The 144,179-nt window shown below is 37.1% G+C and overlaps 10 protein-coding genes and 4 long non-coding RNA genes across 17 annotated transcripts; 6 read left to right on the forward strand and 8 right to left on the reverse strand.

Annotated features, from left to right (window-relative positions):
- Positions 1-14,609: 14,609 nt before the first annotated feature.
- On the reverse strand, positions 14,610-38,266 carry LOC110779423 (uncharacterized). The gene is made up of 2 exons (XM_056839916.1): positions 37,182-38,266; positions 14,610-14,891 (listed from the first exon to the last, which is right to left on the reverse strand). The coding sequence occupies exons 1-2, from the start codon at positions 38,221-38,223 to the stop codon at positions 14,803-14,805; spliced, it is 1,131 nt and encodes a 376-aa protein (XP_056695894.1). The 5' UTR covers positions 38,224-38,266; the 3' UTR covers positions 14,610-14,802.
- On the reverse strand, positions 31,823-36,806 carry LOC130470234 (uncharacterized). Of its 2 annotated transcripts, XM_056839914.1 has the most exons (6): positions 35,141-36,806; positions 34,795-35,048; positions 34,619-34,702; positions 34,460-34,543; positions 33,683-34,381; positions 31,823-33,601 (listed from the first exon to the last, which is right to left on the reverse strand). In XM_056839914.1, exons 1-6 carry the CDS (start codon positions 36,186-36,188, stop codon positions 32,801-32,803), a joined length of 2,970 nt encoding a protein of 989 aa, XP_056695892.1. In that variant the 5' UTR covers positions 36,189-36,806; the 3' UTR covers positions 31,823-32,800. The 2 variants fall into 2 exon arrangements, with proteins under 2 accessions (XP_056695892.1, XP_056695893.1); XM_056839915.1 differs by lacking the exon at positions 34,619-34,702 and having other exon boundaries at positions 35,141-36,803.
- Positions 38,267-41,943: 3,677 nt separating the features above from the next.
- On the reverse strand, positions 41,944-43,224 carry LOC110779424 (1-Cys peroxiredoxin). Its single transcript, XM_021983941.2, has 4 exons — positions 43,093-43,224; positions 42,851-42,999; positions 42,590-42,736; positions 41,944-42,468 (listed from the first exon to the last, which is right to left on the reverse strand). Exons 1-4 carry the CDS (start codon positions 43,208-43,210, stop codon positions 42,223-42,225), a joined length of 660 nt encoding a protein of 219 aa, XP_021839633.1. The 5' UTR covers positions 43,211-43,224; the 3' UTR covers positions 41,944-42,222.
- On the forward strand, positions 42,591-46,792 carry LOC130470236 (uncharacterized). Its single transcript, XR_008930181.1, has 2 exons — positions 42,591-42,715; positions 42,853-46,792. It is a non-coding gene; the product is annotated as an uncharacterized lncRNA (long non-coding RNA).
- Positions 45,226-48,843, reverse strand: LOC110779734 (uncharacterized). Its single transcript, XR_008930180.1, has 3 exons — positions 48,608-48,843; positions 45,968-46,048; positions 45,226-45,515 (listed from the first exon to the last, which is right to left on the reverse strand). It is a non-coding gene; the product is annotated as an uncharacterized lncRNA (long non-coding RNA).
- Positions 48,844-53,175: 4,332 nt separating this feature from the next.
- LOC110791108 (guanine nucleotide-binding protein subunit gamma 2) lies at positions 53,176-69,312 on the forward strand. The gene is made up of 6 exons (XM_021995863.2): positions 53,176-53,334; positions 53,801-53,869; positions 59,973-60,067; positions 68,557-68,609; positions 68,837-68,881; positions 69,018-69,312. Exons 3-6 carry the CDS (start codon positions 59,975-59,977, stop codon positions 69,100-69,102), a joined length of 276 nt encoding a protein of 91 aa, XP_021851555.1. The 5' UTR covers positions 53,176-53,334; positions 53,801-53,869; positions 59,973-59,974; the 3' UTR covers positions 69,103-69,312.
- Positions 69,313-71,825: 2,513 nt separating this feature from the next.
- LOC110791104 (stemmadenine O-acetyltransferase-like) lies at positions 71,826-73,469 on the reverse strand. Its single transcript, XM_021995859.2, has one exon. The coding sequence runs from the start codon at positions 73,337-73,339 to the stop codon at positions 71,999-72,001; it is 1,341 nt and encodes a 446-aa protein (XP_021851551.1). The 5' UTR covers positions 73,340-73,469; the 3' UTR covers positions 71,826-71,998.
- A 3,941-nt stretch (positions 73,470-77,410) lies between these two features.
- On the reverse strand, positions 77,411-79,715 carry LOC110791105 (uncharacterized). The gene is made up of 3 exons (XR_002534012.2): positions 79,440-79,715; positions 78,892-79,046; positions 77,411-77,986 (listed from the first exon to the last, which is right to left on the reverse strand). It is a non-coding gene; the product is annotated as an uncharacterized lncRNA (long non-coding RNA).
- A 2,315-nt stretch (positions 79,716-82,030) lies between these two features.
- LOC130470712 (uncharacterized) lies at positions 82,031-83,569 on the forward strand. The gene is made up of 2 exons (XR_008931434.1): positions 82,031-83,143; positions 83,288-83,569. It is a non-coding gene; the product is annotated as an uncharacterized lncRNA (long non-coding RNA).
- Positions 83,570-91,944: 8,375 nt separating this feature from the next.
- Positions 91,945-93,605, reverse strand: LOC110791106 (stemmadenine O-acetyltransferase-like). The gene has a single exon (XM_021995861.2). The coding sequence runs from the start codon at positions 93,542-93,544 to the stop codon at positions 92,156-92,158; it is 1,389 nt and encodes a 462-aa protein (XP_021851553.1). The 5' UTR covers positions 93,545-93,605; the 3' UTR covers positions 91,945-92,155.
- Positions 93,606-94,886: 1,281 nt separating this feature from the next.
- LOC110791107 (stemmadenine O-acetyltransferase-like) lies at positions 94,887-96,533 on the forward strand. The gene has a single exon (XM_021995862.2). The coding sequence runs from the start codon at positions 94,932-94,934 to the stop codon at positions 96,381-96,383; it is 1,452 nt and encodes a 483-aa protein (XP_021851554.2). The 5' UTR covers positions 94,887-94,931; the 3' UTR covers positions 96,384-96,533.
- A 21,337-nt stretch (positions 96,534-117,870) lies between these two features.
- Positions 117,871-119,199, forward strand: LOC110791100 (stemmadenine O-acetyltransferase-like). The gene has a single exon (XM_021995855.2). The coding sequence runs from the start codon at positions 117,871-117,873 to the stop codon at positions 119,197-119,199; it is 1,329 nt and encodes a 442-aa protein (XP_021851547.1).
- A 1,881-nt stretch (positions 119,200-121,080) lies between these two features.
- LOC110791109 (importin beta-like SAD2 homolog) lies at positions 121,081-139,084 on the forward strand. 3 transcript variants are annotated; one of them, XM_056839921.1, is made up of 21 exons: positions 121,086-121,341; positions 121,443-121,615; positions 121,726-121,896; positions 122,391-122,501; positions 122,580-122,675; positions 122,967-123,163; positions 123,247-123,307; positions 125,808-125,882; positions 126,072-126,149; positions 126,355-126,417; positions 126,496-126,579; positions 126,695-126,870; positions 127,123-127,162; positions 127,244-127,387; positions 127,527-127,646; positions 127,717-127,932; positions 134,087-134,263; positions 135,101-135,776; positions 136,825-137,030; positions 137,365-137,506; positions 138,689-139,084. In XM_056839921.1, exons 1-21 carry the CDS (start codon positions 121,200-121,202, stop codon positions 138,826-138,828), a joined length of 3,288 nt encoding a protein of 1,095 aa, XP_056695899.1. In that variant the 5' UTR covers positions 121,086-121,199; the 3' UTR covers positions 138,829-139,084. The 3 variants fall into 3 exon arrangements, with proteins under 3 accessions (XP_056695900.1, XP_056695899.1, XP_021851556.1); XM_021995864.2 differs by having other exon boundaries at positions 122,598-122,675; XM_056839922.1 differs by lacking the exons at positions 137,365-137,506; positions 138,689-139,084 and having other exon boundaries at positions 121,081-121,341; positions 135,101-135,574; positions 136,825-137,007.
- Positions 139,085-140,139: 1,055 nt separating this feature from the next.
- Positions 140,140-140,888, reverse strand: LOC110791110 (uncharacterized). The gene is made up of 2 exons (XM_021995865.2): positions 140,355-140,888; positions 140,140-140,271 (listed from the first exon to the last, which is right to left on the reverse strand). The coding sequence occupies exons 1-2, from the start codon at positions 140,754-140,756 to the stop codon at positions 140,257-140,259; spliced, it is 417 nt and encodes a 138-aa protein (XP_021851557.1). The 5' UTR covers positions 140,757-140,888; the 3' UTR covers positions 140,140-140,256.
- Between the last annotated feature and the right edge of the window lie 3,291 nt (positions 140,889-144,179).

Here is a 144,179-nt window from a genome sequence, read left to right on the forward strand (position 1 = left end):
TAGCACGGTTTTTAGTAATAATGCTAAGCTTTGGCACCTTAGAATGGGGCACATGCCTTTTAGTCAGTTCAAATTCACCTTTCCTAATTTAAATGTGCAAAAAGAGGCAGATTGTATATGCCAAATATGTCCTAGGTATAGACAATGTAGGATTTTCACTTGTTACATGTTGATGTGTGGGGTGTTTACAGGCATGCTACTAGTAATGGTTGTAAATTTTTTCTCACCATAGTCGATGATTTTACGAGAAATACTTGGGTTCATTTGCTGAAGTTTAAATCAAATTCCGTGACTGTTTTGGAAAACTTTGTGACCTATGTAGAAAATCATTTTAATTGTGTTGTGAGCATGATTAGGACGGATAATGCAAAAGAGCTTTGTGAAAGGGTTATTTTAGCATTTTACAAGAAAAAAGGTATAGAACATCAAAAGAGTTGTGTTGATACTCCACAACAAAATGGGTTAGTGGAGAGGAAGCATAGACATTTTCTAGAGATATTCAGGGCTATTTTCTTTCAAGCTCAGTTGCCTATCCAATTTTGGGGTGAATGCGCGTTAGCTGCCACACACATTATAAACAGAATGCCCTTAGCTATCCTTAAGAACATTTCACCGTATGAAAAACTACATGGTGCAGCCCCTGATACATCTCATTTGAGGGTGTTCAGTTGCCTATGTTATGTCTCCACTCTAAAGTCTGGTAGATTAAAGTTTGACCCTAGAGCAGAAGCTTGTGTTTTTCTCGGATATCCCCTGCTCAAAAGGCTTATAAAGTTTACAATTTGACCACACACAAAATGCATACCTCAAGAGATGTTGTCTTTCATGAAAACCACTTTCCTTACCATATTTCTTTCCCTCAAACACAATTCACTTCATCACCTCCTGTTAATTTCTTTATTCCATCCAATCATACTGATCCAATCCAAAATGGATTGATTCTATACATAAAGAAATGCAAGCATTAGTTATCAATCACACATGGGAGGTCGTTAATTTTCCAAAAGGAAAAAGGAAATAGGTTGCAAATGGGTATTTAAAGTAAAACTGAGAGCTGATGGAACTATTGAGAGATATAAGGCTAGGTTGGTAGCTAAGGGATACAACCAAAAATATGGAATTGACTACTTAGAGGTGTTCTCTCCTGTAGTTAAGATGCCTACTGTCAGATGCTTATTGGCTTTGGCTGCTAGCAAAAGTTGGAAATTGTTCCAACTTGATGTGAACAACGCCTTCCTCCATGGAGATCTCCACGAAGAAGTATACATGAAGCTTCCAGAAGGGACATCTAATTCAGGGAACAAAGTTTGTGAATTGAAGAGGTCTCTCAATGGTTTGAAGCAGTCCTCGAGGCAATGGTTTGCCAAACTCGTTCATGAATTCAATGCGCAAGGTTCGTCAATCTAAGAACGACTACTCCCTGTTTGTCAAACAGGAGGCACAAAAAGCCACTTTAGCAACTGTGTATGTTGATGATATTGTGGGGGGTCGAAAAAGCACGAGGCTAATGCGTGACCTCGTCCCTCGTGGGTGTGACGCTTCTTTTTGTCAAATCAAGTGTAATTGGATTTCCTGTGAGTTTACACCCAATTGACTAGTAATATAGGAGTCGCCATTCAGTTTTTAACGACAATGAGAAAAACTGACAAAACCCGGTTATCGTGACATAAAGGGAGTGCAATTATGTTTGACCACGACGGCCGTAGGTTCCCTTGTGATCCCTGGTGGTGGGGATCGCTCAACGTACACCCGTAGGGTAGAGATTGAGGGTTCGGGGGACTGTAACTACCGAGAGGAGTACTCGCTCTTCGATAACTCCAGAGGCAGGATATCCTTACTAGCTCAGCATAAATAATTGAAGGGACATGCGTTAACTATTAAACTAATCTGAGTTGATTTTAACAATATGCAACATATAGTACTAGATCGAGCGCGGTTATCTGATTTAGATTGTTTTAAGGGACCTAGCATGATAATCCAATTTCCCAAAAATATCATATTTACTAAGCGTGATCGAACAATAAGATTTAGTTAGTTTAACAGTTCATAAAAGGGCGGGGAAAGCAATTAAACCATGGAAAAGGGACACATTACGACGCACCCTTGAGAGGTGCGTCACGGTTCTCAGAAAACTAACCACTTTGACTTTGCTATTTCTTCTTTTATTTAACGAATCTCAAATTATGGGACGGGATACGTTCTGTTCGATTTATGGATCGATTGCGACAGAACGCGTGATCGGTTTTGCAGCGTGAGGCTTAGGCTTAGGGGTTCAGAGTCAATACTCAGAAATATAATTGTGTGTTGTTCTTTTCACGTCGAACTTAAGGTCCTATTTATAGAAAAGAGTTCGTGGAAAGATAGAATTGTAGAACTCTAATCCACGAGGAATTAGGAAAAAACACGTACCAGGTATTTTCAGCGCCCAGAGCCAGGCGTTGAAAATAGGATCTAGGATGTTTTTCTTAGTCAGATTCGGATTCCTAGAATCCGGAGTATTTGAGATTTAATTGAGTCTTTTAGTGCGTATTAACCTTATGACGGAATGCGTCTGGGCCCGTTACGAACTCTAGGCTCGTTAGGATTTTAATTAATACGTAACTCTTACTTTCGAATCATATTAGGAATAGGATTCTCTTGCAATTTCTATCTCATTTAGGATTTATGTTGGAGTGCAACACCTAATTCTGACAGGTTTCTATCTTTTATGACTTGCCACTTTTAACAACTACCCATTACGGCAGTTACTATTTTTAGCATGTTTCCATAAATAGCAGGTTTCTATAAATAGCAGGTTTCGGGTGAAATGAAAAGGGGTAATGAGATTCGTTATTTTATAGGAGATGCGTTGCCAAGTGGAGATTTACGCTTTCATCATCGAACCTTCCCTTTTGGGAATGGGGACAAAAGTAGGTGTCTACAGTTAGCCCCCACTTTGACTGAGTCTTGGAGTAAGACGATGGTCAAAGTATTAGATGGAGTGCGTCGCACAAGCCATGGTGACCTGTTTTGGCGAGGGTCTCACGAGCCCCCGAGCGATAACATTTGACTTAAGGGTATCACTTGAAGTGTCGACATATCCCTCACGTGTAATTAATTGGGATTTGTCAACGGATAGTATAGAAACTTCCTCACTTTGTCATTGGAAGGATCTAAAGGAGTGTAGAAACTCCCTCACTTTGTCATTGGGAGTAGCTACAGATGTTTTCGAAATCAAAGCTATAAAGTGTAATTGGGCCTGGCCAAACCCAACCACGAGGTAAAAAATGTTTTTAAAGATTCTCATTTTCAGGGCTAGCCAAACGAGAAAACCCCCTTGTTTTACAGGACGTAAAACGAAGGAAAATCCAGCACATCGCTCTTTTTTTTGAAAAAAAACGGAAAACCAATCCTTTTAATTTTTGGAAAAGGGAAAACCAGAAAAAGTTATCGCTGCAGCGACTAAGGACCTGCGCGGCTTGTGACGCAGACCCCGCCGGCTAAAGATGGCGAGCCTGTCCGCTAAGGGTGGACACCCCGTCCGACAGAAGTGGACGAATCTATTTTTGAAATTTGAAAATAAGGACCTACGCGGCTTGTGACGTAGACCCCGCCGGCTAAAGATGGCGAACCTGTCCGCTAAGGGTGGACACCCCGTCCGATAGAAGTGGACGAATCTATTTTGAAATTTGTTTTGTGTTCATTTTTTTGAAAATAAGGACCTACGTGGTTTACGCCGTAAACCCCGCCGGCTGAAGATGGCGAGCCTGTTTCATTTTGTTTTTTTTTTTTTTTGAAGATTCTATTTTTCGAAAACTGAGGATCTACGCGGCTAGTGACGCAGACCCCGCCCGCTGAAGGTGGGCGAGCCCTGTCCGCTGAGGGTGGACATCCCTGAATTCGTTTTTTCTTGATATGGAACTCGCGTGGTTCGTGACGCGATCTTGCCAACTGAGATGGGCAAGTTTCCTATTTTTCATCGTGATTTCTTTTGTTCATTCTTGCAAGAGCGAATTCTTTCGAGGGATGCTCGAATTTAGTTGTGACCTGAACGTGGGTTGACAACGGGTTTAGACGGACCTTTGTCTTGCGACCATCTGCTTTCGTGGTTTTGAGCTAGTCTTTACGGGTCGATTTTTGCCACTACTTGGTCTTTGATCAGAGGACCATGTACAAATGTCAATGACGACCCTTTTCTGAGGTCGAACCTGTTCTTTTGAGATCATCCAAACATGGGACGGCGTATAGCGTAGCCTGGGAATGTAATTTTGATTGCGCGCTCTCTGTTGGGGTATACTTTTCGCGAGCCCCCAAGCACTCGGGCTTTGGTGGTCATTTTTCGCATACTTCATAACGTCTTTTAATCATGTTTGGGGTCGAGCTCGTATGTGCGAGCGACCTTTCATAGTGGTGTGCTACTTTGGCGAAGTCATGGGGTGCGACTTCAGTCTTCGGGCGACAAGGTTTAATATCATTCGGTTTAGCTTGGCCCGATTTAATCCTTTGACAGACAAACATTTTTTATTTGAGAAACCAACGACTTAACAACATTTTTTGGTGTTTCGAAGAATGACCTTGATATTTTTTTTGTTTTGAAAAGTGTACATATATGTTTCTTGAGACAAGTCTAAGTTTCGACCAAGTTTTACCATTCATTTTTGCTATTTGGGAGCTTAAAGGTGCTTTTGGGCTTGATCTTAATTGTACATAGAGCCTCGTGTCTAGCAACACGGTTTTAAGTCTTTTCCTGCTCCGCGTTTTGTGAAATCTGGGCCTTGGGCTGCATTTTCGGCGCCCAAGGCTGGGCGTTAATTATTTCGGCGCCCAGCCTCGGGCGCTGAAAGTCCTTTCCTGGCGAATTTTGACTTTCGGATTTCTTAACGCGTTTCCGAATGGGATCAGGATGTCACTTGATGCGTTCAGCTATATATAGAGGCTAGATACGTCCCTATTTTCCATCACTCTCAATTTCCTTCTTTCTTTGCTGTGTTTTAATTACTCCTTGCTTTCGTCATGTCGATTCCCACTTTCTCACTCCAACGGGCTGTTAGGCGTTGGCTACGGGCCCTTAATCCTACAGAAAAGACTTTGTTGAAAGAATACCACTTAGAGGCACTTTTAGGATTACAACAAATTAACATTGACTATAATTTTCTGCACGCAGCCCTAAGCTTTTGGGATTCCGATCATCATGTTTTTGTCTTTCGGGGCAACGAAATATGTCCTTTGCCAGATGAATTTGCTGCGATCCTTGGTTATCCTACTAATGCTACCCCTGCCACTCCTGGCACTATTGAAGAGAGTAAAACAACCATAGGGGCTTTCCTAGGACTAGATGCTAACATGCTTGCTGAAGTTGTTGATCCCCTTGATTAGCCAGATGGAAAGTTGCTATTCTATTATGCCGTTGGTGGTTGCCGAGACTTTGCTGAGTGCGGATGAGCTGAAGAAGGACGCCAAATCTGAATATTTTAAGGGAAGCCCCCTATTACTGCAGTTAATCGATTTTCTTTTGCGCACGTATACGTTTTTTTTTGCATATATATTTTCCATTCGTCCTGCCTTGGGGCTGAGTTTCAGCGCCCAGGGCTGGGCGCTAGAATTATCGGCGCCTGGTCCTGGGCGTTGAAACTGCGCCCCGGGAACCGTTTTCTTTTTGTTATTTTTTTTTTTTGATCGTACCCGTTTTTTGCAGATTTGGCTCGTGGAACGGCTTAGGCTCTTGGAAGCTCCTGCTGATCCTAAACATTATCGTCCTATAGCCTTGGGTAACCGAAAATATTTGCACCGAGGCCAGGACGAGGCCGAATGGGCCTCCTTTTTTACTCATGGCATATGTTCTATTAAGTGGGTGGTACCATGGTGGGGTTTGACTACTATGACGGGGGGTTCTGATGTATCGGTTTATGTTTCTTTGTTGGGGCTATCTCGGCCCACTTATATTTTCCCTTACCGAGTCATGCGTCAATACGGTTTAAGGCAGACTATCCCCTTTTCTGATACGGTACCACCTAAAGTAGCGGCCTTTTCACAAGCACGGGTTCTAGCGTGGGCTAAGTATTATGATGGTCTCCCGCGTTGGGCCGTAGCTACAAATGGCTTTGTGGGTCTTTCTGAAAACTACAAGTTGTGGATGAGCTCCGATGATAAAGCTGTGAGGACCGAGGCTCGAAATGGGGAGCTAGCTGAGCTTTTGATACCTCGTATTCATGTTAAGTATGAGGGTCCTGATTCTGCCAAACCTCGTACCCATGGTATTAAGACTATGAAAGCTCGTCCTGATCGAAAGCGAAAGGAAGTTCTTCCCGTTCCAGTTTCAGGCCTAAAAAGATGCCTAACATGAAGGGGTCTGCTGTTGTTAAAAGAAATGCAAGCTCTCGCGGAGATCGTCGCCGGAACAATGTATGGGTTAGGAAGGCTCAGCCGCCTGTAGAAACAGTGACTAGTCTAGTTGATGATAATAATCCTTCTCCCACCATTGTATGTGCCCTTGAGGCTGAGTGGGCTATAACTGAGAATGTTTCTGAAGCCTTGGCATCTTTGGAAGTTAGTGTCCCGGAGCCGGTTCTTATGGAGATTGATATAGGGGCAGCGCGGAAGACTGTGGGGGTGGATCCTGCGAACATTTCCCTCTAAAAGACTTTATTTGATGATCCGGAAGAACTAGAGTAGTGTAGTTCTTGCTAGGGTGTAGGTGCCCTTTATTTATTTCAGTTGTGTTTGTTTTTTCATTTCTTAGCACTTTGTTTTCCTTCTTATTATTTTTCAATAAAGGCGTATTTTATTTTTCATTTTTTGTTTCTCCCTTTTTTTTATATTTTTATATGTCTAACACTTTTTGCACATTTTATATATGTTTTTTTTTATTGGACCGAATCCTTGGTAAGGATTGCCTACGTATCTTGTCAGAATCAGGTCGCGCGTAGTTCTAGATAGAATAAGTTCTAGGATGCCGGATTTTAATGGATATGCCCTGAGGTGGTAGCATATTACTTAATCGGTCAAATGAGTGAAGTATTATCATTATTTTCGCCTCGTCTACCGTTTTTTGCCGTAAGTATTATGTAAAAACGAAATTCGACTTTTTTGTATGGCTATATTTTTTGGTAAGCCTGTTTGGATACGTGTTGTACCCCCCAAGTGTTCGTTATTTTTCCGTTATGTGCGGATAAAATGACGAGCACTTCTAAAAATTAGGCAGGCATAGAGTTTCAACGCCCAGGCTGGGGCGTCAAAGATTTCGGCGCCCAGCCCTGGGCGCTTAAAATGATTTGGGCGGTCAATTTTGACGCTTTGCTTCACGTGTTCTTGCATTTCTTTTTTCTCTCTTTTTTTTCGTTTTAGTGCTTTGATTTTTGCTCGTATTTAAAATCAATTTTGAGGCTACTTCGGAGACTTTTTTGACTGTTAGCGTGAGATGAATTTTTGTCCGGATTATTTTTTCTATCCGTTACTCGAACTGGCTTTGAAAATGGAGTTAGGGTGTGGAAGATATGAAGATCTTTGTGTAGGCTTTTGAGGTGGGTTGAGGTGCGTGTCGTTTTTGAAGGATATGGCGGGGTTACATTTTATTAATTCCCTTTTTAAGCAACATTTGCTTTTGTTTTGGATTTTGATTTCTTCGATTTCTTTGGGTTGCATGGATTGACTTTTATGATGACACTGGTTGACCTTTATGTTTTGGGGATATGAAGGGGATGGTGCGGTTTATTTTGTGGGTTTCGGGAGTTGGTTCCCATGGCACTATTTCAAGACCGAGTGGGCCTCGTTTGTTGGGCCTAGAGTGGGCCACCTCTTTATTTTTGTATTTTGCAATTACATTTGGTGCTTAATTAGTGTTAGAATAAAATTTTAGGAGGAATATTACGCCTTTATTAATTTGGAAAGTAAGGAAAACACACTGAAATAAACTTGACCTATATTCTAAGGGGTCTTAGGACCATCTAAAGTCTTTATTATTTTTCTACCAATCTAAAGAACTACTAGGCGCTTTTTATCAAGGTGCTCTATGTGGCTCAAGCCTTGGGTTTAGTCTCATAAAACTTTGGTCCTTCACCGGTACTCATCTTGAATTCTATTCCTTTTGCATTGACCCACTGATATGTCTTCACCCATCCGTTCTCGATCTCTTCTAGTGTTGATGCAGGAGCGATTAACCGGGTTGGATCGAAACCTTCATCTTGTAAAGCTAGGGTAGTCATCACAGTCTCGTCCTCCATAGGCCTCGATTCGTTAAACAATGTCCATAGAGCCTGGTCGTCCAATATTTCAGCTGTTTTAGTCTTGGTGAGGTGGGGTGCCTCATCCAAGGTGTGGCAGTCATGGAAGATTTCAAATCCTGGTTTTAGCAAGCCATCCTGAATGAAGGGTTCAGGGAAATCACAGCATGGGTGTCCTTCTCCTTCCCGAACGAACATCCCGTTAAGGGTTCTTTGATATGGGGGAAGGAGGGTGGTTTGTTTGGCCTTGTTAAGGCGTAGCCCAGATAGGCGGTCAGCAATATCTTCCTCCGTTGGTTCATAGCTTAAGCCAAAGGGAGTAGATTTGTTGGGTAAAGGATGGAATGTGCATTCCTTCTTCCTTATGCCCAATGGGGTTCCAGGGAAATAACCTTGAGCTAACAGCATTCTAGGGATGACTCGGGATGCGTGCGGGTCTAGGAATGCTGGATCATAATCTTCGATGAACTGGATTGTTTCTTCCATTTGAAACCCGTAAAGGTCGTCTGCAGTTTCGGCCGTTCCAACCATAGTACAACTGACGTCGAGAGGAGGGGCGCGGATTTCTAGTATTACCCCGTTATGGTTAAGTTTAACCATTTGGTGCAAGGTAGAAGCCACACCTCCTAAGTCATGGAGCCAAGGTCGCCCCAAGAGGAGGTTGAAAGTGGGCTTGATGTCGATTATTTGAAACTCCGTGGTGCGTGCCACAGGCCCGGTTTGTATGGTAAGGTTGATTTTTCCCAATACAGGCCTTCGGGAGTTATCATAAGCTCGTACCCCTTGCGTGGAGGTTTGGAAGTCATCGTTTCCTAGCCCCAAGCAATGGGCGGTTCGCAATGGGCAAACGTTAACCGCCGAACCGTTATCTACGAGCGCTAGGGGGATGTTTTGTCCTTTACATCCAACCACTAGATAAAGGGCTTTATTGTGGGCACCCCCCTCTTTGGGAAAGTCTTTGTCAGTGAAAACTATGGCCTTTTCTCCAGCATCTCTCGTGACGTGGTTAACCAATGAGTCAGGTGTGATATCGATCTGTAGGCACCGAGATGAGGTCAAGTGAGCGAATAAGCTTTTCGCGATGTTCCTTTGAAGTACACATGAGATCCCAGATGGTAATTTCGGCTTTGGTTCTTTTTAGTTGTTTCAAGAGAGGATTTTCAATGACTTCCGCGACGGTGGTGTGCCGTCCATTCTCAGGAGTTTGCCTAACTGGGATATCGTCCATAGGAGGTGGGCGAATATCCGGTTGGTATATTCTTCCGGATCGGGTAAGATTGTCGACTTCGGGTTCCTGAGGGGTGGTGTCAATGAGAGCATACCCGGGCCAAGTTTCAGTAAAGAGGTCATGGCCCGATACTTGAGATAGGTAGATATCTTCAGCATCATCATCCCACACACCGCACACTTCCCTCTCGATTCGATCCATAGGGACCACAGCGAGTGGTGCACCTTGAGGTGTAATATACACCGTAGGGTCAAAGTTCTCATTTTCTGGTTGGTCGAGAGAGACGTGACAAGAGCCGAGTGGGCTTTTGTTGTTGTTGGGTTTGCCAACGTTAGAGAGAGGTATCACTTCATCCTCTATCCTGTCCTGGATCGTATGTTTTAGATTCCGGCAGTTTTCAGTGTCATGCCCATTTCCTTGATGGAATTTGCAGTAAGTACCTTCGACCCAATATTTTCCCTTGACAGGAGGGTCACGGGTGGGGCCTATAGGTCTCAACTTTCCTTGATTGGTTAATCTTTCAAAGGCTTGTACTAAAGTCGACCCGAGTGGGGCAAACTTTCGGTCTCGGACCCATCTTCTAGGGCTTCTTCGGGCGGGAGTCTCCTCTACGGCATGGACTTCTTGGGCTTGGGATGTGTTGCCCCTGTTGTAGGTATTGCTTTTGTATGCGGGTTTACTTTGTACTGCTTTTGCGAGATCATCCTCGATCTTTATTCCCACATCATAAACTCTTTTGAAAGTGTCAAGTCCCAGGTACCTAAGGTGCTGTCTGTAGGCCGGGTCCAGGTTGTCAATGAATTTTTGGACCAATTCTGTTTCGGGAGGCCTATTGATTAGCTGGGCCGCCTGATCCCTCCATCTAGCAAAGTAGGTTGTGAAACCCTCATTTTTCTTTTGGAAGAGAACTTCCAGCTCGCGCATGGTGACTTGAAAATCCATGTTCGACGAGTATTGCTTGATGAAGACATTGACAAAGTCTTCCCAAGTGGGGAAGAGTTTAGGGTCCTGGTGATAGTACCATTTGAGCGGCACAGGTTCCAAGGACAAAGGAAAGGCAGGTAAATACATGGACTTGTCCACGCCTTTCAAGTTCCTGGCATTCACAAAGCTCAATAGATGATCACGGGGATTGTCCGTGGCTTTAAACTTTGGTAAGTCAGATGAACTAAACTTTTCTGGTAGTTTGCCAGGAAAAGGTTCAGGATCGAGGGAGAAGTACTTGCTCCCCATGGTTTGCTGTAGGACCATTTTTTCAATCCTCTTCTCGTTATCGAGGTCATTTTTGGCTTGTGCAGCCGCTAAGGCTTCGTTTTCCATTTTCAGTTGGCCCATGAGTTGGGTCATTTGAGCCATCTGGTCTCGCAATTCTTCGATGGACATATTTGAGGGTGCGAATCGAGGTTGGGGAAGCGGAGATCCTTGAAATGAGGGATGACGGACGGAGCTTGGAGTCACTAAAGCTGGTGTTGGCGATGTATCTTCGAGGCGCACTAACCGTTGATTTCCTGATCGGCACCAAGTGGCAGGACCAGTCCTATGCATAAGATAAGCTAAAGTTTAGGTCCCGAAGTTTCAAGTATTACTTAGTCTAGACTTCGACTCTCTCTATTGGTTTTTCACTCTTTCTTTTGTTGGTACACTTTTTAGTTCTTTCTTTTGGTCATTCTTTGGATTTTCGAAACACTTGCCCGTGTGACATTCATAATTATTAGCATGTTCGGTTTTGGTGCCGAGCATTGTCGTCGTAGGAGGCCTAACAACGACGTAAAGAGTTATTCTTTTTTATGAGTCGCTTTTAGAATCGAGTGCTTTTCTTATGCCCTCGTAGCAATTCTTTTTACGAACGGTTTTTTTTGTGCTACGTATTTTCCTTTTGCGCGGGCATCGAGACTGCTGCGCCTGACCAGAAGGCCAAGCAGCAACTTCAGCGCCAAGCGTATGGCGTGAGAAATTCTGGCGACCATCCCGAGCGTCGCTTATTTTTGTAGCGATCGTTCGGGTTTGCGGAACATGTATTTCGGTATAACTCTTTGGCAAATTGGTTTATGAATGTTTGGGCAATTTTTAAGGTCGTTGGTTTTTCTAGGATAGTTTGTCACACGCAATCATATATTTCGCTACACATAACTAACATTCCATCATGAGGCAATAATAATATGTCATGTAGTTTATGATAGGCTTCTATGGGTAGTTATTTGCGCCTGGCTTTGTACCGCTTCTATCGCAAATCCACCACATTCCCCGATCGGGGTAGTGCTTTCAACAGACGAATTTCGTCCCAGAAGGCCAACCCGCAAGTGCAAGCAAAGGGGCATGCAGGCGAGAGGGACCTTGTGGGCGAGCGATTGGGTTTGGGAGAGGTGTACTACTAGCGAAAGTGCCGAGTGGACAACATTCGAAGCGTATGCACCCCCCGGTTGGCGATGGGTATCCTTAGTCCCAACTTCCGAGGTGAAACACCAAGGGAGCCAAGATTCGTTATGCGGTTCTGTCCGTTCACATTAATATGCTGATTTTCAGGTCGTCCCAACTTGATGGGGAAATAAACGCGGGGTAGGATCGTTTCACCCTTCGGCTATTTTGATTACCTACAAGCACGAGTATTTCCTTCACTATCCCCAGTGGAGTCGCCACTGTGAGGGGGGTCGAAAAAGCACGAGGCTAATGCGTGACCTCGTCCCTCGTGGGTGTGACGCTTCTTTTTGTCAAATCAAGTGTAATTGGATTTCCTGTGAGTTTACACCCAATTGACTAGTAATATAGGAGTCGCCATTCAGTTTTTAACGACAATGAGAAAAACTGACAAAATCCGGTTATCGTGACATAAAGGGAGTGCAACTATGTTTGACCACGACGGCCGTAGGTTCCCATGTGATCCCTGGTGGTGGGGATCGCTCAACGTACACCCGCAGGGTAGAGATTGAGGGTTCGGGGGACTGTAACTACCGAGAGGAGTACTCGCTCTTCGATAACTCCAGAGGCAGGATATCCTTACTAGCTCAGCATAAATAATTGAAGGGACATGCGTTAACTATTAAACTAACCTGAGTTGATTTTAACAATATACAACATATAGTACTAGATCGAGCGCGGTTATCTGATTTAGATTGTTTTAAGGGACCTAGCATGATAATCCAATTTCCCGTTTTTGCAGCGTGAGGCTTAGGCTTAGGGGTTCAGAGTCAATACTCAGAAATATAATTGTGTGTTGTTCTTTTCACGTCGAACTTAAGGCCCTATTTATAGAAAAGAGTTCGTGGAAAGATAGAATTGTAGAACTCTAATCCACGAGGAATTAGGAAAAAAACACGTACCAGGTATTTTCAGCGCCCAGGCCTGGGCGCCGAAGATTTCGGCGCCTAGAGCCAGGCGTTGAAAATAGGATCTGGGCTGTTTTTCTTAGTCAGATTCGGATTCCTAGAATCCGGAGTATTTGAGATTTAATTGAGTCTTTTAGTGCGTATTAACCTTATGACGGAATGCGTCTGGGCCCGTTACGAACTCTAGGCTCGTTAGGATTTTAATTAATACGTAACTCTTACTTTCGAATCATATTAGGAATAGGATTCTCTCGCAATTTCTATCTCATTTAGGATTTATGTTGGAGTGCAACACCTAATTCTGACAGGTTTCTATCTTTTATGACTTGCCACTTTTAACAACTACCCATTACGGCAGTTACTATTTTTAGCAGGTTTCCATAAATAGCAGGTTTCTATAAATAGCAGGTTTCGGGTGAAATGAAAAGGGGTAATGAGATTCGTTATTTTATAGGAGATGCGTTGCCAAGTGGAGATTTACGCTTTCATCATCGAACCTTCCCTTTCGGGAATGGGGACAAAAGTAGGTGTCTACGGATATAAATAAAGACTGGGAATGATACTGAGAGCATAGAACAATTGAAGCATCACCTTGATATAGTCTTCAGTATAAATGACCTTGGTGAACTTGGTTTTTTCTTGGGTATTGAGATAGGATATCTTCCTGAAGGGATTTCTATGACACAAAAGAATTTCACAAAGGAACTTCTCGATGCTTCTGGTCTCACTCATTTCAAATGTGCTATTACACCTTTTCCCGTGAATCTCAAGCTTCATGCGGATAAGGGAGAGCTTCGTATAGATCCTTCTTATTATATGTGTCTGGTGGGAAAATTAAATTTCTTGACCAACACCAGGCCTAACCTCTTATATACAGTGCAAACACTTAGTCAATTTATGCAATTACCAAGAACTTCTCATTTGAGTGCTTTGCATCATGCCTTATGTTATGTGGCTAACATTGCTGGTCAAGGTTTCATCTTAAAGGGTACAGACACATTGAGATTGCAGGCTTTCTCTGATTCTAACTGGGCCTTCTGTCCGGATAGTAGAAGATCTATTTCAGGGTATGTCCTATTGTTGGGGAACTCCCCTATTAGTTGGAAAAGAAAGAAACAAACCATTGTGTCCAGATCTTCTTCCGAGTCCGAGTATAGAGGCATGGAAGGTGCAGCTGCTGAGGTTCCTTGGATGGTAAATAAGGTTACTCTAGGAAATTGGTGTTCAAGACTTGAGGCTTGTTACTTTACACCGTGATAACCAGTCTGCGTTACATATTGCAAGGAACTCGGTTTTTCATGAACGAACCAAGCACATAGACTTAGATTTCCATTTTAACAGGGAGAAAGTTATGGAAGGTCTCATTGAACTGACTTATTTACCTACTGCTAATCAGCTAGCTGATATATTCACAAAGATTTTGCCTTCACCTCAATTCAATCTTCTTTTGTCCAAGCTTTGCAAGAGTTCCTTAATGCCTAGCTTGAGGGGGGTTGTTGCAGATAGTGAACCTACTTCCAAGAGTAACAATTAGTTTGTTAACTTTTGTATTTAGTGTAATTATTCCTTGCATATAAAAGGACTGATGTAATGGTTAATTAATTAATATGATAATAACAGAAAGATTGTTTCCTCTTTTCTCGTTCCTCTCTTTCTCTCTCCTATCTTCTCCGTATTTTTAACTGCATTGAAAGAAGCAAGTACATGATTTATAGACTTTTACGTATAAGTGTAAATTTAGATTTTAAGGTTATTCGCACAATTGGGTTGATTTGCCATATGTCGACGGATTATATGATCCAAAAGGAATACAAATAAAGAACAGCAAGGGTATATTTCTTGTATGGGCTTACTCTAAACTAGATTTGAAACCGGCCTACTTAAAAAGAGACCATACTTTTCCTTAACAACCCAAAGTAATATACTAATATGCTTGTTCGGACAAAAGTAGATTTTTCCCTAAACTAAGAATGAAATTCCTTACAGTGGAACCTAGAAATACTCTGTCTATACAACTGGATAATAGCAAAATGACTAAGTTTGATCATGAGTATCAACAGAGGAGGAGAACTCCTAAGCACGTAATAAACGCTTGAAGCATGATTGATGGAGTCCAACGTCTACCAGCGTCTATATCATTTCCTACACACAGCAAGAAAGAAAACTAATTATTAGGAACATATTGTATTGCATCTTCCACTTTTAGATTATAATAATAAATGAAAATTGATATTTCATTAGAAAGTGCATTCGAAGTAGCATCTTCATTGTGTTTCTCCCAGCGTGGCCACCATTAATTGATACAACGTATATAATTATCTCAACAACATTTATAGTTACACATTTTTGTCAACTTCAACGTTAATTAAGCGTTCGCCATAAAAATAAAATTAAAGTAATTAAAAAATATAACATTTGTTGTGAACAAATTAAACGGTAAATGTCCACCTACTTCTATTGAAACTAGGAAGTTGAAGACAAGAATATTAAATATATGGATGAGTTTTTCTAAACCTATAAGTCTATACTTGGTTTATTTTCGACTTAGGTAAAAGTCGTACAGTAAAACTTGCTACTATAAATACATGTAATGCTTGGATAGTTGGAGCACAGGAGAAAACAAAAGAATCTTTATATCAGTATAGCAAACTCTTTTTCTTTTCGTTTTGCTTATATTAGTATAGAAAACTCTTGTTCTCTTCGTTTCATAACACGTTATCAGCAGCAATTTTTCCCTCAGGTATATTTTTACCTGCCACTCAAAATTTGGAAAAAGTGGTATATATTCTTAAAAAAATGTTTTTGAGGAGTATGCTCTATAGTTGCCCATATTTGGGATCCTCTATATCAGAAACACTAAATGCCCATTTTAAACATAAAGGAGAGTTCACATTGCTACCAATCTTATGATCAACTGGGTAAAAGGAGAAAAGGCTTGTATACTACATTTATGACACTTGATTGTTTTTTTCTTCTTATTCATGCATAAGTTGTATATATGCACTCTTACGTACAACTTGCATGCATAGTAATATTAGCCATGCATTATCATTACATATATATATATACAAAAATATATATATACATACTATTCTCTTGCATGCCTATATGCATATAGCTAGATTAGACATAAAATAAAATTATTTTTGTAAAAACGATGTACCCTTTATTTTCAGCTACATCTTTATTTTTGTTTCCCGAACCCATGATCTCTTAAACAGACTAGGGTTCCCCATTACGGCTTGCATCCCGGGGATGTCTTTTTACAACTTTTATTCTATATATCCATTTTTTTTCAAATCCACACTAACATTTTTTTTTGTAATAAGTAATAAAATTATTAACCGCTTTAGACTATTATATACCAGTTTACTGTAACAAATTTTATAATATAATCATGATTTATCCCCTATAAAAGGGGGATTACCCGTCCCATTTTCACCGCACAAAATCTTATCTCCTTCTTACTTTTATCCAAAACCACACAAATTTTCCTCCATTTTTTCCGATCAAACATGTTTCCGGCCGGCGACCCCAATCCTCCACATGTCTTCACCTTCGAGGAAGATTTAAGAAAATTAAAACAATATTTTGTTTTAATGATGGTTTTAGTATTCCTTCTTATGACATTAATGATTTTCATAATTTTCAACAAATGAAGATCTCCAATTTTTTGTCTATTTCCGGCGAGTAGGAACAAAATGCATAATGTTTGTAGTACTTCAATTTTCCATTTTTGATGTATTAATTGCATTTTGTTGCACTTTAATTTTTCTTAACCATATATGTCATATTCTTTTTACTTTTTTTAAATTTTTCGCTTTAATTAACGTTATTATCATGACTTATTTGATTACTAATGTGCATTTCATAATAATAAACTAAGGGGGAGAAGACATAACATTTTAATGATAGTTAATTATTATGAATATGATTAATTAATTATAATGTTGATTACTAAGTTTAATGATTATTTGATTGTAGTTAAAATGAGAGATTTGATGAAAAGACAATTCAATGTGCTAGACTTGTCTGTGCACAATTTTCTGGAATGGACTGTTAATGCACAGATGAATTTAAAAGCCCAAGGCTGGACCATACCATAAAAGATATAATGGTTCCAGGTACTACAGAAATCAAAACTGCCACCGAGCATGAAAAGGCCAAAGCCACAGTCCTTATAAGGCATCATTTACATGAAAGCCTGAAAACTGAATATTTGTTGGTGGAAAATCCCAAAGAGTTGTGGGATAGCCTTAAAGAAAGATATGGACACCATAAAAGGGTGCTCCTACCAAAGGCTCAATTTGACTGGACCAATATGAGGTTCCAGGATTTTAAATCTGTCAGTGAATATAACTCCACACTATTCAAAATTGTATCATTACTGAAATATTGTGATCAAACAGTTACAGAAGATCAAATGATAGAGAAAACCCTCTCCACATTTCATGCGAACAATATTGTATTGCAACAGCAATACCGAGATAGGGGCTTTAAGAAATACTGAGCTGATTTCTATACTACTGGTTGCCGAACAGAACAATGATCTTCTGTTGAAAAACCATAATATTAGACCAACTGGGTCTATGGCATTCAATAAATTAAATTTCGTTGAAAGATCAAACCCGCCTGAGGCAATGTTGCTCATAGAGGTGGACGTGGAGGATATAACCACCGCGGTAGAGGACGCGGAAACCACCGCGGGGGTGGTCGTGGTCGTGGTAGAAACAATAACCACAAAGTGCATCAACAAGGAAATCAAAAGCAGACCCCCTCAAAAGAAAAAGGCACATGCTTTAGATGTGGCATGACTGGCCATTGGGGGAAAATATGCCGTACTGCCAAACATTGGTAGATTTGTACCAGGCCTCGATAAAAGGCAAAGGAAACGTTGCAGAGGCAAACTATGTAAATGAGGAAAATACCTCAGGGCCAAGCTATGATGTGTCTGATTTCTTCGTGGATAACCCTAACAATGGCAATGATTTGATATTCGGGGATAGTAATATATAGATACCCCTATCTAAAATCATGCATGTATTGTTCTTATGTATTTTTCTTATGTACCCTTCGATTACCTTGTCATGATTTTTTAATCAATAAACTTTTTATTATCATCATTTCTCTAAACTAATTGCATATTTATTTATGAAGATATGAATCTACCTGAAGTTGGTTCCCAATATCAATGCCTTCTGGATAGTGCAACAACGCATACTATCTTAAAAGATATAAAGTATTTTTTATAACTGACAAAGTTTCAAACAAATGTCAATACCATTTCTGGGATGTAAAATGGTATTGACATTAACAATGGTCTTGCAATCAATGGTCTTGCAATCAATTGTGATCGGTGACTCAGCGAGACCATTTTGTGTATGCACATGAGCCACTGGATGTTCAACAACAGTTCCAATCGACATGCAATAATCATTAAAAGTTTGGGATGTAAATTCCCCAGCATTGTCGAGCCTTATTTTCTTTATTGTATGGTTTGGGTATTGTGTTCTTAATTTGATAATCTGAGCAAGTAGAATTGCAAATGCAACATTTCTACTTGACAAGAGACTCACATGTGACCATCGTGTTGAAGCATCGATCAAAACCATAAAATATCGAAATGGTCCACTTGCAGTATTAATTGGTCCGCAAATATCTCCCCGAATTCTTTCTGAAAATGATGGAGATTCAGTGGCAATTTTGTTTTTGGATGGCCTTATAATCAATTTTCCAAGCGAGTATGCAGAGCATGTCAATTCATTTGATGGGGGTATTTTAACATTCCTTATTGAATGCCCGATTGAATTTGCTATAATCTTGTGCATCATTCCTGTTCCAGGATGACCCAAACGGTCATGCCATAATGTGAGCAAATTCTTGTCATCTAACTTCTTGTTAGATATCATATTTATTTTAATTGGCCTTATATCTATACGATATAGCCTTGAAAATATGCTAGAAATTTCTCATAAATATGTTTCTTGCCACATTTTCTGCCGTGAGGCATAAATATTCTTTTTGATCCACTGTCATTGTTTCTAAATGATAACCGTTTTGAAGCACATCTTTAAAACTTAAGAGATTTCTTCTAGATTTCCTCGAATATAAAGCGTCATTAATAATCAACTTTGTTCCATTTGTGAGCACAACGCAAGCTCTTCCAGATCCTTCTATTAGCTTTGCTGTCCCGAAAATATTATTGACATTTGCTTGGAACTTTGTCAGTTTTGAAAAATACTTTCTATCTTTTAAGATAGTATGCGTTGTTGCACTATCCAGAAGGCATTGATATTGGGAACCAACTTCATGTAGATTCATATCTTCATCAATAAATGTGCAATTAGTTTAGAGAAATGATGATAATAAAAAGTTTATTGATTAAAAACTCATGACAAGGTAATCGGAAACTACATAAGAAAAACACATAAGAACAATACATGACATGATTTTAGATGGGGGTATCTATATGTTACTATTATCCCCGAATATCAAATCATTGCCATTGTCAGGGTTATCCACAAAAAAATCAGACATATCAAAGCTTGGCCCTGAGGTATTTTCCACATTTACATAGTTTGCCTCTGCAACTTTTCCTTTGCCTTTTATGGAGGCTTGGTACAAATCTACCAAATGTTTGGCAGTACGTCATGTTTTTCCCCAATGGCCAGTCATGCCACATCTAAAGCATGTGTCTTTTTCTTTTGAGGGGGTCTGCTTTTGATTTCCTTGTTGATGCCCTTTGTGGTTATTGTTTCTAGGGGCGAGATAACCCCTTCCACGACCACGGCCACGCCCGCGGTGGTTTCCGCGTCCTCTACCGCGGTGGTTATATCCTCCACGCCCACCTCTATGAGAAACATTTGCCTCATGTGGGTTTAAGATTTCAAAGGTATTTGATTTATTGAATGTCATAGACCCAGTTGGTCTAATATTATGGTTTTCAACAGAAGATCGTTTATTCGGCAACCAGTAGAATCAGCTTAGAGTATTTCTTAAAGCCCCTATCTCGGTATTGCTGTTGCAATACAATATTGGTCGCATGAAATGTGCAGAGGGTTTTCTCTATCATTTGATATTCTGTGACTGCTTGATCACAATATTTCAGTAATGATACAATTTTGAATAGTGTGGAGTTATATTCACTTACAGATTTAAAATTCTGGAACCTCAGATTGGTCCAGTCAAATTGAGCCTTTGGTAGGAGCACCCTTTTATGGTGTCCATATCTTTCTTTAAGGCTATCCCACAACTCTTTGGGATTTTCCACCAATAGATATTCAGTTTTCAGGCTGTCATGTATGATGCCTTATAAGGACTGTGGCTATGGCCTTTTCCTACTCGATGGCAGTTTTGATTTCTGAAGTGCCTGGATCCATTATATCTTTTATGGTATGGTCCAGTCCTTGGGATTTTAAATTAATTTGTACATCAACAGTCCATTCCAGAAAATTGTGCCCAGACAAGTCTAGCACATTCAATTAGCCTTTTCATCAAATCTCCCATTTTAACTACAATACATTAAACTTAGTAATCAACATTATAAATTAATTAATCATATTCATAATAATTAACTATCATTAAAATGTTATGTTTTCTTCTCCCCCTTAGTTTATTATTATGAACCGCACATTAGTTATCAAATAAGTCATGATAATAACGTTAATTAAAGCGGAAAAAAAAAAAGTAAACATAATATGACATATATGGTTAAGAAAAATTAAAGTGCAACAAAATGCAATTAATACATCAAAAATGGAAAATTGAAGTACTACAAACATTATGCATTTTGTTCCTACTTGCCGGAAATAGACAAAATAATGGAAATCTTTATTTGTTGAAAACTATGAAAATCATTATTTCCATAAGAAAGACTACTAAAACCATCATTAAAAAAAATATTGTTTTAATTTTCTTAAATCTTCCTCGAAGGTGAATACATGTGGAGGATTGGGGTCGTCAGCCGAAAACATGTTTGATCGGAAAAAATGGAGGAGGAAAATTTGTGTGGTTTTGGATAAAAGTATGAAGGAGATAAGATGTTGTGTGGTGAAAATGGGACGGGTAATCCCCCTTTTATAGGGGATAAATCATGATTGTATTATACAATTTGTTACTGTAAACTTGTATATAATAGTCTAAAGCGGTTAATAATTTTATTACTTACTACAAAAAAAATGTCAATGTGGATTTGAAAAAAAAAAATGAATATATAGAATTTAAGTTGTAAAAAGATATCCCCCGGGATGCAAGCCGTAATGGTTCGAGAACCCTAGTCTGTTTAAGAGATCGTGGGTTCGAGAAACAAAAATAAAGATGTAGCTGAAAATAAAGGCTACATAGTTTTTACAAAAATAATTTTATTTTAAGTCTAGTCTAGCTATATGCTACATGCATGCAGGAGATTAGTGTATATATATATATATATATATATATATATATATATATATATATATATATATATATATATATATATATATATATATATATATATATATATATATATATATGGCTAATATTACTATGCATGCAAGTAGTACGTAAGAGTGCATATATACAACTTATGCATGAATAAGAAGAAGAAAAACAATCAAGTGTCATAAATGTATACAAGCATTTTCTCCTTTTACCAAGTTGATCATAAGATTGGTAGCAATGTTAACTCTCTTTTATGTTTAAATCGGGCGTTTAGAGTTTCTGATATAGGGGATCCAAATATGGGCAACTATAGAGCATACTCCTCAAAAACATTTTGTTAAGAATATATACCACTTTTTTCAAATTTTGAGTAACAGGTAAAAATATACCTGAGGGAAAAGTTGGTGCTGATAACGTATTGTGAAACGAAGAGAACAAGAGTTTGCTATACTGATATAAGCAAAACTAAGAGAACAAGAGTTTTCTATACTGATATAATGCTTCTTTTGTTTTCTCCGGTTCTCCAACTATCCAAGCATTACATGTATTTATAGTAGTAAGTTTTACTGTACTACTTTTACCTAAGTCAAAAATAAACCAAGTATAGACTTATAGGTTTAGAAAAACTCATCCATACATTTAATGTTCTTGTCTTCAATTTCCTAGTTTCAATAGAAGTAGGTGAACATTCACCGTTTAATTTGTTCACAACAGTGTCGTGTATGTTCCCATTGCTCCACCCCAACGCACAAAAATGGGTCTACAAAGAAGGCTGAGAATTTATATTGGGTATGAGTCCCCCTCCATAATTAGATACCTTGAGCCAATGACTGGTGATTTATTTAAAGCAAGGTTTGCAGACTGTCATTTTAATGAGTCAGTATTCCCAGCCTTGGGGGAGAGAGAGTGGACTCACGGAAAAATGAGATTGAAATCATATGGAACGCAACACAGCTGTCAATATTTGATCCACAAACAAATTCACGTGAACAGGAAGTCACGAAAATTGTTCATTCACAAAATGTTGGAAATCAATTGCCTGATGCATTCACGGATACAAATAAGGTGACAAAGTCACATATACCAGCAGAGAATGCACCTGCACGCATTGAAATTCCCACTGATAATAAGGCCATTGAAAATGAGTCTATGGCACGGCGAAAACGTGGAAGGCCATTTGGTTCAAAAGATTCTAAGCCAAGAAAAGTAAAGAGGTCTAATGGAGTAACAAATGAAATCAATATTGATCCTCCAAAAGAAGGTCATGAAAGACTAAATGAAGAGGAAAATATTGATAAAGATGATCCTACTAAAGAGGAGGAAGAAAATCTTAAAGAAGTCGATAACGATAAAAATTTCAATGAACTATGTTTCAACCAAGAAACATTATAATCGGAAAAACGTTATCGTGGATCAAATATTTGCTTACTCCATTGCAATTGAATTGATATATGATAATGCTGGCCCTGAACCAACAACAGTGGATGAATGTCATCGCATATATGATTGGCCAAAATGGAAAGAGGCAATTCAGGCAGAATTGAAATCCCTTGAAAAACGAGAAGTTTTTGGGAAAATATCCACGACACCAAAGGGTGTAAAACCTGTCGGACACAAATGGGTATTTGTGAGAAAAGGGAATGAGAACAATAAGGTTACAAGATACAAGGTAAGGCTAGTTACCCAAAGTTTCTCTCAAATACCAGGGATTGATTATGAGGAGACATATTCTCCAGTAGTTGATTCTACTACACTAAGATTTCTGGTAAGCTTGACAGTTTCGAAAGAACTGCAAATGCGATTAATGGACGTTGTGACCGTATATTTATATGGGTCACTTGACGCAGACATTTATATGAAAGTCCCTGAAGGACTAAAATTACCAGAAAACCACAAACCTAAAGAAATGCTTTCCATAAAGATGAAAAGGTCACTTTATGGGCGAAAACAATCTGGAAGAATGTGGTATAATCGTCTTAGTGAATACCTTGTGAAAGAAGGATTTAAAAACAACCAAATCAGTCCCTGTGTTTTCATTAAACGATCTCAGTCAGGATTCGCTATCATTGCAGTATATGTGGATGATTAAAATATCATTGAAACTCCACGAGAACTTGAACAAACTGCAAAATACTTGATGAAAGAATTTGAGATGAAAGATCTTGGAAAAAACAAATTTTGTCTTGGACTACAAATTGAGCACTTGAAAGACGGAATTTTTGTCCATCAATCAAATTAAACAGAAAGGGTCCTAAAACGTTTTTACATGGACAAATCACATCCAATGAATTCCCCTATGATCGTTCAATCTTTGAATATGAAAGATGAACCATTCAGACCTCGAGATGAAAATGAAGAAATTCTTGGTCCTGAAGTACCATATCTAAGTGCAATTGGCACTTTATTGTATTTAGCTTACAATACTAGACTCGATATTGCTTTTCCTATGAACTTGTTAGCCAGGTATAGCAATTCGCCAACAAAGAGACATTGGAATGAAATAAGGAATTTATTCTGTTATCTACGAGGAAAACCAGATCTTGGTATACTCTATCAGGCAAGAAAAGATGCTACTCTCATTGGATATGCAGACGCTGGATACTTATCGGATCCACAGAAGACCAAGTCAAAAACTGGATATTTGTTCACTTATGGAGGTACTGCAATATCCTGTAAATCAACGAAACAAACATTGACCGCTACATCATCAAACCATGCGGAATTGATTGCTCTTTATGAAGCTGGACGAGAATGTGTATGGCTCAGGTCAATGATCAGTAATATCCAAGAAGGATGTGGAATGAATTCAGTAACAGAAAATCCTACCTTCATCTACGAAGACAATATTGCATGCATAGCACAAGTAACTGAAGGGTACATCAAGGGTGATCGCACAAAACACATATCTCCAAAGTTGTTCTTCACACGATCTCTAGAAATAAGGAACAATAAACGTTCAACAGATTCAATCGTGTGGCAATTAATCTTGTTGATTTGTTTACCAAATCTCTTCCTTCAAAGAGGTTTGAGCAGTTGGTACACAAAATTGGAATGCGTCGTCTTCGTGAGCTATATTAAATTGAGTGGGAGTATTATATGCACTACACTCTTTTTCCCTTCGATCAGGTTTTTATCCCACTGGGTTTTTCCTGACAAGGTTTTTAATGAGGCAATATGCTAAAGCATATAATCGCAAAAGTTGTACTCTTTTCCCCTAGGTATGATTTTTATCCCACTGCATTTTACCTAGCAAGGTTTCAAACAAGACCACTGGTACCCAGTTAATAATGGACATTCAAGGGGGAGTGTTGTGAACAAATTAAACGGTGAATGTCCACCTACTTCTATTGAAACTAGGAGGGTGAAGACAAGAACATTAAATGTATGGATGAGTTTTTCTAAACCTATAAGTCTATACTTGGTTTATTTTTGACTTAAGGAAAAGTAGTACAGTAAAACTTGCTACTATAAATACATGTAATGCTTGGATAGTTGGAGCGCCGGAGAAAACAAAAGAAGCATTATATCAGTATAGCAAACTCTTGTTCTCTTCGTTTTGCTTATATCAGTATAGCAAACTCTTGTTTTCTTCGTTTCATAACAACATTAACTTTTGAGAATAATTTTTTTTAAAAAAACACTTTTAAAAGTCCATCACATCTACACCATTTCACCTTATACCATCAATGTGTATAAAAATCTCCTTTGATGTAGGATACACCAGAAATCATCTAAAATGTTTAGTTGCTTCCAAACATTACAATACATGTTTCTATTTTAAATGTCAAAAACGCTATATCTGGAAATCCAACTCACAATAACATAACCTGCCCTACTTCATCCGTCCAACCCATTTCACAAATATAATTTTAAAAACCCTACATCTAGACGGTCCACCCTAACACACCCAACCCACTTATACACACTCGTTGAGCTGACCTTTCCTAACCAAGCTGACAACCCCGCCCACCCTACCCTTAACAGTTAACAGTGTGGTTCCTAGGTCAGTCAATCCCAGGCTCCCAGCCTGCGACTTACCTTATCTGATACGGATGCATCCGACCCGTTACACCTCGAACTATTTCATTTGAAAAGGACAAAAAAAAAGAAAAAGAGTCAAGTTTGTCAAAATATAAGGGTGAACCAGTTCACTCCCAGTCCCAGTGCCACATTGGATAGGGAGGCTCGTATATTAAGCCCATAAATCGACTTAGGGTTAAAGACACGTAAATGAGGATAAATAAAGGCCCAAACAACAAAGATGTTAACCCTAAACTTCAAATTAGCAACCCTGTCTCTCATAAGTCATAAAGTAAAGTCATCAATCATCAAAATCCGGTACACTTACCGTGTAGGACAAAGTTCACTACTCACTAGCTGTTTGGGCTCCCAATTGATTCTCAATTGGGCCACTAAGTCCAAAGCCCAATGGCTCTAAACAACAACATCAAACCTACCAATGGCTATTCAGCCATCCATTAAGGCCCAAGGCCCAATAACAATAAGTGACATATGGGCATTTATTATGCAAACACTATAAATAGGCCGCCAAGGCTCACACCTCAAGGTACGTCCAATTTATCGCCTTAAGACTACTCTTCTAGAGAACTTCTCTCTAGGATCCGAGCATCATTCTTACTTAGGCATCGGAGGGGCTTTCCTCGGAAACACCCCCGAGGCCAGTGACTTTGCTCTTGTGCAGGTGAATTCGGACTCCACTCATTCAAACAAGCAAGATCTTCAACACATACAAAAGGGCCTTCATTCGAAGCCCATTGTTTCCATCTTTACAACACCGGAACAATTTGGCGCCGTCTGTGGGGAAGAACACTTCAAAGCCTTTGGAAGACATCAACCACCTCTTTCCGCGAAAATGGTGAATGATGTTGTTAACAATGACGACGATATGATGGTGCGGTCAGATTCAGAATCTGACCAAGAGGGGGACCCTCAATCGATGGCGAGGTCACAGCCAAGCAGAGCTACGACCGCCACAAATGCAGGACCTCCGATTCCAACTAGGGAAGAGCTCACTGCGGCCATGACCATCATGCAAAACTTCCTCTTCAATGAGAAGCAGCAAGGACTGGCAAACGACCGCAGAGAAGAGAGGAGGACCAGGCGAAGGCTGAACGAGCCACCCAGTGCGGAAGTGTCCAGACCCGAACGAGAACTCCTTCCCTTGACAGGAACACACTTGACGTCGAGGTGGACGGAAAGCACGTGGGACACCCAAAAAAGGGCACAACAGCAACCAGATTGGTTTGCGAGACCATCGCCTACTCCAACAGCTCTCCAAAGCGAATCAACTACTCGTAACACTCGGATCCGAAGCTCGGTGCTCAGCAGGTTGAGGCCCTCGGTCCACTCAAGGTTAAGACCTTCGATCCACACGAGACTCGGGGTAGGTGAGTCGAGCAGATCTGGCGAACGACCCGAGGTCAGTAGCCGAGAAAGAAGAAGAGACAGGAGGCATGATCGAACCCCTAGCCCCCATCGTACGCCCGAACGTTCTAATCATAGAACCTCGGCAAACGAAGGCATCAGGGCTAGACTCGGGAAAAGAATCATGACTCCTACGTCATCCCCTTTCTCGGACGAGCTGATTATGGAAGAAATACCGAAGGTAAGACTGCCAACTCACCTAACCTACAGCGGAATCACAGATCCGAGGGATCATGTCATCTCCTACGAGCAGCAAATGTTCTTGAGTCCCTACTCCGAAGCATGCTGGTGTAAATACTTCCCAACCACGCTAACCGGAGTGGCGGGAGAGTGGTTTAGATCGCTGCCGAAGGGATCGATCAAGAGCTGGAAAAAGCTGAAAAAGAGATTCTGCACACAGTTCGTGAGCAACAATCGCCCCGAGCGAACCACAGCAGAACTGACCTCAATCCAACAAGAAAGAGACGAAAGTCTGAGAGAATTCATGGCCAGATTCATGAAGGAATCAACAAACATACCAAACTTGCAGCCAGACGTGGCCATCTTCGCCTTGAAGCACGCGCTCCAGGAAGGGAAGTTCCGTGACGAACTCTCAATGAAGAACCCCTCCAGAATAGCTGACGTGCTCCAAATGGCTGACGCGTTCATCAGAACCGAGGAGTTCAACAAGGCCGCTGCAAGACTGAAAGGATCGTCGGATCCGAGAGACACAAAGAATACCCAGAGCAAGCCCGAGGGTAGCTCAAGGAAGGGGAAAGAGAAAGTAGGAGCTAGAGAGATGAGCCCGAAGAAAGACGGGAGAAGGGGTGAACTTCAACCCAAGTACACCAACTACACTCCACTAGCTCTGCCCCGAAAGGAGATATTCAGCCTCAACAGAAATGACGAAAAGTGGAAACTACCTGGGAAGCTCAAGTCCAACCCAGCTCGGAGAAACAAGAACAAATGGTGCGAGTTCCATGATGACTTCGGTCACCATACCGAAGAATGCAACTCGCTGAAAGACAACATTGAGGACCTCGTTCGCCGAGGCTACCTGAAACAGTACTTGTTAGACCGAAGGGAGGAAAAAGAAAAGGCCGCAAGCGGCAAACAACACGAGCAACCCCAGAAAAGGGTCTACGAAGCAACAGGGCACAAGAAAAATGACATCCTAGTGGTGTTCGGGGGACAGAAGTCTGGCCAGGCCAGCAAAAAACACCTAAGAGCCCTCTCCCATCGGGTCAACTTCAGCGCGGTGGGAGACAACCAGCCACACCCCCCGAACATGACCTTCACTGCTGATGATTGCTTCGGAGTCCAGTACAAGCATGATGATCCTCTGGTCATCTCCATGGACCTCAATAACCACAACGTACATCGAGTATTAGTCGACGGAGGAAGTGCCGTCAATATCATCTTCAGAAACTGCTTCGAGCAGCTGATCCTCGAAGAGCCAGAGGAAGCACTGACGAAAGTCAGTTATCCTCTGATCGGATTCAACGGATCCGCAGCTATCCCTCGAGGAAAGATCACCCTGCCAGTCACAGTGGGCGAAGGCCAGGCAGCAAAAACCCTTCGGGACGAATTTTTGGTGATGGACTGCGACTCCGTATACAACGTAATCATGGGGAGAACCATGATTCACAAGATGCAAGCAGTCCCCTCCACATACCACCAGCTGATGATATACGTCTCGGATGCAGGATTCGCCGAACGAATCAGGGGTGATCAAGAAGTGGCGAGAAGAACCTGCCACACTGCTGTCCGAAAGCCCAAACTAGAGGACGGCCCCGAGGAAGAAAAAGGAGCTAAGGGAGAAGAAAGCGAGGCAAAAAGAAGAAGAGCAAGCACGAGCAGCTTGTCTCCCGCAGAAGTTGATGCTCGCCCCGAAACCCTATCTCCCGAACCAGATCAAGAAATGGAGGATATCTTCCTCGAAGATAATTCAGACAGGAGCGTCCGAATAGGCAAGGGCCTAAGCTCGGGGCTCCGAATCGATTTGATCCGACTACTCAGGGATCACAAAGACATCTTCGCATGGTCAGCAGCAGATATGCCAGGGATAAATCCGAAGCTGATTTGTCACAAGCTGGATGTCAACGCTGAAGCTCGGCCAATCAAGCAAAAAAAGAGAAATTACTCCTCGGAGAAAAACAAAGCCATCGCCGAGGAGGTTAAAAAGTTGCAAGAGGCCGGATTCATCGAACCATGCATGTATCCGAAGTGGCTGGCCAACGTGGTGATGGTCAAGAAAGCGAACGGCTCATGGCGAATGTGCGTAGATTTCACAGATCTGAACCGAGCCTGCCCCAAAGACTGCTATCCCCTGCCAAGGATAGATCAACTGGTTGACTCCACCAGCGGCCATGCACTGCTCAGCTTCATGGATGCCTTTTCAGGCTACCACCAAGTATTCATGCACCCCGATGACAGGGCAAAGACAGCGTTCATCACAAGCGCAGGAGTGTTCAACTACAAAATGATGCCTTTCGGCTTAAAAAATGCCGGAGCCACCTACCAGAGGTTAGTTGACCACGTCTTCGCCGACCAGAAAGGGAGGAACGTGGAGGTCTACGTGGATGACTCCATCGTAAAAAGCATCAAGGAGGAAGACCATGTCAAAGACTTGGCAGAGACCTTCGGAAATCTGAGGAAATACAGCATGAAGCTGAACCCAAAAAAATGCGTCTTCGGGGTGAAGTCAGGGAAATTCCTCGGATTCATGGTGAGCGAAAGAGGAATTGATGCGAACCCAGACAAAGTCCAAGCGGCATTGGATTTACCCGAGCCGAAGACCAAGAGAGATGTGCAGAGGCTAACCGGCAGGTTAGCCGCACTAACAAGGTTCATATCAAAAGCCTCGGACAAGGGAGCCCCCTTCTTCAAGGCACTGAAACCAAAGAACCTCCCCGGAGGAGAAGCAGAACCAGTCAAGAAAAAGGGGGTCCCGAGGAAAGTGGATCCCGAACTGATATGGGAACAGGAGCAAAAAGAAGCTTTTCAGCAACTCAGAGCCCACCTAGCTCAACTGCCGACACTGGCCAGACCAAAGGAGGGGGAAACCCTGTACCTATATGTCGCAGTTAGCCCTGGAACCGTCAGCGCAGTGCTTCTTCGGGAAGAAGAAAAGAAGCAACAGCCAATCTACTTCACCAGCCGAACACTTACAGGAGCCGAAACCCGGTACCCACTCATCGAGAAAGTCGCATATGCAGTAGTGGTAGCTGCACGAAAACTGAGGCCATACTTCGACTCCCACCAGATCACAGTGCTAACTGACCAACCGCTCGAAAAAGTACTCGACAAAATAGAGAGGTCAGGAAGATTGGCTGCCTGGGCCTTCGAACTATCAGAGTTCGGCATCAAATATCAGCCGAGGACAGCAATCAAAGCACAAGCATTGGCAGACTTCTTGGCCGAGTGCTCATACCAGGAAATGTTGGATGATACGAAAAGCACTTGGGAGGTCTTCACTGACGGATCTTCCACAGTAAACGGCTCAGGGGCAGGAGTTGTACTAATCCCCCCGACGGGGAAAAGCATAGAGTATGCATTGAAGTTCGGCTTCAAAGCAACCAACAACGAGGCCGAATACGAGGCCGCAATCGCAGGGATAGAGCTTTGTTTATCCCTAGAGGCCGAACATGTTCGCCTCAAAACTGATTCCCAGCTTGTAGCCAACCAGATCCGAGGAGAGTATGAGGCCAAATGGCCCAGCATGACAGCCTATTTAGCAAAGATTAAAACCTTAACGTCAAAGTTAAGATCCTTTGAAGTCATCCTCATTCCCCGAGGACAGAACGCGCAAGCAGACGCACTGTCAAAACTCGCAAGCTCGACACTCATCGACCTAAACAGGTCGGTCCACGTGGAAGTTCACCAGGAGAGAAGCATCGACTTGCTACCCACCACAGTATGCAGCTTACGCACCGAACCGAGCTGGATGGACGCAGTAGTTGCATACAAAGAAAGGGGAGAACTTCCTGAAGATAAGCTGCAAGCGAGAAAACTGAAAAGATTCAACAGATGGTTCATCATCAGCGCCGAAGGAGAGCTCATGAGGAAATCATTCTCTGCTCCGCTGCTAAAATGTGTGGGTCCAACAGACGCTGACTACATCCTAAGGGAAATCCACCTCGGGATATGCGGAAACCACATTGGAGGTAGGACATTAGCACATAAAGCCCTTCGGGCTGGGTACTGGTGGCCCACTATGGTTTCCGAGGCAAAGCAGATGGCAAGGAAATGCGAGAAATGCCAAAAGTTCGCACCAGCCATCCATCAACCAGCTCAAGCCCTACAATCAACACTGTATCCCTTACCATTCGCACAGTGGGGGTTAGACATCATTGGTCCCTTCCCCTCAGCGACGAACCAGAAGAAGTGGTTGATTGTAGGAGTCGACTATTTTAGCAAATGGATCGAAGCCGAAGCTGTCTCCTCCATCACCGAACCTCAGGTCCGCAAGTTCATATGGCAGAACATCATCACAAGGTTCGGCATACCAAGACTGATGGTCTTCGACCACGGGAAACAGTTCGACAACACCCCGTTGCAAAAGTGGTGCAAACAGTTCGGCATACACCTAGCATACTCGGCAGTCTGTCACCCACAAAGCAACGGGCAAGCCGAAGCCGCTAACAAACTCATCCTCAACGCACTCAAGAAAAGAGTCGAGGATGACAAAAACAAATGGTTAGAAGAGCTACCCGGAACGCTATGGTCCCTTCGGACCACTGAAAAAGAAGCTACCGGACAAACACCGTTCCACCTTGTATACGGATCCGAAGCTGTAATTCCTGTGGAAATCGGAACAGAAAGCCTGAGGATCCAGGCATACAACAGGTATGATGGGCTCCAAGGAGAAAGCAACAACCAGCTTCTATCCGAAGCTCTCGATCTACTGGATGAAGCTCGGAACGATGCAAGGACACTCAACGCAGCCTATTTGCAGAGGGTCAACAAGCATTACAACCGAAGAGTCAACGCCAGACCCCTAAAAGTCGGTGATCTAGTACTCAGAAACGCCGCCTCGGTTCAGAAAGGACGGATCCATGGCAAACTCTCAGCCACTTGGGAAGGACCATACATCATCCATTCCGAAAAAAGGCCAGGCACGTATATGCTGAAACAGTTAGATGGAACAATTCTGAAGAACCATTGGAATACCGATATTCTCAAGAAATATTTTGTATGATCTCTGTCTGTAAACCAGGTAAGTAGTTTAATGAGAAGAGGAAAGCCATTGGCACCATGTGTTTCATTAAACTTATCTCTACATTTATTGTCCCTTTATATATATATGCAGCCTCGGATCTGATCAATCCGAGACCAAAAACAGGTTGACTTTGCCCATTCCTTGATAAAATGCAAGAAATGACCAAATCATACACTTCAGGGAACCGTCCAGAATCCTCGGATTCGCGGTACCCTAATAAAATTTGTTCGCAACAAACAGTCGCTCGAATCAAGTTATAAAACTCCGGCTCAGATCCACGGATCGCCGAAGGCATAACTAAAGAGGCAGACTAGCGATCTCTTGCCCAGGTTTCCGAACCACAAGAGATCGGAAGAACAATCCAAACCTCTGAGCAGATCGACGGATTTGAAGAGTCTGGAAACTAAAGAGTCTCTTAGCAGATCTACGGATTTGAAGAACTCGCAAAACTAAAGAGTCTCTTAGCAGATCTACGGATTTGAAGAACTCGCAAAACTAAAGAGTCTCTTAGCAGATCTACGGATTTGAAGAACTCACAAAGTCAAAGAGTCTCTTAGCAGATCTACGGATTTGAAGAACTCACAAAACTAAAGAGTCTCTTAGCAGATCTACGGATTTAAAGAGCTCGCAAGATCAAAAGGTTTTTAGCAAGTCTACAGAAAGAGGAGCTCGAGAAATCTACGGATTTAAAGACCTAAAAATTGCGAAAGAACAAGTTGAAAAGAAGCAGCCAAGTAACAAACATTCATTTTTTATTCAATATTTGGGGGAAGTACAAACACATCGAAAACCTCAAAAATTGAAAACAAAATGAAACAAGTTAAAATCGGCAGCCATCAACAGACAATACCGGCCTACCGAAGTACTAAAGAAAGCAAAAAGAAATGAGTACAACGCAGCGCCGAGGCAAAAGGGGGAAAAGCAAGCACATATTCGGAAGTCCTCAACTGGAACCGACCGACTCTGAAGAAGACGACTGCCCGAATCCCTAACTCTTGGGAGTCTCAGAAGCGGCCCCTAGGGGAGCATCCTTCGAAGAACCCCCAGCAGTGGTATCACCTTCGGAAGTTGCCTTCTGGGCCCGAGCCTCTGCAAGAGCAGCTTGGCGTTCAGCTTCAGCTTCATCTCGATCAGCTTGGCATTCCACCAAGTGGTCCTCGGCCTGCATCCATAGAGGAACTTTCTCGTTCCAAGGGAAGTGAGGCATGTGCTTCGCAAACATGCGCCGAGCACCCAGGATGCCGTTCCAGTACTGCTCTCTACACTGATCAGCAGTGTAGAGGTTGACTCGCTCCTGCTCCAGCTTCCGAATATAGTCATCTTTTTCCCGAAGCTTCAGCCGAAGGACAGGCACCTTATCAGCTTGCTGCTGGATCAGCTCCCGATGCTGGACAAAATGGTGGAGCCTTAACTCCGCCTCTTTACGCTCCTTGTCGGCCGCTTCAAATTTAGACTTCATCTCCTGGAAGAGTCTATCTTTTTCCTCAAGTTCGCTAGCGAACTTAGCGGCCATATCCTTCTTCTCCTCAGCAAAGGAAGCGATCTTCTCAGCATCCTCTTCAACTCGGAAGATGAGCTGGCCAACCTCGGTCCCGATCTTCTCAGCAGACTCTCTAGCCTCGCGACTATAGTGAAGGTACAGCTGCTTGAGTTCCGTAAGCTCGGAGAGGAGTTGCCCAGCCTTCTGGTCCAAAATGGGAATATCACGAGCATAAGCCTCACGATATTTCCTCAGTTGTTTCTCCTCAACCGAGCTACACTCGGAAGCGAACGAAGACCAGAAAACAGCCTGGGAACGAGAGAAAGATGAGCAAAATAGGAAAAACATAAAACAAAAACACAACTCAAAGAGAAAAATCTAGCAAATTACCTCGTTCAGATAGTACTGGGCCATCATTGCCGGATTCCTCTCTTCGGCCCCAGGAACCCTCCACTGCGGGTTAGCACGAAGCAGATTCTCCCGAGCAGCCTCGGGGCCCACCAAGGATCCCACGTGAGCCAAAGGGTCCTCTCCCAAAATCGGAGCCCTGGCATATCGAGCCATCGCCTCCCTTACTTCTTCGGGGATCCGTTTTAGCGGAACATCCGAACAGGGATCAGCATGGATCAGCCTATCCAGGGCCGAGGTAGAAGTAGAACCCAAAGTTGAGTGGCGCCTCTTCCTCGTCAAACCTTGCTCGGGCTGCTCCTCCTCTCCAGCAGAGGGAACCTCCTTCTGAACCTCGGGGACCGCAGCTTCGGGGCCCGAGAGATCTATCATCTCCTTGTCTGGACTCTTCTCCCTCTCGAAGGGAAGATCAGCAGACTCCTTCTTCTCCCCAGCTACCTCAGGGACATCCGAACCAGGAACAAAATCGGCTTCAATCGCCTCCATCACCTCGGTGATATCCTGGATTTCGATCCCCAAAGCAGCAGATGGTTTAAGGGGAGAAGGGATGATATCTTCCTCGATCAGCGGCTGATCCACGGCCGGCGGTTCAGCAACCACCACACTCTTTAACTTCTGCCCTGGCAAGGGCATGAAGTGAAGAAGATTCTTAGGAGGAGGCATGACTTCCGAAACTGCTTCCTGCATAGCAAGCATTCAAAGATTAGTTTCCGAAAAGGGGAGAAACGAACTACAAAAACTCCAAGTCAGAACAAATACCTTCTCCGAGGGCTGAGAAGCCTTCGCTTTCTTCGGATGCGTGGAAGGCCTCAAAAGAGTGCTACCCTTCCTTTTGCGTTGATCCTAAAAAGGGGAGACCAAGGGTCAACGAATGTAAAAGAAGAAAAAGGAAGAAATAGAGAAAAAAGCGGGAAATACCCGGTTCCTAGATAAAGAGATATCTATCCGAGCCGGAGATGAAACCGAAGGAACGGCACGCGGCACAGCGTCAGTCCCAGGACCCTAAAAAGATGGTCCAGGACCAAGACGTTAGCCGACGGCCAACCGAAAAGAAAAAGATAAACAGAAAATCGAGCCTATAAATGAACACTCACCGGATCCGAAGTCGTCTTCAACTCAGGAAGCACAACCTTCACAGGAACAGCTTCAACAGAAGAGGCGGAATCCCACGGATCAGCTCGAACTTCGGATATCCGAGCAACCCCCAAAGGAGACAACACGTAATCCTTCAGACGAGGATTACGAGGGTTATCTTTTCCGAACTTGTACTCGGGAGCCGGGTCGTGAATAGTCTTCAAATCCAAAGAAATGCCCAACTTCTTAGGATCAATGCAGCTAAAGCCGTACTCTGCAAAAACAAAGCACAAAACATGTCAGCAAAACGAAACAGGAAAGAGGACAAACTCACTGAAAAAACGGTCTCAGCCGAAAGACACCTACCCCTGTCAAAAATCCTGCTGAGACCGGCAACAGCAAGAATGTCCTCCCTCAGAATGTAATTGAGATTCGGGAGCCAGCTAGACGGCAGTCGGTGGTTATCCTCTTGAGCCAAGAACCACTGGAGGAGGTCCACATAGTGGCGATGGTTCCGATCTGGAGCCGCCACACCCCTCATATCAGGATCAGGAGCCACGAACCACTTCGGAGGACGATAAAAGTTGGGATGCTTCGGATCCGTCGGCACACGGACGAGCAACCACTCCGTCTTCCAATTGTGGTCAGAGCTAAGGTAGGGGTACGCCGTGATGTAGTTCGGATCCCCCCTCTTTCGGGACTTCTTGTTGACAATGGTCCACCAACCATACCCATCACCCTTGGAAGCATGGTTGAGAACCAGATCGTGAAGATCCCGAAAAATAGCGACAGAGCAAGGGAAATTGACGAAGTCACACACCCATCTAAATCCGATTATGTGCCTCATAGATTTGGGTGTGAGCTGGGCCAAACTAATGTTGTACGACACCAAAACCTCGGATACGAACGGATCCAAAGGAAAGCGGAGACCATTCTCCAAATGGTGAGTATACACGGAAATGAACCCCCTCGGTGGATGAGTCACCCGAGGACGCTCTTGTTCAGGAAGCTCGCACCAGTACCCCAAGGCATGCTGAATTCCGTATAGCTCCTCGGCCTTCCGATGATAATTCCCTAACTTCGCTTCCACCAACCAGTCACCGCTGACCGATTTCTCCAACGGACCGTCGATCTGCGTGGTCTCATGCAAAATTGAGGCATACTTGCCCTTCGGATCAGCTTCCGACCAATGAACTGGAAACTCGGAGTAACGACGACGAACACCCGAAAAACCAGCTCTCTCACCAGAGGTTGCACGTTCATCTTCGGAAGCATCCCAACCAATCGAACTCTTCTCCAACGGCCTCTCCGAAGGTCGACCCCTCGAAGATTTCGGTAACCTCCCCGAAGGCACGTTCTCTCTCTCACTAGAGGAGCCAACAACGAACTTGTTTTTGCCCCTATTCTTTGCCATGGTCGCGAAATCTCGATCTAGGGTTTAGATTGAGGGGTAGAAGGAAGAACGAAGAAAAAAAGGAGAACTCAGAAACAAATTACCTTTTTCCGAAGCGGAATTCGCCGATAAAGCGAACAACACAAGTTCCCGAAGTCTAAAGTTGGCCGAATTTCGTAGATCTGAAGAAGCAAATTGCACTGCGATCGCCGGAATTTAGAGAGAGAATGGGTTTGAAATAAGGAGTAAAAAGTTTAAAAGGAGCAAGGCACCCAGTATTTATAGAAAAGAGAAAGGGCGCATCAACTTCCTCAAACCCACGATCTCCATGACACAGTACAATTCCCAACACTTGTCATCAATGCAAATCATCCCTTTTCAAAAAAGAGAGGGAACTTTCGGACTTCTGACAGCTGGAAACCCACCCATTTAATTCTAAATGGACCGGGTCTGGGGGGCATGTTGTTTGGGCTCCCAATTGATTCTCAATTGGGCCACTAAGTCCAAAGCCCAATGGCTCTAAACAACAACATCAAACCTACCAATGGCTATTCATCCATCCATTAAGGCCCAAGGCCCAATAACAATAAGTGACCTATGGGCATTTATTATGCAAACACTATAAATAGGCCGCCAAGGCTCACACCTCAAGGTACGTCCAATTTATCGCCTTAAGACTACTCTTCTAGAGAACTTCTCTCTAGGATCCGAGCATCATTCTTACTTAGGCATCGGAGGGGCTTTCCTCGGAAACACCCCCGAGGCCAGTGACTTTGCTCTTGTGCAGGTGAATTCGGACTCCACTCATTCAAACAAGCAAGATCTTCAACACATACAAAATGGCCTTCATTCGAAGCCCATTGTTTCCATCTTTACAACACCGGAACACTAGCAAAAATTGTCTATAATCTATCATTTCATTTCTAATTAATTTACACTATTATTTACGTGATAATATAAGGTTAATTGCAGGAGAAAACAAAATTTAGGACTAATTAAAAAAAGTAAACATACCACATTGTCTAGTAGAGTTGTTTGAATCAGGACAAAGGCAGAGCAATGCTTCAGTTTGAACATCAAAGCCACAACTCCCACCTGATTTAGTACATCTCTGACACCCCATATCCGGCACGCTGTAGCTAAACTTCAACCCATACGACCAATCCATTGGCGTTACTCCTCTTAATTTATCTACATCATAAAAACTCGTAAAATGTGTACAGTCTAGTATATCCATACTCATTACCTTTACCGTACTATACCCCGTGAAACAACATGGGGGCGGGGGCATCTCGTTACCCCCAATTGGTGCCCCCGACCCCATATTATTATTACTACTCCCAAGTGGTGTCTCCATTCCTGTCCCTACCCCTGGCCCCATATTATTACCCCCACCACCACCACTAGTAACACCGCCACCAAAGCCACCACTAGTAACACCGCCACCAAAGCCAGTATTATTGTTATTGTTATTGTTAAAATTATTACCCCCACCGTAAAAGTATCCGTCAGGACCGGTACTATTAGTCATACCGGGGTTAGCCAACCCGCCGGTGGTGAAAATGCGGAAGGAGTTACATGAAGAGTAGAGCTCCTGACACTTATGACCAGCAAACTCAAAGCAAAGGGAGCTAAAACGGTGTAGTATTGGGGAGTCGACGGAGCAGTTAAGGAGAGCGAAGACAGTGTCAGAAGAAGGGGGGATAATGGCATACTGAATGTCGGAGAGTCGAAGGTCATGGTGAGGTTGTAAGACCGTACACGTGGACATGTCAGGGTCGTAGACCGTAAGGGTTTGAGTCTTGTAATCTATGGACTGGACTTTATAGTTGCCATTTGGAGTGATGAAGAAGAGAGCAAGGGATGAGGTGTTACATGTGAACATGTTGCGAAACTGTGGGGCTCCGCAACCGTCATCGATGCTAAAGGGGTAGTGGATCGGGATTGTGCCGCATTGTGAGCGGCACTCTGAGGAGGAAGGGATGAGGAGGTGGAGGAAGGTGAGGAGGAGAACGGAGAGGGTAAGGAAACAAGTGGGGGTTGAGAGATGATTCATTGCTTGTTTGGGTGTGTAATGAAAATAAGTGAAAAGTTTGACTTAAGAGATAGTGTCACCACTCATCAAAACGGATATTTTTTTTTTTACTTGGGGTGTCTAAAATTCAAAAGGGTAATAATACGAGTACTATTTCATAATGTTATTTTATTATCAAGTTTGAATCTTCTATTCCATAATAAAAATTCAAGAGTTTTACAATATTATTTTATTATCAAGTTTGAATTTTCTATTCCATAACAACATTTCGTATTGATAAATAAGAAAAAATACTCCCTTCGTCTCTTAATACTCGCACCGCTTTTCTTTTCGGGTCGTCCCTTAATACTTGCACCGCTTCTATAAATGGAAATTTATACCAATATTATATTATTTCTTACACTTACCTACTACCCCACCTACACCCTCACTTCCTACAAAAAATTATTTAAAAATTCACACCCCTCACTTACCATTCCCCACTCTTCACACATTTTAATTCCACTAACTATATTAAAAAAATACACCACTATCAACTAACACATATTAAATTAATAAGTCAATTCAAGTATGTTAGACTCTGCACTAGTCAAATCGGTTCGAGTATTAAAAGGGAGTAGTACATAAATTATGGGAAGAGAATTTAATTTTTATTTTATTATTACGTTGGTACAATTTGATTCTCACGAGTCACGACGAAGTATGGCTAAGCCAAACCTAGTAAAAACAGATACATTTGAGATTTGAATTTGGAGTACATCAAGTCATCAATAATATCATAATGGGTTGCTTTGAGCTTTGTGAAAGTTTCTATGGTGGAGTATTCAACTCATTTCGTCCCCATGCTGTAACAGTGGGTCCTTCAAGGATTGAGGGCATCATCCGTATTGATCTCGATAAAATGGTATTTTTAGTGGGAGATAGCTAGTTGGTTAGAGCTTCTCTCCCGGTTTCAGGTGATCCTGTGATCAATTCTCATCCCCGTCATAATGGCTCATTTGCACCAAAAAAAATAGTTTATCTTTTTTTTCTTTAATTGACACATTTTTCAGTCACGTTTATTAATGTATATTTTTTTTATATCATTTATATCTTGACGAAAATATATTTAATAATTGAGACCATAAATAAGGGACCAAAAATCAAATATCATTATTAGTGTGAAGTATTTGATACCATTGGCAATATATTTGATACCAATAGACCACTGAGCCAATAGTATAGAGCATAAAAAACTAAGCCACAACACCACTAATCTACATTTTGATAAAATAAAAATTTAAATCATTTACAAAAATATCATGTTATATTTTGAAAAATAGTCCGAGTGATTTCCGATAATATTGCTAAAAGATGTCCAAATTTCCAAAATAAGTCTCTCTTTTAATTAACTAGCATTTTGACCCGTGCAATACACGGGAGCATTTTGTAAAGTTTTATAAGAATTTACATAGTTACATTACTCGACATACAATAACTTAGATATTATGAAATTTCAGATTATTTATGTGTATTTGTAATTTTTTGTTTAATGTAAGTTATAAATAAATAAATAAATAAATAAATAAAATCACATTTTGTATGTGTTAAGGTTATTACTAAGTTAATCTAACGTACAAAATTTAGTGAGAACAATATATCAATCAAAGGTGATGAAAATGTAGCATATAATATAATGTATATAAAAACAAACGGTTATTAAAATAATCATAATTAATTGACGAAAATTGATATTTAGCCATATAAAAAAAAAGAATATATAGACACATAAAGTAAACACACATTACCTCTGAAAATGTGTGATTATATATAGTTGATTGTGCAAGTGATGTAACGAAAATGGTACGTGGTTAGTCAGTTTATTTATAAAGAGTGCATTGAACATGAGAAGTTGATGGCTCATCCTGGCAAGATGTTTAGCTTCTTATGCCTTCTATTTAGTAAGAACTAATGTTTATTAATGTTATTGTTATGAAATATTAATAACAATTGAACTTAGCTCATTAAATTATGATATTTATTTGTATGAATGTCTTTTAGTGTTTAGGGGTTGTTTTTTTTTTAGAGGGGAAGTCTTTTGAGTTTTCCCTCTTTAAACACAAGAACATGTACATATTTGATTTTTGTCTTTTTTTTTTTAAAGAGAAGATTGTGATGTGAAGACACATGTCACATTATAACATATGATTACATGTCACATTCTAACCTACTACCTCTGTTTCAAAAAGATCTTTACAATTACTATTTGCACGGACTCCAATGCAATATTTAACTACTACTACAATATATTCAATTTCGTATGTGAAAAATTTATAAAAAAATTGATATTCTAAAAATACATACCGAGACCAATCTAACAAGATGTTATATGTAATATTTTGATGTATATAATGGTGAGAATTTATGGTCAAAGTTTTTATATTTTGGACACATTTTTCAAATCGTAAAGAACTTTCTGAAACGGAGGTAGTATGATTTTAGCTTTTAAATACTAGGTATAGATTCTCAATCTACGATCCTAGTCAACAAAGAAAACCGTTTTTTTTTTAAAGAGCCTTAATTCGCCTACATATATTTCTTATACCAATGCTGACTGAAACGGATTGTTGAAAATTAAATAAAAATGGGGCGTACTTTTAAATTTTAACTTGTTTAAACTTTATTGTAAAAAATCGGTCAAATGGTCCCTCGGATTCATGTGAGACCATTTTCAATCTGAAAGCTGGATGAAGCAGGAGATAGAAGACAAGGTGAACAAAAAGGTAGGGACGCAACTCCGCAATTTCGTCCCCCTTTTTTGACTTTTATTGGCAAACTATGCGGGCTCTTCACACCAAACCTGATTTTGTGTGGCCTTCAACATTGTCAATACAAATACACTATACACACTTGTTGTTTGTACAAACACAAACGTAATGACATGTGTTGTGTACATGCATGTGTTGAGCCGTAAAGTTGCAAAAATAATGAGCTACTAATACTACTCCCTCCGTCCCTTAATACTTGCACCGCTTTCTTTTCCGGGCCGTCTCTTAATACTTGCATCGCTTCTACAATACCAATATTATATTATTTCTCACACTTACCTACTACCCCACCTACACCCCTATTCCCTACAAAAAAATCATTTAAAAATCAACACCCCCACTCACCACTCTCCAACCCTTACACATTTTCCATTAACTATATTAAAAAAATATCACACTATCAACAAACACCCATTAAATTAATAAGTCAAATCCAAATGTCTTAAACTCCGCACCGGTCAAACCAGTGCGAGTATTAAGGTACGGAGGGAGTATATAAGTACTCCCTCCGTCCCGGAATACTTGACCTGATTTCCTTATCGTGCCGTCCATTAATACTTGACCTGTTTCTAAAAATTGAGATATTCTAACAATATTATATTATTTCTCACTTCATCCCTATTAACCCACCTACCCCTACTCCATTCAAAAAATAATTAAAAATTCAACCCCTACTCTCCCCCAACCCCACTTCTTAACCTACCTCCCACTAACTACATTAAAATAATACCCCAATATCAACTACTACCTATTAAATTAAATAAGTCAATTTAAATCCCTTAAACTCTGTGCCGGTAAAACCGGATCGAGTATTCCGATACGGAGGGAGTAGTATTTTAGTTTAATAGCTTTGGTAAATCGACCCTAGTGTATCGCACCCAAAAAAAAAAAATCAATTAAAATAGTACTAAGTATTTATATGTAGCACAAGAGGTACGTGCGAACTCCGAACGCAGTATCCCTTACCTTAAGTACAGTACGTTTACCTTAATTACAAAAGTAAGGACACTAACCGGCCTTGTGTTAAGATCAAAATACATTTCTTACCTTAGCTTATACTCCGTATAAAAACACAAAATATAATTAACAACATAGGATCGGAGTATAGTACACTAGTACAGTGCATGCTCGTGATGACAACTACGAAGTAGTTTAATTTGAGCACATTATTGATAGACCTATATTTTCATATATGGTAGGATAGATGTTACGGCTAGACGTTAGTGAAGCGGAGATAGTCCTTTTTGGAAGGTAGATCAGCGATCTCATAGCCTTGAGGAAACATCTCCTTAGCTTGATCATTGTTGACACTTGGAGATATCACCACTTTTTGACCGGGTTTCCAATTAACAGGGGTGGCCACCTTGTGTTTGGCTGCTTTCTGCAGGGACTCCAACACCCTCACCACCTCGTCCATGTTCCTCCCTGTTGTTGCTGGATATAGGAAACTCAGCTTCACCTACACGTACATGTACATGTACATGAACACGTACTCATTATTGCTCGTTAACGAACCCAATTATTAATATAATATAATATAATATAATATAATATAATATAATGTGAATTAATTGTGTTACCATTTTATCAGGACCAACAATATGTAAAGCACGAGAAGGAAGTGGCTGTCCGTTGGAGCTTTTCTCATCAGGGTCCACCATATTAAGTTGCTTTATTATCTCCCTCTTTGGATCTGCTATTATCGGGTACGTCACCTTGTGTCCTCCCTAATCACGTACAAAACATGTATCATAATCATAATCATAATCATAATCATAATCATAATCATATATAATAACACCTAAATCTATATAATGACATAGTATATATTATATGCATACAGAATAGGCTTCAACGTCCTTGATCCACTCGTTGTGAGAGGAAATATCGTCACAAGATAGACCCAAAAGCTTCGCCCCTTTTTGTGTGAAATTATCAGCATAAGCAGCCATCATTCCTAATTCTGTTGTACATACTGGTGTAAAGTCACCTGCTTCAAAAAAACACATATATTGTTATTGTAGTTAAAAAACTATGTTAGATCATGAATTTATTTGAAATAAGCTACCAAAGAAAACGGAACCTGGATGAGAGAAGAGAATGGTCCAGGTATCAGCAAAATAATCATGGAGCTTGAATTTTCCCTTCGTAGTCTCCACTTCAAGGTTTGGCACCTTATCTCCTATTGTTATTCCTGGCATTTTTCTTACAAATACTTTATTCAATTCAAGCTAAGTATATCAAACTTGTATTTCTTCTATACATATATACCACAACTTTTTTTTTAATTTCTTGTGAATGCTACAGTAATTATTAATTAATTGTATCATGCCATTGCAAGGTGCATGTAGAGAACGTGGCACTTGTACTGGCTTGCTGGCTCCTTTGCATGCCCTTGAGTTCCGCATTTTCTCATTTTAATTTTTCTACCATTCTAGTCTCTTCCTACCATTCTAGTCTCTTCTGTAGGAACGAGTCAAGTAGATTCGAGTTTTACTGTGTATTTGGGTGTCCAATTGATTTTTAATCGGACATATTCCCCCACAAGCCTAATGGCTAAAAATATGACATAGGTCCTGTTCGACAAAACTAGCGGTAGAGGACAGCTAGCTTTAGGGCGTGTCTGGCGGTAGCCTTTGAGATAGCGGGTACCGTTTTGACTTTGTCAAGACACTACTTGTAAAATTTATAAGTGTTTGGTAAAGATCGATTTAGGTAGCGGTTAGCGGTTGAGGTAGCGGTTGGGTAGCTTTTGTCAAACGTTAAAATTAGTAGCGTTTAAGGTAGCGGGTAGCGTTTGACAAATTTATAATAAAGTAGTAAATAATATTCTTGCTTTTATTTTTATTTTATAATATCAACCGCTACTTTTAACGAACACTCATATTAATTACCCGCTAAACCGCTACCCGCTACTCAACCGTTAACCGCTACCCGCTACCGCTAATTTTGCCTAACAGGGCCTTAGCGGTTGAGGTAGCGGGTAGCTGTCAGTGTAGCGGTTCATAATATGAGTGTTTGGCAAAACTAGCGATTGAAATTGTAAAACACAATAAACATTATTAATTTAAGTCAAATAATAACCATTTGACGAATTAATAATCATACTCATACGGCATTTTAATAATAAAATAATAACAATAAAAATTTTAAAATGGTATATTTATACACATATAGAATACTACATTGCTCCGGGGAAAAAAAAGACGACATTCTTCTTCTTACAATAAATAATGTTAATTTAAAGTATCTTATTACAATGACTAAATGCGTCGCCTTTCATTCCTTGCATTCCATAAAGCAACAGCTATATCGTCATGAATAGCCTTCATTTCGTTACAACTCTCCTCTACATTTCCACCACGTGAAGTAACACGGACATCAGATAGCTCAAATGAAGGTATGAAATTAGGATACTCTTCTAACACTCGAAAAAGGGGATCATCTGGGGAATTTATTCTAATATAATTATAGAGTGCAAATGTAGCAACTATAATATATATTTGTTTCTCGATGCTATATTGTGGCTAGGGGTGTGCAGAATGTGCCCGGGTCCTGAATCCGGTTCGGAATCGGACCTGAATTGTCCGGACCGGTCCGAATTGGTGGATTTAGGACCGAACACTGGACCTCAAAAATCAAGCATTCCGGATTTAGGACAGGACCAGACAAAATCCTGAATTTTCCGGTCTAATCCTGAAACCCGGATATATGCATATAAATGCTTTATTTTTATTTTTTCTGGGCAAAATACTTTAAACTCCCACTACTACATTTCTAGTCAGATGCGACGCCTGAAATTGTTGCATAAGGCATGAAAACCCGTCGCATTAGACCTAACGCGACGCCAAATGACCCTTGCATCCGGTGGCGTTGCATTAGGCCTAATGCAACGTTCAATGACCTTATGCAACGGAAAATTAATACCGTTGCATTAGGTTTCCATCTAATGCGACGGTTTGTAGATGGAGTGTCGCATTAGTTCTTTAGCTAATGCGACGGGTAATTAAGGTAATGCGACGGTTTATTTAGCTAATGCGACAGCTCATTTTAGCTAATACGATGGGTAATTTTAGCTAATGCGGCGGGTACCTACAATAGCTTAATGAAATAATACAACGCCTTTTCTCTAATGCAACGGTAAATTTTTGTACACAAAAAAAAACTTTTGTGCCCCTAATGCAACGGTTCATGATAATAATAATATAATATATAATAATAATAATAATAATAATAATAATAATAATAATAATAATAATAGCAAAAGATTTTCATTGACTTGAAAAGTAATATTACAATATTAGTACCCATAGGATGCCTACATTACAAAATAGTTGTTCACTAATTAATTTAGTGTTTTTAATGACAAAAGTACATAAAATTAAAATCCATAGAAACAAATTCAATATTACTAGCTAGGAATTACAAAACGACCCAAAACAAATAAGAGCCTCCACCGTCTTATTGCTAGATTAACATTTCTTCTCCATTTAGCGCACCATGCTCCTGCAAGTTTAAATCACGAATGAGCACAAGTTAAAGATGGTACAAGTTTAAATCCAAAAGGTGTTGAATGTGGGGCAATTAGAAGATCTTCTAATGTTTAAATCCTAAAAACGGAGCAATATTGTAATAATAAGGGTGAAGCTGACAGAAAGCAAAGAACTCTTTTCCTGTTAATTAGTGAACCAAAACTTCCTGGTTAATAAAAAAGGATGGAAAAACTCAGAGAATCAAGAAAAAAAGGGTTCTTAATAACAACAATATTAGTTGTTATGATCATAACACCAAAAACAAAGGCAATACATATAAATCCAGTGCATGAACTATTGCCACCTAGCTACAAGACAAACAGCAATTGAGGGAGTTATACTTGACAGTAACTCTAGGAATTAAGTAGAGAAAAGATAGAGAGAAAAGGCATTGTGTATTCTGAAGAGTGTAAGTGAGAGTTATACTTAAATAAGGATTGATGATAATTGACCGGGGAAGAAAATACGTTGCCCATGCAATACGCCATTGAAGACCCCGGGTACAATCTGCAAGGAGTTCATAGGTACCAATATGTGCATTCATTTCGAAAATCTCATAAAATTTACCCATCTGATATAACAGTTGCTCATAAATCAACCATTTTTATAAATTTGCATTCTGTGAGAGCACATATGATACACGTTACTCATCTCCTAGTAAACTAAAAGTTGTTGAAACACAAATTTGAAGTCGTATTATGCATTATAGAGATGATCAAGAATAGAGATAAAATGAACTAATCAGATCAAGCAAAATAGACCAAACAACATATCAGCAAATGTCAACCAAAATAAACTATTGCCAAACCATAACATTAAGCAGCAAAGCAGTGGGTCATGCACCATAGTCCTCTAGCTAACTCAATAATTCTAACTTTCCTCTAGCCTAACTGATCAGATGCAATGCACCATACCAACTCTCCCATGCTGAAAACGTATGCAAGAAGAAAGACAAAGAAGCCAACAGTACAAGACAAGGAGACAACAGCAACAACATTGGCAGAAGGAGGGAACAACCTCACTTAGTGGAAACGGCCCTATGGCTCATTAATGCATTTTGTCTCTGTCACTTAGCTTTAATTGTTTTTGTCTCATATTAGAATTCTATCTATAAAAAGAGAAAGGGAGAGAAGAAGGAAATCATCTTGGAAATCATTGATATTGTGGGAGAGTGAGACTTCTCGAAAGTCTCTAAATTGTAACAAGCTTTAAGCTTTTATTCCTAAATATTATAACTACCTTTCTCTCTTATTCCCTGTTTTTTTGTGAGTTTACTGTAAGGAAATTCTGAGTTCCTTGCATCAGAAAAACAAGAAACAATGATCAGCAATACTAGGAGATGAGTAACGTATATACATTAGACCAGCATCAACTATTAGACCAGTAGCAAGAAAGAACAAACAGAAGCAACAAAACAGAATGCAACTATTAGACCAACAGCAAGAAAGAACAAAACAAAAGCATCAAGAAAGAACAATTACAAACTATTAGACCAACAACAACTATTAGACCAACAGCAAGAAAGAACAAAACAGAAGCAACAAAACAGAATGCAACTATTAGACCATGTCAAGAAAATTCACTACTATCTACTCATCTAGGATAACAAATAATTCACATGACAAGAACCAATTTATCATAAGCTCCTAGAGATGTGAGATACCTAAACAATAACATCAGAGTGTATAATTTGCATCTCCTTTGCAAAATCTTGGTCACTTAATAATATTTGATCCGTGGATGAAACTGAGTTGAACTACATGCCCATGTCTACGGTAATTCAGAACTTAAAAGTGCCTCAGAAACAATAATAATACTTGAATCGTTTTATTCTGCAATTCTTAAATGCATAACTCCCTGACACTCCGCACTCCGCAACCAGGGAGATGGACAAGACAAAGGAAAAACACAACAAAAATGCAAGCATAATCTGCAGAAAATAAGTTATTGGAAAACGACAATATATAGCTTCCTGATTAGAGCCTGGCAGGAAGATTTTGCACAAGAAAGATCCTGGAACGGTTTGCATTTAATTATTTTATATTCTAAAAAATTTTGTTTAACTTATTTTAGAGCTAAATTTTTCGGTATCTAGCAATAAATAATTAAAATAGATTTATCGTTGAAGTTAATATTTGATCGTGTCATTGATAACTCGGGTAAATCGGGTAGCGGTTGTCACAGGTCGGGTCAATAGCAGGTTTCATCGAGTTACAATCGGTTTCGGGTTGACATCGGGTCGGGTATCGAATCGAGTTCGGGTCATTGTTCGGTCGGGTCAGTTCGGTTATCGGTCATTTTCGGGTCGGGGTCGGGTTCGGGTTCGAGTGTTACAACATCGGGTTAAAATCGGTTATCGATTTTTTCGGGTCGGGTACAGGTCGGGTTTCGGGTTACCTGTTTTACCGTAATTTCGGGTCATGATCGATTACGGGTTCGGTCGGTTCGGGTCGGATTTTCAGGTCGGGTCAGTTTTTGACAGCTCTATACTATACAAGTCCATTGTCTTAATTTATCAATGACAAAACCAAAGAAAAAAAGTATTAGTATAACAGATCGGTTTTGTACCTGTGGACTAGCTGGCAGCATGTTTAGACAATTATTGGGACTTTGCAGGAAGGATGAAACTTCTTTTTCAATTAGATCCTTTGCACTATTTGACAAATCTATCACAACGAGTATCAATTATCCTCTTTTTACCAAAGCCATCAAAATCAAGTAAGGTACTTTATTTTATTTTACCTAAGTATATATATAGGATTCTTGTAATAATTAATGTTTTTGAGAGCTTGAGAACTAAAAAATCAAATTTGGGGATCCTCTCAATTCTTCCTCGCCACTTCTGTTCTTCATGATTCAGTTTCACAATACACCATGACTGTTATAGATTGAGATTAAAGTTCTTTGTAAAAGTATATATAATTAACATCAAAATTTAACATAAATTAAAACAAAGTTCCAGAAACATAAAGAGAACCGAACATCATGAAATTTCATACGAAGTATATGATTAAACTCAGAAACATAAAAAATAAAAATAAAAAATTAAATAAGGGATATACATACCTGAAACCGATGATATTAGCCTGCTTGGAGAGATGATTAGAGACCAAGGATGAAGGAGATGAAGAGAAGCATGGACGTGGGAGGATGATATTTTTTTTTGTTTGACTGAGTATTACGTGGGAGCAGAGATGAGAATAGGTAAAACCTACACCACTACTTTTATGGGTTGAACTCTACTTTTTTTAACGTTTGTGATAATCTACCCAACCACTACTTCCCCCGCTACCCGCTACTTCAACCGCTAATTTGCCAAACACCACTTTATTTTCCAACTAGCGTTTTGGGAAACGCTACCAGCTACCTAGACCGCTACCGCTGAACAGGGCCATAAGCTTTAACCAACGATGGTTCAACTCCAAGGCTTATTCAAATGGCCCAGGCCTATTTGGCAATAAATGCCCTAAACAACATTTACTACACAAACATTATAAATAAGCTGTCAAGGCGCATAAATCAAGGTACATCCAATTTATTGCCTAAACACTCATAATCTAGAGAACTCTCTCTAGAATCCGAACAAGTACTTACTTAGGCATCGGAGGGACTTTCCTCGAAAACATCCCCGAGTCTAGTGACTTTGTTATTGTGCAGGTATATTTGGACTCCAGACAATCAAACAAGAAATATCTTCCTCATTTACATAAGGGTCGGGCCTCCAGTTCGAAGCCCATTGTTTCAATTTCGGAGCATTTTGGCGCCGTCTGTGGGGAAGATACTACAAAGCCTTGCAAAACCAACCATTTTTCATCCAAGGTGAGAATATCAGCAACAAAAATGATATCATTTCTCAACAGCTCAAGGAACCAACTCCAGGTTTCTGCATTTTCTGTCTCAACCACTGCCCAGGCCACAGGGAATATATTGTTTTCCCCATCCTTTCCCACTGCTATCAACAATATGTCAGGGTATGCACCTCTTAAATGTGCCCCATCAACCCCAATAATAGGTCTGCATCCACCCATAAATCCTTCTTTGCAAGGTTGTAAGCAGACATACAACCTTTGAAACAAGGGTGGTGGATTCTCTATGCCTTGAACCTTCACAAAAACAGTGCTTCCCGGGTTATACTTCCTAATTGCAGCTGCATAGTCCCACACCCTCTTATATTCTAAGCTAGCATCACCAAAGATCATTTTCAAAGCCATTTGTTTAGAATAATATGCCTTGAAATATCCAATTTCCGACTTCACTTCTCTCCTTGCTCTCCTTATAAAAGCCTTAACCTTTGTGTTTGTTTCATCCCTCCAATCATCTAAGTATCTCTCAGCTAGATACTTTTAGGTGACCTTGGGGTTCTCATATTGCCACCCACAAATGTGCTCTGGCCTGATGCTTTTATTCTGCCAACTTTCTTCCCCCTTCAACTTCCTTGCATGAAGCTTAAATCTACACTTTCTCTTCTGTTTACAACTACAACTTAGAATCCTAGCCTTCTTCCAAGGACACTTACACCTCAGCACAATAAACAGATACTCTCTTTTTGTTATTGTGTAAGTAGTAGTAGTTGTACCCCTTTTCAATTGCATTGTACCTAATAGCCTTCCTCAAAATTGTGTTAGATGAAAACTTCAACCTTTTCACAACTCCACACTACCTTTGAAATCTGTTGAAGGATTAAACACAGGGTAGTTAGGGCCTTCATCATCTGACCCTATAACTCTTACAAGCTCACCATCACTGTCATTCAGCTCCACATCATCACCAATTCCTTTCCCACCAACATCACCCTCTTCATCTGAATAATTGTTTGCAACCCCTTCTCCTGCTGCCCCTGTCAGTGCACCCAGACCCCTAGAAACATCTTCATTGATGTCATGATCTACAAACTCATGAAATAGATCATCATCATTGTCATCCTCAAAGTCATTTCCACTCAAGAGCACATCACTATCCTCACACTCACCCTCTACCACTGTATCCTCCCCTGCAACTCTTTTCCCCTCCCCTGCAGCTCTCTTCCCTTCCCTTGCAGCTCTTTTCTCCTCACCCACACCTTTTTTCCCCTGACTTACAACTCTCACCTGCTTACCTACAGATCTTTCCTGGTCAAACCCAACTCTCTCCTGCTCACTTTCAGCTACCACCAACTCACCTACAACTAGCTCTTGATCATCTTTAGGTCTCTCCTGAACACCACTAGGTCTCTCCTGATCACCTCCACCGGTCACACCTAACTGTGCCCTTTTTTTAGTTAAGGGTTCTCTTGAATAGGGAAACTGTGGGCTGTTTCTGTCTCACTGCTTGATCTAGCAGTGATAAAGATGTTTTAGGGATAGATGGGAGTATGAGGGATGGAATCAGATTTGATGGAGGAGTTGGGTTTTTTCTGGACATATTTGTAGTTGGAGGCAACTTGTTCACATGTTGTGAGTGTTGACTGGATTGAGGGTTTTGACTACTAAGGCTGACTGTACTGCTGACTTGGACAATAGATGCCCCCCCTTGCCGAGTCACCACATAATTACTCCCTCCTCCACTTCCCTCAGTTTCACTCTCACTGTACCACCTCACATGTGCAGGAAATCTACTCCTCATATCAAACCCCTTATCAACATGTACCACATACAATTGGTACGATCCATCCTTCTCGGGTGCGCTCAAAAAACCGGGAATCTCAGCGTCACTCTTAATTTCTTTCCTACCATTCCCATTTAAGCTACAACCACGCCTTCTAAACCATATTTGACCCACCTCATCATATCCCTATTCCCTCTTAATCCAATCACAAAACTCAAAATAGCATACTTCCTCAACATTTGTATGCAGTGCCATCCCCGCCTTAGGATTATCACCCCTTTCATACGTTGTTTTATTAGTATTCGTTACAAAATGACCCCCGTTAAAGAACCTAATTGTGACAGCCCCCATCAATTTATACCAAGTGTAGTCTACGTTAATCCTACCGTTAAACTTGATGCACACACACAATAACACACTACTCAATAACTTGATTTTAATCCAAGCACAACCAAATTCAATTAGAAATAATCCAACATTCATACACAAATTTTCAGTTTACTGTTTTAAGGTTCACACACTAACACATTGGTTTCAGAATCCGATTAAGCACTAATTATACAATAGTCCTAATTAATTAATCATAAATCCCTAATTGTTTAATAAAAATCGAAAATTTAGGGTTTAAATCCCTAATTAATTAATCATAAATCCTTAATTGTTTAATAAAAATCGAAAATTTAGGGTTTAAATATTGTTAATTACCTTGGTTTCTGTATTAGTCCGTAATTCCCAAAAAACTATGTCGTTTTCCTCTTCCTTTTCCTTGATGTTGATGCCTTCCTCTTTCCTATTGGGCGCCATTGATGTACAAAAGAGCAGGACAAAACAGAGCCAAAAAGGGAATACAGTGAGACGAGGTCAGAAATTTTAACCAAAAATGGAAAAAAAACATTCAATTTAAGTAGGTGAAGAAAGTGACGTTCGAAATTCATGACTTACAACATTCAATGGATGGAAATTGATGGTTGGAGCTTCATTAATGGCGGTGCAGGAGTTCCTTTGGTTTTCCAGATTTTTTTTAAAGGTTTTTAAGCAATTCACCTTTATATTGGAAGAAAAGGAGGGGAAATGGTGTGAATAAGAAAAAAGGAGAGCATGTGACCGGCACAAGCCAAGTCAAACCGGAAAATCCTTGGTCAACGCCTGAAAAACACCAAAAGGTTGTCTTTCACAAGTTAATTTTACTTTAAGGTCTGATTTCACAATTTCTTTTTAAAAGGTTGTTTCTCGCAAGAAAATGGTTTTAAAAGGTTGTTTTTGGAAATTTTGCCTTATTGTTATGACTTTTACACAAAATTTAAACCACAAAATAGGCTACTGTAAGAAGGAGAGAGAAATCAATATTCATCAAAGGGAGTTTTTAGTTAGAGATGAAAACAGATAGGGAGATAATGGTAGTGAATCAGTGACTAGTGAGTAGTGAGGCCGGCAAAAACGTATTAAAGGTTATTTTGGTCATTTACTGATTTAAAGTTGTCCTGCATTTAGGGTTTTCTTTACTACATTTAGTACTTGCTATGCGCATAATCAAAATCCATAGTTGATCTATTCGGAATAAATCTATCCAAATCCAATTGTTTTTCATTCAAATCATCACAAAAACACAAAATTTCAATAAAAATTAACCTAATTTTAACAAGAATCGTATTTATAAAGAAAAAGAAGATGAACTCTTACGCCTTCTTTGGTTCGATTGTGAATCATATTGTAACGAATGTGACTTGACATCAGGCTCTTCCTTGATCCGGGACAGGAGGAAGAAAAGGTGATTTTTCTATCCATGCTAAAATATGAAAGGGCGGTGGAGTTGAGAAAGAGAGAGTGTAAGATTAGGGAGAGGAAATTTCTAGGGTTTGGGATGAAGGTTGGGTTTAAATTAAGGGTGAGGGTATTATCGTCTATTCCTAGGGAACACGAAAAGTGTATTTATTCATACACCCTCATCTTTTCACTTATATAGTAGAGATATTATTTTTATATTGTTAAGAAATTACTAGTAGAGTAACATTTATTGTTCACCCTTGTTGGGAAAGGTAAAATCGTCTACACAAAAATGAACAAATTTTACAAACAATAGCCACCCAATTTCACTTTCATTTTAAAGCATTTTCTGTTGGAACTTTCCTCTCGCCCTCTATCTTTCTCCCCCATTCTCTCTTCCCGTTTCTTTCCGGCGAACGACCGCCCTGTACTGGCCGCGGCACCAGGTTAGTCACACACCCCTTCCCCTTCTTTTTCTCTATCTTTCTTTACCTGCACCGCTGCTTCTGTCGCCTCAACGAATTTGATCGCCGGCTATCCTGCAGTGATGGTGACGACTGATCCTCATTTCAATTGTGATCTTTCTCAAATTTCTGAGCTTTTACTTTTCCTTTTTGATCTACTTCTATAACGTTAGATATTTCCTTTTGCAAACAATGCAGTAAGAGTTCATGATCGAGAATAGTCTATGAAATTAAATTTTAGTACAATTTCGTTTCTATTTAGCCCTAGTTTTCAGTTGTTCTGATATTAATTCGTACTTTTATATGGTTTTAATTTCGCGATTAGGTTGTTTTGATTTTAAAAGAGTTGGTATTTGTGATCATTTTGTTTATTTTTGAAGTATACCACATATTTAATTTTGCGAGTTATCATGTTATTTGATTAGTTAGTTTGACAATGAATATACAGATTTTCTAATTTTAGAAGAAGAAGAGCGCCAAATATAGGAGGAGAAATCATTTTCGGCGAATTAGTAAGGTAATCCCGTGAACACCACTTTGCCGGGCAAGACCCTCAAGAGAATCAATTATTTGTGTTTGATATGATTTTATTTAATCTTTTATATGCTGTCTTGGTTGGAGCTATGTTACTGCTTGGTAGGTTTTGTTATAATGCTATTGTGAAGAAGTATTGCGACTAGAAAGCTCGAAGGAGTTTATTCCTTCCTGAGCTTAATACCGTATACATGACGTTTTAGGGTTTATTTAAGTATTATCCTGGATTTCCATATTATCTTTCATTGCTAAAAGTGTGTTAGTATTGTAATTCGATGATATTGTGTATTCAGTTAGGGACACTCAACTACTCACTAGATTGAATTCACGAAAATTTCACTATCTTTTTTTTATCCATAATTACTCCATCCGTCTAGGGGTGCAAACGAGCCGAGTCGAGCAGGATGTTCATTTAGTTTAGGCGAGCTCGAGCCCGATCCCGAACTTTCAACCGACTGTTCGTTTAAGAAACTTTGTGTTCGTGAACGGTTCATGAACGTCTCGTGTATTAATCAAGCCGCGTTCATATACGAGTTTCTTAAACGAGCTTTTTACAAACGAGCTCTGCGATTTAGAGTTTACCCACTTGAAGACATAATTTGGAATGTGTTATGTGTACTGATTTATTTATTCTATGATAATTTTTTTAGATGTTAAAATCCAAAATATAATTTTATCCATATAAAACAATTATGTATGACAAATTTGATTATGAACATAAATAGATGAGTTTGTTCATGAAAATAAATAAACTAGTTGTTCATGAACTTAAATGAATGCTCATACATATGTTCATGTTCAAGCTCGTTTATTAAACGAGTTTCAAAAGTTGTTCAAGTTTGGCTCAATTATTAAATAAACAAACATAAACGAGCTTTAGCCGAGCTGAGCCCAAGTAGTTTATTGAGAGTCTCGGCTCATTTGCACCCTACCTCTGTCCCACATTACTCGTTACACTTTCCTTTTTTCATCCTTCCCACATTACTTGTTACACTTCCAAATTAGGTATGGTCCCACGATTATTATATTGTCCCTTTCATTCCACTAACAAAAGTTTGGTCCCTCGCCCTCTCGTTCAATTTAAAAAACTATCTCATTAACTCTTATCACAAACAATTAATAAACAAACAACCACTATCACCTAAAACTTTGTCCAAAGTTAAGTATAACGAGTGATATGGTACGGAGGGAGTATGTTTATTTTGCACGATATACAAGTGTGAAGGGCGGTTTACTTTTATAGGAGTTCTGATGTTAAACGGATGTAAAGTAAAACAAGGGTGATATACATGATAAGAGGTGACATTTATGAGTGTCCCTCATCACAGGATAAGTGCTTGGAACTGGATATTAAGTTAGAGGGAGTTTAACTATCTTATTGTGCATGCAAGTATTACCTTTAGATATTTGGAGAGTTGAATGTTAAATTGTATTTTATCATTTTCACGATACATGCATCATTTTGACTTTCTACACTATTAATACACTAACTTTGACTATCAATATCTTTAATTACATATTAATAGAAATTAGATATTTTGAAAATATATATTGAGATTAACCAAATAACAATTTAAACATACAAATTGTCTATATAATTAGTAATAAATGTGGTCAAAGTTAGTACAATAAAAAAAAAAAAATTAACCTAGAAGGTTTCACCATCATTGTAAGCATGTTATTGGCTTTTTTCTTGCTGATGTTATCTAGGCTATTGAAATGTCAAAACTAGCATGGGATAGGTTCTTAGACTTGATTAGCTGATATTAAATGAGCGTGCTTTGCTTTTAGACTTGATCAGCTGATATAAATTTGGTTTGAAAATAATCGACGAAGTATGATAGGTTCCGAAACATATGCATCAATTGATTTTTGATAAATGGATTTATAAACAGGCTTTACAAAGTACGTTTGAGCATTTTTATTTTATGAACGGGGGACATGAATGATAGTTTTTTTGCCTTTAAATGGTTTTTCAAACCTCAATTGTGGTGTTTTTGGTCTAGAAAGGGCAATATATTATTTCCTTCGTTCTCTTTTAGAGGCAAAGTTCCTATTCTGGGTCGTTTCTTTTTAGTTGCAATTTTTTATTTTTGACAACTTTCCCCATTTGACTTTACCAAACTACTCTCATCCGTATTCAAAAACCCACATTTCCCCCTAATTATATCTAAAAATGGGGACATGAATGTAATTTACTACCTACCCACTTGCATTGCAAAATTTGGGGTGAACAATAATGGTTGGAACTAAAACATAAGAGAGGAAAGTATTGTTTTTTGTGTTCTTCCTAGAAAGGGCAACGGATTATGGATAATTAGTTTAAATGATTTGGACTGCCCTCTCTTTAATGGTCACTTTTGAGACTTTTTGAGTGGTTTGCTTGATCACATGGTAGATTGAAAGGGTAGTCTTTGTGTTGCTAGGGAGTAAGGTTGTGCACATAGAGGAACTACATATTTATATATTTGGAAACACTACAAGACTGGTGTATGGGATAGCAGTAAATTGGCAGTGATTGACATGATACGAGCCTGCTTGCCTTACTTTCTGTAGTTTTATGATAAATAATGATTGATGAGTAAACAAATATTTTGGAAATCTACAAGTGTTATCATCTTATGTGATTCTGATTTCTTGTGTGCACTTTATTACTCTCTCCGTCCCTTTTTGTTCTTTACGTATTCCGTGTAGGGTGTCCCATTTTGTTCTTACATTGAGAATCTTTCCTTTTATAAAGCAATGTGTACTTTGCCTTAATTGGTTCAAAAAATAAATAAAGCAATCTTATTGGTTGTTAGATTAGTTAGTGGATTGAAGTCCATTTCTTTTTTAAATAAAGAATAAAAGTTGTTTTCACTTTATCCAAAATCCATTTATTGTCTTTTTCAGATAAAGTCAAAACATGATTAATGAATGTAGTAATTTACGTTTTTTTTAATCAAAAAAAGAATGTTTATCCTCATTAATTATACGTTAAATCTTGACTGACTTTTCGAAAGAATGCACATATATTAGCGACCTAGTGGAGTGGTGGCTACTGGCTGTTTTTTGTTTTCAGTTTTACTCTGTTATTTGCGTGTGTTTTTTCATTCGATACTCTATTGCGGTCAACTGAAAAACAGGTAGGAGTCGACTTAGTACCAAGTAGTAAGTTTATATTGGTTTTAGAAGTGAGAATAATGTTTCATAATCGCTCTGTAGTTATAAGAATTATGAAATCTATATTTAAGACTGAATTCAATCATGGATTACAATGTAACTTGACTAATTTGTAATTAGTTTCTTAGTTTTTCGGTATGAGGAAACTTGTCCTCCAGCTGTGTTTGTCTCTTTTTTCTACTCCCTCCATCCCGGAATACTCGTTCCAGTTTGACCGGCACAAAGTTTAAGACAATTTAGTTGACTTAATTAGGTGGTAGTTAGTGACATAATTTTTTACTCCCTCTCCCAGAATAGTTGTTACGCTCTCCTGAGCACACAGTTTAATGCGATAAGTAGTAGTGTGGTTATCAATTATTATTTTATTGAAAAAGTAGATGTGATAGGAGTTAGTGGGGTATTTTCTTAATTGAATGAGAGAGGGTGTGGGGACAAAAAAAGATTTAGTGGGAAGAGAGAGACAATATAATAATTGTGGGGTCATTCCTAATTTAGAAGTGTAACAACTAATGGGAAGCACGAAAAAGGAAAGTGTAACAACTAATCTGGGACGGAGGGAGTAATATAGTTAGTAGGAAATGTGTCAACTTTTTGAGAGGAAGGAGGGTGGGGTGTATGGGACCATAAAATATCTTGTGAGGGGGGAGGTCGGGGTAGGGTTGAGGGGTTGAATTATTTAATGTTTTTTTAAGAGGTAGGAATGTAGGTGGGTCAACAGTTTAGTGAGAGAAATGATATAATATTAGTAAAAGTATGTCATTTATAGAAACGAGACGAGTATTAAGGGACAACTTTATAAGAAAAGTGGGGAGAGTATTAAGGGACGGAGGGAGTAGTAAAATAGTTTTTCTTTTAAAAAAATATTATGAAATCTATTGTTTTTTTTCAATTTTTTTTTGGAGTTTTTTAAAAGTGTTATGATCATATATCAGAATTATATATTAGAATATGTAAATAGGACCATGATATTCACTGATGTTAGTATAAGTGTATAAGTGTATAACCTTGCATCTGCATTCGGGTGTTATGTCATGTAGCTCATTTTTGTTAAAAAAAGAAAATGACGTGTTACTTTTGTAAGTGATAGAGTAGGACCCACGACCACACAGGTACAATAACCAAATGCAAATATCTGTCTCTCTTTTATCATTGGGTTTAGCACTGCCTTTCTCGGAAGTTCCTCTTTACTTTTTCATTTCAGCTTTCCTTAGGAGTAGATGTACTGTTTTCATCTATAACTTCCCTTTATTTCTTTCCTTCACCGCTTTCTTATTGAGTAGTAATCAAGACTACCGTCTGTAACAACTATTTGTTTTAATCATGTCAGTGAATGTAAGTTTTCCTTTCTTTTACTCTGAATCGTTGATTGTTTGATTAGCTTTCATGTCACTTGGTAATTTGTATCTCATGATTCTCATCTACTAGCTCATCTGTATGTATCCTTTGCTAATTCTAGGACTGCTCACCCTGAGCTGGTGATTCAGTCTTTGTGGAGGACGTAGTCTTTAAGAAGGGGTTTCCTGGATTGCATATTTGAATATCTCGGCAAGTCAGGAAAATAGTTCATTGAAGACTGAATTTGTCTTTGCAAAGGCAAAGCTTAAATTAGTTTCCGGATCATAAATATTTTGGCAAATTTGAACTACTATATGAATTATAAAAATGGGTTGTATACCGAAACTGATGACTGGTTGTGATTTTCGAGGTTCCGTCATCTCAATTGTCGGAGGTAGAGGATCCTAGGAAGTGGTTGGGGTGGGGGGATGGGGGGGGGGGGGTACATTGGGCACCTTTTGTTGCAAGTCTTTTTTGTTCTGCCTTTCTGCACCATTGATATACCCCCTTTCCCGGTTCATAGATTGATTTGGAAGGTGAGAGCTTAATGTGCAAGTTTTGTTGTGCCAATAGTGAGTCGTGCTCACACGTCTTCCTTCATTGTGGTATGGCAAGTAATATTTGGATGAGGCTTTTTGCTGGGCATGGGGAATGCTGAGTTATCTCACATACTATTTTGGACGTGCTCCAAGTCTGATTTGTGGGCTTTGGAAGGGCCAAAGGACGATAGTTTGCCAAAATGCTTTTATGGCGACAGTTTAGTCTGTGGTCAGAACGGAATGCACAAATTTTCTAAGAACTGCTTTGAGTGCTGATTTTCTGTTGGACAGCATAACTTCTATAACTTCATTGTGGGCTAAGGCGTCGGGAAAGTTAGAAGTTACACAGTGGGGGAAATACAACGAATTGGGCTAATCTGTAATCTGGTTTTCTGCTGTTATGAGGAGATTGAGGACAACTTGTCCTCCATTCTTGTATTTTCTACTACTTGCTGATTTACAAAACATTTTTCTGTATCATAAGATTAAAGGGGCTGAAATATGGCCAAGTTTTATGTTGAGGGGGCATAGAGTGTGGTCTGGACATTGTGGTAAAAAGAATGAATGTGTAGTGAACTTGAAAATCTGTTATAGTTGGTGGAAAACTGCTGTAGCAGAGGGTGAGGTGTATATAGTTTGTTGTTTGGACATAGTTTCTGACTTTTGTTGTAGGCACTTCAGGTATTACACACAACACCTAAAATGAAGTTAGATAATAATGAAAAAAGGACTCACAAAAGATGATAGCAATATAGGACTCACAAAAAGATGACAGAAAAATATTGCGAATAAGAGAAAACAAAACCAGTTTTTCGTGGTCCCTTATGTTGGAATTGACATTTTTGGGGTGAAGAATAGTATCGCTCAATGCTCATGCTAAAAGTTGTGTTAACTACAATAAAAAAAAGTAACTAAAATACTCATCTAACGAAGCCTCTGCTTCCTCCCTTTCTCTCTATCCCTTGCTAGTTTCACATTGGCCCAGAATATGTAATGTGAGAATTTTTTTGATTATCCATTCAATTTGGCGGTTTTTGTGTTTGAATGCAGATATGAGTCAGCAGGCTCAATCAATTGATGCAAGAGGGAAGCATCGGATTTTAGCTGAATTAAAGCGGCTTGAACAAGAAACAAGATTTGCGGAGGTAAGTTTTTATTTTCGTTTGGCAAGTATACCATTTTTGTGGGATGTTCTTTTAGGCGGTGGATGTTCTTGCTTACAATGACGTTTAAATGTACTTCAAGTGATGTTTTGAACTAATACAAATATGTAAAATCTTGCCTGTAAAATATTACAGAAATTTGGGATAGATAATGAAGTTTATTGTGAACTGTACACGGTCTAATATCATAATTGAATCTATCAAGAGAATGGAAACTAGTGAAGTTGAACTGTTGACTTGTAGGGCAATATAGTAAGTCAGACACATAAGGACTAAGGAGAGTACAGTACCGGCGTCTCTGGTTCGGAATGTACTGGTGCTACTTTTGGTCATAGCCTTGTAGGTAATGTGGTTCATTTTGTACCCTCCTCTTCAGCGAAGGCTTAAACTTTGTCATGTTATTATAATATTTTCTTATGCTATAAATTCAGAGAACATTAGCGAATGTCCTGTTTTGCCAAATGCTGCCTGATTGCTCTTTTTCAAGAAGAAAAATTTGTTCAATCAAAGCTCAACCACTGTTACCAGAAGTGCATATAGGAATGTCTTTACTGTAGAAGTTATCAATCCTGATATGTGCTTGACCACTTTCTTCTTTTTCCGTTTCATATGCTCCTCTTCCACTTGCCTTAGTTTTAATACCTAATGGAAGTGGGATGAGAGGTAACATGCTTTTATTGTCCATAGCTCACATGCCATCTGAATTTAATAAGGAAAATGATTCTCAATGGGATGTTTGGCTTCTTGGGTACTTGGGAACCATGCAGGATTTCCATGTAAAGGGGTATTGGTCCTAAAAATAGAACTAGTTAAAGCTAAAGTTTATTGTGGATGGATTAACTTGGAAGTACACGTAGGCAGTATTAGCATTAGTTTTTGTCAATTGTACTACAATATAGTTTCTTGATTGAGAGAAAATGATCAAGGATTATGATACGTGTGACAAGAGTAGGAGTTTGTCGAAGAGAGAATTTATTTGTTCAGTGATATATATAATAATTCAAAACTTTAGAAATTTGCAAACCAACTCTTTCCCCTTTGTTTTCCAGTATTAATGAAAATGCATGTCCATTTCTTTGTAGACGAATTCTGAAACTTTTGAGTTGTAAATTGCAACTTCTGAAAATGCTGCCATTTCTCCTTTTCAGTTTCTCATTCTTCTTACCTCTCTAATAGAGATATAGAAGGAAAACTCAATGATGGTGTGTTTGTTAGGATTAAGGAACAGAGTCTGGAAAATATTTGATTGTATGTGGTTTCAGGAGCGAGGGCATGATGGATGGGATAGTTGGTTCTTTTTGCATGGGGAGTAGACAAGTAATTTGGTAAGGTTAGGGTTTCTGGATGGGTTAACCATATCTAACTCAAATTGGAGATTTGAGAATTATGGATTTTGTGAAGGGGTAAGAGGGCTTTGATCCTTATTCAAGGAGGTAGTCCAGTGATATATGGATGGACCTCAAGGTGGCACTTAGTAGGGTTGTGATTGACGTGAAGGTTGTATGGTTGTCGGTGATTCTTTACATGGTGGATTAACTCTTGATTTGATGCTTGTGGTCATTAGCTTCCCAATTTGGAGGGAGAAGAAATTGAAGTGGGTGCGAGTTTTTTTGGTGAACTAAGGCTTGGTAATATTCAAGTGCTATTGCATGTGGTCGTGGTGATTATAGTGTTGCTTTGGATGATGTTTGTTAGACGTAATGTTAGAATCCAACATTCCTTTACTTGTGTTTTGCTTAATGCTTTCTAGGACTTTCTAGGTTTTTAGGCTTTAGATAGAATTATTATGTTACTATCAATCTAGTGTTCATTGGTAGTGTTTAGCTAATTCGAAATAAACCTCTATGAGGATTGAGGGGTAATGAATGTATGAATTCTTACTTCTCACCAATTGTTTCCATCGCTTTATTGCTTGGCGGTGTCCAGGGTGTTCGGGGGGAATGAAATCAAAAAGTTTTCGCCGGTGGTCTGGGTGGTAGTGGTGGGTCCGCACCAATGAGGAGAGATAAAGTGGTATTGCGTGAGTTCGAGTTGCGGGTTCGGTGACAAAAACTACAATGTAGCATGGTGCTCATGGGTATTGGTCATGGAGAGTGTCAAGGTTGTTAGTTATCAAGTTGCTTGGCGTTTGATTGGTGTTGGTGGCTGCTGGTCGTAGCGGAGAGCCACAATGGCTATGGTGGTGCGTAAGACAAAGAAGATTGTAGAGATATTTTAAGTTGATTTTCTTTGGCTTAATTTGCTACGAATCCATGCTATTTGTTGTGATAATATTCTGGAAAATGGCTGGGCATATATAGAGAATTGGAGGGCTCAATTACGTAAGCCATGAGCTCACATTAATGGTTTTGGAAAACAACCAAACTTATTACCATGGAAGTTTTTAGAGAGGAAGATTAAACCGGGTACTTTGCATTTGCTGAGTTAACTAGAGCAAGCAACATGTGTGTGACATTTGTCAACCAAAATTGTCTTCCATAGCTTGTCTCAACACGTATGTAATAGTATGGAGGAAGTAGAAGGTATTTTGGCTTCTTAGAGTAATAAGGGTAAAAGCGTAATTTTGGTCTATTGGGCAAATTTTTGATTTTCGGGTTGCAAAAGAGAACTATATTTTTGGCTTGGGTTAATTGTACATTAGTCACCATAATTTTGGAAATTGGTTTACATAGTCATTCATTAAAATCACGAAAAATTACTACTTAGTAGAAATTGGTTTTAAAAAAATTTCATACTCCCTCCGTCCCAGATTAGTTGTTACATGTACCTTTGCACAAAGTTTAGGTGATAAGTGGTTGTTTGGTTATCAATTGTATTTTATTGAAAAAATAGATGTGATAGGAGCTAGTGGGGTATTTTTTTAATTGAATGAGGGAGGGTGTGGGACAAAAAGTTAGTGGGAAGAGAGAGACAATATAATAATTATGGGGTCATTCCTAATTTAGAAATGTAACAACTAATCTGGGGTGGACGAAAAAGGAAAGTGTAACAACTAATCTGGGACGGAGGGAGTACGTTATAAGCTAATAATAATATTAGAGGTAATAAAATATATGTTTAATGTGGGGTGTTACACATCCGGTGTCAAAACATTCGGACCGTGACACGTAGCATGAGGTTCTAAGGGTGGTTATTGGAAAGGTACATTAGGCCACGAAGGTAGCCCGTGGACGTAGCCTGTAATGAGTAGAAATGGCAACAAGGCGGACTCGGGTCGGACCTTGGGGGATCCGACTCCGACCCGATTACCAAATGGACCCAAAATTCGAATCCGAATTCAAATCCGAGTCCGAACTAGTATCCTCCGAGTCTGGATTCGTCAGACTATCAGATCTCCGAACTGTCTGACTTTCAGATCTGAAACATCAATTTTTTAAAATAAATTGATACTCTCTCCGTTTCGAAAAAATGGGGAGGGTTTCCATAAATAGGTGTTTCAAATTAATAGGGACACTCTACTTTGAAGTATATTTTTTGGGTGGATGACCCATCATATTTAATGCATCCACAATCTTCTTTTTCCTACTTTACTTTCAACATTCCACTCAATTTATTTTTATATTCTATTTTTACTCATAACTTTCAACTCAACCTCTTTTTTTATTTTTCTTTTCTTACACCACTCCACTAACCTAGTTTTTTATTATTTTTTTCTTATTAAATTCCACCTTTCCTATACTTATTCTCTACTTTCAAATCATTTTTCTATGTTGTGAAATGCGTAACTGTCCCTATTTTTTTCGAAACGGAGGGAGTATTTATCTACAACAAACGACTAATTCGAACTTTATCAAAAGAATATGCAAATTAATCTCACTTTTATTCATATAATCACTCAAAGACTGGTATATATTACACATTTCATAAAAAAAATTATACATTTACATAGATCCAAAACATCAATAAATTGGTGGATGTGACACTAATACTCTATCGTAGTAAGAAAAATAAAAGAGAATCAAATCAATAATAACAACCTACAACTATGAGCCGATTTCCTCCAAATTTCGATCTTCAAGGTCAGTATTAATTGAATTGAAGCTGGGAGGCAACCGTCACAAACTTGCAATTGTAGTGACGCATGGAAGAGATTTCAAGGAGTGTGAGTAAGCTTCACATATTTGAAGAGATTTTGTTAGCGTTTCCATAGATTGCAGTAAAAAGTTGAAGGAAGGAGATGATGAAAGGTTGGAGAGAGAAAGTATAATGGGAAAGAAGGAGAATGGAGAGAGAAAATAAGACAGGGTAGTGGCGGAATTGTCAAGGATGAGACTAGTTTTATATCTTATATATACCATGTGTAGAAAAAACCACATATCTCTAAATGGACCGGACTCGAGTTACCATGTGTAAGATCCAAGTCTCAACTCCTATTCTGGTTTAGACTATTTTTGTCAGACTCTGACTTTCCGTTGTCGGATTTGGATTGGACATTTATCTTCGGAGTCAGATTGGATTCGGACTAAATTGGCATCCCTAGTATTGAGCACGACGTATCTCTAAGGCTGTACGTAATACAATTTATGGGCATTCAAACGGTTTATTAGTTAAAAGAGGTTCACCAATTAATTTAGTTATAGATTCGAGAGGTTTAAGGGTCTTACCTTAGCGTGTACAAGATGGTGGTCTTTATCACTACAAGAATCTTAGCTTTAAATGACGGCAAGAATCGATCGGTAAAAGTTGAAAAACGTTCAGTAATATTTTACCGATCGCCATTGGTCGTTAAAGGGTAGTCGGTATAAACTTTATTGTTAAATGAACTAATACCGACTGAAAGGCGGTCGGTAAAATTTTACCGACTGCTAATATTGTCGGTAACTATTGACTGCTAATACGGTCGATATTATCGACCGCTAATACGGTCGATATTATCGACCGCTAATACGATCGATATTATCGACCGCTAATACGATCGATAATTTTTGTCATAAAACTTTTTTTAAAAAAAAACCAGCAACCAGATTTACTAGTATCCATATTTGAATTCATGACAATTTTGGCTTTTAAATTACATGCAAAAAACATCAATCCAACAATAATATAGAGAAAATGTCATGATATTAGTACTCCCTCCGTATTTTTTTAAGAGATACACTTGGCCGGACACGGGTATTAAGAAGAATATTGAATGAAATAAAATAATAAAGCAAGTGGGGTTGGATAGATATTTTAATAATTAAATATGTGGGGACCATGTCATTTTGGTGGGTGGAGGGTGGGGTGGGTTTATGAAAATATTTGTTTAATAGGATGGTGGGTGATAGGGTATATCAGTGTATAAAAAAGCGCAAAGCGCACTAAAGCGATATGAGTCCTAGAGCTTAAGCGCAAAGCGCAAGCGCAAGGCGCGGGCTTCATTGAAGTGAAGCGCACTTTTTAAGAATTAAAGATTTTTACTATTATGAATATATATCTCACTAAAATAACCACAAAAATATATAAACATCAGATTTGCTTCCAAAAATATATTACTCCTTGCTTTAACAAAAATATATTACTCCTTGCTTTAACAAAAATAAAGCATATAACATAGTGTTTATCCAGAAGCTAGAAGCTAGGGTCGGCTGTTGTGACTGTTGTCTTCTCTTTTCTTCTTTTTTGGACTATTGGTATACTTTCTATTGTTAAGGATTAATAGGGAGTGGTCCAAAACACAATAACAACATATAAAAAAAGCTTGCAACATAAAGTAATAATAAAAAAAAAGAATTTCAAAGAAGCACCAAAAGCGTGCTTTTTGCACTTCGCGGGCTTCATGCGCTTAAGCGCGCTTCGGCGGCTTAATCACAAGAGCTTTGCTCAGATCTAATTAAGCGTTTTTCCCTAGAGCTTCGAGCTTCAGGGCTTAAGCGTGCTTTTTTAAACACTGGGGTATATTAGATGTATTATTTAATTAGATGGTGGGGTTAATAAGTTACTAAAAATGGCAAGTGTATCTCTTAAATAAATACGGCCGGAAAAGGCAAGTGTATCTCTTAAAAAAATACGGAGGGAGTAGATAACAGTCGTCCAACATTTACAACGACAGAAAACGAAAGTCACTTCTCTTTAATATTGAAACGAATTAAAATCATGTAACAAATCATTAGTTGAATACAAAATAATGAAGACACTACCAAATCTGAATCGTGTAGTTGAAAAAAAATCCAAGATTCCAAAATATCACTATATTGTCAAAAGAAATTTACTAACAGAATAAATTTAGATCTAAACCCAATGATTATATAAATTACAAAACCTTCCATAACAACTTTAGGATCTTCAAGCCTAATCCCATCTTTGCATAGCTTTCGACTCCAGATCCATGCTCATTTTCCGAAGACGGATCTCTCTAATGGCGAGTTCAAATCGATCTCATTTGTAACCATTGAAGACGAAGAGAGGAACCCCAGATTAATGAATAAATTTGAAGATCAAAGTTTATTGAAGATGAGCCGAAAAATGTGCGAGTAAAGTGAGAAATAGAGGAGGAAGATGCATGAGAAGATAGAGGAGGATGAAGGTACTGTTAAGGAGAGAAGTAGAGGTAGATGTAGGTGGCAGTTTAGGAGAGAAGGTGAGATCTCCTTGTGGAGGATTAATGAGAGAGAATTTGAGTAGAGGCAAAGGCGGAGGCGGAGAAATGGAGGAAGGTTTTAGGGTTTTTTCTTTTTATACGAGGTTGAGGTTTACGGAGGTGAAGGTTAGTCGTTTTCTTGTAAAAGTAAAATCAAGATTACCGACTGCCTGTTCATTGAAATTTAATTTATGCGGTCGGTAATTACTAAGTGTTATTTATGCGGTCGTTGATTTTTATTTTACCTACCGTAGCTATTGGAAACTATAGGTAGTAGTTGCAAAGATGGTTTGTTAACAAGGTCCATGACATGGCGGGTGAGCGGGTCTTGTTCATATAAATCTATGATGATTTATCATATAAAGAGTGATATGTGCATCTTGCAAATAGCCATGTTGCTTCTCTTAGGATCTGTTCTCTTAACCTGAATTTCACTTATATTATTTTATCTTATTGACCCTGAATTTATCTTATATTACTGTAGCTTATTACCCTTGATCTTATCTTATATTATCTTTTCTTATATTATCTTATTGGCCATTATCGAAAGTTATAAAAGGGTGTCATTTGAACTTATTGACCCTTATCTTATCTTATACTTCCTCCGTCTTTTAATACTCGCAACGTTTGTTAGTTTCACGCATGCCGATGCACAACTTTGATCATTTATATCTTAAATTCTCTTTATGCAAAAATTATAAAAAGTTGATATTTTGAAAATACACATTGAGACGAATCTAACAAGATCCCACATGACTATGTTTTATCTTATATAAAAAACACTACGAATAGTCAAAGTAGATTATATGAATAGTGGCAAAAGTCCAAACGTTGCGAGTATTAAAAGACGGAGGAAGTATTATTTTATTTTATTTAATATTATCTTATCTAAACTTATCTTATCTTATACTATCTTATTTTATTTTATATTATTAGATCTAGAATAAGTGAAAATAAGTTGTACAGAATGAGGAAGTAAAAATCGCAGTTTGTTATGTTTTTGTAAAAACATAACCAGCAAAAAAATTCAATGAAATGGTACATGTTTTATTCGAAATGGTACTTTGTTTTTAATGAAATGGTATTCTTTTTAACGAAATGGTACATGTTTTTATCGAAATGGTACTTTGTTTAACGAAACGGTACTCTTTTTTTAATGAATGGTACTCTTTTTTAAAGAAATGGTGCATGTTTGGCGCTGTGATGTGTTTGCTCACACATCACAGCATGCCGCCTTGCCGAGCTCTGAACAGAAGTGAGCGTTACAAATGCTTAGTAATCTCAGATTGTTTGCTGCCTCAAAATGGTAGCCTCTCTCTCATAAACTTTTTATATTGACTTAGGCTTGGTTTTAAGAATAGTTAAGCCTTTTGCTTGGGTTTTAAGAATAGTTATTGAATGTAAGAAAAATAATTGTAAGATGAGTATATTTTGAGACGAAGGCTACCGTTGGATGGTGTCTCTCTCAGCCGTAAGGAAGTTGATGGACACAGTAGGATTTTTCAGGATTACAGCCTGAGTCTCCTGCAGCGATAATAATAGTTCTAGAGCGTACACCTCCGTCCCATGTTTATTCAAGGAAAGAATTGGTATAGGACTATAGGGACTTAGAAACTCATGAAAAAATCTTGGAATAGGGGGGGGGGGGGGGGGGGGTAGTGAGATAGGGCCTAAGTTTTTTTTTTTTTTGTAATAGGTTTTACTGTAGGTCAGAAACTCTAGCTTAACTTTGCATTTTTCTCCTGCCTTCATATGTGATATATCGAACAAAGTAGGCTCGCCTAGAACACAAATTCTCTGTTGGGATGTGCATCCTGTCCTGTTATCTTTTTGATTCCGTTGCATTCTATGAAATAAAGGTTTATGCCATGATTAATGCTTAGCAATTTCAGTTCGCGATCTTTGTAAGCAGGAAGAACTGGAGCAGCTTGAAAAGACTGAGAATGCAATAGCTGCATGTAAAGAGTAAGTACCAAAATCAAAAGGCATGGTGCCTAATATCCTACGAATATAACTCCCTCCGTCCCTTAATACTCACACCTCAAGGAATTCTTACAAAGTACTCATATCAATTTGCCATTCAGGGTAGTAGTATGAGAAAGTTCTTATTTTACTTAACTAATTTAGAGTGTGGCCTATTATGTTGGATGAAGTTTTCTAAACATAGCATACAATTGCTTTCTGCCTTTCAGATTGCTGGGTAATGTAGAAGCAAAACCTGATCCCCTTCTCCCAGAGTAATGCCTCTTCACATTGGTCACGATTCTGCTATTTCTTGATTGCTTTAAAAATTCTGCATTAATATTAGAGGAAAGTTTATATCTTCATAAATGTTTGCTCCCCTCGGATTTCTTTGTTATTCTTGTCTGATAGAACCACTGGGCCCGTAAATCCGTCGTGGGATCGCTGGTTTGAGGGACCCCAAGACTCAAAGGGTTGCAGATGCTGGATATTCTGATGTTTGCTGCTATCAGGTGTTTGTTTGAGATCTATGCTAATTATATTGAAAAATACCATTTGACAATACTCATTGCTGTACAGACTACAGATGATATATTCTCTTCCTTTACCCTGTAATTGAAAAGTTTGTGTGCATTGTAATACAGACAGATGAAATTCGTTCGTTTTACCTTTTTTATATCGAGAGTGGCTACTGGTTACATGGAAATCAATCCCATACAGAATGCGACAATTTCAGAAATCCTGATATTTAAGGTACTTGACAGGATCCCCCCAAAAAAAATATTTTCTTCAAATTAAACTTTTATCATGTTAGGTGGTAGATTCTCGTTTCACCCTCCTGATTCTTGAGTTTTACTGTCAGTGTCTGCTCTCAAAATTATAATAGATGAAAGAATTTCTTAAGATGCTTCAGTTTCAAAGTTAAGACTCGCTTCTTAACATGCTTCAGTTTCAAAGTTAGCATGCTTTTTATTACTTTCACTTTCTTTTAGACAAAAAATACTTCATCCGTTCTTTATTAGATGCCACAAGTTTTTTTATCCTTTGATATCTTTAATACTTCTATACAATGAAATGAACGTACCTCTATTTAGGTCAATTACTGATTGAGTTTGTGGTTCAAGTTTAGTTCAAATATTGATTTATTGGAAAGGTTGATGTGAAATAAGATAATGGGTATTACCTCCATTTCAAAATGATATTTATACTTTCCGTTTTAGTTTGTTTCATAATGTTTTTTACATTTTGCTTTATTTCATTTTTGGATATGAAATTTTACTACCTTACCCTTCTTACCCCGCAATATTTACAAATTTTCACTCATTTTATCTCACTTTATTCATTTTTTTGTTCTTACATTGACCCACCTTTTTACATATTTATCTTACTTTATTCATATTTTACTATATTCAACAAACTTTTCTACTTTTTGTCTTAGCATTTGTGTAAATAGTTAAAGGTCTTTATGGAACGGTATTAATATTACTTTATTGAAAAGTAGATGCGATAAAGATAGTGAATATTTTTAAATTGAATGTGATGAGAAGATACGAGACCGTTGCTTTTGACAGTGGAAAGAGAGAGGAATTAAAATAATTGTGGGGTATTTCTTAAAGTAGAAATTTAAATTTAGTTTGGGATTGACGAAATAGAAAGTGTAAAACTAATTTGAAACGTATAGAGTATTTCTAAGACTTCATGCTAAATAAAGATTTTTTTACGCTTTTATTACTTTGTCTCCAAATCTAATATATATATATATATATATATATATATATATATATATATATATATATATATATATTAGAGCGCCACCTAGTATTACTATTGGTTTCAGCCAATGAAAAATAAGATTTCTAATTTATTTTTGAATTAAAAAAAATCACGTGCCACGTAGATAATTAATTAGGTGGATATTTTAATTAATTAATTAATAATATGTACAACTCCATCCAAAATCAAATACTTTAATAATTAAAAATAAATCTAAAACAAAATTCATCCAAAATCAAACATTATTCAAATAATAGAGCGCCACGTATGAAATCTAACGGTTTCGGCCAATGAAAATTTTGAAATTATTTTTGAATTAAAAAAGTTGAGTGCCACATAGATAAATAATTAGATGCCACATGGATATTTTTATTAATTAATTAGTAATATTACCCATATATAATTTCATCCAAAATCAAACACTCTAATAATTAAAAAAATAAATTTAAAATAAAATTCAATCCAAAATAAAAAATAATCTAACCTCCATATTTATTTAAGAGATACACTTGGCCGGACACGGGTATTAAGAAGAAGAATTGAATGAAATAAAATCATAAAGCAAGTGAGGTTGGGTAGATATTTTAATAGTAAACAAGTGGGGGTCATGTCCTTTTGGAGGATGGGAGGTGTGAAGGGTTTATGAAATTATTTGTTTAATAGGATGGTGGGTCATAAGGTGAATTAAATGTATTATTTAATTAGATGGTGGGGTTGATAAGTTACTAAAAATGGCAAGTGTATCTCTTAAATAAATACGGCCGGAAAAGGCAAGTGTATCTCTTAAATAAATACGGAGGGAGTAATATATATAAATATAGTAGTTGGTGTATAAGAGTTTTATTTTAACTTAACCATTTAATAAAATTCGTGCATCGCACGGGCTAAAATCTAGTTATTTAATAAAGTAACATGTAATAACTTTTCATATATCGAACTAATTAAATTTACGTTGTTAATAGCTTAATTTGGTTTACTTGAGATAGATTAATAACGAGTAAATTGAATCGGGTTCAGGTTAAATCGAGTATGTTTTTTTCTCGGGTGGCTTTAGGTTTTCGGGTCACTTTGGGTCGAATTATTCTTTTGGATTTCATATATTAGCGGATCAGATAGATAACAATTTGATTTATTCGGGTCTTCACGGGTTGGGTTAAATCGAATGTCGGATTTTATAGGTTCGGGACAATTACAGTTGTTTTCAAGTAAAATCGATTTTTGGATTGCTTTCGGGTCGGATGCAAGTTCGGTTAAAAATTATCGGATACAAATCGGGTTGCTTGTCTCCACGAGTTGGCAGCGGTTTCGGGTTCGAATCTACCATTAGTTTTCTATTGCACTCTCTCAATGTGTGCACAAGAACTCAAGTGCATATTAGGCTTCAAAAACTCGAACAACTGACTAGAGACACCCTTAGTAAAACTATCAGCTAAGTGCCTACCTATATATAACTAGGTAGAGATAAACTTTTAAACCAAATCCCCTTGAGAAACATTTTATATTAAAAAACAGAAAGTCGATACAGTAGAAACAAACATGCTTATGTTTTAACCTTATACCAAGAAATAATTTAAAAACATTAGAAGAAGCTAACTAGCTAAGAGAGGTGTGGGAGTTCTCTAATTAGGAGTAGCAAAAGCAAGAAAAACTGGGTTGGACTGTAAACATTGTATTTCTCTCTGTTCCAGCATAACCCATGCTTCAATTCCTTCCACACCTGTTTGGGGATGCCTATAATCAGTAAGGCAGATCGAATTCCTGATCGGAGGTGGTCTCCCGTCAGTGGGAACTATCCAAACCGGCTTTCCAAACCCGAAGTCAACCTCATCCAACCCAACCTTGCACCAACTGCTCAAGCAGTAGTATCCTTGTTGATGCTTTAGTGGAGCTTCATAGTCAGCTTTCCGCTCAGACCAAATAACTTCTGCTGAAGTAGTTGTTGTAATTTGCTGGTTTGTTCTCGACAATGCTAAATGAATTTCTTTAACAAGGTCTTGAAGGCCGCTGCTGGTGTGAGCCTGTGCTCTTGCATTTCTAAGCAAGTTACCCATGGACCCCCTTGGTAGTGGCGGACTCACCCTCTGCCGGATATTCACAACCATTGTAAGCGATGTATGTTCGACTTCAACTCCGGAATTACGCAATATCTGTTCCCAAATAAACCCTGTCACGGCCTCAAATCTTGTGGGTTTAGGGACCAACTCACTAGTAGCTCTCGCTTTCAGCTTGCTTAATGAAACATCGTCGAATACATAGCTCTTAATCACAGACATTGTGTTGAGATTATTTGGTTGTGTAGGTGGGGTATCCTTAAAAACTTCATCATGAGGAATAACAATATGTTTTTCTTTGGGAAGCGGAGGGAAAGCCTTGATGATGGCTTCAAAATCAGGTTTGACTAGGTTGTTAAACCGCGTATTAGTAAGGGATGACCAATATTTAAAGAAGGTTCCAAGAGAGATTGCATCAAGGAGTTTATGGAGCACATAGCAGCCAATTACCACCCCACCACATAGGAAAACATTGATTTGAAATACCAAAGGGGTTAGTTCGGAGATTGGTCGAGTTTTAAACTCTTGACAAGGGAGAAACTTGGTAAGCAACTTCATTTTATGAGGTGAGATCATGACATCCAAGAGACGGGAATTGACTTTGGTTTCAATAAAGGGTATGCCTTGGTGGTTGCAAGAAATGGTAGATTCATCAAGGAATCGACCTGCAAGAGGGTGGAATTGGTCAAGTGTTTGGCTTAGGGATGTTTTAAGGCCACTTATATCAACTCCACCGTGTTGATTTGGGACACCGGCAGAGTAGTAAAGAAGCAAAGGGAAGTGGAAGATAGGGGTGATTTGGTCCAGGACAGAAAGTATATGAGTTTTGGGATTAGATGGTGGTGGAAGAGATGGTTTTACGGTTTCCATTGATATTATTTTGACATCTACTTCCAATTCTTGCTCCATTAGGGTCGTTGCCCTTCAAATTGTAGGCACCTAGCTAGCTAGCTAGCTAGCTAGCTTGTATCTACAAAAGACTAGTTATAGAAAGAACAAAGGAGGGTTATTGATTATTTTGTTAAATTGTTCCCACTTTAAGTTGATACTACATGATTTTTAAAGATTCAAATTAAATAAAATATGGAATAGCAAAGTTAAAGAGTTAATTAACTAAAGACACAATAATGATTCAAAGATAAAATATTATGGCAGGTGAGGTGGTGGTGGAGATGACTACAACATCAAGGGGTCAACATGACTAACATTAACCGTAGTTGACTTATTATTGTGTGGCCCTCCCTTTCCCTGTTGTCATCTGAGCCATCTCTCTGTCCGGCTGTCCCCTGTTTCCACCTGGCACCTGGCACCTGGCACAACCGCCACAGTTGAACCAGAACAAAATGTCAACATTGGAACATGTTCGACGTTCGTTGTTTAATGAGAATTCTATATAATCTCTGGGCAGAAATTAAAATGGAAAACAATTAAGAAAAAAAAAACCCAATTCAATCCTTGTTCCATTTTACAAATTACAAGCATCAAGATTCAAGGAGGTCTGTTTCGTCTTAAGCGGCTTGTTGTGTAATATGGGGTTGATGTAGATAGACTTTGGGTTCGGGACGCCGGTTACCGTTGTGCGTACAGCGTACAGCGTACAGCGTACTGATGGCCGTGATGGGAGACAATCTCCTTTCACATTTAGAAAATTTAGACTACAACCCGCCCACACCAGTTCTCCTTTTAGTTTGTAAGCCTACAGTTTTATCATCAGATTTTCTGGTTTCTCCATCTTCTTCTTGCTCTTTTACTTTAATGTATAATGCATCTACTTGTTTTACTTCAAGGATTTGTCTTTCGCTTTTCAAGATGACATTTAGTAAGAAAGAATAATTAAAAGAAAAACTACCTTATTAAATTGAATTTTTAGTAACAAAGAATAATAATAAAAAATAAATACTAATTAACCTGTCATATTATAAAACATTGATCCCCTCACCAAAAAAAACCTTGACTTCAAATTTTCGGGTCAAGTTCATCTCACGAAAAATGGGTAATTAAATGACACGTGAGATGCATACGTAAAGTCAATACCATAATTCTAAGTTAATGTTCGGGAAAAATGTACTCCGTAGTATCTAACATATACGAAATATATCTTAAAGTAGTTAATTCCAACATGTTTTTGTAAGTTATATTTAATTTATACGTATTGATCAACAACTAGTACCTAAGGACTAATGGTTAATTTGTTATTGATCACTCCACTAAATTCGGGTGGCCATAATAGGCCCTTCTCAGGTAGCAATCATACTAATTCATTACTCCGTACCTAATAATAAATACGGAGTATATTGCAGATGTTAACTTGTAAGCTAACCAAAAATCTTAACTTGTACTCTTTTTATAATAATATCGTGATTAGTTCAGTGACATCATAATATTCGTCGCGAATCTAGAGATGTCAAAAACTGATCCGACCTGAAAACCGGCCTGAATCGACCGAACCCGTAATCGACCATGACCCGAAATTACGGTAAATCAGGTAATCCGAAACCCGACCTGTACCCGACCCGAAAAAACCGATAACCGATTTTAACCCGATGTTGTAACACCCGAACCCGAACCCGACACCCGACCCGAAAAATGACCAATAACCGAACTGACCTGACTGAACAATGACCCGAACCCGATTCGATACCCGACCCGATATCAACCCGAAACCGATTGTAACTCGATGAAACCTGCTATTGACCCGATCTGTGACAACCCGCTACCCGATTTACCCGAGTTATCCTGACACGACCAAATATTAACTTCAACGATAATCTATTTTAATTATTTATTGCTAGATACTGAAATTTTTAACTCTAAAATAAGTTAAACAAAATTTTTTAGAATATAAAATAATTAAAATTTATAGGTTAATTATCAGACCCGAGTTTGACCCGTCCCTGCGAATCTCGTGTTTAGTACTACGTACGATGTTAATTTTTATAATTAGACGTCTATTTAATTAAACTAAACTATTTTTTTTTTGCTACTACGAGGAGTTCCCACGGCCTTCGACGAGTGGATTAATCTCCCCGTGGGAGTTTGAATGAGTACCTCGATGGGCAGCATCCCTCCCATTTGAGGTTTTTTCCATTATCAAGGATCGAACCCGAGACCTTGGTTAAGGAGCAAGAACCCCTTAACCACTCATGCCAATCTCAATTGGTATTAAACTAAACTATAGATCACTATTTCCTGCATTTGAAAACAGTTACACCATTTTAATTTTCATGTTTAACGACATATAACTTTGACAACCAATACATATAATTGTGTATTTATATTATTAAAAATTATGAAAAGTTGATATTATTTTAAAAAAAAATCATTGAAAAATTATACTCCATCCGTCCCATAATTATCTTCCTGTTTGACCAAAAACACGGATTTTAAGAAAAGTGGAATATAGTACATGAAAAAGTGGAATAAAGTACAAATGATGATTGAGTTGTATGGAAAAGTGGAATAAACTACATGTGAAAGATAATATAGTACATGGGAAAAGTGAAATATAGTACATGGGTGGGGTTTTCAATACAATTTTAATTAATATAGTACATGAGAAAGTGGGGACCTTAGTAGCCAAAATTAGAAACATGAAAATAATTTTGGGACGCTCGTTTAGGAAAGCAGAAAGATAATATTACATACAGAGTAATAATATTTGCTTTTTGTACGGGGTTGTATAAGAGATGGTCTGAGACTAGACCTGTCAAAAATGGACCCGACCCGAAAACCGACCCGAAAACCGACCCGAACCCGACCCGAAAATAATGGGTCCTGAACAAGATTTTGTGACCCGTAACCCGATTTTATCCGAACCCGAGCAACCCGAAATGTAATGGGTCAAAACCCGACCGAACCCGTTTAGGACCCGAACGATTGAAAATCATTGTATTTATACTAAAAAATGAGATTATGAGAAAATTAAAGCATAATAAACAGGTTGTTTTTACTATTGTTGTGTGTAATATAATTTTAATTTGAATTATACGCCATTATATGGTTGAATTTGACTAAATATAAACTTTTTGTTAATTTTTGCTCATATTTTGTATATTTATTACCTAAATTAATGAAAATATAATGCGCGTTTTAAAATCTCTCAACCCGTTGGGTCGACCCGAACCCGAAAGTTCTGGGTCTTGAACAAGCATTTATAAACCCGAACCCGAAAGTGACCGACCCGATTCAACCCGAACCCGAAAATAATTTTTTACAACCCGACCCGACCGACCCGTTTGACAGGTCTATCTAAGACCCATTTAATGTGCCAGTCCGAATCGTGTCACCCAAAAGTAATGTCAGGTTCATAAACCTGTCAAAAAAACAAATAGCTGGATCAAAGGTCAGACCTATCGCCTAGACCAAAGGTCTTAAGGCCAGAGCCTAGCAAAGCAACAATAGAGGCGCGTCGTTAGGTAAGATGATCAATAGAAAGTACATTACCGTCACACACGTTGTGACATTTGAGTAACCCAAAGTACTGAATAGTACGCCTATAAATACTTTCTCCCTTGTTTACTGGGGGACGCATTCATAACTCGTACTTGCTCTTATCCCTCTCTACTTTCTCTCTTTAAATACACTAGGATAGGGACCGCGCGCGATAAAAATAAGTGATGATTTTTTATTTTCCAAATCAAACACAATAGACAAAAAAAGCAAGAAATTATACAAGGATATCTTAAGTCTAGTTACATTGGGTATTAAAACTTTTCGTTTTCAATTTCAACCAATTCTCATCCTTTCTCTTCATTACAATAACTAATCCTTATTACAAAACAGAGGAATGTCGACAATTTCTGGTTTCCATACCGTCAATATCTACTCTCAATCACATTTTCATTGAATTAGTCTAAATTTTTTGAAGAATCACAGTTAGTTGCAGTAGAGTTAATCATAGGGAAGTTTGAGCCGGACAAAGGTTGGTTCTGTTGTGTTTTTGTTATTGTTCAATAGGCTAGCCGACAAAAGAAAATCATATAGGGTGGTCGGCCAAGCCAATCAAATCAAATCAAGCTAACATAGCCATAAAACAACTCTAATTTGTATGAAATGTCAACTTCACTAATGAGCTACAAAATAAATACAGCTATAAGAAACAATATACTCTTGAAGCTTATCTGCAACCTTGATTAGTCGGTTAAAAACAAGCTTTGTACTCGTCTTTAGCCAATCCAGACATATTCGAGATTGACAAACATGACAATGTCTTGTTCACATCTGTTTTAAACCATCACAAAAGTCGAACATACCCAAATTAAACATACTTCCAAAAGGACAGGGGGGCTTCTACTTAAAAATCTCTTGGAATTGAGGCTAGGCACTGGTGGTAGTTTGGCATCACATGCCCTCTTCACCATCCACGGGTTGGATCACAGTCTGTTGGCCGGTGATCATTTGATAGTTGAGTTCTTCTGGGCTCATTTTCCACCTTTCATCTATGGCCTTGATTGGTGCATTAACTATCTCATACTCTCCCTTATATGCAAATGCATCCTCGTACCCATCAGCTTGATCTCCAAACAATGCGCCTCACATTTTGTTACCCTGAGGAAACTGTCCTTGAATATTAGAACAAAATCACATAACGATTAGGATACATGTTATAAGTACATGTTGCAGTAACTTAAAGAATTAACCATAACTCCCACGCTTGCCATCTACCCTGCAAAGAAATCAGTTTTCAACTTTTCATCACACAACGAGGTTAGACAACAACCTGATGCTTTCACTGGATCCTAAATACAAACTGATATCAACAAGTTGTCATACTCGGGATTAGGACCTCAATACATCTCTGTTTTATATGCAAAGAATAACACAAGATGGCTTTGTAATAAACAAAGTTACATATAACCTGAAAATCACCATAAATAAAATACTTGTTATAATAATTTATTAATTTGTGCACAGAGTAATATCTGAAAAAAAAAGTTTCTTGTTTGAAATTATAAATATTTCTTAGAAACCACACTTAGTTTGGTAAGGCCTTTATTAACAAAAGTTGTCTGATTCAAGAATTTCTGTTAGGTGATAAACTATTAACACTGATTTAGGGAGTATATGGGGAGACTTGTGTATTTATCAAACTAAAAGGTGTTTTCTGCTTGCAATTAACCTTTAACCTGTATATTTAATTTAGGGAATAAAAGGCCCTGATCAACTCAGACACTTAATTCGATTTCATGTAACAGTACAGCCAAGCAAATGTTACTTTTAGTTACACAATTTCTAAGCAAAACAAAATTGGACGGGAATTGACGACCACAACCATCAATTTCAGGACACATTCCGTTCATCGCATATCGTTTTAAGTGGGAGAGATGATATGTAGTATATATTTGATGTTATGTATTTAGAGCATGCTTTCATTTGTAGGACTAAATATGCGTGAAGTGCATGAAAAAAATGTTGCAAAACCAAAGTTGGACTTTTAAGCCTTGACTTTTATATAGGTATACCTTATCATCTTCCAGAAGCATTGACAGATACAACACTCCCTTATTCGGAGACACCTTAGCTCGCCCTTTTCTATGACCTTAACCTTCACTGTGTAGCCCTTTCTGTTAGCATTCAACTCATCGAGGTAAACACGTTCAGATTCCATCTTTCACACCTTCACAAAGCCAAATGCAAAAGATTAGTGAGGGGAAGATTAGGGTGACTGCATACCAGGAAATGATTCATAAAGAACTACTAATTGTGACTGTGTAACAGCATAACATGTGTTTACAGTTTTAAAAGGAGATCAACTTAATTCTGAACTATGACTAAATTTTGAAAGAAGCTATCAAACAAGAGCTAGACAATTTATAACTGCATTCAAGTAGTTGATCTTGACAAAATCTATGGACCATAACTTAATAGGTTAATTGCTAAATATTTTATAATGTCATCAATCAATACTATCGTGTAATATAGTATTATATGCTTGAACCCAGATTCGAACATGTGACAACAGAGATATCTCAACCATGTAAAACGAAGCCTTCTTCTATGTAAGACATACCTGCAAAGTGGAGTCCCTGTACCCTCCTCCCATATTCGTTAATTGGGAACTAATAACCCTCCTCAGTATATCTGAAGAGTTTCCAGTGCATATAGCATATGCAATGTGAAGATAGGGATTTTAGGATTTGCAGCTGGATATTTTTTTTGGCTTTTAGGATATGAAGATCATTTTTTATGATTTTAGGATCTTCCTAGCCCTTGATCTGAACAATATATTCAATCAATTTTAGGTTTATCTTGTAATAGATTTGGATATAGCTTGTGATTATATCTACTGGAAAAGAAGCTTCTTTATTCATAGATTATACTCCCTCCGACCCAGTGAACTCGATGGGTTTGTCCGATCATTTAGAATCCGATCCGGTCCGATTATATTCAACCCAAATCCGACCCAATCCGTTAATATTGATCCAATTAAGATCCGAATCCGATAACAAAACGATCCGTGACAATCCTAATCCGTTTAAACCGAACCGAAGCGATCCGAAACCCGTTTATGATCCGATCCGTTTGAACCCGAATCCGTTCCAACCCGAGGAAAATCCGTATAATCCGATCCGTTTGTAATCCTTGACCCGTTTAATCCGAATTGTTTCAACCCATGACCCGTTTATTCCGCACGGTTTCAACCCATGACCCGTATAAGCCGAACCAATTTCGATCTGAACCCGTTTAACCCAAACCGTTCACGACCCATAAGAGAACATTAATTATATTGCAGTACCAATTAAGTGTATTAGTTATACGGTGTACTTGTACTTCATTCTCCCTTTAAATACTCTACTCAAATGAGACTTGTAATTGATGTATATTTAAGGCGTAAAGAACTTTTAGGAACGGATGTAGTATTAAACTAAGTTATATACTATATATACTCAATAACTTATATTATCAATCTTAAATTCTTATTACTTTTAAAAGTTAGTTATCGTTTTTGTCTCCTAATTAAGTCATCGATATTATAATTATATAATTTGGAACCAAATGGACCCGACTCGGATTCCAACCCGCTATCGAATAACCCGATCCGATAATAATCTGATCCGATCCATGTTATTCCGTTACCCGATAAATCCGATCCGATATGAATCCGACCCGATATGAATCCGACCCCGTTATAGTCCAGGTAAACACGTTAATAATCCGTCATGTTCTAATCCGATCCGATCCGACCCAACGTACCCGACTACAATCCGACCCGTTTACAACCCGATCCGATATGAACCCGTGCATAAAAAATCCGACCCAATCCAACCCGTTAAGTTTTCAATCCGATCTGATTCAACCCGTTAGCCAAATTAATCCGTTCCGATCCGATCCATTTCAACCCGAATCCGATGAGTCCAACCCAAACCCGATCCGTTAATCCGATTTGACATCCCTAGCAATCATACTAATTCATTACTCCGTACCTGATAATAAATATAATGCAGATGTTAACTTGTAAGCTAACCACACATCTTAACTTGTACTCTTTTTATAATAATATCGTGATTAGCTCGATGACATCATAATATTCGTCGTGAATCTCGTGTTCAGTAGTACGTACGATGTTAATGTTTGCAATTAGACGTCTATTAAATTAAATTAATTTTTTTTTTCTACTACGAGGAGTTCCCACCGCTTTCGGCGAGTAGACTAATCTCCCGCGAGAGTTTTATGGGTACCTCGATGGACAACATCCCTCCCAATTGAGGTTTTTTCCATTCACAAGGCTCGAACCCGAGACCTTGGTTAAGGAGCAAGAACCCCTTAACCACTCATGTCAACCTCAATTGGTATTAAACTAAACTATAGATAACTATTTCTTGCATTTCAAAATAGTTACACCATTTTAATTTTCATGTTTAACGACATACTTCCTCCGTCTTTTAATACTCGCAACGGTTGTTAGTTTCACGCATGCCAATGCACAACTTTGATCATTTATATCTTAAATTCTTTTTATGCAAAAATTATAAAAAGTTGATATTTTGAAAATACACATTGAGACGAATCTAACAAGATCCCACATGACTATGTTTTATCTTACATAAAAAACACTGTGAATAGTCAAAGTAGATTATATGAATAGTGACAAAAGTCCAAACGTTGCGAGTATTAAAAGACGGAGGAAGTATAACTTTGACCACCAATACATATAATTGTGTTCTATAAAAAAAAAACATATAATTGTGTATTTATATTACTAAAAATTATGAAAAGTTGATATTATTTTTTAAAAAATTCATTGAAAAATTATACGGAGTAATAATATTTGCTTTTTGTACGGGGTTGTATAAGAGATGGTCTGAGACCCATTTAATGTGCCAGTCCGAATCGTGTCACTCAAAAGTAATGTCAGGTCTATAAACGGATAAACTTGTCAAAGAGGGAGATGATACACATACCCCAGAGGTATGTAGGACCCACATACCCTAGTCTTTTATTGGTCCAAATTAGCTTAAAGAAATTTCATTTTGGAGGAAAAAGAGTTTTATTTAGGGATGGGACCAATAATAAACCAATCAAAGAATAGGGTGTGTAAGGGCCCACGCACATACCCCAGGGTATGTGTAGCCTTTGCGTGTAAAAGAAACAAATAGGTCACTACAAGAAATCGCTTGATTACCGACCATATTTACCGACCGCCATTAAAGTGGTTGGTAAAACTAAATTTACCAACCAAAAATAAAGCAGTCGGTAATTTATCGACCGATATAGAAGCGGTCGTTATTTTTTAAATTTACCGACCGCTTCTAAAGCAGTCAACAAATTAACGACTGCTTTTCTAAGCTTTTCGACTACTTAATAGTCAGTAAAAATCTGATTAGTTCCAAAATATATTTAAAATTTTACCAACCGCTTATTGAATAAATCCGACCGGTATTAGCGGTCGTTATTTATTTCAAAAAAAATTTGTAGCATCTTCAATTATTGAATTGGGTTTAGTCGACCAACTGAACTCCTCATTGTACATTCGGAAAAAGAAAAAAAAAATGCACGGAGCAACAGGGGATTACTCGACCAACGAATTGGGTGAAGCCAGCAATCTTTTTACCGACCGCTCATACAATAGTCGGTAAAAAGAGATTTTCCGACCGAACAACAGGTAGTCGGTAAAAAATTATTTACCAACCGCCCAAGCAGTCGGTAAAAAGTTATTTAACGACTGACAAGTAAGTAGTCGGTAAAAAATTATTTACCGTCCACCAAAGCAGTCGGTAAATAATTATTTAACGACCGCTTAATTAGTAGTCGGTAAAAGGTCATTTACCAACTACAATAACGATTGGTAAAGTAGCCACTTTTCCAAAAAAAATTGTCGATTGCTCTTCACTAAACAAACCCTAAAACAAACCCTTGCCTGCCTCTTTCTCACAGCCGCTCAAAGTCTTCTCTCACCTACCTCATCTCTTTCTCTCACTTGTCTCCTCCCCCTTTCTCTGGATCCCCCATCTTTCTCTCACCTTACCTCCATCTTATTCTCTCTGATTCTCTCATCCTCTCAGACTCTCATCTCCATTTATTCATTTCTTGTTACTTCTCTCTCATTCTCTTCTCAACCATACAAAACACAATAATAAATAACAAAATCAAAACAATATAAATAAAAACTTACAAGAAGAACAAGTTTGGGTGTTTGTGTTGATTTTTGAAAGGTTGGTCTTTGGAGATTTGTCCTCTTCATCTCTTTTCGTTTGCCCATGGAGATTTCGAAAGGTTGGTTGAACTTATTATTTTTATTTTATCTATTTGATCTTGGTTGATGATTTTTTTTATTATGAATTTCGCATGATTTTTGTAATTGTTGGAATTTGATAGAAATTGTTATGTTTTTGGTTGAATTTGGTTTTTGTGAATTAGGGCCGTGGTGATTGGGGGCGAGAAATCACGTCGACGATAGCGTCTCCGTTCAGGTTCTATTGTTGCAGCTTAGGCGTTTCTTTGGGCACATATCAACTACCCTTTTCTTATGGAAGAATTCCCTTATTTAAGGATTCTGAGGCAAAATGTCAATCTTCTTGGTGATTTTGTTTAATTTAGGTGGTTGTAAATTAAGTTAGATTTCTTAATTTTTTGGATGTAATTATATTGGTTATTTAATTTATTAAACATTTATTTTTAGTGATTAAATTTTTTGGTTGATATAGCGTAGTTCGAAAGCAGTAGTTATTTTGGTTATATAGCATTGCGTCTAGCATGCTTTTTTTTTTATTAACAAAATTTCAAATTACCGACCGCATTTATAGACGGTAAAATACCGACCACCTATGTAGTCGGTCAGTAATTTAGCAACCGCTTTAGCTATCGGTAATTTAGTGACCGCTTAGGCGGTCACTAAATTAGCGACTGCCTTGACGGTCACTAAATTAGTGACTGCTGAGACGGTCACTAAATTAGCGACTGCTTTGTAGTCGCTATTTCAGACGGTAAATATTAGCGACCGCTTCCCAGTTGGAGTTTTCTTAATTACCGTCCAGGTGAACACTGACCGCCCTTTTACGACCGTTGGCGGTCGCTAAAAAATTTACCAACCGTTTTTCGTATTTTACCAACCACTTTTGGCGGTCGGGAATTAATCAATTTCTTGTAGTGGGTGGATCAAAGGTCAGACTTATCGCCCAGACCAAAGGTCTTAAGGCCAGAGCCTAGCAAAGCGACAATATAGGCGTGTCGTTAGGTAAGATGATAAATAGAAAGTACATCACCGCCACACACGTTGTGACATTTGAGTAAACCAAAGTACTGAATAGTACGCCTATAAATACTTTCTCCCTCGTTTACTTGGGTACGCATCCATCACTTATACTTGCTCTTATCCCTCTCTACTTTCTCTCTTTAAATACATTTGACTTGTTTACTAACTTAAGCATCGAAGGGTGTTTTCTCGCTTAAACCCTCGATCTTAGCTTACGTTTGCTCTACTTGACAAGACAATGTACATCTAGATCATGCCGCAAGTTTTATACTGGGACTTTTTTATTTCTTATATTCTTTTTTTGAGGGGAAAGTTGATCACTGCTCATTCAATAGAAACTTTGTCTTCAATGACAAAGTCAACTTTATTTCTTATATTCAAAGTAAGACAAATAAATAAAATAATACAGCTATTTAAAAACGAAGGTAGGACTTCATAATTTCGTATTAGAAAACAACTCGTTGGTCGTGATTAGTACGATGAGAATATCTTTAATTAGATGTCAATTTTATCACCAACCTTATTTTTTCGAAACGTACTAGATTATATGGAGTAATAATAATATATATCATCATGATTCACGTCGCTGCTCGTAACACTCCGGAGCGGATTTGCCGGTTTCTCCGACACAAATGAGCCATTTTTGACATATTTGCCTGGTTTGTGAATCAGTTGTAATTAAATTGCAAATCTTTTTGTATACGAAGTATTTTGTAAAGTTTCATTTTATTTTACTTTTTTGTTTGTGGTTTAGGTTTAGGTTAATTTTTTTAATTTTAATTTCATTTACACTTGTATTGGAGCGATTTCCTTCAATATTGCATAAAGATCCAATAATTCTCAAAATACGTTACTTTCTAACTTCATTTCCACCATACCGTCCACGTTAGCAAGGGAGAAAGAAAATTCTTTTTTTTTTTTTTTTTTTTCCGGTTCAGCGTTGAACCGCCATCTGAGATGGCGGTTTTGTTTTAAAGCAAACCGCTATCTCAGATGGCGGTTCAATGGTATAGACCGCTATCTGAGATAACGGTTCCTTTTAAAACAAAACTTTATAAAACCGCGTGGTTTTATAAGCCGCTATTTCAGATAGCGGTTTACCTCTTTAAACCGCTGTTTCAGATAGCGGTTTATTGTAGATTTTATAAAAAAATTAGACCGACTTTCTTGCTGACGTGGACGGTAGAGTGGGAAATAAGTAAAAAAGTAGCATATTTTGGGAATTTACGAATCATCAAACAATATTGAAGGAAATCGCTCCTTGTATTGTAGTTTTTGTAGTGTCAGGTTTCGAGTTTACGCTCTTTTTGAGGATGAGTGTCATCATATATCATTCGGCTAATCGTCTATCTTGAAATCTAGTCACCAAATTTACTTGAAACTGAGATTGAACTAGTATAAAGTTAGAGAGTAGGTTTTATTTTCTATTTTCGAACTTATCTATGTATTTCATATAAAGGATGAAGCCTATTTTTGTCTCACCGGCTATTTCTTTCTAAATTACTTCGTCCTACGTACGTAGATACTACTAATTAATTATATATCATCATTATTCATTATATTATTATAACATATAACGTTAAAACTAATTATTAAAGTTTTGCGTTTCTTGTTAAACAACTAATCGATACAAAATTATTAACAAGTTGAAATTTTGATTTTTTTTTTTTTTTTTTTTTTGGTTTTTGGACAAAGATCAAATGCACTCAATACAACATATCACTATCATGGTATAGATACCTTATTTTGCCAAAAATAAATTATTAGTTTTATTTAGTATAGATGATTATCATGGAGTATCAACTGAAATTCACTTCTAAGTAAAAAGAAAAAAAAAACATTGATGTTGTAGCTTTCTTCTATTACAAATTTATGTTCACGTACATTACAATTTTTTTTTCCAAGGTGACACTAGTATGTGCCCGTGCTAATGCACGGGATAACTAAATTTATAATCAATACTCTGTATAATAACTAATAATGTTTATAGAGAACCAACATCACAATGGATATGAATACTCTGTATAATGTTTGGATAAACATAAAAATCAAATTAAAAAACTAATTAGGAGAAATAAAGAACATTTCCAGAATATCATGATGGCCCAAATAAAAACTTCGAAAATGATTATGTGGTTAATTTTAATTTGCGGATGCCCTGTCATAATCAGAGGCGGACCTATATAGACACCGAGGGGTCCAAAGGGACCCCCATTATTTTTGAAAAAAAACTGTAAAATTGATATTGGGTAATTAATTGCACTTGAAATATTTAAGTTATTTTTAATTAACTTACATTAGTGACAAGGAGATATACTTGTAGCATAATGGTTACTTGAATCCTATGTCACACATGCAACCTAGGTTCGAATCCTCTTAATGGGAGGCTAAATATGATTTTTTATCCCCTTTTTACTTTTTCTCCTTATCCTTTTACAAGTCGTTTTTCCGTCATCCTTTTTTTTTTTTTTTTTTTTTCCTATAATGGTTCATGATTTTGCTTTTACGAAGAAAAAAAAAAGGATTGTTATTTTTTCTTCAAAAAGGTTTTGCAATTTCCATAACATATACTTCTAATAATGTATTTTTATACTCCACTTTTATAGACTTATAGTTGTATGTTTCTTAGACTTAGAGACTTAATTAATTCCTTCGTATATAATAGCATAATGCCCCATAAGCGTTAAGAATGATGTTCCTTTTTCTTATTAGTGTTTTTGTGTACTACTTGTTCAGTAACAATTATTGTAATAAAGTAAATCTCTTTCAAATTATGATAAACTCGTTTTTTTAATTTTAAATTGAAATTGCGCTAAATTATTGTTGTAATTTGAACTAAGTGTTGAGTTTTATTGTTATGAAAAACCAAAGTTAAAGATCATAAATCATCCACGTATTTTATTATAACGTTTTTAATATTTTGTCTACTTACCTCTCAACATTAACCCCCTAAAAAGAGGAAATATGAGAAATTAGAAAGCAAACCAAAAAAAAAATTGGACCCACATTTATAAATTCCTGGATCCGCCCCTGGTCATAATAATAAAGTTATTCTTCTTATCTCAGTCAAGTTATTCTTCTCATCTAATTCACATGATTGTTGTGAGTCGCCACCCACATTTCTTCATTTTCTTCTTGTGAAACACGTAGAATAAAAGTAAATGAATTCATATGATGCTTACGTAAATATTTTGTCGATTGCTTCATAATTTTTTGTCTTTATGAACTTGATTTTTTATAATCCTCCAAACTTATTTTTTAAAGGATCCTTATACTACGTATTTTTTTATTCCATGTTATGGGAATGGTTTACCCTCTAAATTTAATTGTCAAATTTCAAATTTCAATCTATGTTATGTTTCTTTAATTGTGTGGTTTTGATGGACATTGTCATTTGTTGGGGATTGAACCAGAGATTTTGGAAGATAATTTTATAGTGTATTTCAAAATTCTAACAAAACCAATTTTCTCATTTAAAATCTCTATTTATTAGGATTGTAGTATTTAAAATGTCTATTTATTAGGATTTTAGTATTTAAAATCTCTATTTATTAGGATTTTAGTATGTATAATGGAGATTGAAATTATATTATTTAATTTCTTCCCTACTCTGTATAGCGTGTATCATTTCCTACGTACTTGTTCTTTTTACTTTTTATATGTATTACTTATTTTAGGTGTATTTATGAAATTACATTCCTATTGTTGATTTTTTATGCTTATTTCGGAAATTTTGATTTTTATTAAGTTAGATTATAACTATTTAAGATATGTAAATTTGAATAATTGTGTTATATTAAATTTGAATAATTGAATAATTGTGTTATATTAAATTTTTTATATTTAAATTTCCTTTTAATTTTTTTTCTCCTTTTTTCTTGCTTGATTGATGTGTGATTGAAGATGTGAATTAATTAATTGCCTTTTGAGTGATTATGACGTGGCATATCTAAGAGGGTAGTATTGAGGATTTGCTAACCTCTCGTTACCCATCACTCCGCGCGCTTTAATAATATATATACGACATCTACAATAGAAATCAGAATTAATAAATACAAAATAATTTAGATCAAACGAAATTTTAATCCGACGAAACCACAATCGTTTTTGATGAGATCTAATTTTTTGGTTTAATTTTTTTTAACAAGTTGTAATTTTGTACTATTTTTTTTGGTTTTTGGACAAAGATCAAATGCACTGAATACAACGTACTCCCTATGTTCTTGAATATTAGTGTCTTTTGGAATCTTGACACTATTCGCAATTGAAGAGAATCTTCTAATTTCTTTCCAATACGTACATCAAAACATATCCATGTGAGATCTTATTTTGTTCGTCTTAATGTGTAGTTTAACAATATCAACTTTTTATATTTTTCTATCATCCGTATTTAGAGATATTTACGTTTAAATATTAAGTTGAAACGAGTTGAAAAGTCAAAACAAGACTAATATTTAAGAACGGAGGGAGTATGACTATCATGGTATAGATACCTTATTTTGCCAAAAATAAATTATTAGTTTTATTTAGTATATACTGATGATTATCATGGAGTATCAACTCAAATTCCTTCAAGTTAAAAAAAACACATTGATGTTGTAGCTTTCAATTCTTATATTACAAATTTATGTTCACATTACAACTTTTTTTTCTTTAATAAAATCATACGACATATACGATAGAAATCAAAACTAATAAATACATAACAATTTACTCCCTCCGTCCCGGAATACTCGACCCGGTTTGACCGGCACAGAGTTTAAGGGACTTGAATTGACTTATTTAATTTAATAGGTAGTAGTTGATAGTGGGGTTTTATTTTAATGTAGTTAGTGGGAAATGTGTAAAGGGGTGGGGTTGGGGGAGAGTAGGGGTTGAATTTTTAATTATTTTTTGTATGGAGTAGGGGTAGGCGCAAATTTGATGGTGCAGGCGTGTGCACCGTGCTCTAGGTGCACCGGAAACAAAACGACATAAAAACACATAAAACGCGCGTGTTTCATTAAATCCCGGGAACAAAAGAACATTTTCCTTGAACAAAAGAACAATACCCTTGAACAAAAGAACATTAAAGGCTCTGTTCTTTTCAGCTCTGTATTTCGCGTTTTTTATTCGATTTGCTTTTTTCTTGCGATATATATTCTGCTAGATTTTATGTTTTGAACTCAAATTGTGAAGAGGAGAGAGAAAGTATGAACTAGGTTTTCTAAAATGGTTCTTAGAGAGATAAAGTGGTGAAAATTCCCAAAATTTCGATGATTTTTCTGCTTCAACATCAAATTAAATCGATTCTTCTTCTTCAAATCTGAATTCTGCAGCTGATAATCAGATTTTGGGAGGTAATTTTTCAATTTTGAAATAATAAATTCTAAGTTTTGATGATTTTGATTTTGTAATAATCGTGTGTTTGATTAATTTCATTGTTTTGATGATTTTGTTTTTGTAATAATCGAGTTTTGATGGTTTTGATGATTTTAATGAATCAAATTATGGAACAACACGCTGATTTCGTTGAAATCGCTGATTTTGAAGATTTGGATTATATAATTACGATTTTTTTCCAGAAAAGAACAGTTTTACGTATTAAAAGAACATATGCTCGTATCAAAAGAACAGTTTCTTTATGCTCGTATTAAAAGAACAGTTTCATTATAGTAGAAAAGTAGACCATTTGCGTTTCATAATTTGTTCTTTCATTCTATTGTGTTCTTCTTTTTTATTATTTTCAATTTCATTTGCGTTTCATAACTTGTTCTTTTTATTTTATTGTGTTATTTTTCTTCTTACTTTTTATTTATCCTTTGTTCTTTTGGTTACGTTCTTTTTCTTGTTTTTATACATGTTAACCTATTATTTTTCAGATATTATGAATAATGTGCTTGATAATTCATAACAGAATGATGAAAATGATGAAAATAATGATTCCGAATCATATATTATTGTTGGACAAGGTACTTGACTTGTTCTTTTAGTCTCTCTATTTGTTCTTTTAGTCTTTTCATTTGTTCTTTTTATAATATTCTGTTAAAAGAACAAAATAAAAACACGTGCATAGTTCTCATTATGCACTCTTTAAGAATTTTTCCTTTCTCCTTCTCAGTTATTCTTTGATTCTACTTTCTATTTTTTTCATTTTCTATTTTTCAGCAACTATATATATATAATAATTATACTTTGAATCATAACCATTAGTCATTTTATAAATACATTTTAGAGAGAGAAAGAGGAGAGGATTTATATTTTCTCAACATAAGAGAGATTTTTTGAGAGAGAAAGAGTGAGATGGTGAGTGAAAGAGTAAAAAATATATTTTCTCCTTATTCTCTCTCTAAAATTCCTTCTGAATGTTTCTCCTTGGTTGAAAAATGAGTCAATTAAGAAAAACACTAGTTCAATTTGGCTAGTTTTCGAAGCAAGAGAATATCTGCAGAGGGTGATATTTTCCGAGTATTGAGATCAGTTTTTAAAGATTTATTAAAAGATATTGATGCTCCTGATAAATGTTGATCAAGTGTTTAAGGTACGTTTCCTTTTTCTTTCCTCTAATGTTCTTTTAAAATTGTAATGTATTTTTCACAACTTTACTTTTACTGTGGCATCAACATAGTTTGTTCTTTTAAATCAACATAGTTTGTTCTTTTATATCAACGTACATAGATTGTTAAAAAAAGAACATATAATGGTTTGAAAAGAACACATAACACTTAAAAAAGAACATAGTCTGATTCGTGGTAAAAGAACAAAAATACTTTAAAAAAAAAATATAGATTTAGTTTTAAGTGCATCAAAAAATCGTCGTTTCGTCTTTTTTTAATTAGAACATGAAATCGTTTGAATAGAACAAATAACACTTAATAAAAGAACATAGATCTGATGCGTTGGATAAGAACAAAAATACATTTAAATAAAAATATATATCTAGTTTTAAGTGCATCAAAATATCGTCGTTTTTGTCTTTTTAATTAGAACACTAAGTGGTTTGAAAAGAACAAATACAACTAATAAAAGAACATAGATTTGTTGTTCTTTTCGTCCCTTTCATTCCGTTCTTTTGTTTGATAAGGAAAAAGAAAATGCATGTTGTTCTTTTTCATGTGTTTTGTTCTCTTGTTCTTTTTTTTGTTGTCTTTTTCTTAAATTTTTTTGAGTTTTTGTTATTTTATTTTTCTTTTGATTTTATTCTTTGTGTTTTCTAAAAAAGTTGTTGTTCTTTTTTTAATTATTTTGTGTTCTTTTTTTAATTATTTTGTGTTCTTTTTAACTTTTTAACTTTTTTACTGTTTTTAATTTTTTATAATATTATCGGTAATATGTTTTTTTTTTGTTTTTCTGTTGCATTTTTCACATGATGTTCTTTTTGTAAAATATTTGTTCTTTTTATAGTGTATCAGGAGAGAGAATATGTTATTTTCAATTTTGTACATTTTCTTTAGTTTTTTAACATTAGTGTTCTTTTCCGCTTTTGGTTAATGTTCTTTTCGTTTACTCTATTATGTTCTTTCTGTTTAGTTTCTTATGTTCTTTTTGTATTTTTTTTTGTTTTTTGCGTTTTGGTGCAGGTGCACGTAGATCTACGTGCAGGCCCCTGCACCATCCGCGCGTTGGGGGTAGGTGGGTTAATAGGGGTGGAGTGAGAAATAATATAATATTGTTAGAATATTTCCATTTTTAGAAACAGGTCAAGTATTAAGGGACGGCCCGATAAGGAAAACAGGTCAAGTATTCCGGGACGGAGGGAGTACCAAACAAAATTATAATCTGGAAAAACCAATATCGTTGTTGATGAGATATGACAATGATGAATACCCTCTTTCACATCAATGTTGATACAAACTTCAACGAGAGGTGTTTCCATTTGTTGTAGTTTAGAGATTGAATTAAATTCGATTTGTAGACGTAAAACTGGCATCAATGTATTATAACACCACACAAATCTTCATCCATAAATCAAAATTAATATTACAATTAATCCCAACGAATACTTGTATTACAAACAGCATGTTTAGGTTTATATATTTTGTAGAGTAGTTGGTCTAAAGAGGAGAAGCAAAAGCTAGGAATTGAGGATTGGACTCCAAAATGTTCATATCTTTGTCCTCCAAGAAGAACCATGCTTCAATCCCTTCACCATCTGAGTCTTTAAAATCAGTCAATATAATAAGATTTTTATGAAAGGGAGACATGATCCCATCTGTAGGAACCATCCACTGTGGTTTCCCGAACCCGAAGTCAAGATCATTGAACCCAAGCTTACACCAACTAACAACTTTGTAGGCTCTATCCTTATACTCTGATAATGTGTTTATCAGATTATCCCAACTTTCTCGTACTGCCTCTGCGGGTTTGTCGTCGTCATGATACTTATTAATCTCGTCCTTCATCTTCGAAACCACTCCATGAATTTCTTGAACTAGTTGAGGGAGTTTGGTTGAATTTTGAGCACGTGCCACCGCAGTGTTGATAAGATTGCCTATAGAACCTCTAGGGAGTGGTGGGTTCGTGAACGGTCGCATGTCAACAGTAACTTGAAGTATTGTATCAGTATTATTATGCTCATAGTGCATTGATGAGATGAGCAGGAGTTGCTCCCAGATAAAACCAGCTAAGGCCTGATAGCGGGTCGGGTTAGGGACCTGCTTGCTAGAAGCCTTATCCTTAAGCTTGGTTACAGAATTGTTGGTGAAGATAAAACTCTTGACCACAGTAGAGGAGTCCGACAATCCATGACCGTTGTCGTGAATATCGTAGTCATTCCCTAGCTTCAGTAGCTCTGCTTTAGGCGAAGGAGGGAAGGCAGTGACTGCAGCATCAAAATTAGCTTGCGTTAAACCATCGTAACAGTACGACTGTTGCCTCGCAAGGGCTGCCCAGTGTTTAAAGAAAGTTGCGGAAGAAGTTCCATCCATAACTTTGTGGATATCATACCATCCTATAGCAACACCACCACATGTGAAAACGTTAACTTGAATAGCAAGGTGAACGAGTTCCAGTTCCAGTTCAAGTTCATCGTTATCACAACCAATTAGGCTGCCGAGTGAATCTCGAGGGGGAAGAAACTTGGTGACAAAGTCAACTATCTTAGGAGAGTTGATCACAAGGGATAACGGGCAATTAACCCGAGTTTCAATAAAGGGTACACCTTGATCGTTGCAATTGATGGTAGATTGTTTGATTCGGCCAGCTAAAGGGTAAAAAGTAGTAAGTGTTTTGGATAGACTAGTTTTTAAACGAGTAATATCAACTGGAACATCATTTGTATTCGTGTAGAACACGAGACCGGAGGTCAGGAAGGGCGGGACAAGAGGCAACATCTGATCAGTATAACACATTTTCAAGTTTTTCAGATGAGAAGCCGTCGGAATTGAGGGCTTCACAGCTTCTCTAGATACTATTCTCACGTTTATTTCACGGATTTTTTCCATGTGTAGGAATTGTTATTGTGTCTCTATTTTTTACAATTTTGCTTCAACAACCATAACATTCATATACCGTATTTATAAGGCAGGGTTTGCTTCAACATTTTGCTCAACAGTATCGTCAAGCTGGACATTTTTTTTAAAAAAACAAAAATTAAAGGACCATGTTTTTTAGGGCATGACTGAAATTAAATATTGTTAAAATATTTTAATTAATTAACAAGTTCGTGTTAATTACTTGAAATATGGTCATACATGAACCGCTGTACGTTATTAGGGAGGAAAATGAGATACGAAGTATATATTTTTTGTCCTATAACTAAAATTATTAATTCAAACCATCAATTTCAATACTTGTAAATGTTGAAATCCTCTTTGAAATAATTTTACTCTTAAATTTCTCTTGTACAACTTTTTCTTTTGGTGCAATACATGCAGTTCTTGATTAACAAAGATAAAAAAAAAATATGCATCAGAAGATATATTTATGTCCATTGGTAAACATTTTCACACTTTCCCCTTACAATTCTGAACATGTGAGGGGAATACACCGCAATTTAGAAGGTGGACCATGGTGCACATAGAGCATGGTGCACCTTAAGAACACTAGTATATAATTGAAAGAACATTTTGTTACGAGAAAATAACATGATTTTTTTTTTTTTTAGGTTTTTATTAAATAGTAAAATAATATATTATTTTTATAACAAAAAAGTGAAATATTATATCGCATGTTCTTTCGCCGTAGTGTCATGTTCTTTTTCTTATGCACATATGTTCTTTTGGTACACCATGCTCTATGTGCACCACGGTCCATAGTCCACGGATTGGGGGATACACCTAAAGCCCTGTACGTATAGTTGATTCAATTTTTTAGCAATAATTTAAGATATTCAAATGAAAGTTACACTAATATTATAAAACTGGCACTAGTTTATAAACAAAGTAAATGAAAACCACAATTAATTACGAATGTAGATGTAATGAAATTTTTTAAACAAAACCAAATTAGGGCGGCTAATTGGAAAGACCATAAAACTGGCACTAGCTAGTTTATAAACAAAGTAAATGAAAACCACAATTAATTAGGAATATAGATGTAATGAAATTTAAAAAAACTAAACTAAGGCGACGAATTGGAAAGACCATAACAGTGGAACACGTAATTGAAAAAAATTGGTCTTTAAAGTAATCTAGGTCTTCTTTTTAAGGTTTTAGCGATGAAATAAAAAAAAAGTCTCATTATGTGATTATGAAATAATTAATACGGAGTATTACCTACCATGAATATTATGAAGGCATGTAATTAGCAAAGTCCACCCCGAGAATCTTATTTAAGGTTGGCTAATATCTAGTGAGAATTAAGTAAATTAAACCAGTTGTTTCCTTAATAATGGAGAGGCAACTAAAATTAGAGGTGGAAATAGTTTCAATAGAAACCATAAAGCCATCACTTCCACCACCTTCGCATCCCAAAACATACACTCTTTCCCTCCTGGACCAAATCTTTCCTGCTTTTCACATACCGGTACTTCTTTTCTACACATCAACACAACAAAGAATCGATATAAACACCCTTAAAATATCACTTAGCCAAACACTAGACCGTTTCTACCCTCTTGCAGGCCGATTTCTAGACGAGTCTACCATTTCTTGCAACAACCAAGGCATACCCTTGATTGAAACTAAAGTTGATTGCCATTTGAAGGTTTTCATGAGCTCACCTCATAAACTAAATTTGCTTAACAAGTTCCTCCCTTCCAAAGATTTACAAGCTCTTGGGCCTCGACCTGTCTCAGAGCTACTCCCTTTGGCCATTCAGGTCAACAAATTTCTCTGTGGTGGACTCGTAATTGGTTGTTATATGCTCCACAAAATCCTTGACATATCCTCTTTAGGAACCTTCTTTAAGCATTGGGCTGCCTGTGCTAGTAACCAGCATAAGGATCTACTTCAACTTCAACCTGACTTTGATGCCATTGTCAAGGCATTTCCTCCACTTCCCATGGTAGAAAAGGTATTCGTACCTGAATTCTGTAGTAAGGACACACTAAACGTACTACAACATCCAACCATTGTGGTCAAGAGTTTTACATTCAGCACAGTTTCTTTAACCAATCTTAGGGCCAAGGCTGCTAGTGAGCTTGTTCCTAGGCCTACCAGATTCGAAGCTGTGGCGGGGCTACTTTGGGAACAGACCTTGGCTGCTGCATATACTGCAACAGGAATCCATTGCTTAACAGGGGAAGTTAACAACAATAATAATAATAATAATAATAATAATAATAATAATAATAATAATAATAATAATAATAATAATAATAATAATAATAATAATAATAATAATAATACAGTGCTGTCAGTAACAGTAAACATGCGGCAGTGGATGAGCCCGCCACTCCCAAGTGGATCCATGGGTAATCTCGTCACAAACGTAATGGCAAAGGCTGATAAAAGAAGCAGATTTCAAGAGCTTGTTAAGGTGATTCATTCATCCTTGTCTTACATCAAGGAAAAGATTACTAAAGTTTATCAAAGTGAAAATGGAGCAGATATTTTATTGTCAGAACGCAAAGCTGAGTCGGAAGGTGTAATGGAGTATCAAGAGGGACTCTACAGGCTTAGTAGCTGGTGTAGGACTGGATTGAATGATGCAGACTTTGGGTTTGGTAGGCCCGCATGGATACTTCCGACTGATTATAGCAATCCTCCTCCTACACTTAGGAATTTTATGTTCCTAACTGATTTTGCTGATGGAATTGAGGCATGGTTGTTTTTGGAGGAGAAAGAAATGCAACTTCTACAGTCAAACCCACACTTCCTTGCTTTTGCTTCTCCTAATTAATTACGGAGTACTACTCACAGTCGATATGATTAACTAGCTCATCGATTTGCTAGCTTGTCATCACTTTACTATTTCATGCCTATTTAAATTGATGTTTATATGATATACTCCTGTGTTTTCTCAAATCCAGTAATGTATTTTTCCTCACAAGTTATACCTTGTTTCAGATCCATGTCAATATCGATCATCTACGAAGTATCATTTGTACGGTATCATTTGTGTACCGTTCTTTTTATTGGTTGATGTTCGTACTTAGTTTGCTCAGTCAACTACTTACTTTTATTTTAATAAGTACAATTTATATTTATCAAGTTAAAAAAAAATGACACACGTACAAATGATACACATAGTGTGTGATAAAATAGTTGGACTCCCATTGCCACCATGCATGCAATCATATAAATATATACTCAACCGTCATAACGGATCTTTTACCAAAATCACTACTTTCGCAAATATATTTATCAAAATGGCTATTTTTAAATTTTAATTTCAAAACTAGCTAAAATATTGACTTTGTTGCATAATTTTATTGAACCGGTTCAGTTTTATTTTTAGAGTGAACCGGTGTTGTTTTTACTTTTAATTTTTATTTTAGAATTTGCAAGCTTAATGTAATTATTTTTGTCGGATTCATTTTGTTTTCTCTCAAACAAAAATATGTAGTACTGCGTACTACGTATTAAAATAGCAAATCCTTCCACTTAACGGCCATTCTCTATTACTCCATCCAATTTCAAGTAGTATTGTTCCTTCCCAAATCAATAATCCGTATGACAATATAATGGCGTCAATGTTTTCAGATTGAAGATTCTAAGTGCAACATTGACGAGTATTGTAATTTTCTTTCTCTTTAAAGCTTATTTTTCATTATTAAATATGGGGGTGATGTTGGAACTTATACTTTAGTATAATTTTTTTTTTGAGGGATATACTTTAGTATAAGTTGTTAGTTTTTTCATTAGTTTAGGAAGTTTGTTACTAGAAAACTAACTTGTACATAGCTTAGTATAAATACATAAGCTTGTATTATTCTTGTTAATAACATAATTAATAAAATGTAGTCTTTAGTTTTCTCTCTCAAAGCTCACGAGCTACCAAGCTCTAACAATGGCTTCCTTGCTTTCTTCTTCCTTTCTTCTTCTTTCCTCAATTCTAACATGGTATCAGAGCGGGAACGATCCCGGCTCTTCAATTCCGCATTAAACTTCTGTTCGAATCAAATTACCAATTCGTCAAATTTTCCCTAAATTTTCTGCTTCGAAATTTTGCTCGAATTGGGTTAAAGTTCGACGGATTAGGGTTTTAATTCGCCCTAATATCTTCTAAATTCGCTCACAAATCTTCTTTAGAACCTTGAATCAAACAACTTTTTGATTCTTGAGTTTCCCCCAAATTCTAGAGTTCTTAAAGATTTTCGATTATTTGCAAGAGTCTGGCATTGCTGATAGATTCTTGAAGCAATTTGCGTTTCCGTGTTCCTCGTGTTAGGTTATGATACATATGACAATTCATAAATCATGCGGAAAAACCATAAAGCCAGGAAAACATATTATTTACACATAATCATTTAGCATAGTTTAGATGCATACTCTTTGTTGCGTGCCTTCCCTAGCTGCGCCCGAACCGAACAAGAACAAGTCTTTAGGACTCCAAGTGTCGTCCCTCCGTAGATAGTCCACAGCACGTCCGGATCCGCCTTAAGATTGACCAACTAGAATCGCCCTTAAGGTACTATTATTTTCGGCACTTTATAGGCAAATGTGTGACTGAATTTTTCTCTCAAAAACTCACTTTGAATACTTTTTAAACTTCTTATAAATTGTGAGCCCTAGCCTCATATTTATAGGGGTATGGAAAGGGAATCGAAATCCTACTCAGATACAAATTAATTAAACCTAGAATCCTACAAGAACTCTAATTTAATTAATTTATCAAATAGAATTAGGAATTTAATCATTAACCGAACTCTGCATGTTTTAGGAAACGTGCACGAACACAAACACTTGCACACACACGCATGGCAGCCACGATGGGCCCCCATGCGTGCGCGCGAGCAGCAGCCCACGCAGCGCCCGCGCGCGCTGCGCGCTGCGCGTGCTGTGCGCGCTGTGCGCGCTGCGCAGCCTGCTGGGCCTGGCCTTGCGCTGGGCCTGGCGAGGCTGTTTGTGCGGCGCGCTTGGCTTGCTGGGCGATGGCCTGGCTTCGTGCTGGGCCTCGTCCGGCAGGCCTCGTCCGATGCTTATTCGTACGATGCGCTTCCGATTAAATTTTCCGATTCCGGAATTCATTTCCGATACGAACAATATTTAATATTTCCGATTCCGGAATTAATTTCCGTTTCGAACAAATATTTAATATTTCCGTTTCCGGAATTATTTTCCGATTCCGGTAATATTTCCGATTCTGACAATATTTCCGTTTCCGGCAATATTTCCGATTCTGGCAATATTTCCATTTCCGATAATATTTTCCGATACGTACCATGTTTCCGTTTCCGGCAACATCTACGACTTGGATAATATTTATATTTCCGATACGATCCATATTTCCGTTTCCGGCAATATCATCGTTTCCGGAGTATTCATTTCTTGCCTGTGACGATCTTAGCTCCCACTGAAACCAAGATCCGTTGGTTCCGAATATTCATAGATGGAGTATTTAATGCCATTAAATACTTGATCCGTTTACGTACTATTTGTGTGACCCTACGGGTTCAGTCAAGAGTAAGCTGTGGATTAATATCATTAATTCCATTTGAACTGAAGCGGCCTCTAGCTAGGCATTCAGCTCACTTGATCTCACTGAATTATTAACTTGTTAATTAATACTGAACCGCATTTATTAGACTTAACATAGAATGCATACTTGGACCAAGGGCATTATTTCCTTCAGTCTCCCACTTGTCCTTAGGGACAAGTGTGCATTTCCTATTTCCTTTGTCGCTCGATGCTTGCTCTTGAACATAAGGTAAGAGTTGTCATCCTTATTACGTCCAGAGGTGTTCCTCGGTTTCAGAGTTCAACTGATCAAATAAACAGATAATCATAGCCTATGATTCATCCGAGCACGGCCATGCATTTCACAGTTTCTAGCTCTCCGAGTGGCCTTGTACAACTTTTAAGCATCTCATCCCGATTTATGGGAGGACAATCCCAATCTTGCGATCTTGAGATTAGACTTCGTTTGATAGGTGATTACCTGAGCGTTGCCTTTATAGCCTCCTTTTACGGTGCGACGGTTGGTCAACGTCAAAGCAACCAGTTCTCAAACAAGTAATCTCAAATCACTCAGGTATTGAGGATTTAGTGTCTAATAATTTAATGAAATTTACTTATGACAGATTTTCATCTCTTGCAGTAAAGTTTCATAGGTCTTGTCCGATACTAGTCTTCCCAAAGTAAGTATCTATGCAAATGATTATGACATTGCCATGTCCACATAGTTCAAGAAACAGAACTACTAGTCATCTTGCATTCTAATCGTCTAACGTTTTCTATGCGTCCAATTTTATAGAAAACTCCGATTAGGGACCATTTTCAACCTTTGACATTCAAGTTCACTTGATAGACATTTCTTAGTCACAGGACTGGTCCTGACAGTCTATCTTGAATATATCGTCAAATTGAAGGGACTCATCATTTAATAAACCATAAATTAAATGGAAAAATGAATTCATTTCATTTATTGTGAATGATTAACCAATAATGTTTTACAAAGATTTAAACTCTAAAACTTTAAAACATTAAACAGAGACATCAAAGCCATTCTCCAATATGCTTGATTCCCATAGCTGCAGTGTGCGAGTTGTGCTTCGCCTGCGGCAGAGGTTTAGTTAATGGATCTGATATGTTGTCATCAGTTCCAATTTTGCTTATCTCGACTTCTTTTCTTTCAACGAACTCTCGTAGAAGGTGAAATCTACGAAGTACATGCTTGACTCTCTGGTGGTGTCTAGGCTCTTTTGCCTGTGCAATAGCTCCGTTATTATCACAATACAGGGCTATTGGTCCTTTAATGGAGGGGACTACACCAAGTTCTCCTATGAACTTCCTTAGCCATATAGCTTCCTTTGCTGCTTCATGTGCAGCAATGTACTCCGCTTCAGTTGTAGAATCCGCAATGGTGCTTTGCTTAGCACTTTTCCAGCTTACTGCTCCTCCGTTGAGGCAGAAGACAAACCCAGACTGTGATCTGAAATCATCTTTGTCGGTTTGGAAACTTGCGTCCGTATAGCCTTTAACAATTAATTCATCATCTCCACCATAGACCAGGAAGTCATCTTTGTGCCTTTTTAGGTACTTCAGAATGTTCTTGGCAGCAGTCCAATGCGCCTCTCCTGGGTCTGACTGGTATCTGCTCGTAGCACTGAGTGCGTACGCAACATCCGGGCGTGTACATATCATAGCATACATTATTGAACCAATCAATGATGCATATGGAATCCCATTCATTCGTCTACGCTCATCAAGTGTTTTTGGGCACTGAGTCTTGCTTAGAGTCATTCCATGAGACATGGGTAGGTAGCCTCGCTTGGAGTCCGCCATCTTGAACCTATCAAGCACCTTATTGATATAAGTGCTTTGACTAAGTCCAATCATCTTTTTAGATCTATCTCTGTAAATCTTGATGCCCAATATGTACTGTGCTTCTCCTAGATCCTTCATCGAAAAACATTTCCCAAGCCAAATCTTGACAGAGTTCAACATAGGAATGTCATTTCCGATAAGCAATATGTCGTCGACATATAATACTAGGAAAGCAATTTTGCTCCCACTGACCTTCTTGTATACACAAGATTCGTCCGCGTTCTTGATGAAACCAAAGTCACTGACTGCTTCATCAAAACGTATATTCCAGCTCCTGGATGCCTGCTTCAATCCGTAGATTGACTTCTTTAGCTTGCATACCTTTTTAGCATTCTTTGGATCCTCAAAACCTTCAGGCTGTGTCATAAACACAGTTTCTGTTAAAATGCCGTTTAAGAAAGCAGTTTTGACATCCATCTGCCATATTTCGTAATCGTAATATGCAGCGATTGCTAACATTATCCGAATAGACTTTAGCATTGCAACTGGTGAAAAGGTTTCATCGTAATCCACACCGTGGACTTGCCTGTAACCTTTTGCGACCAATCTAGCTTTGAAAACTTCAAGTTTCCCATCCTTGTCCTTTTTCAGTTTGAAAACCCATTTGCTTCCAATGGCTTGGTAGCCATCTGGCAAATCGACCAAATCCCATACTTGGTTTTCAGACATGGAGTCTAATTCAGATTGCATGGCTTCTTGCCACTGCTTGGAGCTAGGGCTCGTCATAGCTTGCTTGTAAGTCACAGGTTCATCACTTTCAAGTAATAGAACTTCATAGCTCTCGTTCGTCAAAATACCTAAGTATCTTTCCGGTTGAGATCTATATCTTTGCGATCTACGCGGGGTAACATTTCTAGATTGACCATGATTCTCACCAGATTCTTCTAAAGATCTCTGAGTTTCATCCTGAATGTCATCTTGAGCATTCTCTAGAGTTTGTTGTTCGACTCGAATTTCTTCGAGGTCTACTTTTCTCCCACTTGTCATTTTGGAAATGTGATCCTTCTCCAAAAAGACACCATCTCGAGCAACAAACACTTTGTTCTCAGATGTATTGTAGAAGTAATACCCCTTTGTTTCCTTTGGATAGCCCACAAGGATACATTTGTCAGATTTTGGATGAAGTTTGTCTGAAATTAATCGTTTGACGTATACTTCACATCCCCAAATCTTAAGAAAAGACACATTTGGAGGCTTTCCAAACCATAATTCGTATGGAGTCTTTTCGACAGCTTTAGACGGAGCTCTATTTATAGTGAGTGCAGCTGTATTTAGTGCATGTCCCCAAAATTCTAATGGAAGTTCGGCCTGACCCATCATTGACCTGACCATGTCTAGCAAGGTTCTGTTCCTCCGTTCCGACACACCGTTCCATTGTGGTGTTCCAGGAGGAGTCAATTCTGATAGAATTCCACATTCTTTCAGATGGTCATCAAATTCATAGCTCAGATATTCACCGCCTCTATCAGACCGCAGTGCCTTAATCTTCTTGCCTAATTGACTCTCTACTTCACTCTGAAATTCCTTGAATTTGTCAAAGGATTCAGACTTATGCTTCATTAGGTAGACATAACCATACCTACTGAAGTCATCAGTGAAAGTGATAAAGTAGCTGAAACCACCTCTAGCATTTGTACTCATTGGTCCACATACATCTGTATGGATTAAACCCAATAGTTCATTTGCTCTTTCTCCAACTTTAGAGAAAGGTTGCTTTGTCATTTTGCCAAGTAAACATGATTCGCATTTACCATAATCCTCTAAGTCAAATGGTTCTAGAATTCCTTCTCTTTGAAGTCTTTCTAAGCGTTTCAAGTTTATATGGCCTAATCGACAATGCCACAGATAGGTGAGATCTGAATCATCCTTTTTGGCCTTTTTGGTATTTATGTTATATACTTGTTTGTCGTGATCTAATAAATAAAGTCCATTGACTAATCTAGCAGATCCATAAAACATCTCTTTAAAATAAAACGAACAACTATTGTCTTTTATTAAAAAGGAAAATCCCTTAGCATCTAAGCAAGAAACTGAAATGATGTTTTTAGTAAGACTTGGAACATGGAAACATTCTTCCAGTTCCAAAACTAGCCCGGAGGGCAACGACAAATAGTAAGTTCCTACGGCTAATGCAGCAATCCGTGCTCCATTTCCCACTCGTAGGTCGACTTCACCCTTGCTTAACTTTCTACTTCTTCTTAGTCCCTGTGGATTGGAACATAAGTGTGAGCCACAACCTGTATCTAATACCCAAGAAGTTGAATTAGCAAGTATACAGTCTATAACGAAAATACCTGAAGATGGAACGATTGTTCCGTTCTTCTGATCTTCCTTTAGCTTCAAGCAATCTCTCTTCCAATGCCCCTTCTTCTTGCAGTAGAAGCATTCGGATTCAGAAGTGGGTTGACTGGCCTTCCTCTTTGCAGATTTGGCGCCAGTTTGCTTAGTTGGGCTGGCCTTGTTGCCACCTTTCTTAGCATTCCTCTTCTTTCCAGATTTCTTGAACTTGCCCCCACGCACCATAAGCACATCCTGCTTATCACTTTTGAGCGTCTTTTCAGCGGTCTTCAGCATACCGTGAAGCTCAGTGAGCGTTTTGTCCAGACTATTCATACTGTAGTTCAGTTTGAACTGATCATACCCGCTATGAAGAGAATGGAGGATGGTGTCTATAGCCATTTCCTGAGAAAATTGCTGATCCAGCCGACTCATATTCTCAATGAGTCCAATCATTTTGAGAACATGTGGACTTACGGGCTCGCCTTTCTTAAGCTTGGTCTCAAGAATTTGCCTATGAGTCTCGAATCTTTCGACTCGAGCCAGATCTTGGAACATGTTCTTCAACTCACTGATGATTGTGAAAGCATCTGAGTTGATGAACGTTTTCTGCAGATCCGCACTCATGGTGGCGAGCATTAGACATTTCACATCCTTGTTGGCATCAATCCAACGATTGAGGGCTGCCTGAGTGACCCCGTCGCCTGCAGCTTCGGGCATCGCCTCATCTAGGACATACTCCTTTTCTTCCTGCATAAGAACTATTTGCAAGTTCCTTTGCCAGTCAAGGAAGTTTTTCCCGTTCAACTTCTCCTTTTCGAGAATTGATCGAATGTTGAATGAATTGTTGTTTGCCATATTAAAAACTACAATTGAAAAGAATAAACAAATAAATAACCATTCACAGTTTCTCTTAATAAACTTAAATTCTAGCATACATGCATAATTCAATGTTTATTAAGCATTTTATTCAAATTATGTGTTCCGGCAGGTGTGAATAAAATGATTCCAAGATCCTAAAATCATTGAAGAACTAAGCACAGTTTGTCGACTTAATCCTAGAACATCTTAGGTAAGCAAAAGCCTTTTGCTAATAGTCTAGAAACTATTCTTGGTTGATAGGTACGTCTAAGAACTTATTAGGTAAACCTATCGAATTTGCCACGACATAAAAGGACTCCTTACTTATATCGTTGAGTTTCACCAAAACTAACATGTACTCACAATTATTTGTGTACCTTGCCCCTTTAGGACCAATAAGTAACACCTCGCTGAGCGAAAACTATTACTAGATTGATGTAAAGGATATCCAAGCAAGTGTATATTTTGGCATGGCACCTTTTAACTCAATTTTTAAGTTTGGAACTTAAGGCTCTTACTATGTTGGTTAGATTTTAAGTGAACTAAAATCCTTAATCATGCAACATAATCAAGCTTTTGATCTCATGCATTTAAGACATATTTAAAACAATAAATAACTTAAAACATGCATAAGATATTTGTGATCTAGTATGGCCCGACTTCATCTTGAAGCTTTGACTTCAAAGTCCGTCTTGAAAATCTCCGTGGGAGGCACCATTTTCTTCAAATAGGATAAGCTATAACTAATTACAACTATTTGATGGTTCGCAGACCATATTTGAATTGAAAAATAACTTTGGTACTTTAGACCAATTACATTCAAATTAATGGTACGCAGACCATATTTTCTATCCTATTTGGGCCATACTAGTCACTTCATAACCTGCAAAACAGTACATATACAATATATACCATTCACCCATTCATTATCATGAATGGCCCACATAGCTGGTTAGTAAAACACATTATGCATCACGTAAACATTTGCAGCAATTAATCAAGGGCACCAATAATCTACCAATTATTCAGTCCTTATTAATTCTAATCAAGTTGTTTTAACCTCAAGGATTTGTAGACCTAATCAAGAGTTTATGACTAAAATACGCTCCCACTTAAACCAATAAATTCATATGCTTTACTAATTTTAAACATAAAAATGTATTTCTAGTCTAACCGGAAACATACAAATTTAATTAAAATTTAAAGCTCATATAAACTTATAATTGAATCCAAAAAGTTTAATTTAATTTCAGTCGTATTTAAATTAATTCATGATTTTAATTTTAGTAAAATAATTAGAATAAATAAAATTTATTATAATTACAATATTCAAAATTAAAATCCAAGAAAATAATTTAAATTATTAATTTTAAAATTAATTAAAATTACGTGAACTGGAATTTTCAAATTAAACATTCAAAACGATCTTTAATCGTAACGCAAACACCCTACGCGTTGCACGCCCATGGGCCGCACGCACACAGCCATTGCTGGCCATGTGCGCGCAGCCCATGCGCTCGTCGCATAGCTGCTGCATCCCCATCGCAAGCCTCCGCACGCATTGGTGCTCGCTGCGCGCGCCAGCGCTCATCGCACGCGAGCTATCGCTCGCAGTGCGCGCGCGACATCGCTCGCTGGGCGCGCGACATCGCTCGCTGGTCGCGCGAGCCATCGCTCGCTGGGCGCGCGACATCGCTCGTTGGGCGCGCGACATCGCTCGCTGGGCGGGCGACATCGTTCGCTGTGCGCGCGAGCAATGCTGGGCGCAGCGCTCGTGGCACGCGAGCTTGCGCTCGCTGCGCGCGAGGCTGCGCGCTCTTGTGCGAGGCAGCGCGCGTTGTGGCACAGCTCGCTTGCTGCCCACACGCGACTGCCTTGGCTCGCCCTTCGCCCATGGCCATTCGTCCATTGCTCGTGGCACACGACACAAGGCAGGGCTGCTGCCTTGTGCTCGTGCACTACGCCCTTGCTCATTGCATTCGTGCCGCACGGGCGACGAGCTCCCTTGCTCGTCGTCGCATGCCCGCATTATACAACACCCCTTAAGGGTAACACGAAGCGTCCATTGCTTTGTGCGTGCAAGTTATATGAACGAATCGCATAAAAAATTTAAAATTTATAAAATTAATGACAAATTAATAAATATTATTAATTTCATAATTTTAGGGCGAAAAAATCGAAAATTTATTATCCAATTGATTTCCGATTGTTATGGATTCAAGTCTAGGTCATAAAAATTTAAAATTTATCATAAATTTACAATTTTTATGGTGGTTTTTAATCATAGGTTTCTAATTAAATTACAATTAATTATGAAAATCAAATTAATTCTAAATTATTCTAATTTTCAACAAATTAATCATAATTACAAATTAGATTGCATAATTAACAAGACTAGGCATTCAAACTTGTTAAACATATGCAGTAGGTCAATCAAAAATTCAAGATTTATCAACAAGAATCGCAAATATTTAATTTAACATCTTAAATTTACGAAATTTTGCATTCGAAAAACTAAAACCTTCGAAAAGTCATAGTTAAGCTTCGAATTTGAGAATTCTGGGTTCGGCAGAAAAAAACTATTTTTGTCAAAATTTTAGAATTCCTTTTACATGCGGAATTGACACAAAAATCACTCAATTCGGATGAGTAACGAAGAAACTGCCGAAAAACTGCGTACGTATAATTAAATAAACGCAATTTGCAATTAATTAACAATTACGAAAATTAATCACCCCTTTTAATTCTTGCAAATTTGTAATATTTAACCATGTTCATGCAATTTAGATTATGAAAATAATAAGGGGCTCGAGATACCACTGTTAGATTATGATACATATGACAATTCATAAATCATGCGGAAAAACCATAAAGCCAGGAAAACATATTATTTACACATAATCATTTAGCATAGTTTAGATGCATACTCTTTGTTGCGTGCCTTCCCTAGCTGCGCCCGAACCGAACAAGAACAAGTCTTTAGGACTCCAAGTGTCGTCCCTCCGTAGATAGTCCACAGCACGTCCGGATCCGCCTTAAGATTGACCAACTAGAATCGCCCTTAAGGTACTATTATTTTCGGCACTTTATAGGCAAATGTGTGACTGAATTTTTCTCTCAAAAACTCACTTTGAATACTTTTTAAACTTCTTATAAATTGTGAGCCCTAGCCTCATATTTATAGGGGTATGGAAAGGGAATCGAAATCCTACTCAGATACAAATTAATTAAACCTAGAATCCTACAAGAACTCTAATTTAATTAATTTATCAAATAGAATTAGGAATTTAATCATTAACCGAACTCTGCATGTTTTAGGAAACGTGCACGAACACAAACACTTGCACACACACGCATGGAAGCCACGATGGGCCCCCATGCGTGCGCGCGAGCAGCAGCCCACGCAGCGCCCGCGCGCGCTGCGCGCTGCGCGCGCTGTGCGCGCTGTGCGCGCTGCGCAGCCTGCTGGGCCTGGCGAGGCTGTTTGTGCGGCGCGCTTGGCTTGCTGGGCGATGGCCTGGCTTCGTGCTGGGCCTCGTCCGGCAGGCCTCGTCCGATGCTTATTCGTACGATGCGCTTCCGATTAAATTTTCCGATTCCGGAATTCATTTCCGATACGAACAATATTTAATATTTCCGATTCCGGAATTAATTTCCGTTTCGAACAAATATTTAATATTTCCGTTTCCGGAATTATTTTCCGATTCCGGTAATATTTCCGATTCTGACAATATTTCCGTTTCCGGCAATATTTCCGATTCTGGCAATATTTCCATTTCCGATAATATTTTCCGATACGTACCATGTTTCCGTTTCCAGCAACATCTACGACTTGGATAATATTTATATTTCCGATACGATCCATATTTCCGTTTCCGGCAATATCATCGTTTCCGGAGTATTCATTTCTTGCCTGTGACGATCTTAGCTCCCACTGAAACCAAGATCCGTTGGTTCCGAATATTCATAGATGGAGTATTTAATGCCATTAAATACTTGATCCGTTTACGTACTATTTGTGTGACCCTACGGGTTCAGTCAAGAGTAAGCTGTGGATTAATATCATTAATTCCACTTGAAATGAAGCGGCCTCTAGCTAGGCATTCAGCTCACTTGATCTCACTGAATTATTAACTTGTTAATTAATACTGAACCGCATTTATTAGACTTAACATAGAATGCATACTTGGACCAAGGGCATTATTTCCTTCACCTCGGCGTGTCTGAACGGAGGTTAATCGGTAATTTGGTTGCGTTTCTTAAGTTTGGATTGTTGTTGTGTTTACTGGGGATTGCGGTTTGATTTCTTGGCTTTCTCTGCGATGATGTTATTGGTGATGGATTCTTGATGCTCCAAAATCTGGGTACTACTGGAATTAACCGCAAGCGTTTCATCAAATATTCCTCGCCGACGATAACCAGAGGAAGATGAAGAGTCACCGCCGCCTCCATTGCCACCCGTAACACCGCTTTTGCAATCAAAGGCGTGGAATCATCATCAAAATCGTCGCCGCCATTGAGGAAACTCTTGGAGAATACAAGGTGGTGGATTGCGATTCTTGAGTTCGTACGTTGTTTGGAGTGTTCTTGGTTTGATTTCTTGATCTCCTTGATTACTTTCCTTAATTGCGAATTGAATCAAATTTCCCATTATTTGAGTGATTTCCTACTTAATGGGTTGATTTCTTGGCTTCTACTGCTTCCCCTGCCAATGATGCATGTTACTTGGTTTTGTGCTTCACCTGAAAACCCTCTCTCTCCACAACCGAACTCCCAAAGAAAACCAACTTCAAATTCATTTCCCAAAACTGGGTTTTTTAACCTTCTGCAAATTGATTCATATGATTTGTTAGTTTGGGTAATATATGCTTCAGTTGGGATTTAAGAACTGTCAACTGCATCAGGATTAATTTCCCTTTTTTTTTTTTTTTTTAATGTTCATTGGCTTCCAATTGGATGTTGTTCTAAGATGTTGTAAATTGAGATTCTGGTTAATCTTGAATTTGGGTAGTTCATGATTGAACATTGAATTTAAGTATGAGTGTTTTGTTGGATAATGCTGGAGGTTAGTTGTTAATGTGAACCCTGATGAAGTAGGGGACATTGTTGTAGGAACTATTTTGGCCCCAGGTTCTCAGAGAGCCTGTGAGTGTAGGTTGGAAGCATACTGGTTTCTAGAAACAATTCTTATAAGGTGAATAGGCAATATTCTTCAAGGATTCAGGCAGTTGATGATGTTGCAACAACCACTAAAGCCGAATTAAATTTTTGGTGTTGAAGTTCGTTTATGACTCAACAGAGGTTGAGATTTGTTTTGTGATGATCCAACAGAGGTTGGGTTTGTTTTGTGATGACCCAACAGAGGTTGAGGTCCATTTTGTGACCCATAGTGGTCCTTTCTCATTGATCCATAGAGATCCATTTCATGATCCATTGCGATCTTTCTTTTGATGAGCCCCATTGTGGCTCATTCTTTCAGACCCATAGAGGTCATTTTCAGACCCACAGTGGTCCTTTTTCAGACCCAAAGTGGTCAGTTTCCGACCCAAAGTGGTCAATTCTCAAAAGACCCAAAGGGTCAAATTCTCAAATTGTTTCCTTTTTTGATCAATTTCTATCTTCGGCTTTCTTTTTCATAGCTAAATTTCTCACTCTTTTCACTCTCAAACACATTATCCTTCATTCTTCACATTGGAGTTATGGTGTATGTGTGTGAGATTGGTTGATGATCAATGGTGTATTTTGGACAGCAGGAAGCTGATTCATGGTGGATGGTTGAACCACATTATTCTGATTGGTAGTTCCATTTGTATGAAGTATTATGGTGGTGTTCTCATCAGTCAAGTTGTTGGTCATGGAAAGGAAACAACCATGGATTCACATGCCAGTTTTCAGATGCTAAGTGTTGAAGAAACACAAAGGTTAGCAGTGTTCAAAACTTCATATACCTCCCGTTGACAGTGTCCCAGATGTTGTGGCTGCAGTTCTCATCACCAAGAGGAGCAACAACTGCTTCATTTCAAGATTTCAAACTGAAAATGTTTAACACCATTTTCAGTTTGGGGGGGGGGGGGGGGGGTGTTGGAACTTATACTTTAGTATAAGTTGTTAGTTTGTTTCATTAGTTTAGGAAGTTTGTTACTAGAAAACTAACTTGTACATAGCTTAGTATAAATACATATGCTTGTATTATTCTTGTTAATAATACAATTAATAAAATGTAGTCTTTAGTTTTCTCTCTCAAAGCTCACGAGCTACCAAGCTCTAACAATGGCTTCCTTGCTTTCTTCTTCCTTTCTTTTCTTTCCTCAATTCTAACAGGTGATGATAAAGGTCGCAAGTTGCGACAACATTTAGTTATTGCAATTTTATGTGTCTGGATTTAATTGGTACATATAGGCGCCACGTAGGCTATGCATCATCAGAATATTTTTACAATCAATGCAATATTTTTACTATGAAAATATGTAAATAAGGTAGTCGATACAAAGAAAGAAACAAATTAGAATATTAAGATTTTCCTAGCTTTTTGTAACATGTATAATAGGTTATATAAGTTACATAGTTTAGTCTCTAATTTAAATCATAACACATAAGCATGTCGTATCATCATTGTGACACGGCTTAAAAATCGCATATTACGACTTTATCATTTTCGTTTAAATATATTCAATTGTTTATTTGGAGTGTCTACGGAGTTCATAAATTTGTATTGTACATGACTTCCGTGTGTCTACGGAGTTCATAAATTACCTAGCTAATTTTGTAACTTTTTGAGTTTGTATACGGATGTTGTTGATATGATATGTTTTCTGTATTTATAACGTGTAGTTCTTTCCCATGTAATTTTCTGATTATCAATGTTTCATTGTATATTCTTGAATTTTTTTTTTATGTAGTTGATGAATGCTGTTATTTTTTATTTTATTTTTCGAAGGGCAACTTTTTTTTTTTTCATTTTCTTTTAGGGGATGATGAATGCTATAACTTCTTTCCGTTCAATTTAGAAAATTGTAAACCCGACCGGATTACTTATTAAATTAGAAGAAAAATAAAAACCAAAGGGTTAGATTTAAGGGGTTAGCATCTTTTCGTTTCTCTGGATTTTTTTTTTCTCGATATAGATTTAAGGGTTTGTAATTATTAATACTAGATTTTAGCCCGTGCGATGCACGGATTCTATTAAATTGTTATGTTTAAATAAAACTCCTATGTATATACCAATTTTATATTCTTTGTGTTAGATTAGATTAATTTTTGATTTTGCATTGAATTTCATTTTAGATTTTTTTTTTATAATTATGAGAGTGTTTGTTTTTAGATGAAATTGTATATGCGTAATATTAATAATCTAATATATATATATAAAGGGGAGTTTTTTCAAGAGTAATGAGAGCGTCCACATAGGATTGCCACGTCATCACATATTATTAAATTATTAACTAATTAAATAAATAATATGAGAGTCTTGTCATGATTGATTACTTAATACGATAAAGATAGATTAATAAATAATATGGGAGTCTTACCATGATTGACTACTTAATACGATAAAGATAAATTTCACAAACTTTTTTTATCTTTGTGTATATATATACATATTAAAAATCTCAACCCTCACATTAAAAATCTCAACCCTCACCAAATTATACGGAGTCTTCATTGTATGTGCTTCATTCCATCGCAAGAATATGATGTTGCATGGCGTTGGGTGAAGATGAGGTTGATGATCACTCTTCATCCTTTTCTTTACAGTTGAATTCCAAATTTTTTTATTTCGTTGTCATAATTTTACTTTGATTTTTATTGTTTATTTGTCGTCAATTACTCCGTACATTTATTCTTTATTTCGTTCCAGAAATACGGGACACCCGATGGTCACGGACTCACGGTGTACCGCATAATTGTTTATGTTGCATAGAAAATAATTTTTACGTGGTTCATTGGTTATTCATTGTTTATGTTAATTTTGTACAAGCATAATTGTTTTTGTTCTATCGGTTTATGTGTGTTCATTTAATACTACTTCGTATACCTACTGGATATTGATATATATATTTTATATATATATATATATATATATATATATATATATATATATATATATATATATATATATATATATATATATATATATCTTTGTATATCTTTGTATTCCAAATCATACCCCATCAACACAGTTTAATTTAGAGCTAAATAGTGATTAATAAAATAAATTAAGTGTTATCTCGGGCATAATTTATGCTTCTTATACGGCACAACGAACTACAATTTAGATGTCAAAATTAAACCTAACATAGAATATACAACTATAAACGTTAACACAATCGGGGTTGCAAGCCCACATTTTATTTGGTTGAATTAAACTAAACTTAATGTACTACTTGAAATTGAAATAAAGTCCAAACAACCTTACTCCGTACCAAAAATAGGAAAAAAGAAAGTAAAGAAAAACAAAGTAATTCACAAGACTAGCTATTTTAAAGTAATGATCACTATCGTAGTTTGAAGAGTATTAGCAATGAATACCACGTTATAGAATTTTAGATAAAGAAATCTTTTTCGGTGTATAATAGAGTTTTATTTTCTTTAAGCCTATGATATTTGGATTAATTCATATCATAATAAAATTCTACTTGCATTAAACCTATATTTTTTCTGGTTATAAATATACGAGAGTATTATAAAACTATGCTCCTCTTTTATAAATAAGTGCTATATTATATTTGTTTTTCCTTTCACCCATAGTTATTATGATTTGATTACTCCGTACGTTTATGTTTCAGAAATATTTCGTTGATTCGAGCCATTAATTCAAGCAGAAACGATTGAAAAATAAAAGTACGTGTTTCAAGAAAAATAAAAAGAGATAATTAAAGACTTGATAAAAGATAATAAGAGATAAATTTTGAAAATTTTTAATAGATAAACAAAGACCCATTAAAACTGTCATACTAATTGATTATAAAAAATAAAAAATAAAAAAATATTCTAACTATCATTTAAAGGTGAAAAAAAAATCTCATAAAAAAATGAATTTAACCCGTGCATCGCACGGGCTTTAAATCTAGTTATTTAATAAAAATATATATCTACGTGACACTTAATTATTTTTCTATGTGGCACTCGACTTTTTTAATTCAAAATTAATTTTGAAATCTTACTTTTCATTGGCCGAAACCATTAGTTTTCCTACGTGGCGCTCTAATATTGGATTAATGTTTGTTTTTAAATTGAATTTTATTCATTTTATTTTAGATTAGTGTTTGATTTTGGATGAATTTTATTTTAGATTTATTTTTTATTTATCAGGGTGTTTGATTTTAGATGGAGTTGTATATATTAGTAATTAGTTCATTAAAATATCTATGTGGCACCTTTTTAATTATCTACGTAGCAATCGATTTTTTTAATTCAAAAATAAATTAGAAATCTTATTTTTCATTGGTCGGAACCATTAGTAATCCTACGTGGCGCTCTAATAATTCAGCAAATATTCCTATTGGATTAATGTTTGATTTTAAATTGAATTTTATTTATTTTATTTTAGATTAGTGGTTTGATTTTGGATGAATTTTATGTTAGATTTATTTTTTAATTATTACAGTGTTTGATATTAGATGGAGTTGTATATATTAGTAATTAATTAATTAAATATCTACATGGCACCTAATTAATTATCTACGTGACAATCGATTTTTTTAATTCAAAAATAATTAGAAATCTTATTTTTCATTGGCCGAAACTATTAGTAATCCTATGTGGTGCTCTAATAATTCAGCAAATATATATATATATATATATATATATATATATATATATATATATATATATATATATATATATATATATATATATATATATATATATATATATATATATTAGATTTTATACTAAGTATTTATTTGGTATTTGGGGTGTATAAATTTTACATAGTTGTAAATTTCTGGATGTTTTTCGGCGAAATTATAAAGATTGCAGATTTTCAGGTTTAATTTGATTGGAAAATGTCAGGTGGAGCTGTGGAGGGCGATTGCACTCGTTTATAAAGGTATGGGGCTAAGTTTCTACCATTAGGAGTAAAGGTCTTTATTTGCACATAAGACCTAAGTTATGGGGTTCTTTTGCCGCATTCCCCGATGATTCAATAATCACGAAAATGGTAGCTAATTGCCTACAAAACCAAATCACTATCTTTTTTGTTTTTCTCACTTAACGATCACTATATCTAACTTAAGTATCGGAGGATATTTCCCGGAAACAATCCCAGGGGAGTCTATCCGTTTTGTAGTTGCACAACTAACGAAATGATGCCATCAAGTACGTTATCGGCTAAAGTCATCCCAAAATAACATCTTTGTAGTTTCTTGAAGAAACACAAGCAAATATTTGTTGATTATTTTAATACAATAATACTTTTATCCTACCTGGACAAACAGTGATAGAAATTTGAGCACGCACGCGGAAGTTTTGATGGTCCCGAATTATATAACAAAATTGTATTTTATCATTGATTACATTAATTAGAATTGTACAACAATATTTGCGAGATCTCATGTCTCTCCCTTATCTCTTTGGTAGAACCCTTGTTTCTACCCCTCATATTTTGTGGGAGCTCTCTTGATTAGCTTATCCTAAACTTATGCACATACAACCTATTTATAGTTGTTGTATTATGGTTTCTAAATTTTTCTACTCCCCTCATCATCTAGATTTTTCTTAGGATAATTCTAGACATTTTAGTTACTAGATTTTTCTAGTCTAGCTCCTAGATATTTCCTAAGATTATTCTAGATTATTATATTTCTAGATTTTTCTACATAATACATTTCACTATTATATTTTTACAAGTTTATTATCTAGATTTTTCTAGATTAATATTTTAACAACCAGCTGGTACATGGAGTTGATCAGCGGCACGTTTGTCAATGCACGATTTCAAACATTAATATATCTTATTATGGATAAGTAAAAATTATAAAAAGTTGATATTTAAAGAATATTTTTTGAGACAAATCTAATAAGACCCACACGATGACACGACTATGTTTTTTCTTATGTATAAATGACAAAAGTAAATCAAAGTAACTTGTGTGAAAAGTGTCAAAAACCCAATTGTATCATGTAAATAAGAAAGGGGGAAGTATAATAGAGTCAATGCAAGCAAATATTTGTTGATTATCTCCAATGGTTATAGATAGAGATTAGCTTGAAATTTATAAAAGTTTCAAGCTAATAGCTAGAACATTGGAGTGAAAATAATAAATTAGCTTGGTCAAGCAAATTAGCTTATTTAAAAGTTGCCAATTAATTTATTGACAATTGGGACAAGTGAGACCAATTTAAGTATCAAGCTAGTTATTAGCAATTAGAGCATAAATTAGCTAGACAATGAAATAGGTTGAAATCTTATGTGGCATAACAAGCTAATTGTCAAATTAGCTTACCATTAAAGCTAATTGTCAAATTAACTTATCATTGGAGATGCTCTAATACAAGCAAGTTGTATCATGGTAACTCCGAGTCCTACCTGGACAACCAGCAAGTAAACGGAATTGATTTTTTAATTTTTTATGATTAGGTCACACACACGGAATTGATTTTCTATGATTAGGTAACACACACGTATTGATCCACAATTATTATTATGAATTGACATATCACTATATCAGGATGTTGTGAGGGTAGGGTGAATTTCTCTTTCACGTTTTATTTGTTTATTTGGCACGGGTTATAAATTTGTTAGGCAAATGATGACAAATTTAAAATAATTAATAAAGTTGTGCATAACTGATTCAATGCAAGCAAATATTTGTTAATTATTTTAGTACAATAATAAACTCCTAGTCTATGGTTAGGTAATAACTTACGAACTACGGAGTAAAAATTTGTGTCATCATATTCGTCGTCAATATTTTAAGAAACAACTCGTTGGTTGTGAACGTGATTAGTATGATGAGGATATCTTTAATAAGATGTCATTTTTTCTCACCAAATTGATTCTTTCCAAGCTAGATTATACGGAGTAATATATTTCTTCCATTCTTTATTAAATGACACAATTTTTTTGTCACGTTTACCAATGTAATATTTCAACCATTAATACCTTATATTATCAATGGTTAAAATTTATAAAAGTTTGATATTATAAATCTATAGGATGAGACGATTATAACAAGACCCCACATGACTATATTTTTTGTTAAGTATAAATCACAATTGATGGTCAAAGTATATTATATGAATAGTGCCAAAAGTACAATTGTGTCATTTAAAAAAGAATGGAGGAAGTATATATTATCAAGATTCATGCCGCCGCTCGTAGTACTCGGGGAGTCTGTTCGGCGCGAATTAGCCATTTTCAAAAAAAAATTATTTTAATAAACATATTACTAAGTGACGTGGATCACTTCATTCAATCGTTGTCATAACTCATATGTTGTTTTCAGTACATTTGATCTTTGTCTATAAAAAAAAAAAAAAAAAATACAACTTGTTAAAGTTTAAGTACAATTTGTTGATAATTTTGTATCGGTCAATTACGTTGCTTATCAAGAAACGCAAAATTTTAATAATAAGTTTTAATGTTGCATGTTATAATAATATATATAATGAATCATGATGATATATAAACAAGTAATATCTAGGTAGCACGAAATAGTTTAAAAGGAGTTTTTTCAAGAGGTTTCGGAGCGCCATGTAAGATTTTCATGTCACCAAATTTAATTATAAAGATTAAAAAGATTAAGAAAATGATAAGTCAAAGAAAATTTAATCTAAATAAAAAAGATAAAGCCAAGGTAAATTTAATCTAAATAAAAAAGATAGAACCAAAGTAAATTTAATCTAAATAAAAAAGATAAAAGATGACTGGAGAATAGAGTTTAGTATAGTTCTTCTTCAATTATATTGTCCTACAAAAACCCATTAAGAAAATATTTCAAACTAACGTGTAGTTTTAGGTTTGTTGAATTATTTTGTTTCAATTGGTGATCCTGTTGAATACTTCAAGTTAGAGACTGTTAAATACGGGCCTGGGCCACACCTGTCACCAAGAGAGAGTCCACTTAACAAGACCGTACCTTAAAACCATATGGCAATAAGGGGAGTAGCCCCTTGGCTTTATTAAGTGTTTAACTCTCCTCTCTTTTATCAATGTGGTACTCTCACACGTGATGTTTCATGGGTCAGATCTTAACAGAGACTTATGACATGAATACATCTTGGATGCACCGTCCGAGTTTACCATATGATTATGATGCTTCTTTTTTTTTGTTTGAAGAATTATATATGACAGGGTATTTTATTTTGTGACTTTTTAGTATAATTTATTTGCATCGGTCATTTTTTATCTCGCCTAAGAGGGTTTTATAAACTTATACTCCTGTATAAAGTATAAGTCATTGTATTTTCGTTTTAACTATTGTTTTTTGCCGTGCACCGTACGAACTTCAAAACTAGTACATTAAGTAAAATAGAAAGAGTGATACGGATCGGAGTACGCGTTATTGCGTTAGCCATCTCTTTATACTACAATAGTACAGTTGAAAAAAAGACGGTCCACAACATACCAACTTCTTTTACTTAATAGTTTCCAACAACAAACAAGGATTATTAGTTTAATGAGGCTGCATATAGCATGAATTCTATAAAATCGCTAGGAAGAAATTGAAAAAGGAAAACAAGCTAGAAAGACTCTTTAATCCTTGTTCCTTTTCTTTTTACAAGTAATTCTTTGTTGATACAATTCAAAGGCTACAATGGAGGAGGAACTCCAAGTAGAAGTGAAAATAATATCAAAAGAAATGGTAAAACCATCACTTCCACCACCCTCTCATCCCACAACTTTCACCCTTTCCCTCCTCGATCAAATCTTCCCTTTGGTTCCACCAGTACCATTGCTTCTATTCTACTCCGCCCCAACACCGCAAAGTGTTGATATAAACGCCCTTAAACTTTCTCTTAGCCAATCACTTGACTATTTCTACCCTCTCTCAGGCCGTGTACATGACGAGTCTATCATTTCTTGTAATGATGAAGGCGTACCCTTCACAGAAACAAAAGTCAATTGCCCTCTCTCTGTCTTCTTAACATCACCTCAAAAACAGAAGTCGTTTACCAAGTTTCTCCCTTCTCCTGAACTCATCCCTTTAGCTATTCAAATCAACGTTTTCCTTTGTGGTGGGGTTGTAATTGGCACCTACATGCTCCACAAATTTTTAGACGCAAACTCTTCAGCAACCTTCCTTAGCCATTGGGCTGCCCTTGCTAGCAACCGCCTTACGGACCTAGTCCACCCTAATTTTGAGGCCACAGTCAACGCATTCCCCCCTCTTCCAAAAATTGATCAGGACTTTGTGCCTGATCTCAGTATGGTTCCATCAACTATGCAATCAGATCCAAGCATTATGATCAAGAGTTTCGTATTCAGCCAAGGTTCTATAAGAGACCTAAAGGCTCAGGCCACAAGTGAACGGGTTCCTAAACCCACTCGATTTGAGGCTTTGGCCGGGTTCATCTGGGAGCAAGCCTTTGCTGCTGCTACACATAATTTAACAACAGAGGTTGAACACACAGAGCTGTTTTTTGCTGTAGGCATGCGACATTGGTTGAGCCCGCCACTCCCTAAGGAATCAATGGGTAACCTTTTCATCCCAAGTGTAAGAGCAACAACCGACAAAAGCAGTAGACTTCAAGTGATGGTTGAGAAGATCCATTTATCCTTATCCAACGTTCAACACAAAATTGCTACAGTTTATCAAGGGGAAAACAGAGTGGACGCTTTGTTGTCAGATAGGAAAGCTGAAATTAGCAGTCCAATTGAGTTTTGTGAAGGTCAATATCGGCTAACCAGTTTGTGCAATACGAGTTTTAAGGAGACAGACTTTGGGTTTGGAAAGCCAGTTCGGGTTGTTCACGATGATGGCAGACAACCTCTTGCTATGTTTAGAAATCTTATCATACTCACTGATTTTACTCATCCTATAACTGGTGATGGAATGGTGGAGGCATGTATAAACCTGGAGGAGAAAGACATGACAATTTTAGAGTCCAACCCACATTTTCTTGCTTTTGCTTCCCCTCTTTAATAAATCAACAAGTCTGCAAGCAGTTTCATGATCAGATCTTCTAGCTTCTTGAACTTGCTCTTTTACTTTCATGTATATATAATATATGGATGCTTTTTGTTTCTGCAAAGATGTACCAAGTATGTTACAATCATACATTAAAATCAAAGAATAAAAAAGTAAGACAAAAATAAAAGGGAATTGCGCATTCTAAAAGACAAATTCACTACAAGAAAACTTCTAATGAGCCTAGCATATATCAAATATGTATATAAGCTTTTATCTCCAGCAAGTGCAACCCTGGTAAAGTGGTAGTAGCTTTTATCTCCAGTATACTTCACAAATGAACTTATGAACCTCGTGGACTTGGAAGATTCAATCCTAGCCACATCATTTTCTTAACTCTCTCTACTAGTAACATCTCAATCTATGGGCTAAAAAATAGAGTCATTTTAATTCCACAATTTTCTTAACTCTCTCTACTAGTAACATCTCAATCTATGGGCTAAAAAATAGAGTCATGATTCAAGTTCTTCAAGTTTCGTAAAGTAGCCGCAACATCTATTACAATCTAAGGCCACTTTCTGGATAATTTGATGGCAGCACAACGTTCATCAATTATTCAGTTAGTAGAAATAGATTCAATAAGTCAATTTGTAACTTGTAAGCTTCAAATACATTTATATTATAAAGAAAGTTGTATCAATTTCTAATATCAACCTGAAAATAGGAACTATTAATCCATCAAATCAAAGAAAGTTGTATCAATTTCTAATTGAGAAATTTGGTACACTAATAGGGATCGAAAATGATAAAGGTCGTAACATGCGACCAGTTGCCGATGTCGTGTACTTATACACGTACCCTACTTGTAATAAGTTAAAAGGTATATCCAATTGGGCTGTGTAGAGCTACGGAGTATAAATCTATAATATGCATTTATTAACACTAGAGGCACTTATTGCTGTTAGAAGCAATTAAGCATATAAATAAACAGAAGACATCGCTCACCCACAGATTATAACATACTTAATCCAATATTTCATCATACTTATAATCAATTCTCTAGTTTAGAACAAAACAATCAAGATCGAAGCTGGAAACATGAATGGATATTAGTTGTTTTAGATTATTTTACCAAACTGGAGTTGAAAAGGGTTGCAAATGTTGCACTACCTCTCAGAGGGAGCTGAGGTAAGAGTGTCAATTATAAATTTGGTTAAATATAAAATATATAAATGAGAGATTAAAGATTTAAAGTGAATGAAATAGGAAAGGTTTGAAAATTATAATTCACTTATGGAAATTGAAAGAATGTTAAAATGCTAAGTAAAATAGAAATTAGGAACGTCTTGAGTGATTTAGGCATGTAGCACATTGATGGAAGAAGCACAGGCCGCACAACTTTAGAAAATAAATAATTTAATTAATTAGGATTCAAAATTGGGCCTTCAAAGTTTCGGAGATCCTGTATTGAGTAACAGGTTGCACAGAGTCTTAACCGACCTTGATTTAAATCAAACTTTTTCAAATGTTTGTTTCTAAAAAAAAAAAAAAAAAAACGTAAACGTTTAATGAAAATGGATTGTGCCAAGTAGAACATTCTAAACGTCGAGTGGCTTGTGGCTAATTTGGGCACAAATTACCGAATACAACAATTTATTAATACCAATAATGCAAATGGCTCGTATACTTCTTAGCGATATATTGATATACCACACTAGTATCAGACCAATAACGACATTAATTGATACCAATAAGAATCACTTATATTCATTTGATACACAAACTACCTTACAACAGACTTCACGGAGTAGAACATGGCCTAGAAGACTAGAATTGACCAACGAATTAACGATATTTGACGTTGAAACGCTGTATTTCCCGGTTAAAAAGCTCTGGGGTACTTTATTAACAGGTCTTCATTTTCCCGCCTATTACCTCCTTTTTCACTCCTCTTCCTCCTCCCAACTGCAAAACCCCAACTCCCATCACCCCTAAGCTAGGGTTTCTCTTCATCAATGGCGGACACCCTTCGTATCGCTCAGCTGCTTAATGAAACCCTAAATTCCGACGGCGAAGTTAGACACAATGCGACCCAGGAACTCGATCTTCTTTCGGTCGCCTCCGATTTCCCTTTCTCTCTCCTCTTCCTTGTCAACGGTAACTCATTTCAGTATTTCAATTTATTTCCTGCATTTGATTAGTTGAATTTGTAATTGCAATTCTGAAATTTGAAATTTTGAACTTTATTAACGGTGTAGGAGATGGGAATCAAGGTCAAAAAGTAGCTGCTGCTACTTATGTTAAGAACTTGATTAGACGAAATGTTCACGGTGAAGGTCAATCTGGTTCTTTTAGTAAGGAATTTAAGGAGAGGCTACTGGAATCATTGCTACGAGCGGAATTTCCGGTTCTTAGAGTCTTGGTTGAAGCGGTAAGCCGGTAACCTAATTTTTTTAACTGAATTCAGAATTTCCTAAATACTTTTTGGTTTCTGATTGTATGGAAATTACAATTGATTGAATATTGATTTTCGACCCGCAGTTAAGTTTTGTTGTTGACGCTGAATTTGTAAAGACTAATTCATGGCCTGAACTTGTGCCCCAAATTCGTTATGCGATCCAAAATAGTGACATTATTAATGGAAATGCAAATTGTGGGTTGATAACAATTAACGCGCTCAAAGCTCTTCAAGCATTACTTAGACCCTTCCAGGTAACTATGTGTAATTGTGTATGATACATTTCCATTGCTGTCATTTGTAGATAATGGTAGTACTCCGTAGGTCTTTAGATGCAGAATCTCATGGATAGTGAATATTGTCTTGTTTGACTTTATAGAACACCGCTATCAAGTTGTATGATTTTAACTCATCAGTACTTGTTTCTCTATGCCCCTCGAGGCTCTTTTCTCCTCAACTTTTTAAAATAAGTTAAGTTCAGCAAAGATAAGTTCAACAGAAATAAGTTCAATTTATCAAAACAAATTAAGTCAAGTAAAGCAAAAGTTAAGAAAAAATAAGTTCAGTTCATCAAAACTATGGTGAAGAGAACAAAACACTAGTTTACAATAATTTGTTCTTAAATTTTATATGGAGTAGTAATTTAATTATTTAGGATTGGATTATATAATTTCTATCTAGAGTATGTGGGAACTATTGTTCCTTTTCTCGAATTTACTGTTTAAATTTCAGTTGTAATATTGTCCAGTACTTCTTGAACCCAAAAGTTGCGAAGGAACCAGTCCCACCACAGCTGGAGCAAATTGGCAATGATATTTTGGTACCTTTGTTGGCTATATTCCATGGTTTTACCGAAAAGGTTAATTGCTTCAAATTGCTGTTCTCCATTTGTCCTTGCTCTGTCGCTTTGTGCTTTTAATGCCTAATACTCTAATAGTGGTATCTTATCTTTCAGGCTTTAGCTATTAAAGGGAGTTTAAACATTGAGACGGAGAATATCCTTCTCATTGTGTGCAAATGCATATACTTTACTGTAAGTGATATAACATCTCTATCAATGTGATCATTTGACGTTTGATGGTATCTCCTAAAATTTTGGTGTTTGAGTCTCAAATAACAGACCTAAGTTGTATGAAAATGACATGTTAATGTAGATATTTTGCTTCCTTACCTTTTTCGTCTCCTCTCGTTATACTTTTATGAATTGTGGCTTAATGTTGCTTCCTTTCAGTTTTGAAAGAATATATTACTTCGTATATAAACTTATGTTTTAAGATCTTATGTCAATTTACTTGTAATTGCTGATTGTAATCTGGATTTTTAGGTAAGGTCATATATGCCGGCTTCTATTGCGCCTCTGCTGCCTACTTTATCTGGTAACCTATGTGGAATTTTGGACTCATTAAGTCTGGAGGATTCAGTATCTTTGGAAGGCAGTCAGCAAGTGAGACTAAAAACTGGGAAAAGGATCTTGCTTATTTTTTGTGCTCTTGTTACTCGGCATAGAAAATATTCTGATAGGTAAGTTAGTTGTGATTTCAGTGTGTTTTTGTAGACTTTCCAGTTTCCTGACTTGTGTTGACATTATTTTCCCTCGGTTTCAGGTTGATGCCTGATATTATGAAATGTGTTCTACGTATTGCCAGATGTAGCACCAATATTAGCGTATGTACTTCACATATCTGTTTCTTTATATCCTCTGCAGTTAATAATACGGATAACGTTCTTCATCATTGTAAGCATTATCTTATGTCTGTAATTCTTGTTTGTAAAAAAGTGATAATGGTGTACATGGTGGTTTTGGTTTTGTGTGAATCTGTTAATAGAAGATCGACTATTTCAGGTCCATACTGGTTGAGTCACCTGACGCGGATGTATCTTTTGCAATCAAAGGAGGATCCTTCCTTGGATTGCAAAAGATACATCTGCTTCAGGTTTGCCAATCTTTAATCACGTTCGGTGAACTATGATATATTGATATCTCATTCATCCGAATTAGGAAACTGAGCTACTTAGAATAATTAATACGGTATTTTCATAAAATGCTCCCGAGGTTTTGCGAAATGTACCAAATACTCTTCAAGTTTTCAAAATACATAAATTACCCCTATTTTTCCAGGAATGTACCAAATACCCAAATTTTAGACGGCCAGTGCCCCGTTAGTCATAAACTTAATTTTCACCAAATACACGAATTCTTAAACTTATTGCACCGAATATACCTATTTAAAAACTTAATTCACCAACTATCCCTATGTTCTAAAATGGTTAAAAATGGCCCAATAAACTCACCCATTTCCCCAACCACCATTTTAACCTTCTTCTCTCTCCTACCTCCCCTCGAACACCACCGTCGGCCTCAATCCTCCTCGCCGACGACCGCATGCGCCCTACATACATACTCAGCTCAATCACTACCACCCCCCACCATCAATAACCACCGAAACCACCTATTCCTCTTTCTTCGCACTGCCAGCCATCGAAACCACCCATTCCTCTCTCATTCCAACTTTTTTTGAAACACCCATCAAAAGCCCATTCACATTCTTCGCACTGATCCACCACCATTCACATTCTCTCTCCTCCTCCACTAAAATCCCATCAATACAATACATTTCCTAACCATCGAATTGCCCACATCGGCGAAACCCAACCTACATCAACCACAATCACCACTTCTCTTCTCAAGGATAACAATGACGAGGAATTTGAGCCAGAAGATCGCATCAATCATGATGGTCTCAAAGCCAGCCCAGACTTTCTGTATGGAATCTACAATTCAGATCGAACTAATACTCAATTTTTTTTTCTTAACTGAAAAATACTCCAGACTCTTAATTTTTCAGATATTATTTTGATTAGGTAATTGAACATAATCAAATCCAAAAGCATCTTTCAATGCAGTCATGGAAAAGTGACAACGATAATGATGATGAGTCAAACTGGTTTAAACAAAATCCGCCATTGATTTGCTATTGATGTTGCTCGATGGTGTTCAAAATTCTAACAGAGGGAAGACAAGAGAACGGGAGGGAAGAGAGAGAAGAAAAGGATTTAATGGATGTTAAGAATGTAATGGAAGAAAAGGATGGTGTTCAAAACTGTTATATGCCTGGCGTGGATGGTGGGTCTATGGTGGGCCGGTGGTGGGCTTAGGTGAGATGGGTGGATGCATTTCTGAACATAGGGGTAGTTGGTGAATTAAGTTTTAAATAGGTGTTTTTGGTGCAATAAGTTTAAGAACCGATATATTTGGTGAAAATCAAAATTTGTGACTAACGGAGCACTAACAGACCATCTAAAATTTGGGTATTTGGTGCATTTCTTAAAAAATACGGGTAGTTTATGTATTTTGAAAACTAGAAGGGTATTTGGTGTATTTCGCGAAACCTCGGAGGCATTTCATGAAAAAACCGTAATTAATATAGCATTAGTTACACACGATGCGTATATACATTTTCAAAAATCAGGTTTTATATGCAAGCAATGTTCCACACTTAATAAATGTTTTTAACTATTTAAATATTAAGTAAAGGTATTATCAATATTTTATGTGGGCACCAAAGTGCTCAAAATTTGGCTTATATATTAGAGATTATTATTCCCCAAACACCCTTTCACCCCAAGTTCCATTCCTTATGGCACTAAGTGCTTGTTAGGATCCAAAATAAAAATTGACACTATATTTATATCGTATAGATGAAATACAGTTTTCTTCAGGCAGTTTAAGAGAAGTCACATAGTTTTCTTCAGGCAGTTGTTTATTCTATTTTCCTGATCCGGGATCGCAATCAATGTAAGCTACCATACTTGTTATGAGTACCGAAACTGTAGATTTGTCTGTTTTACAATTCGATCAACATTTAGTTCCTGTCTGGGATTTTACTTTAAAGTTAAGAGACTACCTCCCTCCTGTCGGACCTGCATTTCTTGTTTAATATTGGTAGCTTTGCTACAACCCAAATGCTTATCACTGATGTCCTGCCAATCATTTATAGTCCCTGTTACTAAGCTCTTTTTTTTCTTTAAATTCTAACAATCCATGCTAGGGCAGGGGTTTAAAATGTTCCAAGATTAGCGTGCTTGGTACTTTTTATAGTAGTATTGGTGATTTATCATACTATTTTTTCTGAAGTGGAAATTGTTTATTTGACAACTTATGCAGAAGCTGGACTGCTCGTCAGAGAGGATCATCTCATTGGCCTTTGATGTCATTTCTCACATCCTGGAGACTGGCCCAGTAGTTTTCTATCTTTTATGTTACTCAAGAATTGTTTGGTTATCATAAGAATTGGTCATAGAGAACATATGTTGCAGTTTATCTTCAATGTCTTAATTACATTATGTTGGCTATTATGTTTCTTTTGGCTGTATCCGAGATTTTAGTTACATCTGCCTACAGTATTCTGATAGTGTCTTTTGAAAGCAGGGATGGAGATTAGTTTCACCCCATTTTTCATCATTGTTGGACTTTGCTATTTTTCCAGCGCTCATGATGAATGCAAAGGTATGTCATGTAACAAAGTAACAACTACAATAATCATGGCTATGAAATAATTGTGTGCTGAATTTATATTATGAGTTTGATTCGAGAATCAAATCACAGAATTTAGCCAAGGTGCCAACCCCTATCATGCAAATTCTTATAGCTTCCACCCTAATCTTCTGTCTTTTCTGATACTTCACCATTTAACAATTTGTACTTGTGTTAGGATACCTTGGAGTGGGAAGAAGATGCAGATGAGTTCATAAGCAAGAATTTACCATCTGATCTGGTATGGGATCCGGCAATTTTTTGAAAGTTTTGCTTAGCTTCACTAGATTTTGTGCTGATGGCTTGAAGTGGCTTTTAGGAAGAAATATCTGGATGGAGAGAGGATTTATTTTCAGCCAGAAAGAGTGCTATGAATTTACTTGGTGTCATTTCTATGTCAAAGGTCAGAATGGATATTTTCTTTGTGTTTTGTGGAAGGAAATGTAATCCGGTTTCTCAGTTGTTCAAGAGTCAAAATCACAGATCAGAAACAGCATCTCATCTCTTAATTCTTGCAGGGGCCTCCAGTGGTGACTAATTGTCACAGTTCTGTGTCATCTTTAAAGCGCAAAAAAGGTCAAAAAAAGGGAAAACACCAGCGCTGTTCAGTTGGAGAATTAATAGTGCTTCCTTTTCTGTCAAAGTTTCCAGTTCCTAGCAATGCAAATGCTTCTGACACTAGTATATCAAATACGTAAGTTCCTTAGTACCACCCTTGTTTGGCAGTCTACGATTTTGAAGCTCTTTCCAGTGCCCTGTCTATTTGGTTCTCTATTGTTTGACTATGTAGGGTGTTGCCATGGTATTGTTCCTATGATACTTCTGACAGTATAATTATATCGGTACCTATCTTTTCTCAATGTTTGTACAAACTATCTGTATCGGATAAATTGTACGTAGTTACGCTACATTGGTTTTGTTACATGTTTTTCCATGCCAATCGCAGTTATTATGGAGTTCTCGTGGGATATGGAGCTCTACAGGATGTAAGAACGTCGCCCTTCTTCGCCTATCAGTTGTGATGTGTAAGAATTTTTTTATGATAGTTTTAACCTCTTTCTTTACAGTTCTTAGGGGAACAGAAACCTGAACACACAGCAACCCTAATTAGAAATCGAGTGCTACCGCTGTACAAGGTCTCCATAACCCAACCGTATCTGCTTGCTGCAGCGAACTGGATACTCGGAGAGCTTCCATCCTGTCTCCCTAAAGTTAGTATTTTTTGTGTTACATATTATTTTGTGTGGTCACAGTGGTAAATTGTTTGTTGCTTCCTCTATTTATCTGACGGATACTTAAGATCTTGAACTTGTCTTTGTGATTGTCTTTTGTGGGCTCTATGGTTTACAGGATATGATAGCTGATGTATATTCTGCATTGCTAGAAGCACTAACCAAACCTGATTGTGAAGATGTTTCTTGTTATCCTGTGCGAGCAAGTGCTGCTGGGGCAATGATCAAGCTTCTAGAAGTAATTCCTTTGACTGATTATTTTTCAATGCTTAGCCTTTATTCTTTAATAATTTTTCAATACTTCGCAGAGTGAATTCTTGCCACCTGACTGGTTACCTCTTCTCCAAGTAGTAGTTGGTAGAATTGGTAACGAAGAAGAGGAGATTGCCATGTTATTTCAACTTCTTAGCTCTGTGGTGGAGGCTGGCGATAAAGATGTAGCAGTTCATATACCTTTTGTTGTATCACAGTTAGTTGATGCAATTGCCAAGTATATGCCGTCCAATCTAGAGCCATGGCCTCAAGTAAGTACTACTCCCTCCGTCCCTTTTTATTCTTTACGTTTGGTATTAGGCACGCGAATTTAAGCAAAATAAAAAAGAGCTTTAATTCCTCTAATTTTGTAGTTAAATAATAATAAAATTCTGGTTTTCTCATTAATTAAACGAGGTGAGTGGAGCGAGAAAATGAGGAATGGTGAGGTGAACTCAATTTTTGAGTATTTTATTAAATTTGGGCACATTCTTTTGTGGAATATTGAAAAAGATATTCTAAACATAAAGAGTTATAGGGAACGCCCAAAGCGGAATACGTAAAGAATAAAAAGGGACGGTGGGAGTAGTTTCCTTCCTCTGCATTATGTTTCTTGATCTATTTGTATTTGAGAACAATGCAACCCCGATTATGTCAAGAGGATGGAATTGAGAAGTACCTTGTTTAGTTTCTATTTTCGCCTCAGTAGGTTAAGAATGAAGAAAAACTGTACTTCCTCTGTTCTTAATTTATTTCAACATTTGCAAGTTGATAGTGGCAGAAAGTTTAAGAAAAAAGCAAAAGGGATACTTTTGTACCGAAAAAGTAAAAAACCCATGTGATTAGAAAAGAGAAGAGAGAGAAATGAAAATGAACAATTGGGTTGGGTAGGGGAAGAATTGTAATATAGTGTGAATACTTCCCACGAATAGAAATTTTTGGAATAATTGCAAAACTTTCCAAAATATAAGCGTTGTAATAAATAAAGAACAGACGGTGTGCTTTATTTTTCTTTGGGGGATGGTGGTCGAGGAATTATGTGGCAACTAGTAATGCAACAAATATTTGCATTTTTTTATTCTTTCCTTCACATGAGCACCAAATTTTCCTTTCAAGTAGAATTGATATTGGCATCTCATTTGGTCCTCCGGCGGCCCATTTTAATTTAACCTCCTTATCTTTCTCTGGGCTTACATGTCATGTTGATGTTGCCCAAGTTGGTGCCTTGTCAATCATCATTTGTAGTAATCTATCATTTGCATGATAGGCTTTCTCTTCTCCCTTCTAAGGTGATCATATGAATGTGACGAATATAGTTTGTACAATGTTACACGAATACGGGAACGCTGCCTCTAGAGTTCTCGGAAAGATGTTTTTTTTTTCTTTTTTGTAATAATGTTTTTGTGTTGAATTTATTTACTCTCTCTGTTCTTGAATGTTAGTCATTTTTCCATATTGATCCCCAATAAACCCTTTAATTATTTCTCTCTCCTACCCACATGGGTTAAATTCTATTGAAATTCATGTGACATGTGTATTTATTTGAATTGTCTTAGATTCTAAAAGGGACTAACATTCAAGAACGAAGGGAGTAAGTATTTTTAAGAAAATAAAAAAGTGATACATCATTCAATCCCATGAATCCGTATTAATATCAGCAGAGACATAGGGAGTTACACAAAGTACATTGAATCACAAAGGGTTTTGGTGAAATAAGATAAGTTTTTCTACTTTAAAGATAAGAATTATTAATGGATGACAACTTGTTTATAAAATAAGTTTTTTCTAATTTTAGGTATAGATATTATGATGACAGATTCACAGTGGTAAAGTAAGATGAGCTAAAAAGTTTTCCTTTTCTTTTTCCCAACCCCATTAACGAGCACATAACATTCTTTCTCTCTCCTTTCTTCCACGCGATATGTTGGACTGTAGAGCGGGTTTGCCTCATTCACGACAAAGTTCCGCCATTTGGGATGACAGACCCGAGTCGTGGAACGCCTTACCGTTCCACGTTCGGGGTAACACTTGCTTTATACTCGTTATCTCAAAATAATTTTATAAACATTCATATTATTTTTGGAGAGTTACAGTGAACAGGTGAAGTCAAAAGTCTAAAGAAGTATAAATTTCTTTTGATAAATGTTGTTGTAAAATGCAAATAATACAAGGGGAAGAAAAGAAGTAAAGGGAACTACTTACTCCCGTTTTTTGTAAGTGTTATACTTTGACCAACTCATAGTCTTAGGAAGTTTGAGTTGAATTTGATAAATAATAGGCAAGTGGGGTAGTGGGTTAACTTTTTGTTGTAAGAAATTGGTAGCTGGTGAATTATTTATTGTAAGAAAAAGATAGTGTGAGTAAGTGTGGGGAACATGAGAGAGAAATAAAGATAAGTATAATTGAGAGTAGGGATCAAGAGAAGAGAGACGTGCAACTAATTAGTGTTGCACCTTCGGTTTATGGAAGTGTAACACTTAAATATGTACGGCCGATATAGGGAAGTGTAACACTTTAAAAAGAACGGAGGGAGTAGTTTTTTTTTTCGTGCTATACACGAGTTCTCTCTTAATTAAAAACAATGGTCATAATTTTATGTAATAAAGGAGAAGAGGAATAAAAAACGAAAATGTTGAAACAACAGTAGAAATGAATATGAAGTTTGATACAAAAATCAAAATTAGAATGTGAAACTAATAAAAGAAAGAATGAAAAAACATGATGGTTAATAATAAAAATAACAATATGATCGGAGAGGAAAAGATGATGATATTTAAAAGAAAAAATGAAATATAAAAGGAGGAACTTGAGTTTTTAGTAAAACTCTACTGTAGGCCGAGTCTGTTAGGTTTGGACACATGGCAATTGCACTTTTTCATGTTTTAAAATAGTACTCCCTGTGTTCTTAAATGTTAGCACCTTTGGAATCTTAGACATTAGGTTGCACGGAAACAAAAAACGGAAACGGATACGGTGAAATGGGAAAGCGGAGAAACGACAAATTCTTAAACTGTAGGAAACGGGGACACGGATTTAATTAATAAAAATAAAAATTACTCCCTCCGTCCCAGAATAGTCGTTACACTCTCATGGGCACACAGTTTAATGCGATAAGTAGTAGTGTGGTTATCAATTATTATTTTATTAAAAAGTAGATGTGATGGAAGTTAGTGGGATATTTTAGTATTAGAGGAAAGAGAATGTATAATATTTTTATATTAAAGGAGATGAGAGTTGAAATTAAAACATTTGTGTGGTGGGCAAAGTGAGAAAGGGACATCTATTAAAATATAATAAAAACTTTCCTAAAATGGGTTGGAAAAAAATTGTGTAACGACTAATCTGAGACGGATCAAAAAGGAAAGTGTAACGAGTATTCTAAGACGGAGGGAGTAAATAAATAATTTCTCGCACAAAATTAAATAAAATACGGATTACTTTCCTTTTCAAACCAAAAATAAACAAATGCTCCAAGCCTAATTAGTCACAAATACATAGTACATTTTGGTGGTCCTACTATATTAGTCACAATTTCATAAATATAGAGTAAATTTGGGTGGTCTTACTTTATCAAAAAAAAATAGCAGTGGACTGTGGTCCCTATTCTCCAACCCTTCCCTGGTTCCATTTGAGTGGTTCCACTTTGTCGTACCTTCTTCCCCTTCCAACGAGCTTCCATGGTCTTCATGTTGGAAACGTGGTTTTGTAAGCCAAATAACGTATCCCTCTGCGTTTCTATGTCTGGTAAATTGGGGAAACGTTTCGCCATCAGAGGATACGTTTTTATGTCGTTCGGTGTTTCCCGTTTCCGAAACGTTTCCGAAACGGCAGATCACAGAAAATAGTCGTTTTCATGCAACGTAGTTAAGACAATCAAACATAAGTACACTTTTCACATGAATCTCAATAGAATCTAACCCATGTGGGTAGGAAAGAGAAATAATCTAGGGGTTTAAATGTTTAATGGGGATAAAAGTTTACTTGGATATAAACAAGTTGGCCATTTGATAATTTATAAGGGTATAATGGGGATAAATATTGGACAAATGAGAAAATATTCTAAAAAAGACTAAAGAAAAAAACAACTCAATACGGAAAGAGGACTAACATTCAAGAACGGAGGGAGTAGTATAGATTCACTAGAATTTATGGCATAAAATGTGATTGTTTTTTTACTTCCACATGATATTATATTAGTAGGTTATATAACAAGATCGCACATGATATTATAAAATGGGAGGACAAATAAATAGGAATGGTTTCACTTGTATATATGTGACTAAAAAGATGTTATGGTTGATATTATTTATATAGTCCCAGCCTCCTAAGACATTCAGTTGGTGCATGGATTTGTCTTATGAAAAATCTTAGGTGATACATGATAGCCAAATCGAGTGCCACGTAGATAATTAATTAGGTGCCACGTAGATATTTAAATTAATTAATTAATTCCTAATATATACAATTTCATCCAAAATCAAACGCTCTAATAATTAAAAAATAAATCTAAAATAAAATTCATCCAAAATCAAACACTAATCTAAAATAAAATTCAATCCCAAATCAAACATTAATCCAATATTAGAGCGCCACGTAGGAAATCTAATGGTTTCAGCCAATGAAAAATAAGACTTAAAATTATTTTTGAATTAAAAAGTTGAATGCCACGTAGAAAAATAAGTAGGTGCCACGTAAATATTTTTATTAAATAATTATTACCTTATATACAATTTCATCCAAAATCAAACAGTATAATAACTAAAAAATAAATCTAAAATGAAATTCAATCCAAAATAAAAAAAATCAATTTAATCTAATATATAACATATAGCAGTTGATACATGTAGGAGTTTTATTTTAACGTAACAATTTAATAGAAACCGTGCATCGCACGGGCTAAAGTCTAGTGTTATTAAAATTGCAAACGATTTCAACAACCCGTAAACAATTGCCGATAAAATATTCTTTTAATGGGCATGATAAAGAAAATTTAAGCTCTTTGACCCTAAAAGGCTAAAATACATAATGAAGAACCATGCCTCCTAAAACATTTTTTATTTGTCTCTCTCCTTTGCTCCTTCCTCGAGACTAACAAACTGCTTACAAAAGAAAATAAATAAGCAATATGTACTATATATTTTCAATGTTGTTTTACTGAAAAATAAATAAATAGTTGACACATTTAGGCTTTGTTCTCCAAAATACTTAGTTTTGCACTTTTGCTGAACTTATTTTTGCGGAATCTAACTTATTTTTGCTGAACTTCTGCTTAACGTAGCTTATTTATTTAGTTAACTCATTTTTCTGAACTTGTAATTTTTTAACTTAACTTAATTTTGCTTAAAACAACTTATTTAATATTGGGTGTGGAGAATTGAGCCTAAGGGCATGCGAAGTGGAATTGGGGTTAATGTATTAAGAGGGTAATAAAAGTCAAACTAAAGAATGAAAGAGAATAAGTAATTGTAAGGAAGGATGAGGTAGTGATTGTGTAATGGCGACTGGCGAGGGAGATTGTGTAGTAATGGCGTGGTGAGAGGTGAAGTAGGGGGAACTATTACCTTCATTTTGAGGATTTGTTATCCTACAGTTAGGGTGGGTAACTATTACCCTCAATGTGAGGGTAATAATTCCCCATCTCTCTCTTTTCCTCATGCCACCACTACCTTATTTCATTTGTCACCACCTTATCTCCTTTGACGCCACTAATCACTTATATTTCCTAGTTTGACTTTTATTAACCCCCTTAATACATTACCCACAATCCAAGCATGGCCCGGGTATGGTTCATTAATTTAGCTAATTTGTAGGATCGTATGATCCTATGATAATCCTAAAAGCCCCTTCTGATCCAAAGTAGTGGTGAGCAAAGGTCGGGCCCAGTGTTACACTGTTACCTAATACACTCATTTACCTTACGTATTGAGTACACCTGTATTATGTACTGCGTATTAGTATTGTAGAACACTTTGGACTTCTTTAACATAATTAGGTAGCGAATTGCGTACCCATACTCATACAGCATACTGAAGCATACTGTGTGCTTGGTAAACACTCGGCCCACACCAGTCTTTGCCCAAAAAATTGAGGTTCCGGGCAGTCCTGTGTCAGACCCATCTTTCTGGCTTTTCGTCTCTAGACCATAAATAGCCTAAAAATACAAATTGTGCCTAAAATACAGTTGCTCGAAGCCCATATTTTCTTTCTCCAATTTAAGTTCAGATTGGGTTCTAGCTCGTCTTGATCAGGCGTAATACAAAGTAGAATCTCAAATTTGACAACATTGGTTTCCACTTGCCTGTCGGGCGTTGATCTCACATTTTTCTAAAAACAATGTTGATTTCTTTTATTTAGACTTTGTTTTATCTGTTGGTACAATTTCTTATGCGGTGTTAGTAACAATCCTACCTTTCTTATCTATGTCAGGCAGTTGTACAGGGCTTTGCAGCACTAGCTGTAATGGCAAAATCTTGGCAAGACACAGTACCTGAAGAAAAGGAACAAGACCACTTTAGTGGAAAGTGGGCTTCTGATCAGAAAACTATGTCTAGAGCCTTTTCTGCTCTCTTGCAAAACGCATGGCTTGTAACCAAGGAAATAATGGTGAGGTCAAATTAATATAAGCCTTGTTTTTAGATTTTGTTTGAGTAATTCATCAAAATATCAACTAGTTGCAGCAATTGCCTGCAAATATGCTGCATAAATCTTTTCATGTTCACCTGTGCATTCTTTACCTGCAAGTGCTTCTTTGTTCACTCTTTTTTCTAGTCAATGTCCTTTATGCCTCTCTAAATATTATCTCCTGAAGTTGATGTCTTATGATGCTGTAATAGCTATGGGTCTTCTCAGCTCAATAGATATGATCAGTATGCATTAGCCACTTATTGTCATTTGTCTAAGTTCACTTTAAAGTACAAGATGGAGCATGGCTTTTTTGTGAGCTTCATGTATTTTCTTAAACTCCTCCACTTGCGAAGCAGATGAGAAAAAGCATAAAATTTTCCTTCAGAATTCTTCTGTAAAAAAGTAATTCAATTAGTAAATTCCTTGACTTGGACCAAGAGTTAACTGGGTTCTATTGACTACTTGTATAGAATGTAGTTAACAGTTACCGATTTTGTCTGGTGAATCCTCATAGTCGTCTTTTGTGGTTACTGGTTAGAGTATTTCACTGCTCTTTTACCAATGCCTGGGTGACAATCACACTTGGAAAATTTCCTATTTTAAACCCCTATAGCAAGTCTAAGTACTCCAAGAGTGTGATTACATAGTAATTTTTCTTGGCCGGACCATTTAATTTGAATCTTCCTTGATTTTTTGTTTTCTTAAACTTTTTGCAACTCGGCAAGGATTTAATTCAGCTGCAAAGCCTGCATTTCCTGATTTTGTTATTCAAATGTCAACAAGGTTTATTCATTTTTCTAGTGGTGATATTGTTAGGATGATGATGATACTTTACCACAGTCATGCATTGATGATGCATCAACAATGCTTTGGTTCATTATCCGGTCCAGTACTAGCAACGATACTCTTCTGGAACTCAAGGTATCAGAATTATTGTCAGTTTGGACTGAACTCATTGCAGATTGGCATGGTTGGGAAGAGGTGGAGGATTTGGCTATCTTCGACTGCATTAAGGAGGTTGTTAGTCTAGAGAAAAACTTTGGCCTGCCAAAATATTTCATTGCTAAGATGCCTTCACCACCAGCTCCTCCTGTACCAGAAAAGTCTCTTATTGAAAATATTGCAACATTTATCTGCAACGCCATGTCACAGTATCCTTCTGCAGCATCAAGGGCTTGTGCATGTGTCCATACCCTTCTTCACTTGCCATGTTATTCTTCTGGTACAGAGGAAGTCCGACATTCGTTGGTTGTTGCTTTTAGTCAGGCTGCAGCATCTACATTCAAGGAGGTTCAAACTAAACCTTGTGCACTTTGGAAACCATTGTTGCTTGCAGTATCATCATGTTATTTGTATTATCCTGATACTGTCCAGACAATACTAGAAAAAGTTGAAAATGGTGGTTTCGTGGTCTGGGTATCTGCTGTGAACTCCATTTCCTCTATTTCATTCAGGCCAAATGCTTTAACAGAGTCAGAAATTAAATTAGTTGGTGGGTTTCCTCTTTCTCTCTCTCCCTCTCTCTGCTTCAGATCATGCTTGTTGAGTATATCCCTCCCTCTGCTTCAGATCATGCTTGTTGAGTATATCCCTCTCCGTCTGTTCACTTATTTAACGTGCTAGAATGTGGTTGTACAGAATGCTGATCACCAATAGTACCTGTGTGACTCATATAACTTAAAGTCAATGGTTCTAGTTTCTGCTCTTCTTAACCAGTGAGAGCAGATCTTCTGCCTGGATTTTCTTGGTGCTTCAAATGATTTTATGATTCTGAATTACCAAGTTTTTATTGTTCTATCTTTATAACAGAGATAAGTCTTATCCTTTAATGTTCATAGTTCAGTTATGGCTTAGATTTGTGGAGAATGGATTGACTCCCATTGTGCAGATGGACCTTTTACTTGCACATAATTATTGGTCTTGTTTAAGAGTAAGCTAAGCTAGGCATCGTTCCATACAACAGTAAAACCACCACCAACACATGAACTAACCCAGTATAATTCCACCATTGGCAATAAGTTTGGATGCGTACTAGTTTCTTGTTGAAATGCAACAAAATCTTCTCAATGTAGAGTATTGGACACGGGCTCAGCTGTTCATACATCCGGGGCTAATCAATATGCAGTTAAGTAAGTAGTTAGATAAAAGTCGCTCCAGCTCTATATGTTGGTATAGGCTTCTTGGAACCTATTTGGCTATTTACCATTCGATTCATGTGCTTGATTTTATCAATGTATTTACATGTGTTTTCATAGCTCAGTGAGGACTCAAGGGGCATTCAATTCTGTTAGATTGTTGAGTAAAAAATTTCAAATAATTTTCTACACGCCCTGATTATTTTTTGGGCTTATCCCCTATTCAAGATACTAGCTACATACTTGAGCATGAAATGACATACTAAATCCCCCCCCCCCCCCCCCCTCCCCTTTCTCTTTCCCTGAAGGAAGGACCCACTTGAGAAATGCCAGCAAGTTTCATTGTGATTCCACTGTGCAAATTTCATGCTAATCAAATCTTAACTACCGCCTCCTTCATTTCAGTTATCACTCTTGCCAAGGTGGTTGAGCAGTTATTAATCAAGGGAAGCCCAACTGGTGACTTGTTATGGAAATGCTTTAGTTCACTCTTGGAAGCATTTGCACGATTGAAAGAAGTTCAGGAAGCAAATGTCTCAGATGAAGAAATTGAAGATGCTGAAGAAACTGAAAATGAAGAGGAAGAGGAAACTGATGATGATGACGATGAGGTTTGACACCTAGTTGCTTCTCTTTTATTTTCCACTCTAGCTGTTCTTGTTGCTTACATCAGATTCAGAGGTGCGGTTTCCATAATTGAAATTGGAACAACTATTGTGGCAAACTGGCAACTGGACAATGAAACAGAATTCAAGAAAAGATAAATCATATACCATAAAAGTATGTAGTATTAGTGCAGCTTTATCAAGGGAATGCAGCTGGGTAATTTTGGAGTTGGGACTTTTGATTAAACAGCACATGAAATCAGGACTTTTAATTTTGGAGCTGGGTAATTCATGTTCTCCAGCCTTTATTTATTTGTTTTATTCTGTCTGTTGAAATCAGGACTCTGATGATGATGATGACGTACATGAAGAAACAGAAGAAGAGTTTCTGAAGAGGTATGCCGAGGCTGCAGCGGCTTTGGAAAATGGAGCTCTTGCTGAAGAAGGGGACTCGGAGGATTTTGATGAAGAACCTGAATTGGGTTAGGCATCTACTCCTTAAACCTCTGAAACACTTTCTTATTTAAAGAACATTGCCATATAAGTACAGAAAATTTCCCATAGTTTTTGCATGTTATTCCATTGGGATTTACCAAAATGTTTGCAAGAATTCAATTTCTAAGATATTTAATACTCGGATATTCATTTTCACCTTTTACAAAACTCCGTAGTGATTTGATGCTAATTTGACCATTTCTTATTATTAAACTGCAAACACTGAGGTATGGAGGAAGTAGTTAAGGATGACACCTGATGGACTAAACAAAGATGGAACGTTCATGTGGAGATATAATGGACAGAGTTTTTATGCCAGTGCAAAGGCAAAATCTTGAAGATGCTAGATGTACGGATGATAGTTGGATTATGAAAAATCGAAAACAAACCTAAGGAATTCTTAATCTACTTTAGTTCGATTTGAGATTATGTGAACTTTGTTTTTTGAGGTTTTTTCAGCAAAATCAGTTACAGAGTCTCCTGTATGTTACTCCAACTTGGCATTTTTGCTGCCACATTTGTGTCGACATGACACATGAAGGATATGGATATGGATTCCATACTTGCCTCCTGAAGTTACAATTGGCCAATTCACGTCTGTTTGAAACATAAGTCGATACGGAAGAGGGTGAGAGGGTAGACAAAAAAAGTCTAGTCTGTTTGGCAGATTACAATTTACCTACATGGAGCAGACCTTCTTTATGGGCCTCCACAAAGGCGATAGCTCTCTGCTTTAAGGGGTTGCACCGTTGCAGTCTTGAGTTAGAGTAGTAAAAATGTGGGTGCATCCAAAAGGTTTTAGAAAATAAAGTAACATAAACCCGTATTAATTTGTTGTGTTTTGGCCCCTATTTCCCTAATAAAATTAGTTTCATGTACTTATACATAGTATTTAGATTTATTGACCTTTATCAATACTTGGTTCTTTAAATTTTCCTGAATGTCATATACTAGTACCTGTGTTGAAATTCAGAATGGTATCCTCATATCCTATATTCGACCATGACAAGCTAGACACTCGAATATGTATTCATATAGCAACTATCCCTGAGGGTCGAGTTTAATAACATAGGCTCTCTTCTTTTTAACAAAGTGATTAAGCTGATAGACATCCTCAAGGCTCAAGCTACCGATTTGTTGATTTTGATTCTGTTTTGTGATTTATGCAGGTTCACTTGAAGAGCTTGATCCACATATAATTCTGCAATCCCTACTGAAGAACCATCATCAAAGTCTTATACAAAAACAGTCTCTACCTCCACAGCTTATTTCAATCTTACAAAGCTTCTTTCCGGAAATTTTATTGTGATCAACTGATCCCCTACTCTGCTATTCCTGTATATATATTTAAATTTATCTATATTTGAGCTGAGGGAAGACCGTTCTTTGTTGATTCTTTTTATCAGGAAGTTATTGGTCTTGGTGTCTGCTGTACCTTGAGTGGGTAATTGGATTGTTCGATCATACATACTGTGTAACATACGAAATTGTATCGTTTAACAACAATTTGTTTCTTTGTTTTGCTGGAGATAATACAGGATTTATCAATTTTTGATTTTTCTTTACCAGCGAGACTTGCTCTCCAACTAATGCTCTCTTTACCTCTAAATTTTTGGGCTTTGAAAAAGGTTGAAGATCATTCGATTGATTTCATGGTGCACACAACTGCCGCAGATTTGCAAATTATAGTGATAAATATTAAACATGAATTTTGTTTGATCAATGCAACAATCACAAATACATGGCATTGTTTGGCAATTGACTGTTAAGTAATTCGATGCTCATAATATATATTGCCATCAACTTACAACACAATTAAAAGTCATTGCCGAAAGTATTAACTATAAATCTATTAATAAAATCATAACAAAAACAAGAAATTGATCTCAAACTCCAGCCAGAAGCTCAGAATTGACATTAGAAATATAAGTCAAACCGCACTTGCCGCAAGTAAGGCGGTCGGAGTGAGACGCCATGAAAGAACCAGCACCGCATTGAGGAGAAGGGCACTCCTTCCGTAACTTCTCAACGTTTCCAGAATCATCATCGACTTTGTAGAGCTTGAGGATGGAAAGAGGCTCTTTCTTCTTCTCATGGTGTGTTTTCTTTGGGGTTGTGAATGTCTTCTTTTTGTGCTTCTTGCCGCCCATCTTCCTCAACTTTTCACTACTTTTTAGGGTTTATGAATAAAGTTCAAAATAGGGGGTTTCAAGGTTTATATAGGCATTGGCGATTTGGCTTACCTTTATACAAGTTTTTATTTATTTATTTATTTATTTTCGGGTAAACCTACCTTACTCATACTTCTTCCGTCCCGTTATTATCAAACCATTTATTTATAAAAAAATTTAAATACAATAAACGCTAATATAATATTTGAATTTATACGAAGCATAAAAATCGAATTAAGAAACTTATCAAGAATAATAATATGCTTTTTGAAATCGTGAGGCCTTTGACAACTTATCTTGGTCACAATAATTTAGGATTTCGGATAAACATTGTTAGAGACCCATTTTCCCGAAGTATTTGCCAATCCTTCTTTTAAGTAAGTACTACTCCGTAATCATTACCAGAGTAGTACTTCTTAAAAACTCTAGGAAGATAGACAGGCAACAAAAACCCAAACAAATTATAATACCACAAAACCAAATTAGCAACAGCAATAGCTCTACCAAAATATAACATGGCATACTTATCTTGCCCAACCTTCACCATCTCCTCCATAACCCACTCGTTAAGGGGGATTAACCTACATGAATTAAAGAAAACGGGTATAAAAACCCGAATAGGCAACGAGAAGCAATCCAAAACCGTAAAGCCTTCCATGAATACCTGACTCGTTAGGAGAAAAACATGAGGAACAGCTGCTTTTATCTCATCTTTGTCACCTCCTATGATGCCATAAAATATGTAAAAGATGGGTAAAAACAACCCGATAACCGCGGTAAATAGGAGATAAAAGCCAAGAATCTTGCTATCCGGGTCGAAAACGGGTTTTTGTTGAGCTTCATTTAGAGGGAAGGCAAATTTGGAGAGAAAGCACATGTAAATAGCCGAGAAAACAAAAATACCAAAGTCTTCAAGACTAACCATGCCACTAGCACCTAAGATTACCATAACTGCTAAACAATTCAACTGTCGAAAAGTTAAGAAGAAGATTTCACCACCATTTTTGGGGTGTTTTGATATCAAATTTTGTGCTTGTGTTTCAATTGAGTTCAGTTCTTCTGACATTTTCAGAGTTTTTTTTTTGGAGGGGGAAGAATTGAAATGGTGGAGATCAAAGTGTTGAGGGTGAGAGTGAGGATAAATGGGTTGTAAGAGAAAGAAAATTGTCCAAGGGAAGAAGATATTGAGGTTTTGTATGTGGATGTAAAGACTTTGAGTCATATGATATGGTTAGGGGTGTTCATGGGTGGTTAACCGTCCCGAAATTGGATTCGGTTCGGTAACCGAAAATTTCGGTTCGGCATTTTCATGAACCGTAACCGTACCGTTTAAACCGGTTACCGTTTAAACGGTTAACCGCGGTTTCGGTACGGTTACCCGGTTAACCATAAACCGCTATTAAATTATTTATTTTTATTTTGGATCACATTTATCGTATTATTTTTTTTTACAAAAAACAACAATTTGAAATAGAAGATCAAGTCAAAGAAAAATAAGTCTAAACAACGTCTAAAATTACACAATTTCATCAAATTCAAACAAAATTACGAAGTAACGTACTTATTGTTTCAAGAACGGACTAATGGGCTAAGAGCCTAAGAAGTAAGTACACTAATTGGGCTAGTTGTGCACAAACAAACATTTTTTTACTAAAATACTTCACCTATAATTTTGTGATTTTGTCACCTTCAACTAAATCAAATTGAATAATTTTTTTGAAAAAATAAGTTTCGGTTTATTCGGTTAACCGTTTTGTCAAAAATTGTAACCGTAACCGACCCGTTTAACCGTTAATTTTGCCGGTTCGGTTACCGTAACCGTTTATATTATTTTTTCGGTTCGGTTTACCGCCCATTTAGGTCGGTTTTTTCGGTTTTCGGTACGGTACGCGGTTACGGTTTTTTATGAACACCCCTAGATATGGTTTAGGCCCTGATCTTTTTGGTTGAATGTTTAGTTCAATAATTCAAGAATTATTATTATTATTATTATTCTTATTACTATTATTATTATTATTATTGTTGTTGTTGTTACTCCGTATTAGTTATTAACTAGATTTTAGCCTATTAAATTATTAAGTTAAATTGATTAAATTAGTTTTTGATTTTGGATTGAATTTCATTTTAGATTTTTTTTTTAATTATTAGACTGTTTGATTTTGGATGAAATTGTATATGCATAATATTAATAATTAATTTATAAAAATATATACGTCCTACCTAATTATTTATCTACGTGGCACTCGACTTTTTTAATTCAAAAATAATTTCAAAATCTTATTTTTCATTGGCCGAATGTAACACCCTGACAATTCTCCTTTTTCTCGCCCGTGTGAAAACGTAACAGGTAAATCAATTGCCTCAAAATCTACTAACTTCAAACTTTTAACAATAGAGGACGAAATAAAAGAATAAGTTGCCCCTGAATCAAACAATGTTTTAACAGGTAAGGGGTTAATAGAGAAAGTACCCGAAACTACATCGGCAGAACGTTCAGCTTCATTTCTTCTCATTACGAACAGTTTTCCCGGAGCCTTTTTGTGATTGTTGTTCCCATTGGCAGGTTTATTTTGGTTCCCCTGGTTATTTGTTGCCTCAACAGGCTTCGATCCTTGGTTCCCTGAATGGTTAAACCCTGGTTTCCCTTGGTTACCACTCCCACTACCATTCTGCTCCTTTTTCTACTTAGTATAGCACTCATACTCCCTATGCCCCCTTTTCTGGCAGTAATTGCAGGTCACCAATTCTCCCCTGCAGTTTCTACCAGGATGGTTGTTATTGCACATCTTACAGTGATGCACTATCTCATATTGGTTTTTGTTGTTGTAGTTATTTACCTGGTTATTTCTTCCCTGGAAATTACCATTCCCACTACCATTTCCATTCCCATTTCCATTTCTATTCCTTTTGAAGTTCCCTTGACTTCCCCCAGCATTAAACTCTTTCCTTTTATCCCCAACAACAATATTCTTCTTGTCTCTCCTGGTCTGTAGGCCATAAATATGAGCAGCTCTCCCATCAACATGTCTAAGGATGTAAAGGTTTCCCCACCTAATCCCAGTTGGATCTCATCGGTCAACCCTTGCTCAAACCTCTGAGCCTTTAGCTCCTCTGTAGCTACAACCTTAGGTGCAAACCTCGACAAAGTTATAAACTTGCTATAGTAATCAGCAATGGTCATATTCCCCATCCTAAGGTTGATGAATTCCTGTGCTTTCTGCTTTCTCATAAAAGGAGGATAAAACTTCCCCCTCAGGGCAACAATAAACGAGTCACAATTGAACCCCTCAGCAGCACTTAGTCTAGTTCCATTTTCCCTCCACCAAAGGTCGGCCTCATCTTTCAGGTAAAGGACAGCTTGGCCTACTTTCATATTTTCAAGACAGTTTACCGCCCCAAATAGTTTTTCAAACTCCCTAATCCAGTTTTTCAGGAAGGACGGGTCTGTTTGCCCCTTGAAGTATGGTGGCTTAACTTTCGCAAGCCTTTCAAACATGTCCCCTGCAGAATCGGGGCGCTCAGTTCTTTCCTGGGTTAATTTTTCCGCCAAGAGGCGAGCAGCAGCAACTAGGTCATTATTGTTGGCCATCCTAGAGTGCGACCTGTAAGTAATATATTCTATTTTAGGTTCGAAACTTCACTTAACATTATCCTAGCAATGTAATATCACACCAACATCTAGAATTCACATAACATAAACAATCATTTATGAATGATATTCGCATACAGGACATTCAACTGAGAAACAAGGAATAAATTCAATCATCACGAATAATAAGGTAGAATAAAAGAAGAAAACATTCCCCTTGCGTGCCCATAATAAACTCTTGATCCTTTGGATAATCAATAATCTAACTTTTATTCCTCGAAAGAATGTTAATAACAATCCTAAATATTAACACACACTTGCCTCAAAATAAAATAAAAGGTTCAATGATATAAACATAAACTATGGTTGGGCGAATTGTCCAACATTATTCTCAAACACAACTAAATATGTAAACAAAGTTAGAGGGAGACATCATCAGACTTGTACTTTGATTCTCTATAACCTTATTGTAATACCTCGTATTTTTATAATATTTATAAGTATATTTTATTATATTTATAAAGCATTTTATGATTTATTAACATTTAAATAATATTTAAATGCATTTTATTTAATGTATTTTAATTAATTAGAATATTTATTATTTTAATTAATTACGAAACGAATTTAATTCTTGAGTCGGGAAATTAAATGAGTTGCAAATGATTTTTAAAGCTTCGGGTTTTAAATAAAAAGTCCAATATATTCGTTTTACTAAACGAGCCCAATCAATAGTATTTAATTTAAATCCTAAGCTAGCCCAATTCATTTAATTCCTAAGCCCAACTCAAATATCCTAAGCCTAGCCCATCAAGGGATTAGGGAGCCTATAAATAGGAGTCCCCCATCATTAAATGAGCCCCTAAAATTCATAAACCCTCTTTTGTTTTTCTTGCCCCT

Source organism: Spinacia oleracea, chromosome 3 (genome assembly GCF_020520425.1).
Source record: "Spinacia oleracea cultivar Varoflay chromosome 3, BTI_SOV_V1, whole genome shotgun sequence".
Lineage (NCBI taxonomy): Eukaryota > Viridiplantae > Streptophyta > Magnoliopsida > Caryophyllales > Amaranthaceae > Spinacia > Spinacia oleracea.

Coding starts and splice junctions, on each gene's coding strand:
- LOC110791109 (XM_056839921.1), top strand. CDS start 121,200: ATGGCGGACACCCTTCGTATCGCTCAGCTGCTTAATGAAACCCTAAAT. Junction 121,897..122,390: donor CATTACTTAGACCCTTCCAG/GTAACTATGTGT, acceptor AATATTGTCCAG/TACTTCTTGAACCCAAAAGT. Junction 122,502..122,579: donor TCCATGGTTTTACCGAAAAG/GTTAATTGCTTC, acceptor ATACTCTAATAG/TGGTATCTTATCTTTCAGGC.
- LOC110779424 (XM_021983941.2), bottom strand. CDS start 43,210: ATGCCAGGAATAACAATAGGAGATAAGGTGCCAAACCTTGAAGTGGAG. Junction 43,000..43,092: donor CATTCTCTTCTCTCATCCAG/GTTCCGTTTTCT, acceptor TTTTTGAAGCAG/GTGACTTTACACCAGTATGT. Junction 42,737..42,850: donor AGGACGTTGAAGCCTATTCT/GTATGCATATAA, acceptor GTACGTGATTAG/GGAGGACACAAGGTGACGTA.
- LOC110791108 (XM_021995863.2), top strand. CDS start 59,975: ATGAGTCAGCAGGCTCAATCAATTGATGCAAGAGGGAAGCATCGGATT. Junction 60,068..68,556: donor AAGAAACAAGATTTGCGGAG/GTAAGTTTTTAT, acceptor CTTTGTAAGCAG/GAAGAACTGGAGCAGCTTGA. Junction 68,610..68,836: donor GCAATAGCTGCATGTAAAGA/GTAAGTACCAAA, acceptor TCTGCCTTTCAG/ATTGCTGGGTAATGTAGAAG.
- LOC110779423 (XM_056839916.1), bottom strand. CDS start 38,223: ATGAATCATCTCTCAACCCCCACTTGTTTCCTTACCCTCTCCGTTCTC. Junction 14,892..37,181: donor CAACTCTACTAGACAATGTG/GTATGTTTACTT, acceptor TGCTGTGTGTAG/GAAATGATATAGACGCTGGT.
- LOC110791107 (XM_021995862.2), top strand. CDS start 94,932: ATGGAGAGGCAACTAAAATTAGAGGTGGAAATAGTTTCAATAGAAACC.
- LOC110791104 (XM_021995859.2), bottom strand. CDS start 73,339: ATGGAGCAAGAATTGGAAGTAGATGTCAAAATAATATCAATGGAAACC.
- LOC110791110 (XM_021995865.2), bottom strand. CDS start 140,756: ATGTCAGAAGAACTGAACTCAATTGAAACACAAGCACAAAATTTGATA.
- LOC110791100 (XM_021995855.2), top strand. CDS start 117,871: ATGGAGGAGGAACTCCAAGTAGAAGTGAAAATAATATCAAAAGAAATG.
- LOC130470234 (XM_056839914.1), bottom strand. CDS start 36,188: ATGGCAAAGAATAGGGGCAAAAACAAGTTCGTTGTTGGCTCCTCTAGT. Junction 34,544..34,618: donor TCTCTTTATCTAGGAACCGG/GTATTTCCCGCT, acceptor TCCCCTTTTTAG/GATCAACGCAAAAGGAAGGG. Junction 34,382..34,459: donor CTTCTCAGCCCTCGGAGAAG/GTATTTGTTCTG, acceptor CTTGCTATGCAG/GAAGCAGTTTCGGAAGTCAT.
- LOC110791106 (XM_021995861.2), bottom strand. CDS start 93,544: ATGGAAAAAATCCGTGAAATAAACGTGAGAATAGTATCTAGAGAAGCT.